We start from the raw sequence: 127236 nt of genomic DNA, 5'->3' as shown, positions 1-127236 counted from the left end.
TAAGCCTGTTCAAAACAACAGGGAACACCAAATGCTCACAGGATAATGTTGCACAAGGACAAACCATATAGGGGGAGGCGTCAACCTTGCAGGTAGAGAACAACAATCACTGATTAGATTAAATATTGAAAGGCTGCAGTTCTGAAAAGACACTGATGACTGAAGTCTCTCTTCTGAGGAGATATCTGCATACCATACATGTGAGGAAATATGAGATTGGGGCAGATTTAAGATCAGTTTCAAAAGGACCCATTAAAGATGTCACATGCAATCAGAGCATAAAAAGGCCCATGGTGAGAAATTCTATCCAAAGCTCTCAGTTGATAGGTGGAAGTAAAGATGAATCGCTCTTGTCTTTGTTCTGCGTAAGATGGGGAGTTGTGGATGCCCAGGAGGGTTTCCTCCTGCTGAAGTAAAGTTAAAAGGCTGCGTTCCCATGCTGGCAGAAAGAAGATGGAGCCGTAACTCCTGGTCTCCATTGAAATGGAGCCTGTTTATCATGTTCCCCATGGGCAGGGTTCATTCTATCCGGTAGGAATGGAGTAAAGCAGCATGAGAGACAGTGATGGAGGGCAAGAGTGGGAGGGAGGCTGAGAAAGACAAGAGTAAGGCATGATGATGGAGGAGAGGCAGAGCGAGAGGCAGACATGGAGGGAGGAGAAGATGGAAAAAATAGTTTGATGAACCCGGAGAAACGGCACTCCATGGCAGGGGAACAAAGAAGGTGAGAAGCAGAGAAGGAGCTCAGGTCAACTGACAGCCCATCAGGGATGCATTTGCGTCTCGGACATATTAATCTACACCTGCTTACAGCCCACGGCAGCACAGAAACCACCGAATATAATCCTGTCAAAAATACCTCAACCGCAGGCCGACACATGTATTACTGACATGTTGCTGTGGTTCTTGACTGATGTTATACACTCGTATTTTTTTACATTAGTCAAAGTAGACGATGTAGCATATACAAGATATAACGCCATGAAGGTTTTCTGCACTTTTGTTCACGTGTGCGTTTGCCTGTTTGTGTGCTTACTTTGAGAGTAAGTGGAGCAGACATTTTTAATCATGTCAGGGCGGCTTCACTGAGAGTACAGAGCTCTCGCTTTGTCTGAAGATGCTCAGCGGTCTCCCTGCATTTAAATTCTGAAAGATGAAATGCCAAACGTGGAATTCCTCATTTATGGACAACTGCAGATAAGCGGAGAAACACTCGAACCTGTCAGAATGCAAAAATAACGGTGCCCTACGTCGTAACCTCTCTCTGAACATTCAAACCACGTTTCATCGAAGCATGCTGATTATCCGCAGAGAGCCTCAAGCTTTGTGATGAAAAGAGACCTTTTTAAATTTAGCTTTGGACTAAATTGACCAATCTTGCTCATCTGCGTTTTTGGTTTCTCAAAGCTGTTGGTTTTACGGGTCGATCTGGCAGTCGTGAGGTTTGGATAATGACCGGAACCTTTCAATCAGGCGTCACAGAAGGAGTCACATGTTAACCTCAAACTGTTTCAAGATACGCAGCACTACTTCAACTCAAGCCCTCAGGGAGAGTGCTGGGCTTTGAAGAAGTGGAATTACAATGCCATTGGGCCCAAAGTAAAGACTTTTACCGATAGACTTACATTGGGGAAGAGACGTCTGTAAATCAGCGGAAATTCAACATCTCGGTATAAATAGTTTAATAGCCCTTATTTAAATTAATAAATCCTACAATTAGTAAAATACACGAATAGCCAAATCCAGATGTGTATCACTCGGCAGTGAAACCACTTTGGCTCCATGTGCCACTGAGCAACCTTCATAGGAATGAACGGGAGCCCGCTTCCAGTGCTGTATCCAGTGCTCTTCATACACCCATGCTCCTACTCCATTTTAGGTCATTTCTTCTCGGCCTACCTGTTCATCCTGCCTATTTCAGTAATGACAAATTGATTACCTAGTCGCCAGTCATAGTCAGAAAATGTGTTAAGGAGGAGCGCCAAGGTCGGCCAGTTACGATTGCAGTGAGGCTGGTAACACCTCCGACCCCCCAGGACTCCCACCCCTGCTGGTAAATTGGGCTGAAATGAGTTTTCTCTGCAAGGTGAGCTCGCCTCATTCTAATATGGGGTGACCTGCACCTCCAAAGTGAGACATTTAGGATGCTGCGGCATCTGGTAGGAAGGACTTTGGGAATGAGAGGTTGTTGACCTGTATATGCAACTGCAGATGGATAGTAAATAAACCCGACTTATTTTATGCACACCCGCCGAAGACACTGAGATGACGATTTTTGTTATATCACGATGAAGAAAATTGGAGGTGGTGGTATGGTGGGTTGTGAAATCTCTGGTTCAGTCACAGTCACCACAGTGTGAACTCCAGATTTATTGCGGCTGTGAGTCCATGCAGCTGCACTTGCCTCAACAGATGCACAATTTCCATATGATCTCACACTGACAGCTATAAGTCATGCTTCATTTAATGATTCTCCTACTAGTCCATTCAGCCGGCACCACATGGCATAGCTGCAGGAAAACGGACTCAATTCTTATGATTTGATCCAGGCCGAAAGAAATGGACTACATCGCTCAGAAAAGGGTCAATATTACAACTTCCTTTTACAGCTGCAGCTCCAGTAATGTCACACAGTTATTTTTGCCTTGACGGAGACATACATAACATACATTTCATTGTGTTGTATTATATTAAATGTCAATATCAATATAATTTTAAATAAATCCCATTGCACACTTACAAAAGGGGAATCAAATGCAAAAAAAACTTCATCAGCTGAGATGACATGCCCGATGCTTAGCTAGGTTAATTGTCTTTTTTATTTGAATAAATTAGTCTGGCTGTAAAAAAAAAAAACTAAATTACCATGATGGTTACCCAGAAGGGATATATTTCAACTTCAGGAACCAGTTTGAGGGAAGAAGTGAGTAAATTCAGCTTTATTCAACGCTAGCTAACTGGATGTGACGCCGTTGCTTTAAGTGTGATTAGTTTGGTTTTAGCTGTTTTGTTGCATCTACATAACTGACATGATGTTTTCTTTAAATTCATCAATTTCCATGACATGAAAGAAAAATGAATAGACCGACTGGCTTTGTAGGGCAGTATCACTGATTTCTGCCTGAGCTGAGAACTGGATTTGCTTGAAGGGGAAGATATGCTTGGCATTGGTCACCTTGAAGCATTGTTTTGAAAAGTGTGGACACATTGCTCTTGTACTGAGGAGAAAAATAAATGTCGCTCTTCCCCTTTCATCCCAGGAATTGTTTGACAGCTCTCTGTCGCACCCTGTCCTATCACCAAAGCGGATCAAGAAACTAAAAGTTTGGTGGTGAATGTTTAAGGTTAACATTAGCATACTCAAGGTAAATTATTCCTGATCCTGAACTTAAACACTCAACCTGTGTTAAAATGAGTGACATGAGCAGGAAGCTCGTTTTAAAGCGAGGTCAAGGTAAGAGGGGGGTACGTGAGGAGAAAGTTGCTTCTTAGAGTGACAAGAAGCTCGGGGCTTTGTAGCCGAGGGAAAAAAAGGCTGAATTAGGTGGTGTCAGGCAAATTTCATGCTAATAGCTTCAGTGACATTTTGTGTTGTTATTGCTTGTGAAAATGGGAAATTACAAACATGCTAGCCGTGTTTCTGTCTCAATGCACCGTCTCACGCTTAATATCAAAAGGTTAATAGACAATATGTAAATTATCCCCGCGGTGAGGTAAAAACCTCATTTATATTCTTCACGGCTCTTAATGAAACAGAAATCCATCTATGTGTGATGTTTTTATTATATGTTGCTTTATTATCGCAGACTCAAACAAATCACTTGCGTGTGACGTGTATGTGCAACGATCACTTAGAAAACTCCTTTCATACCAAACTAACGCATCACTAAATGCAAATATATTTGAGAGAGTGCTGGAGAAAAAGAAGGTGAGCTATACAGAGAAGTAAAAATGACCTTGTGTTGAAATGCTATCTTCTCTGTCGTAGAGGTCTCTGCACTTTAACGAGGACTGAATAAAGTTGAGTGCGCTTGACCTCTGAGCGGGGGGGCATCTCCAGTGCAGCCGAGAACATGACAACTAACTCCTTAACTCCCGCCAGCTCCGTATTGGACAACAGCTTCGTTTTCTCTCTTAGTTTTGACTTTGTGTGCCACATTAGACCGAATTTGTGTATGTCCTGTTGCTTTATGGAATTTAGGTGTTTTGGAATAATATCTCAGTCATAAAGACTGAGAACAGTGTAAAATACTTTAAAAAGTAACAAATCCACATACCAGCACCTCTAAAGCGCAAGTCAACCACAGACATGCGAGTGGTATCAACCTTTTATATTCAGCGCTCTGAACGAGAGTGTAGAGGCATATTTCCCAAATTGTCAAACTGTTCCTTTAAATATGTTTATTGAAAGCACATTTTGATTTCAAACATTTGTGGCACCCAACCCTAATTCCCAAGTTGCTGTAAACCAATTTTAGAATAATAACAATTGAACAATAAAGAGACGTTTTGTTCATTGTTATTAAACACTAAGCATAATTTACCTACCTCATTGATTTATTTGTCACACTTAAATCCTGAATTGAACGGTTAAACAGTAGAGGTCAAAGGGCCACGATGATGTTGGTCAAATGCTTAGTCCAAATAAAATGACTTCAATTTATTGACATTGAGATTCAGAAAGTTTGACTCCAGAATATTTTTAATTTTTGTCATTTTTTTTCACTTGTCACACGTGGTAACTTGAGCAAACTGCTGCGGACTGTTTCTATCCACTTGTGTAGCAGCCTTGGCTGAGCATTTAGCATCTTTACTCCCATCTTTACTCCCGCTAGCTTTGCGGCTAACTGCTACGCGATTTCAGGTGTGAACATACAAACAAACACAAATGTTCAGGCTAATTAACAGACATTGATTTAAGAAACATCCATGTTGGTGCCTGCTACTATTTTTCCATCTTTTACTCGACCTAGCTCTCTTTTTCCTTCCCTCTGCATGTTTCCTCTTTGTTTTGTGTTGTTTTGACCTCCGACCAACTACGGCAGGTGACACTGACGGATGACTGATACCTACAGCAACCAGAATTGCTGAAACTAAAGTCACAACCTGTGCACTTATTATCAGTTTACTCACTGTTAGCCCTTAATATTGTTTATTTTAACTATTTATACAACTGACTTACCTTACCAAATTATTTTCATTCAACTTTATTTGGAAATTCCTTTTAACGTTTTAATCCCTTACTTTTAAACCAGGGCGTCATAGGTATTTCCCACTGGAGGGGCATATAGAGTAACAACATTACAGTGTGTGTGTGTAGTTTGCCAGCTCTAAAGTATATTTTGACACTATAAATCTCAGCATCTCCACCATCAAAATAATGTACATTTGCTACAGGTGATAAAGGATTTCTGATTCTTCTGAATAATCCAAGTGCTGCCAAGTGAAAACATTGTATCTCCAAAAATGTCAGGTTTTTCAGAAACTTGTTCGCAGGATCAGTTTTAATGGGGTTTAACAAATCCAAGTGATCATATTTTCCGCGTAGATTCATGATTAAACACAAAAAAAGACAAGGTGAGGTTTTTCCATGACCAACGTGCAGGAAAACAGAGAACACCCTTCTTTCTCTCTCTGGTAATTAATTGAGGGCCCTTAATGCACATGCAGTATGGATGGATCATTTAGCAGCATACACACGTCCTCTACCACCACTACATATAGCTGCCTAATTTGGTGATATATTGCTTGTCAGGCCACAATTGATGTTAAGTGTGATAGATTCACCAAGCCCCACTAGCGACAGTCCCACAGGTGTAAACCCAGTCAGCCACATGGTGAGATTATTTTACTCAATTTTTAGGATTTTCTAGCAAAAGGCAAACACAGTGTATCTGCTATTTGGTTTTCAGGGAAATCCCATTTTATGATTCAGAGATAAGATATTATTAGACATAGAGGTGAGCTGGAGGAGAAGCTAATGTAAAGTGCTTTAAACTAACCTACTTTGTTGAAACTGCTTGTGGCAATGGATCTGCTGTGAAGCACGGAAAGAACACACATGACTAAAGGCTGTGATTTAACACACACACACACATTCACAGTAACACAGTGTGCACTTCTCAGTGAAAAATCACACCATAATGTGCAAAACTATATGTAAGGAAAGTAAATCACAAAAGGTACATTTTTACAAGAAAACCATACTGGCTCTTATTTATACCAAAATACTTTTAAAAGTAGATGTAAATGATAAAAAGCCACATATTGCCACAACAGCACATTTGCTGTGTGCAAGTGAATTGGCGTCAGACTAAGAATGTCAGAAAACTGATATCTAATTGTTATTCGCCCTCAATCACCTTACCTCCTCGTGTTGCCTATTAGGGGCCTTGCCGACTCGTTTTTTCTTGCTGTCAAAGGCCAATTGTTATTACCTTGGTACGGTAATTCATCAAAAGCAGATGGGCCCTTGTGTCTCCATTTTGTCAGGTGATGAATGCTCCGAGCCTTCTTCAACCAGAAAGGGTGAAACAATAAAGCTTGTTCACCAAAACTACATTCAGTGACAGAATATTTTATAGGTTCATTATCCATGTGTTCAGCCTCACTAGCTGTTCCATCAGCAATGTCCTTCACTCCACAGCAGACCCGTGGCAAACCAGTAATGCAGAACATTCAGCTAATAGAAAACAAGTGGTCGTCCAGTTAATGTATTTGCTACGCACAAAGCAATCATCCCATGTCAAAAAAAGGATAATGTGTACTGTTTTGCAGCTGGAGGTAAAGCAGCGGCACCTACATGAGCCATGCAATACTTCTTTGGATGCACAAAATCATAAACCCTATTGCTAAACATCAACAGTCTCTCAGCATTAAAGATTTAGCTGCTTCATAATGGATCAATCTCTGCATGCATTTAGACGGACTGTGTGACATCTACAGTATGCACACCAGTGCTATTCTGTTTGTGTAATGACAATGTTTGTTAATGGCAATAACCTGTGCATCACATTTGGCCGATATGGGCTACAGTTTGCTAACATGTTACATTATGTATTGTCAGTCTGTGAACAAGTTCTTTCTCAGACTGATGTTTGCCTGACGAAGACCTCAGACCGTAGGTCAAAACATTGCATTAAAATGTTGTGAGCTTGAAACTTTTAGTGTGCAGACACCCTCTTCTTTTCCTTTGTTTGCTGGGTTTTATTTCTGCCCTGCAACTGGATGTGCACACCCCAATCCACCTTCTTTAAGCAGAAAAAGATGTGAACTTATTATGAAGGAGGTCAAGCACAGCTGTGAATCGTGTCCCTGTTGATTCACTTTTGTCAGGTGGCTGTAATTTGTGTTTATGTTGTTTACCTTTTCTTATTATTGTGTGGTGTCATTGAGGGAAAATGTGTTTCTTGCGAGTCTTTACAAATACTTTTCTCAATAATAAACCTTTCTTTACGCAGATAATTAAACATAAACTTTATAACTATGTTCAGGAGCTCCTGTTTACATGCTTGTATACGTGGATGATCTGCAAAGAGTTTGAACCTGTAACTTTAAAATCCAAAGAGCGTGTTATTGCTGATTGTACAACAGAAGTTTCCTTGTTTAAGTCTAATACTCCTGGGGAAAGATATGTATATTTTATAAATATCATAAGATTCAATTTCGTCAGTCTTTCAACATGTTGTTAACTGATGCAGAAAGTCCAGGAAACGCTTTGAATGCCTACTCAGGTGCACTCATCTTTCATGCATGACGAGTCATATGAAAATTCATATATGGAAAAGCGTGTGTGTTTGCATGTGTTGACAATACGAGTGGCCCTTCCTGTGTGTGTGAAGTACACCAGAAGAGCATAGCCCGCTGTCACTCTCGTGACTTATTGAACTGTGACAGCCGTTCACCAAGCAAACCGTGTCCTCCTCTGCCTGCAGGAAGGCCGCAGAGAGACGGAGAGGGCAGGAAGATGGTGGAGGGTTCAAACCTGAGTGAGAATCTCAGCCAAAACAGACCGTGACATTAGAGAGGACCGTCAAGAGGAACTGAAATGACGCACATTCATCCGCATTAATCCGTATTGTTTAATGCTCTGCCACGTTCTGCAAGTGCCTGAAGAGGTTGTTGGATTTCATTTTGACATCATCGTGATACCCTGGGAGCATTAATCTAAAGTCTCATTTCATTCCAAGGCAACACTTTTCAAAACTACAAGTCGCCTGTCAGAATACCTGTCCTGCTTTCAACATGCAACATTCAACAAAAATAATGAAAGAAATGTTTTTACTGCTGATTTGGAAGAAGTTTTGAAGAGTCTTTAATTAAAACTGAATTAAAACTCCCACTCATAGAACAAAAAAAAAATACTTTCAAGCCTTTATTGCACAGCATCTCTGAATGTGAACAGATACAATCCTAGAACAACATACTTTTATTTCATATAATGCTGACAAATCCTCAGCATTATTTTTGGAGCTCTGCAGGCCAGTCTCAATAGCCAGGAGGTGGCAAACCATTTCACACATGAACATAACATGCTGTAGATACAGATTTAATGTAGCAGCAAACAGACCCCCCCACACACACACACACACACACACACACACACACACACACACACACACACACACACACACACGCACACAGTAAAACGAGGTGGTGTTTGTACAGCAAAATTGAACTCATAATCAGCTTTCAGCTGCTGGGTAAATATCAGCTGCAGTTTCTTTGTTTGACACTGATATGAATCTGTTCTCTTTTTTTCAACTGCATGAGTGTGCCTTTCTAGATGACAAAAGACAACCATAGGGTGGCAGCGAGCAGCCCATGACCATAATAAAAATGTATGACACTGGTATCATTTCTCAGAATGTATTGATGTAGTTTTAAAAAATAAAACTTCCATATTGTAATACATAATGAGAAACAGGATCATGGGTGGTTATTTTTTTTTAAATATATTCTTGACTTGTCATGTCAACATGATCTCTGCTGCTACTCACATTAATGTGTCAGTAGTCGCGTGGGAATACACACTAATAAATACCATCCAAACAGGAATCGACACAGACGCTAACAACCCATCACTGAATGTATCATACAATGTATTACATTTGCTCTTCAAGAGGAGCTTTTATGACACGTTTTAGTGATGTTGTGAGGTGCGTAAAGTTGGATTTCTTCTCCGCCACTCTTTCAAAATAAAATCTTGTTTTATAATTAAAATAAGCTTTTTATATAATTATATCATTTTGCCATGCCTTGGTTTTAGCTTTAAATACATGGGAATTATGTTGAACAATTTACTTAATATATTTACTTAAAGTTGTCATTTTAAATCAAGTTTTACTTTTTTTACATTGGTCTACAAGTCCCAGAAATTATAGTGTTTATTGCACTCTTACTATTCTACATTATTTTTAATCTTTATACTCTTTTTTTTTTACATTTTTAGAACTCCATATCAAAAAATACATATATCAATCTTATTGTAGACTGAAGGAACATTCGTTTACAACCGGCAGCATCTGAAGCGCACGAGTTTATGGAAAGCTTTCTTGAAGTCCTCATTGGACATAGTGTATATGATGGGGTTGATGAGAGAGTTCAGATATCCCAACCACGTAAAAAAGTCAAATAACTCGGGGTTAAAACATGTGTCACACGTCGCCACCACCAATGTGTAAATGAAAAACGGCAGCCAGCAAACGATGTAAGCACCAAGGATTATCCCCAAAGTCTTGGTCGCTTTTCTCTCTCTGGCTGCTGAAATGCGCTTTTTCTCCAAAAGCGCATCTGACACCGTCACTTTCACCTGGTTCTCGCTTGTTGAAGACCCGGTGTCGCTGGACGGGGTGTCGTGTCTCCCGCACTGCAGAGAGGTTGTGGAAGCCACGGACCCAGGAGAGTTGGTGACCAGGTGCGCCGAGGTGAGTCTCTTCCCAAACGTCTTGGGGGACTGCTTCAGGATCCGTTTCCGGGCCTCGACGTATATCCGTCCGTAGAGGACAATAAGCAGCAAGGTGGGGATGTAGAAAGCCCCAAAGGTGGAGTAGATGGTGTAGAAAATGTGATCCGTGTTGACGCTGCAGCTGGTCAGCTCATCCGCCTTCACCTGCCTCCAGAAGAGAGGTGGCAGGGAGATGGAGATAGCAATGACCCAGGCTGTGGCCACCATCCCGGCTGCGCGCCCCGGCGTGCGCTTTTTGGAGTACTCCACCGCGTCCGTGATGGCCCAGAACCTATCCAAAGCGATTACGCACAGGTGCAGGATAGACGCCGTGCAACACGTTATGTCCGAGGAGAGCCAGATGTCGCACACAATTTGCCCCAGCGTCCAGGTGTGGATGACCGTATACAGGACGCAAATGGGCATCACCAGAATAGACACCAGCAGGTCGGTGATGGCCAGAGAGGCGATCAGAAAGTTCGCGGGAGTTTGCAATTTCTTCGACTGGGAGATTGTTGCTATGACGAACGCGTTAGATAAAGTGGTGGCGAGTGTGATAACGGAGAGAATCACCGCCAGACTGATCTGAGAGGCTAGACTCTCCGCGCTGACATGCAGAATTGATGAATCTGTAATAAAACTGTTGTTCGTGGTGTTCACCGGCGGAGTTGGCTCGACTTGATCGGAGCGCTCCATCACTTTTAGTCACTTTTTTCTCATATTTGATGTCGCCCTCTAAGATGTCTGACATTTAGGGTGTCCTTCCTCCCGATGGACGTCTCCTTAACCGTAACCGTGCCATCCAGTCAGATAACTGGCATAATCAGTTTGAAACATAAAAATAGATTCCTTTCAATCTCATTTTCTTCTGCTACATCAGGTTTTAATGTGCAGATGCCACATCGTGGAAGTAAATATCCATTGCCCGCTATTCAAACTTTTCCTTTTCGTAGCCATAAAAGAAAACTTCTCAACTGTTGTAAACAAAATATAAGACGGAAAAAATTTGTGTGTGAATAAAAAGGATGAGCAGAGCGTTCTGATGTCCCAACATCTGGGAAGATGTCACAGATAATCCGCATGTAGGGCAGAAGTTCTCCAGAGCTGTTTTTCCCCAGACCCCCTGTGGTTGAATGGTGAGCCAACCCTAAGTCTCAGTTTTATACAGACTCTGACATCAACAAGCACCACTGATCATCACAGCCTTGTTTTTTCTCTCTATGAAGAGTAGGCTATCTGCTGGGTCATAGTGCCCAGTGGGTCTCATTTGTCACATGTTGTACAATGTACGCCATAAAATACTGTCTTTTATATCACAGAATGCAAAACATGCTACTATCACTTTCTAATAAGTCAGCCTTCATAAAGGGTTTATAAGTTGTAACTAATGGTTTTGTTGATGATACTTTATCATTATTAATTATTGAGACATTAACAGTCAAGTCATTAATAAAGCATCAAAACTTTCTTTTTAATAAGCCATCAAGTCTCTTGTTATTAATGTTAGTTAAGGATTAATACATTATAATACCATGTATAATAATATCATTTATAAGGTGTATATTAACATTCAATAAATGGTTTATAACACACTAATGTAGTTGTACAAAGCATTAAGGAAAATTGTAATTGTTTATTAATGTACAGTCTTTGTCAAAAGTTATGTTTTCTCTTAAGGTGACACATTCCATACTATTGTGACTCATTACTTATTTATACAACGACCTCGACTTATGGGTGCTAGGAGGAGTTGTTATTAATAACACTTACTTACAACTGCATTATATTGTCTTTGTGTTGTTTATATGTTTACATAATGCCAAATAAAGTGTTGCCATATTTCTATTGAAGCAGTTGGTACAGTTGTATGTTTCAGTTTTACATAAAAAAGTCAGAACTCAGAACACGATGAAGCATAATGCCATAAATTACAACTCTATACTCTATAATGAGTGCTTTATCAGGAAGTGGGGCCACCGTACTTGGGTATTACAACAAAGCATCATTCTAAATAGAAATGGCATGAATAGAGAAGAAAACACTGCTTATCGTATCTGACTTTGCTGAGGTGCTGGAGATTAAAATAAAAGCCTTTGCACACTCAAATCTGTGCAATAATAAAAATGTATAAAGCAAGCTTTCGGTCAGAGACCTTCAAGTAAAGAACAGGTAGCAGGTGAATGTAGCAGCACAAAAGGTTCAAGGAGCATCACTTGATTAGCACTGATGCAGAACACTTGTGTCAATCAGTTAGAAACTGTTTTTTTTAACTTGTAGTCCATCACACAGGAGATGGACTACAAGTTTAAAAAAAAACAGTTTCTATACCATTGAGACAGTCAACAAGCGCTAAGCAGCACATTAAATGTACAAAATACACAAGATAAAAACAAGAGCCTCATTACACCAGAGGAAAACTTTGGCCAGACACCAACAATTGTTTAGTGTTTACTATTTCATTTATTTGGTTCATTGACCAGGATATGCATTAAAGCCTTCTACACTATTCTGTTGGGAGAAAGACTGAAAAGCAGTCAAATTTAGATTTATAGAAAATACGGAAATAAGAGCCCATAAAGTACCCACCAAACCATTCTTGCCCATGGCTCTGCTTGCTAGTGTTCTCAGCAGCTACATTAACGTTTGTTGTGAACTTCAGACAAGCACATAATAATAAACAACTGGCAAGAGCATTTGTGTCAAACAGTTAAGCATCATTTAGAGTTTGATGTAGCATGAAGGTATCTCACTGAGGTGCAAATCAACGATGCATTCATCTGGAGTGGTTGGAGTTTTAATGAGCAATCTATGGCACAACAAGGTAGCAGACCATCAAAGTCTCTGAACAACGTGTGCTGCTGTCACCCTGGAATAAAAGTATCAAAGGCTTTTTGAGTGAATACAGATGCATGTCTTTGACTGATGTCTGTAACAGTGTATTCATGTGAATTGCAATTCAGTTTCCCTGTATTTAATCTTCACTTTAAAAGCAGTTTACACTTGGCCTCATGCACATGGAAACACAAAGACTCGTTTATTGACTCAAACACTAAAATAATCCATAAATGTGCTTTCTCTCTGATCCTAGATCATTGCTTTTGAGGGGAGACAGCTGCCATGAACCTTGCTTTTTAACTTGATTATATTGTATATTTTGATCCCAAATTGTCAAGTCAACAAAAACTTTAGTAAAGTTAGTCTGTGTTCTGCACTTGAATTCCAGTGACAGTGACAAACAACAGACATTTGTGTGTATCCGAGCTCAGCAGAGAGTAGTAGTGAGGCAGTAGACCCTCCTGTGAGTTCACGATTGTACCCCTTGACTGACCTTGACCGCTAAATGCACCAGAACTGGGCACAACACAGCCACCATTACCACAGTTTGCACAAAAACACATGCTCTTTTCTGTCATCCTAATTTGATGCTATGTTTCCTAGTTGTAGTTTCCTGCGTAAAAAGGTTGCAGCGTGAGTGACCCAGTTCAGTGGCAGCAGCAGCATCAGCGGCATGGGGGCAATTTCTGTGACTCTGTTTCTGTTATCTCCCCTCATCACACAAACACATTGCAGCACAGCACAGTAGCTGGCTTCATCCAATCTCACACCGGCCCCGAAAGTCCTATTTTTAGTCAGATAATAAGGTATCCAGCAAGCCTTAAAGGCGATACATTACACCACCTACAAGCACAGGACGATGTGGATTTTTAAAATCCATTTTGTTTTTGGTATGTGATGAATGTTCCATGAATATTGAAACAAATGGGTGTTCAAAGCATTCAAGTTGGAGTATGCAAGCACAAAACTGTTCGGTCGGTTACTAAATGGATCAAGTTCTTGCCAAGAATAGTTGTCATTGAAAATAAGCTGTAGTGGGGTCTGCATTATAGGATGTCTGAGATTAGAAAAGTGCATTGTTTCCCAGGTTGAGTTCAAACTCAACAAAGAGAGAAACTACTGAGTCAGGTAATAATTGTCTGTGGTTTTGTCACTTACAATTATATTAGCAAGAAATTAAAAGATTAGACTGAGTTTCGGCAAATACTTCACTTATTTACGCTATGACATTGTCTCTGACTGAAGTTTATTAATCAGCACCACTTTCAACACATTTTTGGAATGACCTTTTAGTTATTGTGGTCATCTATTTCTATCCTTAACCGACAGCTGGAGAGACTGAGACCAAATAGGGCAAACACAAAATCAGGGCAGATCCCTTGTTAAGAGAATCAACCCTCACGCTCCACCTACCAAAAAACCATCACTGCAGGGAATGGCTCCTTCTCATCCAAGTGTTTACGTGACGATAAACGGGAGAAACGACGAAGCGGAGCAGCTAGGTCAGCCATGTTTGGAACCTGGAAGCTAAAAGCATCTCATGTGTACAGCTGTGTGTCGCTGTAGGAAGTCTGCATTTAAAAAGCATTGAATCTGTTTCTTGTTTGACGCATTACAAGCTGACATCTGAAGGCTGCATATTAAAACACCTCACTGACATATCTGATATCTGATATCTCAACTCTAGTTATAGATACTTGTGCTCAGGCCATTCCTAGTGATATTTCCTACTGTAACTTATCCTTGCCATGCTTTTGTGCTTTACCTTTTTCTCCTTTTTTTCATCTCCACCTGCCTCGCAGCCAGTCTGCCTGCATCACCTGCCCGCTCACCAACAACCTTACCTCTGCCTCGCTCCTCTTCCTCCACGCCCTGACCCTCCTCCGCTATCCTCATTCCCTCCTACATACCTCCAGACATTCCCCCATCTACATCTACATCTTCCAACCTCAGCATTGAATCCCACTGTGCATTCCAATACCCATACTAAAGGATATTTTTTACAGGAGTATGTTTTTACTTCAGCACAGGATCTGTATACTTCCTCTACCATCTGAAGGCTGCGTACAATGAGGGAATCAAATATAGGACACATGTTAAGCTGCAGAACCCGTCCCACTGCAGTGTGCAACAGTCTGGTCTGATGGCATATGGTGCCTTCTGCTCCGCCAATCAGCCCTCAGAGGCCCCCTGCTAAAAATGAATCGAGAGAGGTGTGGGCTTCTATTTACAACTGGAGGCTTTTTGGGGTTCTAACTTTCCAAGATATGATGATCATATAAAGGAGCTGGTGCCACTGCCACCATATATGGAGGGGTACTGTGCCACTGTTGGAGCCCCATTTTTGGGAGACCCTTTCTGGGAATATTGTGTGGGTCACAGGGCTGCTCACGCATTTCAGCACACAGCTACCGGGAAGGAGAGGTGAAAAAGTGTACACTTAAATGCACCATATAGGGCAGATTATATTCCCTGCAAGAAAACATGTGACCGGAAATGAGCTAAGTGGTGATGACTGACTGATTGGTAGCAGGCCTGTTTTTACTGCGGTCAGACTCCTTTTTGCTTGAGTGGAAGTGGCCGAGTCCATTTGGAGGCTGCATGGTCTGATGGGAGACTGACTGCAGGCAGTTATGAGCTTTATCAGCATTTTTAAGAGCTGGAACTAGGCCACACTTTGAGGAGGAAAAAGGGAAGCATATAATTGATTTAGTAAGCCCTGGCAATGATGCTGCAGTGATACCATTGTGTCAGTCACTGACGTTCTGTTGCATAATGCACTTCATTCACTCTCTAAATATTCACAGCATGCTGCTACAGTATCACAGATGGCCTCATTTCAATAATCAACGGAAGATTACCCGGCGGTATAGATTGCAAACATTGTAATTGATATGGTCCTCTGTGATATGAGGAGAATATGACTTGATTATGTGAGCATGAGATTGATTTCCTGCTCCTAGAGGTATAAACTGTCTGATTGTGTGTTTACTTATATATACTGTATGTGTGAGGTTTGTGTGAAGGAAGAGACAGAGGGTGATAGCGAGAGGAGGCGGCCAGACTATTCCTGAGTGGGCAGACAATTGCTAGCACACATCAGCTCTGGTGTGGGTGATGCCTCGTGGAGTGTGAAAAGAAAAGGGTCACTGAGCAGGACGGGCACGGGGTGGAAGTCAGGAACAAGCATCACTGAAATCCATCACCCTGTCAGCAATATGTGAAAAATCAAGGCTGTGGATAATCCTGGAGGAACACTATATATGGAAACGTAAGTAATGTACATGTACAAATGTTAGAATTGAAGGGTTGCAGTCAAGAACAGTGTGCAAGATAGTGCAAGAACAGATGATTTATTGATTAAACACTTCTCGCCTCACTTCCCAAGAAGACTTCTATTAAGGATATAAGAAAGTTTATCAAAGCTGCTTTTGCTTAAAGTTTACTTGACATAAAAATGTTGTCTTGGTCTATGCGATAAAGTGCTTTTAGCCCCAATGAACTCTAAACAGGAGAAGTAAGAGAACAGGGAGGTTCAGCGTTCCTCAAAGGCTGGAGAAACCCAATATCACTGTGTGTGTGTGTGTGTGTGTGTGTGTGTGTGTGTGTGTGTGTGCGTGTGCGCATGCGCAGTGTTCACACTATGGCCTCACGAATACGAAGCCATCTGTGTAACTGTGTCAACTCCTGTGTCAAACTGCACCAGATGCAACCTTTAGCAGTTGTGTGGACTGTTATACACCAAACACCTTTTTTAAATAGCGATTTTGAATATTTAATTTATGAGGATAAAACATTTGGGAGTCCCAATGCTTCTCTGTGAGTAACCTTTGACATTTACCTTTCAGTGTTTTAGTCCCAGTCTCTCCACTAAGGGGTGCTGCTGGGTGAGGGTTGCTGTATTCAACAGTAAAGACAGATCAGTAAGGCCACTTTTACAGATTGTATATTGTGGTGATTCATGCATTCATTCATGAAAAAGAGGAAACTCTTCAACTTTCGAACTCCCTTAATAAATGCAACACATATAACATCAGATGCTGGAGAGTTGTACATTTTGTATGTGACCTATTGTTAGGATTTTGTAGAAAATATTCAAATTTTTCTGGAAAGGAGAGGTTTTCCACATCTGGAACCATATCCCAGGAAAAATAGCAAATGAAATACATGGAAAATTAGGGATGGTGAAAATAAAATAAGAATACTGACGTGAAGTCTAAACTATGAGCTGCTAATTAGAATTATCACGCACTAAGACAACATTGAGATATAAACTATACTAAATAATAATATTGACTTTCTTAGTCAATTTATAACTTTATATCTTTATTACATTTTTGTCAGAGGCTGCGTGGAAATATTCAGTAAAAGCAAGAAAAGAGATGCTTTGTACAAGATTTATCTACTGAATAACATACTAAATCTGATTTACTGTGACTCCCATGTTTTCTATCCAATATACCCAGAATGGATTCTCAAGTTCTCTTATATATAACGAAATACAGATGAAATTTCAAATTCACATTGAAACATGAAACTTGAAGAGTCCACTTTTTAGTGTCAACATTTTGACTTACCATAAGTATGTAACTTTAGGACCACTTTCAAATAAGGCCTGTCTGCCTACAAGCCTGACTCTTTCTGTATGTCTCTTTATGGTGTTACTTTAGTATCTCTCTAAAGAGTGCGTCATGCTTTTAGTATTTTTAGAAGCAGTTGAAACGGACCTAAAAAAATGATTGTTTCATTAACATATTTGGTTTGAAAGAGAAATTGGGGGAGGGGTATTGACATTTTTTCCAAGTCAAAGGGAGGGTCTAAATATGAATTACTTTGCTTTTTTTAAAGTAAAATACTAGGTTGAGTCCCTCTCCCCAAGAATTTTCTTCAGTGTGGATACAAGTCAGTCTCTAATAAAAACAGATTTAAAGTGTTTGTGGTATCTGAATATGTTTGGAATCATAGGTAAATGATTGATAGTGTATTTACAACTAAGCAACCTCAAAGTTGTTCTTATTAACAGCTTAGGAACAGTATGTATTAATAATGTAAAAAGTCGTCTGTTACAGCTATAATAAACCCTTTACATATAATAGGTACTCTAACTTTTCCTGTCTTTATTTTGTTTTCGAATTTTCCATACGGGATTTTTCAAACATATTGAAACCGCAATATCCCCATGTTCTTAAACACATCCTTCTTCAGGGGAAAGGCCCACGCCTTGTTTGCGTGCTATACCTTCTTGATCACTGGTGCGTTTTTACGCACAACGACACGATGCAGCTCTGGACTCCTCGGTGCGCTCTTTTGACTTCGCTCTGCCTGTTTCTTAACTGTTCGTGCACCGTGTCGACTTTCGAGGTGACACTGCTTCACACCAACGACAACCATGCCCGGATCGAGGAGACCAGCGGGGACTCGGGGAAGTGTCCAGACGGGGAGCCTTGCTTCGCTGGGGTGGCCAGGAGGTTCACTAAAGTGAAGGAGATCCGGGAAAAGGAGAAGAACGTGTTGTTTCTGGATGCTGGAGACCAGTTTCAGGGAACTGTCTGGTTCAACTACTATAAAGGTGCCGAAGCAGCGCACTTCATGAACAAACTCGGTTATGATGCTATGGTAAATACTCTTTTAATTGTGATTTTTTTTTTTTTTAACCACACAGCTAAATATGGTTGATATTTGGTTGTAATTTTCCTATAAGATACTAGTAGAATTGTAGAGTTTTGATTTGATAAAAGCACTGGAGTTTATTAGTGAATAAAACGCATGCTCTTTTGTAATTCAGGCTTTTGGAAACCATGAGTTTGACAATGGAGTGGAGGGTCTGATCCAGCCCTTCCTCCAAACGGTAAATTACTCTGCGGTGAGTGCTAACATAAAACCAGACCAGACTCTGGCCGAGAAACTCAGTGGCTACTACCAGCCCTACACAGTCATAAATGTGGGCTCAGAGAGAGTGGCTGTGGTCGGCTACACCACTACAGAGACCCCCTTCTTATCCATGCCAGGTAAACGCATACAAAGTTGTTTGATTCATGAAGTGTTACTGGCACATGTTGCAGTCCATGTGTACAGTTAGCCTGCATTGACAACACTCTCTGGAGTGTTTATCAAGTAGTGTGTCTCGCTGCAGATGTGTTTTCTACTTTTCAGCCCTAGTTTAAATGTTCCCCCTGTGTGTTAGGCCCGCACCTAAAGTTCGAGGATGAGGTGGAGGCACTTCAGGTTCAGGTCGATAAGCTGAAAACTTTGGGCTATAATAAGATCATCGCCCTGGGCCACTCTGGCTTTGACATTGATCAAGACATCGCCAAGCGCGTGAGAGGGGTTGACGTTGTTATTGGAGGACACACCAACACATTCCTCTATACTGGTAATTTTTTTTTTATTAGATCTTATTCCATTCAGGTCTAGTGGCATATAAGTTTACAAAAGACCAACTGTGTTGTATCTTTTAGCTCTTTTATACTTCTGTTTTTCTTCAACTCAGCAACAGAAGTTTGAGTTTTTAAGCATTTACACTATGCTCAGACACTTAAACTGTGCTTCATAGATGCATCAAATGAGATCAAAAGGCATGGTTTTACCTTCACTGTAACAGGAAGTGAGAAACAATGCACTGCAAACTGTCTTGGCAGGTAAGCCCCCATCCACTGAAGTGCCAGCAGGGCCGTACCCTTTCATGGTGAGGTCTGACGATGGGAGGAACGTGCCGGTGGTCCAGGCCTTTGGGAAGTACCTTGGATACTTAAAAGTCACATTTGACAAAGCTGGGAATGTGGTAAAAGCTGTTGGAAACCCCATCCTAATGGACAGCAGCATACCTCAAGGTATGGCCCATATTTTACTTTTCAGTTGTTTCATTAAAACATTTTTATCATGTTAAAAATGGCTTAATGTGACATTACGCCAGGTCTATCTGTGTGCAAGTATATCAATAATTAATCTGTACATCTTTACACGTTTTCATCAATCACAAGCTTTACTCAATTTGTAACTCTTTCAGACCCAGATGTCCTGGCTGACATTGAGAAGTGGAAGAAAAACTTGGCTCATTATTCCTCACAGTATGTAGGACAGACCTTAGTCTACCTCAATGGGACGTTTGAAGAGTGTCGATTTCGGGAGTGTAACCTTGGAAACCTGATCTGTGATGCTATGGTAATAATTGCAGGTGTAGTTTATTTGTTCGTTCATTTACAGTATTCATTCAGAAAGCTTTAGTTGCTCCTTCACTCTGTTCAGTTTGAGACAAAAGAGAAACGGTTTGGAGGATGTAAATACCACTTAACTAATCTATAGGCACAGTGACAAAAGGTCATTCAACCTCAGGAGAGCAACTCGCTCCAAGAAGTAGAGTTTGACTGCTGTATAACTCCCCCCCCCCCCCTCCTTTTTCTGTTCTCAGATTTATCACAATATAAGGTTTTCAAGTGAGCTGCAGTGGAATGATGTGGGCATGTGTATGCTGAATAGTGGCTCAGTAAGGTCAGGCATAAACGAGCGCTACAAAAATGGTACTTTTTTTCTACAGAATTACTGGGTACTTAATTACAAAGGCCATTTTGCACTGGCTGCAGTTGTATTTTTTTTATTTATATAATGCACCAGTATTTGCCCTTCCATTTAGGTTCTATAAGTATGGAGGAGATCCTCACCGTCTTACCTTTTGGAGGAACCGTCGACTTGGTCCAGATAAAGGGATCGACAGTGAAAAAAGCATTCGAACGCTCCATTCACAGATATGGAAGCATGTCTGGAGAATTTCTTCAAGTCTCAGGTCTGTCTTCTGGTCCCTGTGCTCCTCCACCAACACCTGTTTGTCTCCTAAAATAATATTAACGGTTACTGTTTTTCTGATTTTGTATTATAAGGAGTAGTACTAGTAATACAAGATACTGGTAGCAGGCATTTTTGTCAGCTTTGGATGGAGATGTTTCCAGTCTTTATGCTAAGCTAACTGGCTGCTAGTATTGGCTTTATATTCAACTGAAAGCCACGGGAGCATTATTAATCTTCTCACCTGACTCTTGCATATTTCACAAAATGTCAAACTATTCCTTTAAGGGTTTTATTTTTTACTGATGTCCGTTGGGGAACAGAGCAAACACAGTATTTCCTTATTTTCTCTCGGACATTTCTAGGCATTCACGTTCAGTACGACCTCTCCAAACCGGTGAACCAGCGCGTAGCGTCTGTGTCCGTGCTCTGCACCGAGTGCCGTGTGCCTAAGTACGAGCCGTTAGACCCGGAGAAGAATTACACTGTGGTCATGCCTTCATACATGGTGGGCGGAGGTGATGGCTTTACCATGATCAAGGAGGAGTTACTAAAGCATACCACAGGTGGGCAGCAGAGGAGGTTCAGTTATGAAAGATAAGATGAGCATTTACCTTTAGTTAAATGTTGTTAACATGGCAAATTAGGTCACTAATGTATAAAGACAGCCAGAAAGAAGCTAGTTTAATTTGCTTGCATGTTTCACTGCGTTTTCATGGCTGTAGACTGTCTTGGTTTTGTGTGTATTTTCATTCTGCGCAACAATTAACAAAAACTACTAATATAATTGTATTAGCTTCCCCTCAGTCATATTCATTTAAATGTCTCACTGTATTTCACTCACTTGAAATGAATGCAAGGACAGTAGGACTGCAGCTGTTTTATAAGCAAGACACAGCAGGGTGCAATTTATCCATCACTGATCACGTCTTATGAAATTGTCCCGCTCCACTCATTTTAAGAGGTCACCTCTTGGTGACTTGTGGAGGGAATGTTTTATTTAAAGCAGATGCATATTTTCAAAATTGCTCAGCAGCTGTCTCAGAGATCTTATACCACTGTTGTAACAAAGAACAGGTGGTTTTAGGAAGGACATAACATTCTATTAATAAAATATCATCAAATACTAACCAAGTTGTCCTTTCCCCGCCTCTTGCAGGTGACATGGACATTTCTGTTTTTTCCAAATACATCTCGGACATGAAGCGTGTGTACCCAGCAGTGGAAGGTCGGATCACGTTCAGGAACTCGGCTGTCTTTACAGCTCACAGCCTCGGTTTGTTGCTGCTGAGTTTATGTCTGTCCCTGAATAGGAAACAGTGATAAACTGAACGGCTGCTTGTAAACTCCTCCGGGACTTGGTTGACTGCCTTTCCATCTCGCTGCCTTCAAGGCTAACTCAAGTACAATAGGATTGCAGGTTCAGATAAAGTCAGTCAGTTCTAATAACACCTTTCACGCATGTATGCAAGATTTTACAACTTAAACAAATTAAATATGAAAATGGTAAAAAATGTATTAGATATTACTAACATGAATGTAACAGCAAGGCAACATTCTACTTTTTAGTGAGATAATAAAGCATAGTTTGTTTCCAGGACCATTAATGAGAGGCAATAGTTTTATAGCAGTTCACATCTGTGGCCTTACCACAATGTGCTCAACATTAAAATAGTAGATTATAAAGGAATTCATTTCAACTTTTACTACAGTCAACTGCAGCTGTCGAACAGATGCACACTTTTACACTGTTGGCTTTGATAGTTAAGACTTTACACTGTCATTTGTTTCTATAATTTATTTTGCAAAATAATTGATACATACAGCGGAGAAGCCTTGTTTCCTCTTCTTGCTGTGGCATATATCCAGGTCAGATACTGTACATGTGATCTATGTTAGGTTCAGGTAACCAAACCAACACAAGTCTCTTCAGGCATTTCAGCTTTAGGTTAATGCCTAGAAAGCATAACAGCTCATGTCCATTGAAGTCCATCTTACATCCATGGAGCCATCACAGAGGCCTCCTTCTGTACCTGCTGCAGAAACAAACAAACACAGCCTAAGCAATAAAACAGACCGTCTTTGTCGTCAAATAGGTGTTCCATTATATAAGTATGACTTTTTGAAGATTTAAATACTATACAATGCATGTTAATATTATACTGCTATTAATTACGCAATGATTATGTAGAAAAAAATCGTATTAATTAAAACATCAACACTGTACATCAAAAAGTGTTACATTTCAACAGCCCCAAACAATGTGCATACATCTTGAATTAGTTTTCTAATAAGTAACTTCAAAATAACTGCAATGTATAACTGAAGTATCACATACGCACTGAGAAAATCAAATATAAAAGAAGATAAGATTTTAATCTATGGAAGCAGTCCCAGCTGCTGTCAGAGAAGAGACGCACTCTCGGCGTATTCTCTGCAGTTAGTGAATCTATAGGTGTTGGCTTCATTTTTACACGAAACAAATAACCGTAGCTGTGTTTCAGCTGCAGGACAGCAGTGAAGGCCCAGGTATAAAATGCACGGCCCGCCACTGGACACTCTGATCTTTAGAAACTAAGGCTAACATCCGTTTACCTTGTTTAGCTCAGGAAAAAGTTCTTGAATGGCGATGTCCAACAGCACATAAGTCAACTGAGGAAGGCCAAAAGTAGGGAGCATTAAAAGGAATCCTTCACCCACAAAATTACCATTTGTAAATCAATTAGTTAACCTGCGTTACCTTTAATTCCTGAAAAAAAAAATAGATTTTCTCACATGTCTCCATTCAAATACGGAGAACATTCTTGATGAATTGAAGTAAATTGGGGCCACATTTAACAACAGCAAAACTATATCAAAACATTTGTTTACAAACTGTTCAAAAGTGTTTAAATAGTAAGTTTTTGGCATAGATTTATGCATTTGGGAAGTAGTGGGCACTTTACGTCAATTCATCTTTCCTGCATTTTTTGGATTCCTCCTACACCGGGGCATGCAAGAAAAACAGTTTTCTTCAAGACTTCAAGATAAGACAGGTTGAGTAATTGATATACAAATGGTCATTCTGTGGGTGAAGTATTCCTTTAACAGCAGTGATCTTTGAATACAAACAGCAGACACATTTTAAAACAATATACAAATGCTAAACTGCAGGAAATTTGATATTACAATTATATTATACAAAACATTTAAAAGATTTGGGATTGTGGTTTTGCCATATCCAATGTTACAGTGTGTAAAACCCAGGCATGAGTGTTGGTCTTGTTTTTTGTCTTGACAAGATACGCTTTCCAGCAGTGAAGTACAAACATACTGGAAAAACTAAAATAGTTGTTTACATATTGCGTGTCCGTGTGTACCTGTTTGTTGAGAACTGGCTGTTGCAGTCCATCAAAGAGAAGACGCACCCCTTCATACTTGGCCTCTTCTCCAATACATTTCCCCAGAAAGTCTAAAGATAAGTCGCTTGTGAATTTCTTGTGAATCCAAATGTTCTCAAATCTGAACATTTGTCTTTTAAGTTAAGAATGTCAACAGTAAGTTTGTCTACAAATTACAAATCACTGCCTTGAAGAACGGAATGAATACCTGGAATGTAGGTCATCATCTCCTCAAATGTCTTCTTGGCCCTCCTCTGCTGGTCTTGAGGGGAGCGGGGTAGACTGCTCTCACAGAAAACTGTGTCTAGAATGGCAAAAATCATGTAAAATCATTTACCTCATTAAATTAGCATGTTTGGAAAATACACACATTGATTTTTTTTTTTTTGCGCCAACTTACCTCTTAGCAGGGTGATGAGCGAGACTAGCCGGTGCTCCTGGACCACCTGGTTCAGTTTGTGCTGAAGGTAGTAATCCGTGTAGGCTTCCAGGGTGTTCTTGAACAGGATCCTGCCAGCCATCAGCAGGTGGTGCAGCCAGTCGGGAATGTGGAAGAGGACTCGGCCTGACAACCGTGAGGAAAAAGGACAGAGAAGAGTGTGTGAGTGAGTGATGGGCTTTACATCAGGGGTCCAAGGGTACATTAACAAGGCAGCAATGTCTTTTAATACACATGTTGATACATTGTATTCACTTTTTGCTTCCTGGTGTTACTGTAAAACACTCCTTTATTCTGTTTGTGTTATATACATAAAGATATTATCATTACTAGATTTAACATTGTCTAAATAATATTCCAATACAATAAAACATTTTCATTATTACAACGCAACAGCACCTTACAAACAAACAAATTATCATAACCCCAATGCAGATGTCCCATAAGGTTAATGATGTTAGTGTAACTTGCAGCTAGCTGCTGTTATAAAACTGTGTGTATGAGACATCTGCGTTTGTTTTTGCTGTAATGGTGGCGACATACTAAATGTGTTGAAGCGGCTCATAAAACCTCCAGGAGAGGTCACTTACCCAAAAACATTAAGTAGTCATACAGCCCTTCAACATTGATCATTTCCAAGAAGTAGTTCTGATTGTGTCTCTTCTCAGTCATCTCTGATCGGTTGGCGTTGTTTTTGAAGACGTCGTTGAAGAGCTGGGGAATTTTAGGATTTACATCAGACTGAAGCCAATTTAAAACCATAAGATCACAATCTTGACTTCCTGTTTCTAATCTGAATGACTGACAAAAGTCTGCTGAGATAAATGTGGAATTTCTGTTTAGATTTTTAAACAAAATCCCAACAATGAAATATTGCCACAAAAATCTTTCTTCATTTTAGACTGAATGACAGTAGGTTAATTGCCCTGCATTTTGGGACGATGAAACATTTGTTCTGGAGCTTTATTTAAGTAGACATTTATATTAAATTGGGCATAAATGGGCTAAATTGTGTTTAAGCAGGTCAAAACCTATGAAGCATTCTACGATTCAATAGATTCAGCCTCTGGCAAGTTTTGTATAAAGTCAAAATTTATAATTTATTAAAATTTCCCCACATAGTGTGAATATGATATAAGACCATGTGCATGAAGCTCAACTGGCAAGATGTTTCAGACTAAAGCAACCACACTGGCTGTGAAGTTGAATTTCTATCTTTACTTCTTTAAGGTCCAGTTTCAGTCTTTTATTTGAAGACAGCTGAGCGAATAGACAACTGAAAACTGTCATCATCAAGACAACACAAAGAAACAAAACAACAGTTTCCTACAGTGATGTACAGTGGCAGATGCAAACCATAACTGTGTTCTGAAAACTCTCTAAAACCGTGAACTGTAAAGCTCAATTGGACTCTGGGTTTATAGACCAGAAAGTTGAGTATAAAGTCAAAGGAAGGAAGTTGTACATTTTGAATCCCCCACCTTTTTATCATTTTCCGAGGTGGGGCTCAGGATCGTGAGCTCAGGACGGCTGGGTTTGGGTTTGGGAGATTCACAGGAGTTGAAGAAGGACTGGATGAAATGCTCCAGATGCTGCCCTTTCTGACAGAGAAAGCACAGGATACAATATGTCGAAATTACAATTCCAGTTTCTCTTATGTACTTAAATGTTAAATTTTTAATGCACTGTTAAGGATCTAAAAAAAATACAGAAGTGACTGCTTCAATTTGCCACGATGGGAGACATTTGTATTGTAGATAGAGAGAAATAAATCAGGCCACAGACACACACACACACTCACACCAATGGGAATGCATTTCTTACCTCTTTTATCAGTTTGCTGGGAACTGACTTAATGATTTTCCCTGTGAAACATAAATACTTTATCTCAGTGATGCATGGTTCGGTCACATTTTGCCTCCGACTGAAACTCAAATATCTTTTCACTGCAACCCAAGGTCGGTCTGTTCAAACATTTCCACTGTCAGTTTGACATGCTCTGCTGTCCAAACATAATCCATCTCACTGTGCTTTGTCACAGTCATACTGTACCCAGGTTCACATCAGGTAACATCTTGTCCAGGAACTGAGACTCCATACTATAAGGGGACAGGAAGTCGGCGAGGAGCTGACTGTTACTCAGCTCCGGGTGCTGCAGAAGTTTCTGCAAGAAAAACACATGTAAATAAACAACCGAGGACCTCATCTGTGGCTTTTAAATATATGAAACATTAGAAGCAAAGTTGAGTAAAAGCAGGTACAGTATATTACTCAGGTTGCTGTGATGGTTTACTCATTTTGTAAAGAAACAGATTGTAGGCCCATACACATACATGGGGTCTTGTATGTTTTATCAACGGATTTATATTATTGCCGAACATTTTCCAGAATATATAATAGGGTTTTTAATTAATTTCCAGTCCTCAAAGAAGCCTCTTCTGTCCATTAATGGGCAGCATGCTCTAAATATCCACATGTTGGTTTGTCAGTCTCAACAACAAAATTGACATTACATTTTTGAATAGACATTCATGTCCCCTCAGGGTGAATTGTAATTACTTTGGCAATCTGCATTTCTTTGTCGTCTTGGGCCACCATGAGGTCAAATTTGTGTTTTTCCAGTACTTTGGTTTATGACCAAATTGCTGCAAAACTAATGACATCCCCATCAGCCTCAGATGACCTTGTGTTGTTGAGCTGCTAGCATGGCTGTGTTGGGATCTGGCCCTAGTCTAGAAGCACCCATGCTCCGTCCTGTCATACAACGTCTGATGGAAACTCCAAGATGAATGACTACACCTCCCAGCACAGCCAAAACTTGATCCTGGCCCCTCATTGGCCAAGAAATGGCCCCCCACTGTTCGAGACCTGGTTTATAAGCGAGCAGGAAACGCCATTCGCTCTCTTCCGTCCAGACACCGCTGGTGTAAGGAGATCCACAAGGCTCTCTTCACCCCGGACTCGTCCAGGGGACAAGAAGATCCACGAGGAACCGCGGCCTCATCAAATCCTATCAGGTCACATGTAACATTCGCTGGTCGAACAGACTGTTTTATTTTGAGTTTTGGATCCTGTAGTGCGAGAACGGATAACTCCTATGCCCCGTTCTCCCACCCTTTTTGTGTACACACCGCCGGCAGAAGGTAACAATCCTTCCTCGGCGAAGATTTCCGGGAAGGACGACCCAAACCTCGTCCCTCAGCCGAAGTTAAAAAGCCCCTCTCTGCAGCGAGGAGGCCGAGTCTGCGCCAGCCAGCCCCGAGGCCGCGCCACCGAGAGCCAGCGGCTACTCGAGGACCGAGTGATCCCCACCATGGGAAACGTACCCCACCGAACGAAGCTTCTACAAGTAAGAGTTACTGGTATCTGGGCCTAGCTTAGCTTAGCTTAATTTAGCCTATTCGTTATGTCGTTGTTATTCCTGTATCTTGTTACGTTAAGTTACGGTCGTGTTATAACGTGTTATTGCGCAAGCATCGCGGACCACGGAGTCCCGTTATATTGTGTATTTCCTGCTGTAACTGTTTGCATCAGATCCGTCGCTGCTTGTGGATGTGGAGGTTGTGATTTTATCATTTCAAAGATCAAAACCACGGTGGCGGAGCCTCGTCTCGCCGACCGAGTTTCGGGGTGATAAGAGAGCAATACTCTCATCTCACCGCAGTGATAAAGATCTGTTTGTTTTGGGGATTCTTTTATTTTGTTTTTGGTTTTATTCTCTCTTCTTTAAATTGGCTCTGTGAGTGAGATCTAGAACCGCAACTATCACCGTACAAGCGTGACCGGTCGGTTCAGAATCCGACCGCAGAGTTTACGAGTGATCAGCTGTTTCTCACATTCTCACTGCAGCACCGCACTCGGAGCTCTCTCTCTCTCTCCCTCTTCCTACTAACCCGCACACACAGTTAGATTCACTGATTTTGGGTGAACCTCTCAGACACGTGGTCGCGTAATCTATTGTCTCAACCCACATTGTGCGCCGTCCCACGTGGTTACACGTAGCCACCTCTCAGCTATCTTGTCCGGGTCAATAGACTCCGCCATCTTTGCTTGTAGGCTCACACGCCCCTTTTTAGGTTACGTACCATCACTGTTTGAGTAGGCCCCCCCCCCTTTGTTTCCACACACACACACCTGTACATATATCTATATACATATCCTTACCCCACTTTATTCATTCGACTTTAGGTATTAGACATATAATTGTATGATAGTGTTTGTTGATTTTGATATTACTTGATTTGATCATTTATTATTTTATTTAATAAACTCTGTTATATTTTAAAGAGCAGTCGTCTGTGATTACTGGTGCATATGTGTGTAATAATAACTGGATGTAGTGGCCTGTGCTCAAACTTAAACCTTCACTTTCACTCTGAATGTGTAATAGTAATCAGACTATTGACATTATGAGTGAACGCTAATTATGAGACTTAGTTTTATTGTTTGGTTATTGGTCCCTGTTCGCAGGGTGGTGCCCCGTTATTATTAATAATCATTGATAATTGTTACTGACATTAATAATTCTATTGATGTCAAGAATTTAGTTTCTTAGATGCTGATAACCCAAACACGCTCCTCTAGGTTCCCAACATAATGGTGCCCCGTGTGAGGCTACGTTATTCCAGTTTTATTGCAGTATGTATTCACACTAATCCATAGTATACCTTCGAATCATTTTGAATAATTAATTTTCCTTAGAAAGTTTAATTATTAATTTTTTTTGAATAATCCAAATTTCTGAAAATTATTTTCCAAAATAGTTTGATTTTTGATATTCAAACATTTTCCTATTTTAATTTAGTTTTAATTTTGATTTTAATTTTAATTAAATTTTCAATTTTAATTTCCTTTCTGAAATGTGTTACTTCTTTTCCTTTCCAGGTTAGATCATTCGTTACATTTCCTAAACTAACAGTCAGCTGTGTTTAGTAGATTTGATCGTTTATTTGTAAAACCAACACTTTGTTTTGTTTTTCTTAATCCCTCAAAGAAAAGTTACACACAGCTGTCACAGGCCAGAAGTGCTGAAACCACATTAGCATTTTCTACCTTTGAGTTGAAAAGCAGTAGTTAATACCTCAGAGCAACAGTAGAAATTGTAAGTCATAGAACTAGGCATTTCACTGTGCACCTCAGAGCAGTGATTGACGTCCAACAGTAGAAATTGTAAGTCACAGAACTAGGCATTTCACTGTGCGCCTGCATTAACCGTAAACACTAACCGTTTTTCTTACTAACAGTAGGGAATTCTAACCACTGTTGCCATTTACAAAGAAGTAAAATGGGCAGTCAAAAACCGTACAGGTTAGGAGCAGAAGCTCACCAGGAGCCAGACAACCCTGCACCACAAGATGCAGCTGCTGGTCTCCTCAAACTCGCCCTCTCTGATGACAGGAGAAGGGGGGGAGTACTCCCAGGTCCTGAGTGACCTAAGTGGGTCCGAGCCCACTTCCACAGGCGAGCGAGACATTCCGCATATGTCAAGTGTACGCCTAGAACGAACGCCCTCTCCCACGCGGGGAGAGGTAGATCACCCTCCCCTTGATTTTAATAATTATGGCGATTCAGACGGCTTAGGCCCTCTCCGCGCGCAGGGCCTGCGCACCTATCACATAGAGTCCCGCACGAAGGACGTAGAGCGCTTCGATCCAAATATTCGCTACTCGAGTATTGATGACTGTCTCAGGGTCCAAATCAGGTAATGCCACCGCACTCGTCAGAAAACCCGACACCGACTCGCAGCCCACCTGACTAAGCCAAGTGACCTCCCCCTCTGCTGCTCAAGTCTACTTAGTAGGGTGGGGAAGAGAACTCGGCACACTCCCTGAAACGACCACTCCCAATTGCGCGCCCCCCCTGTTCTTTAACCTTCTTGGGCGACCTTGTTCACAAAGACAATGCCCTGTGTGTATATATATATTTCAGTCGTACTGGGGGGCCATAACACACTTGCTCTACTCGATTCCAGGTCAGAAACGAACCTAATGTGTCCCCCCCCCCACCTTTCGCATACACCTCTAGGGTACCACAACCTTAGAGGCCCTTCCAGCACCCTAGTTCAGAAAATCCTTTGTCAGCTAAGCCTTGTTTATTCTGCTCCGTCAGCGTGATCCACCTCCAGTTTGTTCAACGAAGCCACCGCCTTCTTTCAGCCGAGTCATCGCCCGGGCTTGTCAAGTCGCCAGTGCCGCAGGGGACAGAAGATGCCTAGTGCACGAGGTTTTTCTTCCAGCTCCTGCCCCGCTTTAGGGAACTGAACTTGATTTGCGCGGGGGACCTGTCTCCATCTCTAATTAGGGGGGAGGGGCGGGGGAAATGTCATCATTACCCGCCATGACACACTACAGAATGAAGCCGTTCACGACGCTTCCCTGAGTGCTGGCGGTGACGTGGTGGTATGCACCCTCGCCACTTGAACAGCTCGAGGGGTGAGGGCTCTGACAACAGAAACTTAGAGAGATGCACTTCGCAGGGAGTGCAACTCGCCAATCTAGCCAGTGTTGAAACCAACCAGAAAATCCGGCTTATCATTGACTACTAACGTTTAACTGCATGCTTCAACTCGCCCTGTAGGCATGCACTAACCGCTAACAAATCCAACTTCAACCAGAACATTTACAAGACCTGAAAAACTTTCATTGTGACTGTAAACTTACGCTCCACTCTCATAACCCTTTGCATGCTTTAGAGACTCTACCAGAAGTGACCAAAGAAGACATAACCTACGCCGTAGCAGTCAGATTTAATGCAGGACCTCATCAGAGAACAGCTCATCTGTCAACAGCTTGAGCCGCTCTAAACCCCAGCCTAGCTGGTCACCCTAGACCGTGTTAACAAAATCCGTAAATCTGCTACCACTACTGTTATGCAACCCTCACAGGTACCTCTGGCCTATAGTCTTGGCAGCGCAATTCCAATAGCGATAGATCCTAAAACTTAGACATAGAACTCGCTCTAAATCTACCGATCAGAGTGATAAACGCACATATTATGTACAAATACATCCAGAAGCTACAGACCAGACTGGATTCCCTCCTATTCGTAACACCACGTTTTAACCAAACTGCGACGGCTCCGCCGACGGACTCCAGTCTCGTCTAGGAGTAGAACCAGTAACCACTGTTCCCCCCCCTCACCTGCTTCTACTTTTCTACTCTTCTCTCTTTTGTGTTTTGTTTTGTTTTATTTGGGTTGTTACTTTCTTTGACACTATACCGCAATGCTAGGATTATCACAAAATCATGATTAGCGATTGAATTATTTGGGAATAATGTTTTTGCTCACCTATGATTTGAATTGTGTATGATAGTAGGTAGAGGTAGTTAAAGTCATCTGCCCAGATGCCACCTTAGTCATCAGCCCAGATACCAATGAACTCTGAACTCTGAACTCCGAACTCCATGAACTCTGAACTCTATGAACACTGAACGCTGACTGTTTTAACCACTGCTTTTGGTTCCCGGAATACTTGGACTGTCTAACCTATTCAGGTTCTCAGGAATACCTGGACAGTGTTTCCCACCACATGGATGCACGTGCCAGCCCTTGGTTTGCTCTAAAGACCGTGGCCATCACCCCGCTCTTCAGACCAAAGGGGGGATGTTGGGATCTGGCCCTAGTCTAGAAGCACCCATGCTCCGTCCTGTCATACAACGTCTGATGGAAACTCCAAGATGAATGACTACACCTCCCAGCACAGCCAAAACTTGATCCTGGCCCCTCATTGGCCAAGAAATGGCCCCCCACTGTTCGAGACCTGGTTTATAAGCGAGCAGGAAACGCCATTCGCTCTCTTCCGTCCAGACACCGCTGGTGTAAGGAGATCCACAAGGCTCTCTTCACCCCGGACTCGTCCAGGGGACAAGAAGATCCACGAGGAACCGCGGCCTCATCAAATCCTATCAGGTCACATGTAACATTCGCTGGTCGAACAGACTGTGTTTTATTTTGAGTTTTGGATCCTGTAGTGCGAGAACGGATAACTCCTATGCCCCGTTCTCCCACCCTTTTTGTGTACACACCGCCGGCAGAAGGTAACAATCCTTCCTCGGCGAAGATTTCCGGGAAGGACGACCCAAACCTCGTCCCTCAGCCGAAGTTAAAAAGCCCCTCTCTGCAGCGAGGAGGCCGAGTCTGCGCCAGCCAGCCCCGAGGCCGCGCCACCGAGAGCCAGCGGCTACTCGAGGACCGAGTGATCCCCACCACGGGAAACGTACCCCACCGAACGAAGCTTCTACAAGTAAGAGTTACTGGTATCTGGGCCTAGCTTAGCTTAGCTTAAGCTTAATTTAGCCTATTCGTTATGTCGTTGTTATTCCTGTATCTTGTTACGTTAAGTTACGGTCGTGTTATAACGTGTTATTGCGCAAGCATCGCGGACCACGGAGTCCCGTTATATTGTGTATTTCCTGCTGTAACTGTTTGCATCAGATCCGTCGCTGCTTGTGGATGTGGAGGTTGTGATTTTATCATTTCAAAGATCAAAACCACGGTGGCGGAGCCTCGTCTCGCCGACCGAGTTTCGGGGTGATAAGAGAGCAATACTCTCATCTCACCGCAGTGATAAAGATCTGTTTGTTTTGGGGATTCTTTTATTTTGTTTTTGGTTTTATTCTCTCTTCTTTAAATTGGCTCTGTGAGTGAGATCTAGAACCGCAACTATCACCGTACAAGCGTGACCGGTCGGTTCAGAATCCGACCGCAGAGTTTACGAGTGATCAGCTGTTTCTCACATTATCACTGCAGCACCGCACTCGGAGCTCTCTCTCTCTCTCCCTCTTCCTACTAACCCGCACACAGTTAGATTCACTGATTTTGGGTGAACCTCTCAGACACGTGGTCGCATAATCTATTGTCTCAACCCACATTGTGCGCCGTCCCACGTGGTTACACGTAGCCACCTCTCAGCTATCTTGTCCGGGTCAATAGACTCCGCCATCTTTGCTTGTAGGCTCACACGCCCCTTTTTAGGTTACGTACCATCACTGTTTGAGTAGGCCCCCCCCCCCCTTTGTTTCCACACACACACACTCACACCTGTACATATATCTATATACATATCCTTACCCCACTTTATTCATTCGACTTTAGGTATTAGACATATAATTGTATGATAGCGTTTGTTGATTTTGATATTACTTGATTTGATCATTTATTATTTTATTTAATAAACTCTGTTATATTTTAAAGAGCAGTCGTCTGTGATTACTGGTGCATATGTGTGTAATAATAACTGGATGTAGTGGCCTGTGCTCAAACTTAAACCTTCACTTTCACTCTGAATGTGTAATAGTAATCAGACTATTGACATTATGAGTGAACGCTAATTATGCTGTAAGCTCAGCTGTAAGCTCTTTGTCTCGTTATTTTGGTCATTTTTCTGCATAAATGTTTCACAGCCAAGTCTCAAATCTTGTCAGAGGGTCCTTTGAATGCACTGCTATGAAAAGTGGACTACAACTAAGAGACTGAACTGTGTTTTGAACAGCTGCAGCTGCCAAATGAAACAGAAAGATAATTTATTCTCCATTTGGAACAAGGATTTAACCCGTCCACGGTCCTGACACACAGTACCATTTGTTCTTCACAATTTCATAATGATCCCTTTTTAAAAGGTTATTTTCCGAAATTCGATATGTTGGTGTACTTGGAACAAATGCTTGAATTGACCGATGTTTAATGGGAAAGTCGCACATGTTCAAATGTGACTCATTGAAAATTACTGACACCACTTTCATTGCACAGAGATTGCACTCACAGCTGTGTGTTTAGATAATCTGCATCTCTCTGCACTGGGACATTATCTATAATAGGAAGTTTGTGGTTAAATTCAAAACACAATCTGTATTTTGTATACATGTCTACTAAAATTCAGTAAGTCTTAGGTGTCCCATCTTCTCAGACATCTACCTGAAGGTACTCCTGGAACTCCTCCCGCTTCGATGTGAGGAACTCGTAATTCTTGGGGCCGAGGATTCTCTTCGAAGGCAACTGCGCATCTGGAAATGAGCCTACAAAAATATGAAAGAAATAAAACAAGCTTCCTTTTACTTTGATGGGAAAATAACAGTTGTATGGTTTCCAAAAGCAGTTCCTAAATGATGCAACAGGGCCATTAAACATACTTGACCCCTAAAGCTAAGGTTCACATGGACGTAACGTTGTGTGAATCCTCTGGAATCTGTGAGAACATTTGGGTGGCAAATTCTTTCCATATGACAATAAATGAAAAAAGGGATAGTGCACAGGCCCTTTAATGACAACAGAAGCCTTACCGTGAAACTCAGTGAGCTTTGATTCAAAGACATAGAACTCCAGATATCTTCTGTACACGGACCAGTGCTCAGTCTCATGTCCCACTGCAGACAACACAAACACCATACAGTAAGATTAATACCTTAGACAGGCAGTGAGAGGTAACTGCAGTCACTTATATTTTACTCTTATGTTTTGATTTCTGTCAATTTGTTTGAGCAACTAGTGAACAAGTTCTGTCCAAAGAAAACTAAAATCTTACCTACCACCCCTGAAGCTCACTAAACGCCATTAATGTAATACGTACGTTTGAACAAGAACTTGCAGTACTGTCACACTTTATTGGTCAAATTCTTAATCTGAATGCAAAACTATATCCGACAGAAAATGACACCACAGCCCCTTCTAAAACATCATGCGGCCAGCAGAAGGACCCCTCTCAGATGACAGCAGGGATGAGTCTGTAGAGCCTCACCTGCCTTCCGGTCGTTGCGTTCTACATCGATGCAGAACACAGGAATCCTCTCCCTCTTCACATCGTCGTCATAGAAATCAATGTACGGGATGGTGATGTTCCAGGCCGAGAGGTTTCGGGGGGTGCTCGGGGTGGATACTGCCTCCATGGGGGAGTCATCTTCCAGCACCATAATGGCTTCCTCCACCTTTAATGGGAGTAAGTGAGAGAGGTTAAGGTCAGGCAGAGTAAGCGTCTTCAGAAGAAATAGGTCATGGTCAAAACTGCTACTATTAAGGTGCAAAATACTGTGAACAGTACTGGGTGGAGGGCTCACTTTTGAATTCTCTGATTTCTTGTTTATTTTGTTCTGAATTACAACTCAAGTGTGTTCATCCGTTTGAACTTTAACTCATTTAATATTCCGTGTACACCAATCAAATTTACTATGATGGGGAAAAACAACCAAGGTCCTCTGCCCCAAATAAAGGAAACGCAAAATCAAACACAGCACATCCCCTTACACTACAGGAAGAAGCATTTCCAGACATTCAGCTAAGAGGTCCTGTGTTACTGCACAAGCTATGGAAGACAGGTCATTATATATGTACATGTGTGGATTGTGATAACAAAAACACACTGGTTAGCGAGTGTCATGACTCTCATGTGTGTTTTCATGGGGAAATACTTGCTCCTTGAAATCCACACAACCTTTTGTAAATTGAGCATGCAAACTCACGCTGTGCAGACAAGCAACTGATTATAATGAAAGAGCTTCAGTGGAGCTTTAGATGGCTAGATACTGTACACGTCATGTATTTCACTGTGTGCAGAAAATGTATTTACTCGGCCACAAAAGGTAATAACTTCTGGGAAGTACAAGGAGCATTTCAGTTCAACTGGCTCTTGAGAAGAGCACAATCACTCTCTGGAATCATGCAAATGTCTCGGGAATCCAGAGAGCAGTGATCCAAGACTAAAACCTCTGATATCATGAACACGGAAAACATGGGAGGCATATTAGGTGAGCAGTTTGGCTTTGCTCTCTTTCCTCCCCAACACTGCCAAGTGGTAACTAGTGTTGGTGTAGAGCAGCCATTCTCAGACACTGGGCCAGGGCCCATTGGTGGGCCTCAGAGTGCCATCTAGTGGGCCACGGAGATACTGCTAAATGGTTAGAATACATTTTATTATCACCACCAAATCACAACACATCATCAGGGAGACGTGTTTTGCCACAGTTAGCTAACCAATAATAAACCGATACAGTGACACAAAATGGATCGGTTTTTGAAAAGGAAAAGTGACGTTGGACAACCTTGTGCCACTAAAAGCTCCACAGCATGTGTTGAGGAAATAGGACCCTGAATACATTAAAGTTGGATTCATTATGGCAGGTAGTGATGAGTGAGGGTGAGCAGAATATTTATTTTGGTCATTACTGGTGGCAGTGGCATAACACATATTTAAAGCACAGTTCACAGTTTTTGTCTCGATTTGTGTTTAAATCTAAACAACCATCGTGTTAGCATTATTAAAAAAACCTTTAAAGAACCTAAAAATTAGTGAATATTTTAGATCAGCCTCACCATATCGTCCTCTCCCTCCACCAGGCCATAGGATGGCAGCATGGCCCCCTCCATTGTTGTGCTCTTGAACACTCCCTTGATCTTACTGCCAATGCGGCTGATCCCAAAGGACTCGCCCCTCTTTGATGTGTTCCTACAGGCCAAACAGGGAGGTTATGAAACAATGTGTAATGGAGGCGATGTGCATGGCTTCAGCACAGCGCATGCAGCTTGCGAGAAATGAGACATGGAAGGAACCGTAGCGGACAGGAGGCGAAACAAGAAGCAACGTACTGCATCGGTATCATGACTGTACAATGGGGAGAAAAAGCTAAGGTAGCCAAACCTACAATGTCACATCACAGCCATCTCACAACGAAATGCCTGGTTTGTTGTTAAAGTGCTGCGGGGCCAAAAGCGAACACACGACACCGCAGTGATTTCATGAACAGACGTCTAGTTTGACGGGGGATCACAAATTTGAATGATTTAAAAATATATTGTATGATCAGCTACTAGTCAACCAGAGATGGCACACAACATCACAGGTGCTGTGTGTGAATGCCTCTTAGATTCAGTGAAATGAAAATCCCCATATGACACAGGGTGATGTACCCAATACACGAGAAATTGAACATTGAAAAGTCACTGCATTGTGAAAAACAACAGGCGAGTCTTCAGCCTAAACAACACAACAACGTTGGAGGAAGGACACATGGCAAATAAAAACAGGGTTCCATGCATCGGTCCCACCATGCAGGCGTCTGGCTGGGACTGGGGGGGGGGGGGGGGGGGGTCACGTAGGGGAACGTAGGGACAGCATGACATCACACTGAGCGAGCTGTGACACACAGATGGAGCCCGACTTACTTGGGTGATGAGTGGCGGTGGGATAGCGAGCCGTATGGGAAAGTTGTGAACGTGGGCTGGGCATGGAGGGAGTTAAAGGATGCAGGTGAAGAGCTGCCAGAGGCGGTGAACAGTGAGGACGGGGACTCGGGGCTCCAGTCCCAGGAACTATAAGCAGATCAAGGTCACGTCCCCACAGGCAAGTGGAGGGAGAGGACCGTGGATCATACCAGGGCAGGCAGTATGGTGGTTACAGAATCAGATTGGACACAGTCAGACACAGCATGGTGGTAGCAATACATATATGGAGTAACAGGCGGAACGACGGGCAGAGTGGAAGGGGGGGGTTACTGAATTGCAGACATGGAAGGAGTTGAGGCTTGTACACGAATGGAGTGCCAGTGAGAGCCATTATCTCTTATTTCATCGGTCTTAACCAGGTGAAAAAATGAAAAATAAAAATCAACAAACATCCCTCCTGAAGTTCCTCAGATGTTTAATTCTGTCATTTTGGAATCGAGCAAACCTAAGTTTGAAAATAATACAAAACATTAAGCCTTAACCTTCCAAAACTAAGATTTTATATTGCATGTGTTTCAGCAGCAACACTCTTGATTAGCCTGAAAAACAAATGATGACTCATGCTGTGATTAACATGATTAGCTGATTAAGGTCACTTTTTTCCCCATCTTCTCTCATTTACACTTACAGCACAGGCACCAAATAAAAACACGCATTTATGGGGGACATTAAATTAGCAAAAATAGTATATATCATTATCATATTATCGTCTAGTGCTCAATGAACTGAAGCCCTGATTGCAGTGGGCTCAGAGCACAGTGAATTTGTTAAAAAGGCAACATGTTTCTCTGTAGACGAGTCAGGCAAGAATGAAGTGTTGTTTGTTTCTTGCGTGCAGCAGCACTGCTCAGCCAGCCACTGTTTTGATCAGCACACCGATGCCTTATACTCACCGAATGTCATCCAAACTGAGGCTATTTCTGGAACAATATGCACAAGGAGTTAGTGGCAGGGCCTCATGGCCACATACACACCGCACCCCGTGATAGAAGCATGACAGTCGATGCCCTGGGCTCAGGTCACTTCTTATCCAACTTTTCATTCTACTGTAAAGTTTATTGCGGATATACAGCTTCTTTTAGGCTGTATTAAGACAAAACTTTAAGTGAATTCAGATTTAGAATTGATGCAGCTGGCACAGACTATATTCTGCCTTCACACTGCACTTGGATGCAGAGAGTTGTGAACATTACAAAAAAAAAAAATTTGATAAATCATCAATGAAATCCAGAGAGATTAAAAGGAACTTGGGTTGAATGTGGGTAACGATACAGCAATCTATTTTCTACCTCAAACATTAAACTACCAGTAAGGCACTCATCAAAGGTAATGTGTACCGTGTGTCAAATACTAACTGATGAATAAAAATACTGGTAAACATTATGGTTAACCTTATATTGTTACACCAAGATTGGTAAAATGAAACCTACCTGCTCATCCTGGAATTCCTGGCAGGGGACTCTGCCCCTCTCAGAAGCTGCCGGAAGTACTGGAAAAGGACACGCAAAGAGCCAATAAAAGGTATGTACATGTCAGGTCAATCAAACACAGCATATGCAAATTCGGGAACAGTATAAACAACGTTAAAGGAAAATACTGATGTATGAATCAAGTGACCTCTTTATGCTTTATTAATAATAATAACTGCACTGTTTATGTTTGGAGCAGGAACAGCAGTGGCAACAAAATATCAAGTAATATTATTATTTTACAGACGCACTATTCATGCAAGGCAGAGGCCTGCTGTGGACAATGGCCGAGCACTGGTCCACCCAGCTGTATTCAATGAAACGGCTCTGAGGGGTGAAATTCGGCTTGGCAGCTTGGCATGATGCCAGCGTCGGCTCATTGGCCAGTTGCGCGTCTGGTATTGATGACACGGCCGATAGTGGTTGGTGGCCGAGAGATCGGAAGAGGACAGCGCAAGAGAATCAGTGAATTCCAAATCAAGTCCATTTCCAGCATTTGGCAGACCCGTTTTTGATAAATCTGACACAACCAAAATTCAAATGGTAGAGGATATTAACATTCAGTCTGTGCGAACACAACCAGATTTTGAAAGGACTGTAATTAGAAACCAGGAGCACGACAGACAGACGCAACGCAGATATGAAAGAGGGGATTCATTAATTGGGTTGAGCCTCGGGCATGTGTTGTCAAGCTGGGCGACAGTGAGTCGAGTGATTTATTTGGTGGCGTAGACGCTAACCTCATCACTGTGACAGAACATGGGAGTGAAGACATTCTCCAGGAGGGACAGGACGTGCTCATAGGCTTCGAACAAACACCTCATGGTCTGCAGTTTCACCACCTCTGCATGTGGGCCCTCTGCAACTGGGAATTTCAACAACAACAAAGAACACATACATGTTTATCGCACGTACACACTTCCTCGAGTAGGCAATTATATGCCCTTCTTTGAGAAATTGTAATTGCAGTGATTGACATACTGTTGCGTATTTCTTCCACTATGAAGGGGTCGAAGCGGATCTTGTCAACGCTCTCGTCCAAACAGTACGTCTCATAGATCTTCTTCACCTCCTCGTGAAGCATCATCTTCTGTGTGTCAGACAGCTCGGGGCACAGTATCCTGTCGTTGAATTCCTCTGAGAAGTTTAAAGAGTCAAACATCAGTCTTTAGTGAGTTTTGCTGATGCTTTCAGACTGACTGTGTGAGGCTGAGAGGTGAGAGAAGGGTTAGAGAAGGGCTGCTTCTTTTAGATTTATCTGCTGAAGAGTCAATAGTTGACATTATTACTACTACAAATTACAGGTAATTTAACCAAAAAAAGGAAAAACAGGACACCTGCTTTACCTAAGTTATATCAATTATGAAGATTTGAAGAGCATTTACAATTTAAAGTTTAGAATTTATTCATTTTATTTGTCCCTGTGGTGGTGGCGGTGGCTTGACTGGCTGGTAGCTGGGTTATTCCACGCATGCAAGTGCAGCCAATGTATCTTTTGAAACCATCTTAAAAGGTTCGGGACATGCTTACCGACTGCGAGACAGAACTGGAGCACATGAACAGCCCCTTCTTGCTTCAGGAAGTTCATGAAACGGAAGAGAAGGTCTTGCTGTTCCCTGATTTCTTTCAACTCCAACTTCAGCACCTGGTGAGAGAGAACAGTAGTCGAAGAGAGAACGGAAGCCACAGTTAACAAAGGCAGGGCTCTTATAAACAGTCCTTCCACCTTCGCGTTGAGCTCGGTGAGACCTGATATACCAGGCTAAAACACACTTAAAGTCTGCGTGTTGTGATGACAGTATCACATCATAACATACAGTACATACAGTATCTAGTGGCTTGTTGGGAAGGTGCTACTTGTATGTTTTCACTCACAGAGGGCTTTCTGCTGCGGATATCAGAGTACTTTTGCAGGAAAGGAACCAACGCCGAAGAGGGCTCTGTAGCTTCTTCAGGCTCGGGGGACAAAAAGTATATTGAAAACCTGTTTGTCTTATTCACCCATGAATTACGTACACACTCTGCAGCAATATGTTTCAATGCACAGATTGTAAATGGAACCGTCTGTGCACAAAAGTTCACAATTCAACATATACTTACAGGGGAGTTGTCGATAAATATCAAAAGTAAATGATTCACTGTGTCCTGAAATAAAGAAATAAAGAAGAAGCAGCCAGTAAGCTCACAAAATGTAGAAGTACTTTTGATGTTCTGAAAAAGACTATCTTTGTCCACCATCTTTGTGCTGATGGTAAATAATGTGAGCCGACATGCTTACTGAATACAAATCAAACATAGTGCGAGACTGACAAACTGCATCAGAAGACGATTTCAAGTCACAACAGTTTCGGATTCAGAAAATCTGCCCTTAATGCGTCTACACTCACAGGATCAGCCAAGTAGTCCATTGAAGGAAGGAAGACAGAACCAGCCAATACTTCTCTTATCAGGAGAGTGAGAGATCTGAGAGAAGCCGAAGAGATAAGGCAGCAGGAAATAAGAAAATGAGAGAGTAAAGACTGATCTGTATAGTGTCAATGCTGTCAGACTTTCTCTTTGGGGGACAATTATGTACATCAATGCTGTGATGTTTCGTGCTGCACTGCTTCTGTTATCACAGCACTGAGTTACCTGCAGTCTGTAGCCTTGGGTGGGAGAATGTAGGGGAAGAGCATCTCAGTGAGCTTCCTGAGGTAGAGGAGCTCGTCTCTGCGACTGCGAAGGGCCACGTGGAGGTCAGGGCCGTATTCCTCCAGGGCGGCTTGTTGAAGATACTCTGCGTTCTTTACTGCAGAGGGGAGACGTTTATTGTTTGCTTTTTTTTTTTAATGGTGAACACATAGAAAAAGACTTAGTGGGTGACGCATATGAGCATTACCTTTCTGTCTGGCTTTGCTTATTATTTCAATGTGCTTCATGGAAACTTTAAGAAGCTTTTGTGTGATGAGGGATGCCACTTCCACCTGAGCGGGGAAAATTTGATTTAAAATAATTCATGTTCAGTCAATCAGCATCCCAAGATTTGAACTCCATGCAGTCAAATGTGTCACCTTCTGGGTTCGGCGGACCAAGACAGCCGCAAAGAAGCGCAAAGTCACTCTGAGCTCGTCAACAAACGCTTCATCATCTGTGATGTCTCTGAAAGGAAACACTGTACTGTCACATCCATCACTACATTTAACACATTATACCATCTCATTTTGGATGGTGACATGATTAAAAAAATACAGAAAATGGCTTACCTATACCAAGGGTACACAAAATTTTCCAGAACCAGCTCCAGAATCTTGAAAATAATAAAACAAAACTGGACTATGAGATAATTTTGTCTATTTATTTAATGATAACTTTAAAAACATGTTTAATCCATGCACGCATTACCTCTGAAAGAGAAGCATCCACCTTAGAAGGAACTTTCAGGTCAAGCCATGGTTGATAGTTTTCCAGTAATAAAGTCGGTCTATCAGTAATTGAAAAAACAGAAATATCACAGTATTTAAAATACAGAGAAAATCATGAGAATACTTTCTGACCACTAGAGGGCGGTGTAACGTCTTCCTTAACTTGATAAACAACAGAGTATTATTGAGCACATTGAATGAATGTTGGCAAACCCAATACAATGAAGGCAGAATTATATAAAGAGTCTCTTTGATTAATCCAAATGACCCTTTTCTATAGTTTACTTTACTGTTTGCTTCCAAATGAATGACTAACTTGTATCCTTTACTGGCTCAAGATATGCAGTAGCATAACGTACAAAGTCCCAGAGATTATCTATGGAGTGCCCTTCAAGTGTCGGCATTAGGACTTTACCTTCTCAGCATGTTGACACAAATGATAAGGTTGTAATACAACACACTGCAGCCACTTCCTCGACTAACACTGACACACAACATAACCAGATATCTCACCTGTGCCTTTTGCATTTGATTTTTCCACAAACAGCACAGCTGTGGCCCAGTGGAAACAACTCCTGTTGGTATAACTGCAAGAGAAAGTTAACATACTGTGGAATGCTATACAAGTAAACTAGAATAATACTAATATTTCCCCATCATTCACTGCAGCCGCAGAAGTGCCTTAATCGTAGCGAACTTTGTCTCCAATCAATTAAAAAGCTCAATTCATATCCAGAATGTCTTCAGAAATCAATACAAACCTTAGATGTATTATTTAGAAAGCATTAAAAGACAACGATTATATTTTCAAATTGTTATGACCGCTGTGACATTGCATTTTGTCAGTATCAGAATACTCTATTCAGCAACTCTTGCTTTTAGTCGTACCTTGGTTTTTGATTTGATGGAGACCAAGACATTGGGCAGCAGAGACTCGGGTCCCAAAGAGCAGTAGAAAGTGACGACTCCGGCCAAAAAGGACCAAAACACCATCATAATGTGTATATATCTGTCAAAACAGAAGAAAAATATGGCCATTGACTGAAGAAAAACATTTTAGGATATAGAGGGAATATATGACAGGGATGTCATATATGAAGTAACATTGATGGGAGTAATGATCACTGTTCTGGCCTCCTTGCCTGTTTAAAAGCACAGTGGCCAGCAGCAGGACCAGCAGCAGAAAGCAGAAGACTGGATACTGTCGACCCAGCTCTCTGAACCGCTCCAGCTTCACCGTGCGCCTTATTTTCTGCAGACAAGCCCTGATGCATCCCATCTTCGTCGCCTTCGGGAGCCTCTTCACATGTAGCCTATTGCATATTGCTGCAAAATACAGAAGTCAGCATGTAGCCACTGTCTACGAATAAATAACGGCGTGCAGCAGCGATACATGACAGCGACACAGTTCAAAATCGTGTAACTGTATGCTATTTATTCAGTTTACATACCAAGCTGCTTGTAGTGTTTTTTTATTCGTCGACTCCAGCACTTACTGTAAATGTACGGTGGATGTTAAGGGCCAGTTTTCATTGTAGTCCATCAGCGACACCATCATGAATTTGCAGAATAAACGCGCAGGTTGCCTTGTTTATAGGAGAGGGCGAGGTGTGCGCACACAGCTGTGCACCACAGCAGGATTATAGGCAATTACACCGCAACGTCCGTGTCCAGGCTGTGCTAAAACGCCGATGCTGTGCTAACGGCTGCGGTGCTCTATAGCTGTCATGCGTGTCTATTTGAGGGGCAACGCTGTCAGCGCTGGAGACGCGTGATGTCACCTCCACTGCGCTCACAACGTACTGGCGATGCCGTAGTTTACAGACAAACAAGTGACGTTATATCAGCTGACGTTACCTCAAATAAATAAGCCCGAATACACGTTTGAGGTCCCAATTTAAGAGACGAGACCGAGGAGGAAGTGGCTTTTCCTCAACCATGTCAATTATATTGTTAGACGACGTGCATTCGCGTTGGTATCAAACCGTGTTAATTGACCCAAGAAAACTACACGTGGAAACTGATAAATGGTCACTTTTACGTGAAAACAATCTGCGGGTTAGCCGCTAATTAGCTCACTAACGTCAGCTGGCTAATTAGTTCAGCTGCAGTCGCACGTGAGTCACATCAGTACCGTTGCTGTCGTTACCTGATTACGTCAGTGTTGAGCAGAACTGTGTATGAGGTGGTAATAGAAACCGGTTGAAATGAAGCAAAACATAAAAATATGGTCTGATAATGCCTTGGCAGATGCAATTGGAAACAATATAGTTTTGAGTTTCAGGGCTCCAGTATTGTGCATGTTTGGCTTTCTGGGAAACTTGAAGTGGAACTGAGCTATAGAAATGTGTGATCACAAGTCTTTATCATTTCATATAATAAATAAGAACACATATTGGTCTGTTTAGTTAGCTAAAGCCTGATATAACATGTGCTTTATATTTATTATCCTTTGTAAGCCTTTATCAGTCATAAAATAAAAGCAGCACAGCTTGCACAAAGCATTTGCATCGCATGAAGATTGTATCCAAAGACTAAGACACAGATAGAAATCAAAAACTTTATTACAAAAATAAGTTACACTCACCTCCATTTTACAGTATAAAACAATTTATTTGCAGGAATGCAAAAAACGTTGTTGGCCACCAACAATAGTTTAAAACTGCTAACATCTTTTTTTCAAAAGGTGGTTGTTATGATTTTATTGAGGGAGTTAACTGTAGAAAACTGGGATTGAAGAGCAGTTTCCTTTTTGCTATACCCGGGAAGTAGAAATCCTTCACTGCAGTATCCCTTCTACCACTGTGTGTCTATGATCCCTCACCAGCCTACGACAGGCACACATGCTCACTGACGGGGCAATATGGCAATTCAGTCATCCATCAAGGTTAACCCGAAATATCTTTTACAAAGTTCCTGTCTTGGAGCTGGAAAGGGATCATTCAAGATTAACATGATCTTATATGATGACGAACTGGATTAGGTTGTTTTACATGATTTTGACGTTGTTTGAAAATCCATTGGCATCAATATAAAACCAACCCACTGGAATACTACAGTGGCACAAAAGGGACACTGCAGGGCTTTATTTTTGTATTAATTTTTTTTTTTTTTTTTTTTTTTTTAAATCAAAGGCAGTTGGATGCCTGTGATGTTGAAGCCTTTACAAAAGTAACATTTTATCCGAAAAACTATACAACCAGTAACTACATACTCTGAAGAAGCAAGGCGGCTAATTCAGTTCAAAATAGGATAAAAGCAGGGCTTGTTCAGACTCATCACATGAGATTGTTTTGCATGCCCAGTTTGACTGTTTGCAGTGTCAGAGCTGCAGCTAAAATGACTATATTACATTAAGTACATTGTTTTTGCGCTCCAGCTCTTGTGCATATTTTGTATGAAAACAAGCCCTGCTTTCATCAATATAGTTTCCCTATTTACAGTACAGGCCGGGTAGTTTAGTCCTCTGTACTGAGGTAGTCAACCAACCCTTTAAAGACAAGTTCTGAAAAGAACCACTTTCCTGGAATGCCTGACTTATCCATGCCAGGTGGGTACACCCTAAAAACCTGCAAATGTTCTCTGTCAAACATCCAGATCAAACGATTAAGAACATGGATATTCCGACAGTAAAAATTGCGATTAGCACAAAAATATACAATAGCATCAAGCTCCGTTGAGCCACTTCAAACCCAAGAACTTAAAAAAGTGCAATTTCTTCAATAATTATTTAAAAATGGCATGTTCAGGGACAGGGAAGGGGTAGATTGTAAGGGCAATACATAGTGCCCTGTAAACCAGGGATGGGTACAAGGGCTCAGGGCAAAGAGGTTGTGGAGAGTATTTAGAATCCTCCAGTCATCTTTTTAAGGTGGCAGTTTTAGAAACAAATGAAAATAAAAAAAACATGGGGGAGGGGAGATGCTTCTTCTGTAAGGCTGGAATATCATTGGACCTTTTTGCCGTGCTCTTTTCTTGTGTCAACATCCATTGCAGCCAACGGTGTAAGCCCACACATCAAGTCAGTAGCAACAGTGACAGGTCAGGAACGCCCTCGGCCCCGTTTCCCTGCTGGTCCAATGACAGGAAAGATAAAATTAGTACACAATTTTGAAAAGAAAATCCAGACATCCATGTTGCACACATTCCCCAGCACACTGATGGACCAAGGAAACTCCACAAAACTTAGACTGAAGACAGTGTTTTGCCACTAGGATGGGGCTCAGCTAGCCTCCTTAGAAGTATAGTATGTTGTGAATGACCTTCGTCTGCTGGCAAACAAACTGGCTGGCTGCTCTGAAAGATGACACCTGTCAGGGATTAGTTATGAGGCCAATAAGCAGGTGTAACTTAAGTTCAAGTGCCGTCTTGTAATTACTACCAACATAATTTTGAGACGATCAATACCTGCGCTGTAGGTCATCCTCAGCTGCTAATCTACTACACCCCTTCACCTGACCACAGATAGAGTGAGCTCAGTCGTCCTTTTACCTGTGATATTCAATACTTACTGAAAATAAACTGAGCCACGTGGCACGGTATTTTCCACAAGTGAGCAGTAATTATCTGTGTGACTTCTTTAATTTGACCCACTTTGAATCAAACAAATTAAAGTTACCTCTGCTTGTTCCAGGGGCTCCTCGCTGGGAGAAGCCCACTCGGCCCCTCGGTGAGACGCCACCGCGGCCCCTGGTCTGACTGGCACCACCACGGATTCCTCCCCTAGCTCCTCGTACTCTCCCAGACCCCTGGAAGTCATCATACCCGTAGTACGGGTCATCGTAACCGCCCCGGTAGTTGTGGTAGTCGTATCCATAGTAATCGTAATAGTCTTCATAGCCATAATAGTCGGGGGGGTAAGAATAGCCTCCCCTCCCGCCTCGGCCTCTGCCTCTCGTGGGTGGGGGCATGTGGGGAGGCCCGTAATAATAGTATTCATCATACCTGAAAGATGATACAGACTTATCGTAAACGCTGCATTCTGCTTAATATCAAAATCAAAATGTGCTGACTGCATGAGTGACGGTCACAGGTTTGAGTTGCATTGTTCCCTCTTACATGTGTGTTTTAGCAGCTTGTCTCTGGGCTTTGCGCTCTTTCCTCTTCTGGTCGGGGGGCTTGGCGAAGACTATTTCAATGTGCTCTCCCTCGAGGTCTTTGCCGTTGAGATCAGCCAAAGCCTGTGAAATGTATCAATGAAAGTATGTTTTCACTGCAAAAACAGATTAAAGATTAAGCTGATGCATGTCAGTCCAGTGAGTTTTCTTCCATACCTTCACAGCACCATCTCTTTCCTCAAAGTGGATGAAGGCATAGTCTTTCAATTTTTTCACCCGCTCCAGCTTGCCAAACTGACTGAAGGACTTTTCAAGTATCTCTTCTGTAACGGTGCTCGCCAAGTTCCTCACAAACAGCACCTTGACCTGGTAATGGAAAACAAAGGTTCTAATACAATTGCAGCAGACGGTCATAGAAAGTGAACAGTATGCGACCAACAACCTCTGGCCCTGAGCCTTACCTTGGCCATGACCTCGGGGTCTGGGTCCTCGATTGGGTCAGCCCACTCCACGGTGACCACGTTTCCCCACACCTTCACCTTTCCGCTCATCAGTCGGCGGCGGGCCTGAGCTGCCGTCTTGTGGTCTTCATACTCGAGGAAGCAAAAGCCCCGATTCTTCTTCTTGTCGTCTGGCTGGTGGTACAATATGACATCATTTAGACCCTCTGTAGAGACGAGAAACGGGGAAGAGAGGTGGAGGAAAAGCAGCAACGGTTAAATGGCTTTATTCAACTGAAATCACAGGTCAATGAACTACCAAACTAGTGATGTCAATCTGCCTTTCTGTTTGGTGTCCAGTCAGCTCTTAGCGGTAAACCATCATGGTGACGTGAGTCACTCCAGCATAGTACATAAAAGTTCATCATTTGGACATAAACAGGAAATGCTTGAAACTAATTGTCAAAGCTTGTTTCATTACAGATCTTAAATGCACAACAAATCTAATCAAAATTGTCAAACAGGCAAAAAGTAGATAATGAATGAAGCTGTAGAACTAATATTTCACTAAATATTATCCAGAAAGGTAACTCAAAGGATGGTGCCGACTCACCTGTGACTTTTGCAAATTCTTCAACAATCTGCTCTTTTGTTTTACTCTTGGGGATCGAGCCAACAAACAGTCTATTATTGGCCACAGAGATGCACACGCCGATGTGTTTACCCGGTCGAATTTCATTGTTGTTGCACTGCGGAAGAACGGAGGACGTCGTAAGAGAGGAAGAAACAAAAACTTAGCTTACTTGTTGACTAAAACTACTTTTAACTAACAATTATTTTCTGGTTATATTTTCAGGAGAGGAAACATACCAATTTGACCGCCTGCTGTGCAGCGTCTTTAGTGCAGAAAGTGACAAAGGCATATCCTCTGTTCAGGCCACTGAGAGGATCCATCATCAGGCGCAGATCCCAGACGGGGCCGGCTTTCTCAAACAGCGGAACCAGCTCGTCCTCAAAGAGGTCTCTGGGGATTTTGCCTACAAATATCTGTCAGGTTGAGAGGAAAGGACACTAATAAGAGCCCCTCTGTGACTTGTCATGTGAGGTTAAAACATAGATGGCATTTAGGAAAAAGGTGTCTATTCAGCTCTTAGCGGTAAAACATCAGTGTAACCGAGGTTACTACAGATAATAAAAAATTGTCATCATTAAGACACCATATGTGCATAATAGTGCAACTTTAAAGAAGACATGTTCTGTACCTCTGTACCGACGGTGGGCTGGGCCCCTGAGTGAGCAGACTCTGGTGGGGGCCCTCCATACTTCCTCTGGCCTGTTGTTACATCAAGCGTGTAGCCAGTCCTCTCCAGCAAAGCCTGATCATAACAAAACATGGAAAAGAGAGGAGAGTGCTGTTTGACAGTCATAGATAAAATTAAAATTAAAAAAAACAAGGCATGCAAAACATCCTTATTTAAAATGTGTCCTTTATTCAAACAGCATGCTGGTTAAAGAGATTAACTATAAGCATTGCATCAGCATTCGCATATTTTGTCCCAAGCATTAAATTGGACAAAACTAATTAAATTCAGGATTAGTTCTCACTTTGATTTTGGCTTCATCTGGTCCTTTATTGGTGTCTGACACTTTGGTCCCTTGTTTCTCTCTCTGTCTGTACGTCTTCATCACGCCACAAAGAAAGGCACTTTTGTTCTGAGAAAAGGAAAAAACAACAACTATTAAATACTATCAAACTATAATTATGTAAATGAGATGTGTCATGATCATAAAGACAACTTCTGATTCTTAGTTCCACACAAAATGAATAATCTGTCTTGCAGATAATGACAGCTAAGGGCTATTTTACTACATGCCATGATACATCACACTGCACAGAGGACAATCATCTACTTTGTATGAAGACATCAGAAATACTAAAGGTTATCTAAACAACCCACACGCATACCTGAACATGTGAGAGGTCGCTGTCCTTAAATTGCAAAAGGACTTGCAGAGCACCTTCCTCGTTGAATTCTTTCAGAGCCTCAATCGCTCGATCATCTAAGTCACTATGTGACACCAAACCTGGAGGGGGGGGCAAGACAGAGAGAAAAACGGTGAGCTACTAACCAGGCTGAGGAAGTCCGTACTTATGTAATTACTACCTTGTCATTCAAGTGCAACTGAAAGGACTAAAGAGAAATATTTGCATGAGAGTCATTGTTGCATAACAAATATCTTTTAAATTATGTAATGATAATGATCACTACAATTAGAAGGGAGGAGCGGGACCAGGCTAATCTAATAGTGCTGTGTTCAGTAGTCAGGCTGCACTTTACTCTCCAACCAGTAGGTTTTTGCAGAACTAATCACAACAGATGCGACAATGCAACTTGATATGCCAGTGCCCCTCTATTCTGTAGGTGGGAGTTTCTAGTGAGCTGGTCTGCATTCTCCTCCATGGAGGGGCCGTCACCTGTCCAAGGCAGCCACACACCAGGCAGCTGCCGCCATTGTTTCTGTCTCGCTTCCGTCTGGCTGAAAAGGCCAGACCAAGAATTTTTCAGATCTGACCGACCAAACTAAGTCCTGAAATGACCCCCAAACTTTGCACTGCAGCTCACCCCATACAGACTGGTAAAGCTCTAACCAAAGCAACAGATATCTAACCTGTGACTGACATACTTACACCAGTTTATCCATCTGCAATTATTTTATGGGATGCGGAGAAACATCATGGAAATGAATGGAGAGACTGGACGGGCTTACCAAGACACTCCCAGGGAGAGGACAATTAATTCGCCCTGACACCAGTGATCATGCAACCATGTTGGGAATGCAAATGCTGCAATCATTTACACATTGGTAATGTGTAATTTTATATTTTGTAGCACTGCAGTACCCATTTTGGTAGGAAACCACAAAAAGTTGCTTCATGATCCCAATTCCCCCATTCAAAAAGGTGATAAAATGACAGTACATGCAAGAAATTGATAAACATAAAAAATTGCATATTTGAATATGCAAGTATATTCTTTGTGCCTTACCTGCTATGTAAATTTCATCTAGTTTTTCAGCAACTTTCTGTGGTAAACCAGCTTCTAATAAAGTCTGGAAGTGCTCAGAATGGGTAACTGCAGCAGAGGTGTCCATTGGTTCTTCTGGACCATTTCCATTAATATGTTCTGTGGCCATGTCTCCAGAAATCTGTGTAAATGCAATGAGCCAAATTAATCCTGGGTCAAGGGCAAGACTTGGGATGTGTTCAGGAGAGTGCAAAGTCTCAGACTTGTCAGGAAAAATAACGTTTTACCATTTCTGATCTTGGATACAGAGTGTCTTTTGTATTAATAAGCACAAACTATCAATAAACAGGGGTGTCGCTGTGTACAAAACAAGTTATTATAGTCGCGTGGTCCTGTACAGTCGGTAGACTTTTCACTATCCTGACATAAGACTTGCAGCTTGCATGAGGTAGAAGCCCAGAAACCTGTATAGGCAGTTGACAGATGTTTGAACATTGCAAGCAAGACAGACAATCCACATACCGAAAATTCCCACACAAATCTATTGAATGACATCTTGTAAAAACGGTTTAACGACCGAGTTTGTGCCCATGTGGCAGTTTTTTTTTTCATTCCGATTTATTCTGGGTTAAGAAGTTTGTGCAAATGGTGCCAAGTTCACTTGTTAAGGGCTGTATCACAGTCCTCTTGGTCACTGCTGGTGCAGACGCCTTGTCTGCTTTGGGCTCTAAATTACATGTTAACTTACCTTCTCACTGCTGACTTCAGCACAGGCTAGATAGCTGATACACGTGTTCCATCAGAGAGTGAGACCCAGTTTCCGGTAGCTGACCAAGTATGCACCCTTTAGCATTTATGTTTCTTGACACTTTGGCAGCACATATTGTGACACTAAGTTAAATCAAAAAATAATTGTGTTTGTTTTGAGTCGACAGATACTGAGGCAAAGAACAATCAAACCGCTCTCTGAGAGCTACTACTATATCCGCCAACGCTGGGCTGAGCAAAACGTGGACAGCAATCTTCTGCTTCGGCCTCTCAATAACTTAGCTAACGTTACCCTTTAACCAATATGGGCTTAAATATACCACACAACCGACACATTGCAGCGTCTGCTAATCAATCTAATATCGCCAAGCACGTGTTTTCAGTGGTTAAAAACATTACTGCAACGTTAAAAGTAACTAACGTGACCGTATCGTGCAAATTAATCTCGGGTTTTTAATTTGAACCGTTAAAAAACAGAATAAATTATTTTCAAAAGATGTGTGCGGTAACGTTAGATTTAACGTTAGCGGGGACTGGCTCGCACACGTTGAGGCTGGCTAGCTAGCTAGCTAGCGGGCTAGTTAGCACAGCTAACGTTAGAGCTATCGAGTTCACCATGAACCGTCACAATAACATGACGCGCCAATATGCATTTTCTATGAGTGCGTCTGCATTAACTGTCGTAAAACAGTAGGGAAGTGGTTCGTCCGTTGATACAGTGGTTACGCGGGAAAGCCATTTCTTGCTAAGATAACAGGCTTTAACCAGCTAGCTGCTGTTAGCACACGATGACAATGAGCATGTCAATTCTATGATCTGTCAAAATAGGCTAGCTTAAGCTAGCATGCTAATTCGAACGGAATTTCAGTGAGGCCATTGTTGCGACATTTGCCAGTAAGGACTTCAACAATTGACGAAAGTGTAGCTTTTATGAGTAATTAGATTCACCGAGGCCTAGAGGTCTAGACTGCTAGATGCCTGGTTTGCCAACGTGCCGCCGTATAGGAAGAGTCCATTTTCAAAAAGCCGGTCTGGGGAAGTCGTTCCCAACCAACACCAGTTTCCACATTGTTTGAAACAGCACCGCACGATTCACTTTTTAACAATAAATTAAGCAACAATAACGTGACCAAATAGTAGCATTCGCCCTACCTGCCGCTGGATCACCAACGTGTATGGTGTTGATTATTTAGGAAGATAAATGTGATATTTAAAAGACAGAAAAAGTGTAAAACTCCCGGCACTGATCCGGCTTCAGTCATTCACTCTTGATGATGTAAAATGGCTGCCACGTTCACGCCTCGAGTTTTGTCTCGTCGAAGGGGTTTCTTGGACAGCCCTGCACGGGCTTGCCTTGTATGCATTTCACAGAGGAGCAGCAGGTCATTCAAAGCATCCATCATAACTACTAACGACGAGTAATTTCACGACAACAGCAGTACCGCTTATGTAAGGGGTCAGTTAGGAGTGCTGACTAATAGAACAGTGAAAAGATTTGGTACAGAAACAAAACATTGAACTCAAATATATAAGTAAACACCAATGAAATAAAACAAGGAAGTATAACAATGAAATAAATTAGCCCATTATTAATAATTTACTGATAATCTTCCACCACTACTACCAGTACTTCTACTAATAATAATAACATATTTTAGAGATGATCAGTATTTTTGTGTAAAATTGTACCAAATGCTAGTCCTCATATATTTAAATCTAAAACAAGATGTGTGACATTAACAGACCAACTCTGACAATATTTCAGCAGGGTGCGTGACTGGAAGTAGGGAGGGCGATCCCACTTTCCACCACACGGTGTCACTCTTCCCATTGATTAAACACTCATCTGCTCCATGAACAAAAGAATAGGTCAGAGTACATAGAAACCTATATGATTATTTGTTTGATACCGCAGAGACAACATCAGGTGCAATGGTTTGCACAACTGAAGAGTTCTTTATTTATGTTGTGCCAAACTACATGGCAATTTTTATTGGTTTGGTAAAAGATTCTCTGCAACATTATCATAGGAAAGAAAAGTTGTACTTGTTATTGTTTGTGCATTACAATCCGATTTAAAAGTTGTTACTTGCATCTATGTTTGTTGCAGAAAATCCAGTTTTTAAACAATGTTATTTGTTCTCAATATCTTACGATGGGGTTGAAAGTGAGTCAATTGCAAATAAAAAAAAATCTTTTTAAATGACAATTTCTGGGTGCATGTTTGGACAGTCAAGGTTGATACATGACTTGCTATGAGCAATGAAAAGTACTTGTGTCAGTGTTGATCCATGACAATTGTTTTAAATACAAATACATTGCAGTGACAATACATTGCACAGTATGAATTTGGGATTTGTCTATCTGCTATTTTCATCACAGCAAGAGTGAATTATGGATTTAATGTTTGGCTCATGGCTGAAATAATAAAACTTTAGCAGGTAACTGACTCCAACAACTCCCACAGGTAGGACATTAACAGCTGGATGGTGATGGCTGGAATATTCTGAGAAATAACTTACGCAGCTGTTGAGGAAAAGAGCAACATAATGATTTCCTGGTGCATATTCCCAACCAGTAATAATGTTATATGCAACTTATCCAACAAACAAACATTTTGAATGTCACAAGATAAGAACAATAGCAAAGCATAACAAAGGTCAGTACTATCACAAGTATACAATACTTCCAGAAACACTTTGCTAATAAGTTTTGTCTTCCTTGTCTTATCCACAGGTTGTTACAGACACAAGAAAACTCTACAAGTGTAGTTTTTATGTGTCTACAAGAAGTTTATTGCTCATGTCCGTGAAGACTCCTCAGAGAACAAACAAAGCTCAGACAGATATTTGAGAACAAAACAATTGGTTCATAAAGTTTTGTATTCAGCTTTATAACAAGATATAATTTAGGTTAAAATCATTAGTTTCAGTACATTTTATCATATCACAATAAAAATGTTAACAAGCTCTTTATTGACATTAATATTGCCTCTTTAACACCGACTACAACAACCTGATACAGTGGTAGGTTTTTGTGTATTGTTCTTTTTTTATTACGTTAATATGACCATCTTAAGTATGCTATGAAAACTATAGACTGTATATAAGAAGGATGAAACATTATGGTTATGTTAGTCTGTCTCTGACAATGTCTGCTTTGTTTCTGTTGGTCCCTCTGATGCAGCAGAGGCTCTATTTTATGGCTCTTGAATGAGATAAATAACCATAATTGTACCTACAGGCCTATTACAGATCTCTCATGCCACCCTGTGGAGAGAGTTTACCAAGCTAAATGATCTGGCTCCTAAATAACTTATAGCAAAACCTCAGTTCATCCCTTTCAGTCTTTTGTATTCCTTTTAGCAATGCACCATCCTTGCACTGATGTAGAGAGGATGTATATGTATGCCCACCTGCACGCTGTGTATTTACTCAGATACATTCTTACAGTTATATTCCATCAAAATGGTGCTTTGCTTCGAGAAAAAATATATTATATAATATTTCAGAAGAAAATTATTTAGTATTGATGCAGCAAATAAGATTGATGGTTGAATTTTTGCTCTGGTTCGGAGTGCAACATTCTAAAATTTGCAACGGCGAGCAAATAGGCATCTTCTGGTACCAAATATACTTTAAATATACCAAAGTCAGCCTGCGATTCTCCGCTTTAAAACATTTTCATCTAATGACTAGTTTCAGTCAGCCCTCGGTTTTGGTAATGAGCCGTTAACATGCTTGGATTTGATTTCAATCATCATTCTCTTTACTGCTACATCAAATATCCTCAATCGTGTCATAGCCAAGAAAACTACAGGTCGCCGCTGGTTCGTTCAGTTGTTGTTTGTTGTCCCTGACTTATCAATAGCATCTAGATCACCATGGCTTTGAATTGAGCCTGCCTGAGACATGACCTGCTAACCTCACCGTGCCACCCATGCTCTCTCCTCTACAGCAACAGTGACAGCGTCGACACCGGAGCCCCTGAGAATAAATCTGACTAGTGTTTCACCGAGCGTCACTTGTGTAGGCTGCACAATTTACTCTACACCTGGGGCTTTCCACATCTCTGTGATTCTCATCCTCATCCAGCCAGATCAATGTGCCTTACACAGAGCAGAAGAAACTCGGCACCACTCCTTGTTTCATAAATCAGGAGGCCATGAAGCAGGCCAATGCGAGAATTCAGGAGAGGGAAGTTGCACACGTCCTCAAACTAACCCTCTGTGCTGGTTGCCTTTTTTGTCAGTGAACTGTTGTCGGGCTTTAATGTACAGCAGCACTCCTTTCAGGTGTCTCATATTTCTAATAACATCTCATCTCTCGTACGTCTTAAACATACTTACCCAGCTCAACTAATTCATCAGTCACCTCCATGATTATTGTAGACACTTCTGCAAATAGCCAAGTGTGATTTTTATAAAAGATATGATCAAAATGTGTCAGATGTTGGCGTATGTGATTTTACTCATTTTTATCGGTTGATGTTAGAGATTCTGTTTTTATGCCTGAATGTTTATTTTTCAGTAGTAAATAGGCCAATGTACTTAAATAATTTTACTAGGGTATATTTGATTGACAGTACATTTTGTTTGTTGTTAATAAACTTACATGTGTATGCCCAAAATATTGGTTGTTACATATTAGTTGTTACATTATTATGTAAAATACAATGTTATAAATGCTGTGATAGAAGCCCAAAAAACTGCTTTAAACATCTCTGTGATTTTAAACATCTCCTCTTCAACGCTTATTGAATAAGGACTCTTATGTCACGGATTTATCACCAGCACAACCAAGGACACAGGACATGGATACTTAAGTAAACAGACAGATGAAATGCAAAATAAATTCATATTCATCCTTGACATTTCGGATGTGGGAGGCGGACAGATGGAGACTCCTTAACAACTATCAGATATCTTTCCATTTATTCATAACTTCTTCCATCCAAACGAGTTTTGCCTCAATATGAAACTATGCATGAAAAGAATACACCCAAAATAAATTATTGCTGTGATGTTTTATTGAAGTTTATTTAGATTTATTGTCAATATCTGTTTGAATGAAATTTGTTCAGAAATAAGACGCATGGCAGCGTTTCAGTTTAAAAGTCAGTGATCAGATAACAGGGCACTAATATGTATTACATAATATACCTGCAGTATCCAACGTCAAACTGCATGTAGGGCATGCATAACATTAAAACAATGACTTCCAGGATTGCAATTAACTGATTCATTGTCAAGTCTATGAAATAACAAAGCATTGTGAAAAATCACATCATCAAATGTCTTGTTTTGTTTGACCAAAAGTCCAAAACCAAACCATATTCAAGTTAGATTCATATATGACGAAGAAAATAAGCAAATTACCACATTTGAGAAGCTGGAACCACAGGATGTTTGACAGGTTTCACCTTTTTTTTGCTCAAAAATAAATTTTACAATGTATCAATTATCATAATTGTTTTGAACAATCGATTACCAATGAATAAATTGGGTCAATGCATGTTTGAAAATGGAAGGAAAATACAGGTCATTGTCATGGGAAATATAATATAAGAATATTGACAATATAAGTAAATTATGCCATTATGAACACTGAAGAGACAAATGGATCAACTGCAGAGTGAAGATGCAGTGAAGACATTGCTTTAAAAATGTCAGCATCGCACTTTTACACTCTTTACAATGAAAACTTTTACTTTTATGCACTTACAGCCAACAATTGGTCTTTCTGCATTAAACTGAAACTCAACTAATGACCCCTCCCTTTGCTGTGACATGACAAATAATAACATCCCCCACTTAACAAAAAGCCATGGATTACATGCAGCATCCATAGTCAGGATGGAAGGTTGATGGAAGTATGTTTTGACTTTCCATGATTTGTTCTTATCATTTTGCCCTTTAAAGGGATTATGAGAAAGGTTGCAAAGTGGCCAGTGAGTCACTGAGATCGTTGATAAGGTTGGTAGGTTTCACCTAATCCAGGAAGTGGCCCCAGACTGGGGGACGCGATATAAAACGACACTGAAGGGAAGCACAAGTCCTCAATAAAAAGCCCTCCTGCACGATGAAGAAGGAACTTTCTTTCAACACGGTAATACTCTGTCTCTGAGTTACTCATGCTTCCATTCAAAAGACCATTGATTGACCATTTTCTTTTGTCTCTGTATCATTAGATAACTGCTGTAACCACCATGGGCTCAGTGAAATCAGCTGGACTGTCTCTTCTTCTGTTGTCTTTTCTTATTTACATTGCAGATTCTTACCCCAACGTTGACTTATCAAACGGTAAGATGTCATTTTAATACAAGTACTAAGTACTCTACTCTGAAATCTAGTACACAAACCAAGGATTTACTTCAGTAAATTAGCACAATTTGATTTAATTCATCTCTATTCACAAAGATTGTACACTGTGTTTTTAATCCTAGAACTGAAATGTACCTGTATAACAAGCGGTCTCGTCTTTCTCCAGTGGGCTGTGGGGAGTGCACACTGAGGAGGAACACTTTTTTCTCGAAGGAACATCCGATCTACCAGTGCATGGGCTGCTGCTTCTCCAGAGCGTACCCAACACCCCTCAAGGCCATGAAGACAATGACGGTCCCAAAGAACATCACCTCGGAGGCAACATGCTGTGTCGCAAAGCACAGCTACGAGGTACAAGTACAGGTACAGACAAAAGATTTGTCTGGCAAACTTTTCTGTAAATGGTGTGCCTATTGAAATGAGTTTAAGTGGGAAACGTTAGACCTGTGCTGACTAAATATTTCCCAAAATCTGCAGATGAAATACTCTGAAACAAAATGCTCCATGTTGGAAATAGTCTAGAATATTATTGTTATACTTTTAGTCTGAATTCTATTTTATAGATCTATAGTTTTTTGTTCAGATTAGTTTGGGGATATTTCAGTGGCTTTGGTCATGTTAGGTCAGCAGTTGTGGAAAGTACATTTAATAGAGTACAATTGTGAGGTAGAACTTAAATAATTAAATAGTATGCTTTATTCTTCTACTGTATAACAGAGAATACACGCTAACATTGTATTGCTAAAGAATAAACCAGTGGTTCCCGACCCTTTCGCTTTAAAATAAAGCCGTGTGTACTTTGGGCCCCTTGCCATGTTTTAGAGATCTATTAGTTGTTTGCAGTTCCACCAAAGAGACATTTACCCTCAAACTTCTCAGATGGTTCACTGATTGAGGTTCAAAGAGGTGAAAAATATCCAATACTTCACAAAAAACAAAGATGTTTATAGAGATTTGAGTAGCAGAACTTTGTTTTTTCTTTTCTACTTTAATCATCCCCCCCACCCACAGATTTATCTAATGACTAATTAGAAGGGACCAACCCCGAGGTTTGGAACCATCTTGTGATATATGATCAGTCACAGGGGCAACGTTCTGCAGAATGAGTACTTTAAATTTGGATTTATCAATGATATATATATGTGTACACATATATACAACTATATTTTTTACATTCAAAGGACCTGAAAAATTAATTCTCCAGATGTTTAGTCTTAATTTGGTTTGCAGTTTAATTCTGGGTTCTGTTCAAAGGAGTTTAGAACATTTCAACTGCTCAAACTGCTAAAAATAGCATTTTGATCATACACAAATACTGATTGACTTTGTTAATAATCACTCTTGTGTCTTCCTCCTCATCTGTGCCTCTTTCAGACAAAGGTGTCCAACATACCGGTGAGAAACCACACAGAGTGCCACTGCAGCACCTGCTATTTTCACAAGATATGAAGACGGGAACTGGAGACCCTTCTGCAGCGCTCAGCTTGGCGATGAATTGTGTTTCTTTTAATTTGCACATGTTCATTTGTGTTTTAAATGTCTGTTCACATGATGCCAGATACTATTTTTGTAGTAATTGTGTGTTTGTGTAATTAGCCTTTATTTGCATTGATAGATGTATGTGATTAATTGTAGATTGAAAAGCAAATAAAATGTGCAACCCAGATGTTGCATTTTCATGAACGTCTCTTACAGTGAAATTCATGGGATGGTGGTGTGTGTGTGTATGTGTGTGTTACGAATCACTAAGTGACTTTGGACAACCATGTCGACTAAAGCAACTAAATGTGAGGAATAGTAACACAAGTAACTCTCTGAAAGGGACATTTGGCTTTGAGGTTGATAACAGGATTGCGCCATGACAAATCTGATTCTCCAATCAGAAGTGGAAGCCAAAATATATATCATGTAGCTGAACAGAACCGATATTTAAGCCAACATCAGAGAGAAGTCATTGAAAAGCCCCCAAAAAAAGAAAAAGTTATGGTGATTTTAACCTGAGAAAATCTCATCTGCTGGAGATTGTGTGATATGACAAAAAACTCAGTGCTTCAGAATTCAAATCATTGTTAAACTAAATGCTTAATTTATTTATAGGTTGTGTAGATGGTGATGTGTAGAAAAGTAGGCAAACCAATCAGTTCACTTTTGTGGAATAATATTGTTTTAATATAAAACAAGAATTAACTGTGTACTATACCAGGGGTATTTCTGCCTCACTCTTTAAAAGGCCTTTTGCACTAATTAATCCAGCGAGCCACATCATTGTTTATTACAGCGATATCGCCAGCACCGGCTAAATGTGTTCGATTGATGTCAATGTTAGAGCGAGCGATCCGCCTGCAGCTGACTGAGAGAGTGATTTAAAAAGGGAAAGTGTGGCAGTGGTCACTGACTCCATTACACATCCTCCTCATTAATTTGCCCTGGCCACGAAAATATCATGCGAGGTCTCCATTTAGCTGACATCCTACTGAGACAGCAAAGGGGTTGCTCTTATTGCACCAAATTAGTTTTTGGCTATTGGTTTGTTTTCTATATCACATTTACGCAGGAATTCATTGAACTTAACCGTTATTTGAGCAACAAAAGGGGACGAGCCCCGGGCTGCATGCTGTGGTTTTGATCAGTTAGGTCATGATGGAGGCATTAATGGATGTCTATGAATATGTGTGCGTAAGAAATGGAGGGAGTTCTCATTGATGAAGGTGAGGCGTTAGTCGAGCTGGGTCATAAGGGAAGAAAGGGGAGGATGCCAAAGTCAGCCAAGCCACACACAACTTTGGTGCTTTGTTGTCTTAGGTGTCTACATCGCGGCTGTGTTGTGTAATCAGTGTATAATAACAGGATTTATTTACGTCCTTGATAGTTTGTGAGGGTATGGCTTTTTTTCTTCATCTAAAACTTAGTTGTGGCTTTTTGAAATTAAAGCACAAATTTGAAAGTTGACTTTTTTTTTTTTTTACATTTAATCTAAATTGCCATCACATCTTTGTATTCAGTCCGAGAACAGAATAATTATGTCGTTCTTTAATCACTAAACACGTTTGATTTTTATGCTGTCATGATTATAAAGCATACATTTTGTCCTTAAGTTTTCTCCGCTCTTTTCTATTGGTCAAGGAGTATCACTAAGCATTATGTGCCTATATGTAATTACACAACTGCTGAGTTTAGAAAGTATAAACATCTTTAATGAGGACAAAAACAGAAGGAAAAATTAGCCTGAAACCCTAAATATTATTGTCATTATTGATAAAGCTGCCAGTTTAATTGATTATTTACTAAATATAAGACAATAGTGAACAGTGCCTATTAATTAGGTTTGCCATTTTTTCCAGTGTGAAAGGTGATGTCTCCAAATGTTTTTTTCACCAGACAGTTGGCCAAAAACAAAATATAATTTGAAATGATTATAAAATAGAGGAAAATATAAATTCTCACATTTGAAAAGCTGGAAACAGAGAATATTCTGCATGTTTTGCTTGATGATGGACAAATTGTTTTAGTGTTAAAGAAATATATTTGGGATTTAAATACATATTGTTTGATTTTACAAACATGATTTCCATTATCCAGGTATTTTTTTAGCCTGCTATAATTCTTGTACGTCTCCCCTTAATTTGGGGAGTGTGTGCACAGCCTTGACCTAAATGTGGCTTTAACAAATAACTGTGTTGGATTCGCAGGAGCTGTGCGGAGCTGCTGCTCTTCATGCCCCAGCATGTCCCTGGTGCCTTATGGGAGGGGTTTCAGTCCTCCATGAAGGTCAGTATTTCTAGGGACTCTGTCTGAGGCTTATATCTGCAGTGATAAGCAATGAAAGTTGTTTAGTTGTTAGAATGCATTTGGTTTAGCTCATCATTGAAAGGTAATAAAAACATACGAGCTAAATGTTTGGATCTGTGGGAATGTCTCGACACGAACGACATTTCATGAAATGTTTTGTTCACTGCTGCTTTTCAAGAAATGTAAACTGTTGCATGGCGATGTGTTCGCTACAGTAACGTTGTCTGAACAGTTATTTTAGAATGTAGACAGTCTAATGGTAAGTATGACTCACTGAGGTTTTAGTAATGAGGTTACTACATCTTTATTTATCTTCTGTTGCAGTTGGCACACAGCCTCTTGCAAGGAAGTGGGAGCACACAGCTTTGCCTGCTCTCAATTCTAGCGCAACAGGACGGCGTCTGGTCCAACAACACACTAAGCAGCATCATGTCCAATCAAATCCCTCAAACTGAGCAAGGTCAGTTCTTATTGGCTTTGAGGATGCACCGCGCTGACGTGTACAGCTGTAGTTGCATGAAATTGTAATTGTTCAATGTGTGGATTATACTTGTGTGCAGCTTCTTACCCTTTGCCTCCGTCTTTTTCTACTTTTTCTTTCATAGTTCATGAGTATCTTGAGTTGGAAGGTGCCACGCTTCTGAATATGAGAATAAAGCATCTAATCAAAGTGGACAGTGTTGATAAAGCTGCTGTACTCGCAAAAATGTGCTCAGAGTATCCGGGATATGAAGGAAAGGGAAACTTCAAGCAAACCTACTTGCTTTGCATCTGCATGACCAAAAGTCAGGAGCAGCTAATGGACGAGGTAAGAGATGACTCACAGTAACACAGTCACTTGTACACACAAAGTCATTACGTTGGCCGTTTGAACAAGTGATCAGTGGTGTTATATCTTATCTTACCAATCTGCAAACAGAAACTTTAGGCTATTTTTAAGTCTTACATGTTTTTTGTGTAACATGATCATTTAAACAAACCAACAATTGGACCAAAGACGGACTTATTTGAACTTGAATCAAACAAGCAAACACTCAACATTTGTTTGATTCATCATCACAAACTATCCCAACAGTGTTGTCAGATGTGACAGATGGTCATTGGATCACATTTAAATGTACTGTTTCTTTGATTTTCTTTTCTCTCTTTATTCCTAACAGATTGCATCAATAGACTGTAAAGATGAATCCAACCTAAAGCAATCTCTCACAATCATATGCACAAAGATACCCTCACTGTTGAGCACATTGCAGAGGCAGACTCTGTGTTTAGTACTTAAGGAAAGATAGGCCATGTAAGTATGATGGAAGTATGTTTTGACTTTCCATGATTTGTTCTAATCATTTTGCCCTTTAAAGGGATTATGAGAAAGGTTGCAAAGTGGCCAGTGAGTCACTGAGATCGTTGATAAGGTTGGTAGGTTTCACCTAATCCAGGAAGTGGCCCCAGACTGGGGGACGCGATATAAAACGACACTGAAGGGAAGCAGTAGTCCTCAATAAAAAGCCGTCCTGCACAGATGCACGATGAAGAAGGAACTTTCTTTCAACACGGTAATACTCTGTCTCTCAGTTACTCATGCTTCGATTCAAAAGACCGTTGATTGACCATTTTCTTTTGTCTCTGTATCATTAGATAACTGCTGTAACCACCATGGGCTCAGTGAAATCAGCTGGACTGTCTCTTGTTCTGTTGTCTTTTCTTATTTACATTGCAGATTCTTACCCCAACGTTGACTTATCAAACGGTAAGATGTCATTTTAATACAAGTACTTAGTACTCTCCTCTGAAATCTAGTACACAAACCAAGGATTTACTTCAGTAAATTAGCACAATTTGATTAAATTCATCTCTATTCACAAAGATTGTACACTGTGTTTTTAATCTTAGAACTGAAATGTCCCTGTATAACAAGCGGTCTCGTCTTTCTCCAGTGGGCTGTGGGGAGTGCACACTGAGGAGGCACGATTCATTCCATGGGATCTACCAGTGCATGGGCTGCTGCTTCTCCAGAGCGTACCCAACACCCCTCAGGGCCATGAAGACAATGGCGGTCCCAAAGAGCATCACCTCGGAGTCAACATGCTGTGTCGCAAAGCACAGCTACGAGGTACAAGTACAGGTACAGACAAAAGATTTGTCTGGCAAACTTTTCTGTAAATGGTGTGCCTATTGAAATGAGTTTAAGTGGGAAACGTTAGACCTGTGCTGACTAAATATTTCCCAAAATCTGCAGATGAAATACTCTGAAACAAAATGCTCCATGTTGGAAATAGTCTAGAATATTATTGTTGTACTTTTAGTCTAAATTCTATTTTATAGATCTATAGTTTTCAGATTTTTGTTCAGATTAGTTTGGGGATATTTCAGTGGCTTTGGTCATGTTAGGTCAGCAGTTGTGGAAAGTACATTTAACCGAGTACAATTGTGAACTTAAATTGGTAGAACTTAAATAATTAAATTGTATGTTTCATTCTTCTACTGTATAACAGAGAATACACGCTAACATTGTATTGCTAAAGAATAAACCAGTGGTTCCCGACCCTTTCGCTTTAAAATAAAGCCGTGTGTACTTTGGGCCCCTTGCCATGTTTTAGAGTTCTATTAGTTGTTTGCAGTTCCACCAAAGAGACATTTACCCTCAAACTTCTCAGATGGTTCACTGATTGAGGTTCAAAGAAGTGAAAAATATCCAATACTTCACAAAAAACAAAGAGTTTATATGAGACTTTGTTTTTTCTTTTCTACTTTAATCATCCCCCCCACCCACAGATTTATCTAATGACTAATTAGAAGGGACCAACCCCGAGGTTTGGAACCATCTTGTGATATATGATCAGTCACAGGGGCAACGTTCTGCAGAATGAGTACTTTAAGTTTGGATTTATCAACGATTTATTTATATATATGTGTATACATATATCTTTTACATTCAAAGGACCTGAGAACTTTTAGTAATTCTCCAGATGTTTGGTTTTAATTTGGTTTGCAGTTTAATTCTGGGTTCTGTTGTTCAAAGGAGTTTAGAACATTTCGACTGCTCAAACTGCTAAAAATAGCATTTTGATCATACACAAATACTGATTGACTTTAATAATAATAAAAGGTGCCATCACGTATTTGGGAATAAATATTTCCCCAAGGCTGTCAGAGCTGTTCACACTCAATTTCACTCCATTACTTAAAACAATAAATGACGACCTCCTCCGCTGGATGAACCTACCACTATCACTCATGGGCAGAATAGCTACAGTTAAAATGACAATACTTCCTAAAATAAATGACCTATTCACAATGATACCATCTCAACCCACTCACTGCTGGTTCAAATCGCTTGACTCAATCATTACTCAATTCTACTGGAAAAATAAGACACCAAGAATTAAACTGGCCACTCTACAAAAACCAAAAACGCAAGGAGGACTTGAAGCTCCACATTTTTTTCACTACTCTCTAGCAAATCAACTTCAATACATTGTTAAATGGATCCACCCCAACCAATCAGACAACACATGGTTAGCTATAGAACAGACAGTTTGTAAGGACATTCAGATTTCTGACCTACCATCTTTCAGCCAATCTATCAAACGCCATCCTTGTTTCAAAATACTAACAATAGCAGAAACTCTGACAGCCTGGTGGAAATTCCACAAAATCACTAACATCACATTTGCACCTTCAAATTTTACTCCCATATGGAACAATCCTGATTTTCTAAGTCACAAGACACCTCTAAATCTCCACACATGGTCCGCTAAAGGCATCACTCATCTGAAACAAATCTTCAATAATAACACCATGGTTTCATTCCCCCACTTGGTTCAGAAGTACGGCATCAGGAGCAATCAATTTTTGGAATATCTGCAATTCAAATCATCCGTTCAATCCAAACTTAACACTAAGGCCACTAACCTAGAACTACCCCCCTCAACCTCAGAATTAATTAATATCCCCTCTTCAAAAAAGATAATCTCAAAAATATGTCGAGTAATATCACAGTCTGACAAAACATCATCCATACCATCAGGAAAATGGGAATCAGACCTGTCCATCACTCCTGATGCTGATTTATGGAATCAAGTTTGCAATAATATTTACTTCATGACTAAAAATGCCAATTTACAACTAATACAGTATAAAATACTTCACAGAATTCATTATACTGGGCAAAAAATGTTTAAAATGGGATTCACGTCAGATATCTGTCCACATTGCACTTAAAACAGCCCGGATAGCTATGTTCACGCCACCTGGCACTGCACACCAGTTAATCACTTTTGGAAAGAAATAACTGAGTCACTGTCTGTCTTCCTGGGCTGCCTCGTCCCATTATCCCCTTCACTGTGCTTACTAGGAGACATCTCAACAATGAATCTGAGCAAAACAAACCGCAGATTACTCCTCGTGGCCCTAACTATCGCCCAAACACACGCACTCACGCACACACACACACACACACACACACACACACACACACAAACACACACACATACGCACTGACTATATGATGTTTGCTGGCTTGTATCCCACTGTTCTTGTTGTCCTCTTGTTATGTCTATGTATTGTCTCTTGTCTTTCAATAAAAAATGTATAAAATAAATTTAAAAAAAAGAAATAATAATCACTCTTGTGTCTTCCTCCTCATCTGTGCCTCTTTCAGCTAAAGGTGTCTGACATACGGGTGAGAAACCACACAGAGTGCCACTGCAGCACCTGCTATTTTCAAAAGATATGAAGACGGGAACTGGAGACCCTTCTGCAGCGCTCAGCTTGGCAATGAATTGTGTTTCTTTTAATTTGCACATGTTCATTTGTGTTTTAAATGTCTGTTCACATGATGCCAGATAATATTTTTGTTGTAATTGTGGGTTTGTGTAATTAGCCTTTATTTGCATTGATAGATGTATGTGATTAATTGTAGATTGAAAAGCAATTAAAATGTGCAACCCAGATGTTGCATTTTCATGAACGTCTCTTGCAGTGAAATTCATGGGATGGTGGTGTGTTTGTGTGTGTGTGTGTGTTACGAATCACTAAGTGACTTTGGACAACCATGTCGACTAAAGCAACTAAATGTGAGGAATAGTAACAGTAACTCTCTGAAAGGGACATTTGGCTTTGAGGTTGATAACAGGATTGCGCCATGACAAATCTGATTCTCCAATTAGAAGTGGAAGCCAAAATATATATCATGTAGCTGAACAGAACCGATATTTAAGCCAACATCAGAGAGAAGTCATTGAAAAGCCCCCAAAAAAAGAAAAAGTTATGGTGATTTTAACCTGAGAAAATCTCATCTGCTGGAGATTGTGTGATATGACAAAAAACTCAGTGCTTCAGAATTCAAATCATTGTTAAACTAAATGCTTAATTCATTTATAGGTTGTGTAGATGGTGATGTGTAGAAAAGTAGGCAAACCAATCAGTTTACTTTTGTGGAATAATTATTTTTTAATACAAAACAAGAATTCATTGTAGGTACTATACAATAACAGGGGTATTTCTGCCTCACTCTTTAAAAGCTTTTTTTAATGCTCCTTATAATTTACAAACATAATCATAAACGCATTAATGCCAATTATCAAGCAACATGCTAAGTTACATGCTGCCTTTTAGGCCCGGTGATTAACCAGGAGTCTTTCAACTGACTGACGCTTGTTAGAGGACACGTGCTCTGCTGAAGAGTCCCTGACAAAGTCACGCTGCACATCAGGGATGTTGTTGAAGCTGACGCTTGAGTGCACTTGTGTGACTACTCTGGGCCAAGACAAGAATATCGTACCTTGGAGATATTGAATAAAACGTGTGTGAAAATATAATAGATTTTGCTTCATGTTGGAGGTTGTTCGTCAAAGGATGCTGTGCCTGGAGGTCTTTGCATGGACGGTAATAGCATGGAGTCAGGGGCATCCAGCAGTCCAATCCTTCTTAGACTAGCTGTTAAGTAAACATTTCACGTCTAGTCTGTGTGCAGAGTGTGATCACTGTAAGGCCATGGATGCTTTGTTGACATCAGGGGTATGTGTATGTGGAGCACACTGTGTGCTCTCCCTTCCCCCCTCTGCGTGCGCGCGCGTGTGCGGGTCTGGCAGCGTAACATCTGTGCGTACGCGGTCGTGATTGTTGTGAAGATGGCGGAGGGGGAGACAGAGAAGGAATATGACACACGGAAAGCTCTCGAGGAGCTCCAAGAGCGGTTCCAGGGTCTGACCACAGCTTTGAAAGAGAGCTCGCAGTCTCCGTTGGAAGCCTCTCTGCGTTTCTGCCAGGAGTTTTGCCAGGTTAGCCCGTTCTCCTGCTGCTCATCCCGGCCAGCCTGCAGCCCCTCTGGCTTCCTGGCCGAGGATGCGCGTCTACGTTTGCTACAACAATGTAGCTAAGGAGCTAGCTGCCTGGCTAGCTTTTTCTGGCATTTCAAGATGGGGAAAAAAACTCCTCCGTGATTTTCAGCCATTCTTTCAAGGATGTTTGTCCGTGGCATGAATTTATGTGCAAAGTCTCACCATCCGCGCGGCGAGAAGTCACACCAATGTGTGCGCGCCGTGCATGTATTACTCGTATTTTCCAGGCCACATAGCTAATGGCAGATGAACGTTGCTAGCTGGTATGCAGGGTCCCCCTGCCCTGTGCAGTGGTCATGCTGTGCAAAAAAAAAAAAATGGGTAGCTAGGTTAGCGAGATTTTTCAGGGCGATTGCATTGATATGCACTGAATTATACATCTGCATTCCTCGTAGAAAATACCATTCAAACTTTATAACGCTTGCATCTTCTTGCTGGTTTAGGTTTTCGCTGAGTGTAAAAAGGGGGTTACTTTGGTAAAGCTGTTTTATTGTACGGAAAGATCAATGATTTTTTTCCAAGGTGCTAGCCCAGGCCTTTTGCACTAATTAATCCAGCGAGCCACATCATTGTTTATTACAGCGATATCGCCAGCACCGGCTAAATGTGTTAGATTGATGTCAATGTTAGAGCGAGCGATCCGCCTGCAGCTGACTGAGAGAGTGATTTAAAAAGGGAAAGTGTGGCAGTGGTCACTGACTCCATTACACATCCTCCTCATTAATTTGCCCTGGCCACGAAAATATCATGCGAGGTCTCCATTTAGCTGACATCGTACTGAGACAGCAAAGGGGTTGCTCTCATTGCACCAAATTAGTTTTTGGCTATTGGTTTGTTTTCTATATCACATTTACGCAGGAATTCATTGAACTTAACCGTTATTTGAGCAACAAAAGGGGACGAGCCCCGGGCTGCATGCTGTGGTTTTGATCAGTTAGGTCATGATGGAGGCATTAATGGATGTCTATGAATATGTGTGCGTAAGAAATGGAGGGAGTTCTCATTGATGAAGGTGAGGCGTTAGTCGAGCTGGGTCATAAGGGAAGAAAGGGGAGGATGCCAAAGTCAGCCAAGCCACACACAACTTTGGTGCTTTGTTGTCTTAGGTGTCTACATCGCGGATGTGTTGTGTAATCAGTGTATAATAACAGGATTTTTTTACGTCCTTGATAGTTTGTGAGGGTATGGCTTTTTTTCTTCATCTAAAACTTAGTTGTGGCTTTTTGAAATTAAAGCACAAATTTGAAAGTAGACTTTCTTTTTTTTTTTTTTTCATTTAATCTAAATTGCCATCACATCTTTGTATTCAGTCCGAGAACAGAATAATTATGTCGTTCTTTAATCACTAAACACGTTTGATTTTTATACGGTCATGATTATGAAGCATACATTTTGTCCTTAAGTTTTCTCCGCTCTTTTCTATTGGTCAAGGAGTATCACAAAGCATTATGTGCCTATATGTAATTACACAACTGCTGAGTTTAGAAAGTATAAACATCTTTAATGAGGACAAAAACAGAAGGAAAAATAAGCATAGGCCTGAAACCCTGAATAATATTGTCATTATTGATAAAGCTGCCAGTTTAATTGATTATTTACTAAATATAAGACAATAGTGAACAGTGCCTATGAATTAGGTTTGCCATTTTTTCCAGTGTGAAAGGTCATGTCTCCAAATGTTTTTTTCCCCAGACAGTTGGCCAAAAACAAAATATAATTTGAAATGATTATAAAATAGAGGAAAATATAAATTCTCACATTTGAAAAGCTGGAAACAGAGAATATTCTGCATGTTTTGCTTGATGATGGACAAATTGTTTTAGTGTTAAAGAAATATATTTGGGATTTAAATACATATTGTTTGATTTTACAAACATGATTTCCATTATCCAGGTATTTTTTTAGCCTGCTATAATATAAAAAACAGTCACTCCATCAGTGGCTTTATTGTAATTATAGTGTTTTTCTGTTTCCCAGGTCCTTGTGGAAAATGCTGGCCGTTGGAAAACCGATGAGGATCCACTGCCTTTACTGGAGGTCTACACTGTGGCCATCCTCAGCTTTGCTAAGGCTAATTCCTGTCTCTCCTCCGAATGTGAAAACGTGCCACTCCTACTTGAAAAGTTAGCACTGTGAGTAGGAACTCTGACATGGGTGTTACTGGAAATAAGATTTCCCATAATCCTGTATTTTTCTTATTCTTTCTAACGGCATCTTCCTTATGAACTTGATATGTGTTACACATTAATGACACATAATGGGAAACCACCTCCATTAAGTCTTTCCTGTAGTAGTATAAGTAGCTGTGGCAAAGAATGGGTTGCTGGTTTTGGATGTGCACATGACATGAGACCCAACGCTTGCTCTGCAGTTTCACTGATGTAGTTTTGTCTTTGGCCGGCTCCTCAATGGGGAATGCAAGGACAGATGGCAATCTTCCACAAAAGATGCACAATATTTGACAATAAGAATAAAACAAAACGCACCCAAATCCCAAAGTAAATTTAGGTATGAAAAGTTTTGAAATACTGTTCAAGCTGTATACAGGAACTAGACCGCTTTTCACACAATGTGCTCTAAAAGTACTTTGAAGGCAAAGTCCTTGAGGCTGTAATTGGAATAGAAATGTAGGCTAGCTCTTTGGGAGCTTTGACATATTTGGGATGAGCTACAGACTATACTTTGCTCATGGAGATGCAGTGCACACAAATACAGACGCAAGTATTAATAATATCAAGGTTGTTACTTTTTTTTTGGTAAATTATTGATCACAATTACTGATCTGCCCACTTTGAGCTGTTTTTCCATTACTACCATATGAAAGACAACAGGGACTATTTAACAACACCTACACCTATATTGATCCGTGTAACTAAAGTGTCTCTCTGCTGTCGATTTACTCCCCTATTTTTCCCGTTCGTCATCTTTATTACATTTCCAAAATGCCACACTGTCTTTACAGCCCGACACTTCGTGAATAGTTATTCTTGTATGTCTCCCCTTAATTTGGGGAGTGTGTGCACAGCCTTGACCTAAATGTGGCTTTAACAAATAACTGTGTTGGATTCGCAGGAGCTGTGCGGAGCTGCTGCTCTTAATGCCCCAGCATGTCCCTGGTGCCTTATGGGAGGGGTTTCAGTCCTCCATGAAGGTCAGTATTTCCAGAGACTCTTTATGAGGCTTATCGCTGCAGTGATAAGCAATGAAAGTTGTTTGGTTATTAGAATGCATTTGGTTTAGCTCATCATTGAAAGGTAATAAAAACATACGAGCTAAATGTTTGGATCTGTGGGAATGTCTTGACACTAACGACATTTCATGAAATGTTTTGTTCACTGCTGCTTTTCAAGAAATGTAAACTGTTGCATGGCGATGTGTTCGCTACAGTAACGTTGTCTGAACAGTTATTTTAGAATGTAGACAGTCTAACGGTAAGTATGACTCACTGAGGTTTTAGTAATGAGGTTACTACATCTTTATTTATCTTCTGTTGCAGTTGGCACACAGCCTCTTGCAAGAAAGTGGGAGCACACAGCTTTGCCTGCTCTCAATTCTAGCGCAACAGGACGGCGTCTGGTCCAACAACACACTAAGCAGCATCATGTCCAATCAAATCCCTCAAACTGAGCAAGGTCAGTTCTTATTGGCTTTGAGGATGCACCGCGCTGACGTGTACAGCTGTAGTTGCACGAAATTGTACTTGTTCAATGTGTGGATTATACTTGTGTGCAGCTTCTTACCCTTTGCCTCTGTCTTTTTTTACTTTTTCTTTCATAGTTCATGAGTATCTTGAGTTGGAAGGTGCCACGCTTCTGAATATGAGAATAAAGCATCTAATCAAAGTGGACAGTGTTGATAAAGCTGCTGTACTCGCAAAAATGTGCTCAGAGTATCCGGGATATGAAGGAAAGGGAAACTTCAAGCAAACCTACTTGCTTTGCATCTGCATGACCAAAAGTCAGGAGCAGCTAATGGACGAGGTAAGAGATGACTCACAGTAACACAGTCACTTGTACACACAAAGTCATTACGTTGGCCGTTTGAACAAGTGATCAGTGGTGTTATATCTTATCTTACCAATCTGCAAACAGAAACTTTAGGCTATTTTTAAGTCTTACATGTTTTTTGTGTAACATGATCATTAAAACAAACCAACAATTGGACCAAAGACGGACTTATTTGAACTTGAATCAAACAAGCAAACACTCAACATTTGTTTGATTCATCATCACAAACTATCCCAACAGTGTTGTCAGATGTGACAGATGGTCATTGGATCACATATAAATGTACTGTTTCTTTGATTTTCTTTTCTCTTCTCTCTTTATTCCCAACAGATTGCATCAATAGACTGTAAAGATGCTCTCGAAATGATCTGCAACTTGGAGTCAGAGGGAGACGAGAAAGGAGCTCTCTGCTTATGTTCGGCCTTTCTCAAGCGACAGCTACTTCAAGGAGATGTTTATTGTGCCTGGTGAGTGTTCCTGTTTGTTTCAAATAGTCCTGGAGCACTTACACAATTACTCTCAGGAATGCAGTGGTCATTGAGAAAATACATAATGAATTTGACTTGAATCCAACCTAATCTCTCTCCATCATATGCACAAAGATACCCTCACTGTTGAGCACATTGCAGCGGCAGACTCTGTGCTTAGTACTTGAGGAAAGATAGGCCACCTGTGGATGAATGACTCGCACTCTTTAATACAGCAACAGTTGAAGTTAAAACTATGCAGTACACCTTTAGATTTGTGGTCACCTGTAATCTAAATTTACGTATTTTTCAATTTCAGATAGAGTAATTGGAAAAATGATCAAAAGATTCATCAGTAATGAAAATAATTGTTAGTTGTTTCTAACAGTTGTGTTTGTGATGTTTTGCAGGGAACTCACACTGTTCTGGAGTAAGCTACTTATGCGTTTGGAGTCGTCATCCGATGCATTTCTTGGACACAGCAAAGCGATGGCTCTTCTCTCTAGAAGCCTCTGTCATATTCTGTTCCTAATCAAAGTAATCCAAAACGAGGTAAGAGAAATATCTACACATTTGTAGCCGATAGCGGAACCGTTACACATAACCATTCACACCAACGTGAAACTAGATCTGTTAAATGGGCCTGAAAATAAAACCCCTTGGCATTTATGTTTCTTTTTTATTTCCGTAGGTTGGAGAGGTGGGGCTTCCAGTGTGTGTGGAAATGTGCATCCAAGCTCTGAAAATGACATCCAGTGACCATAAAGATAGCAAGTCCACCATGTGCAAGACCATTTCCTGCCTCTTGCCAACTGATCTAGAGGTTAAGCGTGCATGCCAGTTGACAGAGTTCCTCCTCCAGCCTACCGTTGACTCATATTATGCCGTGGAGTCACTGTACAACGAACCCGATCAAAAGCCCGAGGAGGACGAGAGTCTACCAGTGCCCAATTCATTACGTTGCGAGTTACTGCTGGCCTTCAAGACACAGTGGCCTTTTGATCCAGAGTTCTGGGACTGGAAAACACTGAAACGCAACTGTTTGGCACTGATGGGAGAGGAGGCAGCTATTGTGTCATCTATTGACACGCTCAACGACACAGATGAACAGGAGGTGGAAAGTGCACTTGGCAAACTCCCTGAATACAGAGACTTGGAAGATTTTCTGCTAACCACTACAAATGAACTCAATGAAATCACGGATGAAAGAGAGAAAAACAGAGAAGCTAAAAAACTTCGGGAGCAGGGTTTTGTGTCGGCCCGGTTCAGAAATTGGCGAGCCTACATGCAGTATTGTGTTTTGTGTGACAAGGAGTTCTTGGGTCACAGAATTGTTCGCCATGCCCAGAAGCACTTCAAAGACGGAGTGTATCTTTGTCCAATTTGTGCTGACAGTTTTGAAACTAGGGAGATTTTAGAGCCACATGTAGCATCACATGTAAAGCAATCTTGCAAAGAGAGACTAGCCGCGATGAAAGCTGCTAGGAAGGTAACCAAACCACCTCAGTCCCCTAAAAGTCCATCAAAAATGTCAAAAGTTGCCGCCAAGGTGAGCATCAGTCCTGTTAAAATTGAATCTCATATTGGCGACCAATTGGCGTCTCCTGTTAAGATAGAACAAACTACATCAGACACACACATAAGTCAAGACTGTTTCTGTCCTGTCAAAAACTGTTCCAAGGCTTTCAAGTTTTTCCGCAACCTCATGGCTCACGTCAGATCTCACAAGGATGACGAAGAGGCCATGAGGTTTTTAGAGATACAAAAACAGAAAGTGGTGTGCCAGTATTGCAGAAGGCAATTTGTAAACGTCAGACATCTTAATGATCATTTGCAGATGCACTGTGGCAGCAAGCCATACATCTGCATACAGTTGGATTGCAAGGCCAACTTTAACTCCAATTCTGAGCTTCTAATGCATCGAAAAACACATCCTGAATTTAAGGCCCAGTGCATGTTCCCCAACTGTGGCCATGTTTTCAGTGAGGCCTACCTGTTGTATGATCACGAGGCTCAGCATTACCTTACGTACACCTGCCAAACAGAAAACTGTGGCAAAATATTCTACTCACAGTCTCAGTTCTTGTCCCACCAAGAGATTCATCGTACAAACAATGCAGTGAACAGTTTGCCCATCCCAAACCAAAACCCTCCTGATACTTTGAAAGTAGATCCACCACCCGAGGGCACCCAGAGCAATGAAAACACCTGTGCTGCGGATGTCTGCATTGAAAGGATTAATACAAGTGAATACATGGTGGAGGCATCAAAGTCAGACTCATCACCAGGCGGATTAGCTGAGCTTGCTAAAGAACCTCTTCCTGTGAGAGTGAAACACTCGATTGAAAGCATGCTGAATTCTGCGGCAGATGGTGAAATCACAGAACCAGAGAAATGCTACACTCCGCTAACAAACCCCACTCCAGCACCTTCTGATGCGAAACCCACACCGGAGGCTCCTCCTGCACACCATAAGGTTGCTGGGCAAGGTGAGGTCCCTCCAGTAAATCCTGTACCGAGTGCAACAAACCCTTTGGCGAGTCGACAGGGCGAGGGGCTTAACAATGTACAGGGCAATGAACTCACAAAAGCGATTCCACAAATAATTTCTCCAAGTCAAATCAAGACCGAAATTCCTTGTTCACTGCAAGGATATCCTTCCAGCTCGCCGGCTGTTACTGCCGGCAATGACGAGAACCTGCATTGCTGCCCGTATAATGACTGCACAAGGGCATACAGTACAAACAAAAGTCTGTCTCGGCATGTGAAGAAGCAACACCCGGAAATATTTGAAGATTGGAAATTGGCAAAGAAATATAGCAAAGTGGCCAAAATTACAGCAAAAAAGGCACCGAGTGGGACCGCTTCACCAAGTCCGTCTCAGAACCAGGGTAACAAGCCGTCAAATCAGCCGGGAAAACTATGCAACAAACCTGGGATGCAGCAAATGGATTACTCGATGGGATCTTCAACCTCACCTGCCCAGTGTTATCCTGGATCAATGGAGCCTGTGCCTATCACTCCAATGGTGAACCCCACAGTGTACCCATCGTGGGGAAACACAAATAATCCTTCCGAAATGATGCAGTCAGACATGTCACAGTCATGGTCTTCACCTCTGATGAATAACTGCTATCCAGATGCCTTCAACGTGAATGAGTACCCCGCTCGGAGCTATCCTCAATGGCAGGCAGACGGGTATCAAACCCCAGCATCCCTCCCACCTGATAGAGATCATTCAATGGCAGCTACACATGGGCCCTCTGCGTCACACGCGCCTTCAGTTTCAAGTTTGATGTCTCAGTACGTGTCCAGTTCTCTGATGCTTGACAATGGAGGGCAAATACATAACGGAGGGCATCAGTATGGACTAATGCATCCAGAGGGCAGTGGAGACCGTGTGGATGTGGGGAAGAGCAGTGGCAGTGTGACTAGCCAGTTAGATAATGGAAACAGTCTCTCAACATTTGATAGCCTCCCTGATGGAGGTTACCACACTCCATATGCCCAGAGTGAAAACTCTTGTCTTACTCAAGACTCGTCAGTCGATGTTCCCATAAAATGTCAGAGCCCAGAGGCCGAAGTTGCGTTAAAAGCTCCACATGAAATAATCAAAACAGAGAATGTCTCCATTCCTTGTTATGAACCGATGGACAACTCTGCGGACGGCATGCTCAGTCCAAACAGTGTCATTCACACAGATTTCCCTTACGAAGAGGACAGTCCCAGTGCCGACTGCGAGGCCACCCCCGCAGACGAGAAGGCCGGTGATCCCGACATTCAGAAAGGAAAACGCGGCAGGTTGAGCAAGAGAACCAAATGGCCGGCCATCATCAAGGATGGCAAAGTCATCTGCAGGAGATGCTTCAGAGAGTTCACGAGCACCAAGTCTCTCGGAGGTCACTTATCTAAACGCTCACAGTGCAGACCTGTAGATGAAATCGACCTAACCGCTGATCTGCCGTCATCTTTTCTTGATTTTCTCAATGACCCCAGTGTCCCTGATAATAACGGAGCAATATTCAACATGTCAAATGGGGATTTCTCACAGGAATCTTCTAGCCTGACCACTTTGACTTCACCCATGGTGTTGAAACAGGAGCCGCAAAATACAAATATAATGGACTATTCAAACTCCATATGCGTTTCCCCTGAAAACCAGCAACAGAAGGCCGGAGAGTTGGCTAATCCAGCCCTCGCTGGACATCACCAAGAGGATCACTTGATGGAAATTTCACATGCCTTTCAAAAGTTGGATTTGATCGAGGCTGCACAGGTGAAGATGCGGAGTGCTCTGTTGTTGGAGCAAAATGCCAGTCATCGTGATACAGCCCAGGGCACTGAAAAGAGTAAGATACTGAGTAAAAGTGATGACAAGCCCCTTGAAAAGATCCCCAAACCTTTTAAATGTGACCAGGATGAGTGCGAGTACTCATTCATGACGAAGGAGGCGTTATTCAAACACTTGACTAAAATGCACGATTACTCTCATGAAATGATAGAAGATCTGAAAAAATCCCCGTCCAAACTCTCTCCCTATCCTTGTCAGATTTGCCCCAAGACATTCACGAGAACGACAGGTTTGAGAATTCACTATGAAAAAGTCCACCGATTGTCAAAGGCCGACATCCAGAAGCTAAAGATCAGTGCTCGAAACAGGCGCGCGTTCAGACTGAACAAAGATGACGTGTTTATTAGCCGTGTGACCACTGATGCCAACACCAGTCACACAGCACAGTCGGCAGTGGTATTACCTGCCATCAAACAAGAACCGCTCGACATTGCAATTGCACCTCAAACAGACAATGAGAGCAATCCACAAGTTCCTCAAATCACTTCACCTGGAGATGCGGTGAAAGACGGCTTCATGCCTGAGGTATCAATTGTCGCACAACTACCACCACCTCAACACTACATGACTGAGAGGTCGTTCTGTGAGGTGGAACCATCGGTTGACGAAGGAGCCCCAGAGCAACCGAAAGTGGCTGTTGTAAACAAGAGTCCAGATGTGAAGCAGAAATTCGGCGCACAAGAGAAAGTCAGTCCGGTTGGCAAAACAAAGAAGCAGCCCGGGCGATCAGATGCGTCGTTTAGCAAAGTCAAGGAGCCGATGTCCAGCCCTTCGACTGCATCTGCTTCATCCTCCCCAGAGAAACCCAGCAGCTCCAAAAACACACCAACAAAGGATGAATCCCAGAGGAAAGAGAAAGCTCAGAAAAGGCTGAGCCTCAAAATGTGTGAAACAGACAACGCCTACAGTCCATATAGACCATATCGCTGTGTTCATGAAGGATGCACTGCCGCATTCACCATCCAGCAAAATTTGATTCTGCATTACAGGGCCATGCATCAGTCATCCCTGCCCACGAGCAAACCCGAACCCGACACCGAGAACTCGAGTGTTGAAAATGGACAGGAGAGCCATCAGAGCATCGACAACGAAGATGAAGTCAGGTGTCAAGTGAAAAACTGTTCACGGGTGTTCATGGGAATCACAAGGCTAGTGCAGCATTACCTCTTACTCCACAAGTTCAGTCGGGACAAAGCCACCGCCATGATGGCCAGCATGTCCATAGGGACGTTCAACTGTGACCGGCCGGAGTGCGCTCTCCCCTTCAACTCCGTGGAAAAGTACATCGAGCACATTAAGAATTACCACAAGGAAATCGCCATCTCCGAGAGCGGCTTAGTCGATCAAACTTTCAAATGCCAGTTTGAGGAATGCGATCGCGTTTACACTACGAAATCAAACCTCCTGCGTCACCTAATAAAGAAGCACGAGTATGTTTATGATCCCAAAACAACTGACGGAAGGCGGACTAAATCAATGGGGCTCTTCCCGGGGGCTAATGGGAAAGAAAATGTTGACAATAAGTTCAAAGGGAAGAAGAAAAACACTAAAAAGAAAGATGGGAAGTCCATTGAACACTGGACTAGTTTTGGAAAGCCGACACTAAAGTCACATGAAGAGGCATCAGCCATGTGCACCAAGAAGTCTGCACTGCAGTACCCATGCATGATAATAGGCTGCGATACAGTGGAGCGGGCTGAGAGAAGTATATTTAAGCATTACACGACTCACGGTCTCACAGAGAGATACATTGAAGACCACAGGAGCCAGTTCATTTTCTGCAAAAAGTACTCTCGCTCCAGATTCAAAGATTCAAGCAAATCTGAGGGCGCGTCGAGCTCATCTTCCGAGGAGATGGAGGCAGATGACGGCGAAAAAGCCAGTGACCAGAAATCCGATGAGCTGGAGGATCGAATAGGCCATGACGACAGCAAGCTGTCCAACGACGACAGTGCAGAATCGCAAGCTTCCACCGGGACAGAAGGAGGAACTAAAAGAGGCCGTCCCAGAAAGCCTGCTCATCCTACACCTGCGTGTCTGGAGAGGATGCAGACCCTTAGGACTCGTTCGACTGTTAACAGTTCAAGAGAGAACTCAAATCCTGGGACCCCTACAGCCCAAGAACAACGCGACGACGGGGTTATGCCGGGGTCTTTCAAGCCTTTAGGACTTGAGGACTCTTTCCTTAAGTTCTTGGAAACCTCAGAGTCAACCCACTCTTCCAAACGCAAATTAAATGACAAATCTAGTGCTGAACTGCCGTCCAAAAGACAACAAACTCACAGACAGAAATCTGCAATGAAAGGTAAAATAACAGGCTGTGAGAATCTAGTAGACTTCCGAAATCCCCTTAATCTCAAATCAGTGAGCAATGTCAAGATTGTCGTCGATAAAACATTTTCAGACGGTGCTGATCTTTTGCTAAAGCAGCTTCAAGACATGAAGCCCATAGTCATAATAAAAAAGTGGCTTTATAGCGGATCATAGCGATACTTCGTCTTCAACTCGATCTCACTCAGGATTTGAGAAGTTATGCTGCAGAATGGTTTGTTAATGCATTAGATTTCCAACTGGTAACAGTAATGGTCGCAGTTAATTATGAAATGGCCTATTTTGTACTTAATGAAAAAATGTCTTGGATGATTTTAAGTATGTATGTTAGTTATAATAACCAGGTAATCTATAGGGCATAGATTTTAGAAACATGTTTGTATTTATGCTTAGTACTGAAGATGTTTTTTTTTTTCCTTTTGCTAAATGGAGACTTTTAAAGAAAAACTGTTTTTATATATCCCTATGGGATTTCAAGTTATGTTTGTATTTATTTCATCCTTTTTCAACACTAGTAGACCTATCTGTAATATTTACATGTCTTCCACAAAGTGTTCAATAAAATGTTACTGTTTCTTTTTGTAAAATATTGCCTGCAGACGTTTTTGTGTTGCAGTTTATATACATATTCTTCCTGGATTTAATGCACAGTTTTTCGTATATGGAAAGTAGAAAAATAATACCCAGCATGTCATAATAAGCTTGATCATTGTTGAATTTCAGACAAAATGTTAGAGCAAGATCATTTAAATATAATCTTCTTGTCTGCTGAGTTTCCTAACACAAATTACACATTTACTGGACTTAATTTGCATAAAAATAAATGCCTTTTTTGTACCATTTCGTTTTTTATTTTTGTCATTTACATAGGAACCACCAGAAATGTATACAAATAAATTCTTTCACCAGAGCATTTTCTATTCAAAACACTTCAAATCAAAGTAAAAACATAGAATTTTTGTTTACATAAAGATAAAGAGATGTCTGACATGGTGTAAGTATAGAGGTATAGACACCCAACAGTATACAATATGCATAATGCTAACTGAAGACAGTTAATATAAAAAAAAGCCCTGGCCAGGTCCCTGTTTTAATGATAACTAAAAACATGGAAAATACTTGCATCCTGATAGAAATGTTTAAAATGAAATACTATTACTTATACTACTACTATTGTATATATAATTACGTTATTAGTAGTGTTGGGGAGCATCATTTGTACATGCTCGTCATCTCTAAAAATGAATATTAAACACTGCAACAGGACAGATTTGGATTTGCCGACCTGCAGGCAGAAAGACCTCAACAGGGAAACCTGGGATTCTGAAGGGTCGGGGGTGTTCAAGACCAGCAGTGTTTAAAAAAACTCCACCGCAGTTAAAACTAAGGCGAGGAATAACATAGGTAAACCAAAATCATGCTAAAATCTTTAAGGTTGCATTAGTCATTTAAATGTATTCATTACAGCTTTAAAAACATGACTGATAACTTAAAACTTGAGCAAGCTCAGCTATGACCACACGCACGTGACCGTTTATCAGCTGAACACAACACTTTCCGTAAACGTCACATTGGCGGGAAGTAGCAGCTAGTTTGTTAAATACAGCACAAGCAGAATTCCATAAAACACATATTTCACTTTTATCCGGACGGCAGCGCTATCCTAAAAATACAAGAGCCGTTACACGTAGCCACTGCTAAGATGTCTACTTCATCTGTGTCTAAGGTAACGTAATATTATAACGTTGCATGTAACGTTAAGCTTCTTAAACCTGACACAACATGGCCATGTCAAAGTCTAGTGTCTGTGTTTGAGTTCATAGTTAACCGTCACTGTTTGTAACTTATGTCCGTTGATATTTTCAGGGCTGCTTTGTTTTTAAGCCAAGTGCTAAGAAGAAGAAGAAGACCACGCTCAGTCTGGGTGAGTTCTGTTAATGTTTCAACTAAAAGCTCCCTAACTTGAGATGTTGCACTCACGTTTTTTTGCCTTTTTGCTCCACAGAGGATCATTTCATGCGTGGCTGTGAAGATGCTGAGAACAGTGAAATACGATTCAGACTCTGTCATAACCTGTGGGACAAAATTAAAACGGACACAGAGGTAAGAACAGATATTCAACCCTGTTGCTCATCCAACGTAAAAGATAATAGTGTGAGATGGATCCATTCAGAAAATATCTTTCATCTCAAATATGGCTGGTGTCACAAAAACAACCACACGTGTTGGCTAAAACAGGACACACCTCCCTCTAGGCACTGTTTCACAGCAGCCATCTTTGACATGTCATTGCAGGGTAAACACAGGTGTCATTCTTCACATTAATTATGGCCCTGTTGCGTTTAGGTGGACCAGAATGACCGTTTAATCAATTCCACCTGTGTTCACCCTGCTATGACATATGGCTCAACTGTGATGTAAAACAATAGCCTTACAGTGTTAGCCCTCAACAGGGTCTCATAAACAATTGATGGATTTGGTAGAGAAGACTTTTAACCCAATATATGTTCTGCTGTGCGTGAGGCTCTACAGGACAAACTCAACAGGAACATCTTGGACAGCTTGCTGGACTTCACGAGGAAGTGCTCCTCCACTCGCCGGCACAGTGACTGGGCCTCACATATGAGGGCCAGTGAGATCCCCACGGCGGCTCTCGTGCTTGGTATGTTTTAAGAGGCAGTTGCCTCTGTGATTTGCTTATTGATTATCCAAACGGCCAATTTAGAATACTTGAATTTTGTCTGCCCTTTGTCCTTTTTGATATCCTCCATAGGTGTGAATGTCCCGGACCATGACATGACCTTCCAGAGTCTGTCTGACCTGCTGCAGCAGTCCGTCACTCCTCATGTGGCATCTGTGCAGGCCAAAGAGTGCGGAGGTCAGGCACTCGAAATGTATCTTTTAAAATAGGCTCATAATTATTTTGTCCATCATTACAGTTTATGCTTTCAAGTCCTTGTGTTTGTTTGCGTTCATCATTTCAGCGTTGAAGCACTTGATGAAGAGGGTCCTGGAGAGGTTAATGGACACTGTTGTGGATGATGAGGAAGAGGAGGAGGCCGAGCAGACTAGTGCTCAGCTCAACACCAGCGTGCACTGCTCCCTCAGTACACTCTGTGCTTGGTACAATACAAATGCAAAGGTGGGGACCATAAAGCAGAACTAAAGTACGTTAGTTAGCATTTGCAATTTTAGGTGCATAAAAAATGATTTGTCTTTCAGAAATCCAACGCGGGCACTCCTGGAAAGAAGCGTAGTTCTGCTGTCAGAGATGATCCGCAGCAGCCGCCCGTTGTGATTATTTTCAAAGATTTGGAGGCTTTCAACCCAAAAGTTCTTCAGGACTTTATACTCATCTGCAGGTAACTAGAAACTCCAAAATACGTCTGCTTTTGTAGCCACCTCCCCATACACCTAAACTAGAGTTAAACAAAGTCACCCACTGAGAAACTAACCTTGTTAGGAATATTATGTCTTAATTTGATCTGTTTTTGTTTTGTAACTTTAAAATGTTGAAACATTCTTTCCATGAACATGTGCTTCATTCCACAGCCGGTACATCGAACGTCTTCCGCTGATGTTCATCTTCGGTATCGCCACATCGCCCAGCACCATCCAGCACATGCTGCCCCACTCGGTGACCTCCCTGCTGTGTATCGAGCTCTTCCAGTCCCTCTCCTGTACACAGCACCTGGCCACAGTCATAGACAAGGTAGTGTTTCACTCTCGCATACAGTACAGAATACATGCATTCAGGAAACATGGTGGAAAGTTACATCATGCTATGAGCTTGTTATACATTTCATTAAATCATTACAATCAATAAATATGCCAATCTTCCATCCAATATCGTACTATTAAGGTGCTTATCCTGCATTTGCTGTTAAAATCTGTCATATTTGAGGTACTCGTGCAGGATCTGCACTGTAAAATACTGAGTATTGAATAACTTCTAATCATAATACTGAAACAAGGATTTATATCGTGTTAAGCAGCAAATTAAGAACATTGTAGCCTTTAAAGCCTCTGAACACTGACACAGGTGTTTTTCAGTTAATCTGGCAGATTAGACCTCTGCTCAGGACTGTATAGTGTAGACGTCTTCCCGAGTCTCACACCGTAACCGGTCCGCCTGGTTATTATGTTACAAAGCTCCCTCTACCAATAAGAATCATGAGATCTGGCCCACCTTCAACCTGAACAGAGGTCTAATCTGCCAGAATAACTGGAGAATTGTATTGTAGTGGCTATTTGTCAAAGAGAAGGAAAAAAATAAATGTATTTATTATGATCCACTGCACCATAAAATGTAATCCATTACAGTGGCTAAGTTGCTTGTTTTTCAATCAAATTCTTTGATTTTTTTTGTCTTGTCTGTTTCCAGTTGATCCTGACGCCTCAGTTCCCATTTAAGCTCAACGGTAAAGTGATGCAGGTGCTGATCAGCATCTTCCTCTACCACGATTTCTCCGTGAGAAACTTCATCAAGGGCATTCAGGTACAGAATCGCCTTTTTAAAATACGTCGTGTGTGTGTGTGTGTGTGTGTGTGTGTGTGTGTGTGTGTGTGTGTGTGTGTGTGTGTGTGTGTGTGTGTGTGTGTGTGTGTGTGTGTGTGTGTGTGTGTGTGTGTGTGTGTGTGTGTGTGTGTGTGTGTGTGTGTGTGTGTGTGTGTGATCAGTGCATCCTCTTTGTCTGTAGACCTAATTCAGACGCGCACATGTGCTAAACAAACTTTGTGCTCCGTCTCGCTGCAGCTGGCCCTGCTGGAGCACTTCCACTCTCAGCCTCTCAGTGTGCTGTGCTGTAAGAAGAAGGCGGCTCTGCTCAATGTGATGCAGCTTGGTCACCAAGACTTGGAGAGGGTCAGGCAGCTGCAGTCGTTCAAGAGGTACACACACACACAATTGGTTTTCACATGTGCATTAACTCCAAGTGGACTTGTCAGAGAAAACAAACTGTGTAAATATACCATTTAGTTTGGCTGCAAGCAGTGAAAACACAGGTAACTTCAGGTTTTTCATGTGGGTCGGTAGCTTGTCGTACGGTTTACCTTTTCAACTGTAAAACGAAGCCTTTAAATCAAGTCTAACCTGTGTGTTTCTCCAGGTATGCAGAGAAGCAGGAAGCTCAGGAACAAGTGCATCTGTTGACAGATGACACTCATTTAAAGGTGCATTCTTTGTTTTATCTCGGCACCAGCCAGTGATGAGTGCGCATACCTGGACGCAAACACTTCCATTTTTTTCCTGTTTTTTTTTTAAGGAGGTGTGTCAGAAGCTGATAAAAGACCTTCGTAAATATCACAAGAACTATTATCCCACCCTGAGATGTCTCCACACTCTGACCTCGTCATTACCTCGGTATCCCCTCGGAAAACAGGCAAGAAATGACTGCTTTAGAAGTGTACAGTGCAAAGGTTTGAAAATGAAGTAACGGTGTCAGGTTGTTGTTTTTCCCAAAGTGCCTTGATGTATCACAGCATTGTCTGTGTGTTCCAGATCAGAGAGCTGCATTTAATATGTCTGGAGAAGAACATATGGGAGAATGAGGACTACCAGTCAGCCATGAAGCTTCTGAAGTAAGTCTGGATATTTAACCAGTCGGACCAACGAATGGACGGAAATCGTTCCTCGTTGTAGGCTGTAGGCACTTTGATCCGTGCCCACTGTTTTAAGTGCTCCAGTTGTGATGTGTTATCATAACCATGTCTCATTTGTAGTCATATACAGTACAGTTCCATAGCCAATTACATTTTCATATTTTACTACCAGATGACAACATATTCAAGGTTATTTGGATCATTGTTGCTCCTCCTGGTGGCCAAATAGCCATTAATATATAGTAATACAGAACTGTATTGCCACCGTGCCACTCATTTGTTTTCCCTCCAGGATGCTGGCTAGAGATCAGCTGATTGCTTTGCTGCAGAGGTGTGAGGAGACTCTGCAGTCTGCCAAGTCAAAGAAGATGAAGAGCGCTCTTGTCCAGCTGGGAGACATGCTCGCCAGATTTAAGCAGTTAGACAGTAAGTAGTCAAAATGAAGCAGAGATTCTTCCACTCCCTCATCTTGTGCTCACCCTGGGATAGCTTCTGTTCTCTCATAGTTATTGCTTCAGTTAATGAACATGCAACACTCCTTGAAATGATCTTCCCGTGTTCTTATTAGCAGGAGCTGCTGAACCTCCCCCCAGTGTGGAAGACAGTATCACCTCTCCAGTGAAAAATCTTCAAAAGAAAACTGATCTGTTCCAGCTGCAGAAGGTTTTTATGGCATTTCTGTGAACAGATTTTCCACCTCGCTGATGTCTTTGATTCCTAAACTGACTGTTGATTCTGTCGTGTTCTAGGCGCTGCTGGAGATGAACGAGTCTCGGAGATCCAAGAAACTGAGTCCGTTCGAGGTTCTGCGAAATGAAGCTCTGGAGTTTATCGACGGCTTAGTGAAGTCAGACATAATTACCTTCTGGCTCTGCTGAAAGTGTAACAATTTTCGTAAAATATTTGAATTGCATAACTATGATAGAAATGCATCCTCCCTCCCACATAGGAGCCACCTGTCTCCCCCAGAGTCTCAGACGCTGAATGAAGTCTGCTACTACACTTCTTCTGCCACTGTGAGACGCCACCTGAACGCAACACCTCGCACCTCCATTCAGGCTGCACTCAACAGTCCCATCCATTACCTCCAGGTATACGGGCCTCTCCGTCTTATCCAGTGTTTCAGCTCTCTTAGCATGAGCAATGGAAGTACTCATCAGAGTGTCTTCTTCTTCCAGAATGAGCGCCTAAAGACCGAGGATGGGGTCATCTCTAATGCTGCTCCTGATATCTGCATCGTGTACAAACTCCACCTGGAGTGCGGCAGGCTGATAAACCTCTACGACTGGCTGGAGGTTAGTTTGTCTACAAAATAATGTGATATTTGTCTGAGGTAATTCAACTACACCAACTAACATCTTTAAGGAAAAAACAAGAGGATGTTTATACAGCGTTCCATTTAGTCTCAACGCCTTCTGCCCTCCAAACTTTGGTTTAAAGTTTGTTTTTCATTCCCTTGAGGAGCTATTATTGAACTGAAGGATCAATGTTTCACATTGACCAGATACTGACATGAAAGAGAACCTGTTTGGTTTCAGGCCTATGCCACTGTGGTTTCTGCTGCTGAGGGTAATGAACCAGATTCTGACGATTTTGGGAAAGTGGATGATGTCAAACAGTATCCTTCCGTAACTTCATCTACAATTTTTCCACCATTTTAACTGACAAAATGTATAATCCACAGCTGAGAGCTTGTGTTCCTTAGAATGTTCTCTAGCGCCCGTTTCATCCGAGCCGTGTCTGAGCTTGAATTTCTGGGCTTCATAAAGTCCACCAAACAGAAGACAGACCACGTGGCTCGACTCAGCTGGGGCGGCTGCTGACCAACACACCACATCAGTCTCCCTTCATTCAATCTCCTATAGGAAATGAAACTTTGATTTATATTTTGTACTGTATTGTTCCCTCTAATAAAATATATGCGAGTAGCGTCTGATAATCATGGTGCCACGTTTATTGTTGCTCATCGTTGTGTATTAAGGGAAACGTCTGATATAGTACAGAGATCACATCGGGTGCTGTTTACACAAGATGTTTACAGTAGTACCTGCAGTGATAAGAGTCTCTAGACGCTTCTCTTAGAAAGGCTGAGCAAACGTTCCTATACTGAAGGCACAGCTCGGATACAGATGCATAGAAGTTAATTGACAGACAACTGGTGGTGTAATGGACTTAATTTGATCAAATTTTCTTACAAAAGACAAGAACATCAGTTAACGAAAAAACACACCGGTACCATAGAAATGTCTTAACATGCATCAAAACAATTTTCAACTCTTAAGATGTTTTATTTTTTCCAATAAGTACATTGGCTTCAAAGTAATACCAGCAAAACAAGTCAAAATAAATAAAACACTGGTAGGGAGAACAAAAAAAAATTTGAATTAGCCCACTTTATGCTCAATTTAAAAAGCAATGAACAGAGGACAAACTGCAAACACATTCGCTCTGTTCTGCTGTTTCTTCCCCTTCCTCTCAGATTGACCAGCAAACCTTAAGTAAAACTCTTGCACTGCTTTATCATATTTACATGTAACAAACAGAAAACAAGTGACAAAGCCTGGAATGCTGGGAATCATTACAAAAGTGAGATAACTGTAGGTACACGTACAGCAGGAGGAACATAGGCCACTGGTAGAGATAGGGTCCATTCATTTACATAAGGAAGCACCTAGTTGCTAACAGAGTGGTAACAACTGACAACAGCTTCATATAAACCTTTGCCCAAAGACAGAAATATGGCACAGTAAGAAAAGTTTCATTTAAACTAGCTAAACTGAATCTCTTACAATGATGGGCTTTTTTTTCTTTTCTTCTTGAGATATCACATGATAGGTTGCAGCAAGAGAAGGACGTCTTGCAAAAGATTTCTGGGCCACACTCAGGAAACATCTGGTGAAGAGGGAGATGAAACGAAATACAAAAACCAGACTTTAAACTTCAGAAGGCGGAGCTCAAAGAGAGATCCAAGACTCTCACAAAGTATTGCCAGTGAGGCGGGAATGTGGAAATGAAATAACTCACAGCTTGCAGGTTGCTCGCCGAATCGTCGCATCAACTGATCATGTGTGAACTTCACAAAGGTGTCATATTGTTCTGAAACGCACATGACCGGATAGAAGAATTACTATTGTGCAACAAAGTGGGAAGACTTATGTACATTATTGGAATTAGTCTTCTATTAAGTCTTAACTATGGTACAGATCACACACACACACACTTGTCAAAAAATATTGACACTGGTCAGGAATCAATGCTGGCTTTGTGAAGTGAAAAAAACAAAACATTTGTTTACTTTATACACAGTAATGTAATAACTTCAAGACATGACTTAGGCCTGTTGTACCGTAGGCAATTAGAATTTGACATTTCATAGATTTAATTATGAATTTACTATGCTCATCCTTTTTTACAATCAAAATAAAAGAACTATAATAGTGATACAAAGATAAGTGCATTTATCAATTAAAAGAAAATTGACCACCATAACAACTTGCTCAATGTGCACCAACCTGCCAGTTTTGAAGTCATGGTCTCCTCATACTCCTCCCGCACCTTCTCTTCCTTTTCTTTCAGCAGGCGTTCACAGATCATTCCAACTTGTCTGAGGGTGAATAATGGCTGTTCTTTTCTAGTAGGAGAAACGCCTCCAGAGGACGTTCCTGTGCAAATCAAACAAAAAAAACGAATTATCATGGTGTGTATGGTATTGCTAGTAGCCCTGAGTACATGTCACGTGCGTCTCTCCTGTAGGCAGTGTGTTACTCTACCGACCTGGCATGCTGGAAACATTCATAGTAGACGACTGGGATGGGGACTCTGGAGAATAGCAGCACTCTGGCTGTTGGTAGCCTGCATCTAGATGCTTCCTCTTTTGAATGCGTTTGTACTCCTGCTTGATGCTGTTGAGGATTTGTTCTAGTGGGACAAAAGAAAGTAAAAAAAAAAAAAAGACAGAGAGAGGTAAGCTTATCCGTTTACTGGTCAGTGTTTTCTGCTAGTATGGTTCAACGTGTTGCCAATGCCTCTCCAGCCCCTGGTACCCAACATTGGTAACATTACCTGCACTGAGCCTTGACGACGATTCCCCAAATGGCGAGGGATCCATGCTAAGGTACTTCCTAGGGGATGAGGACGAGTGGGACACGGGGATACATCTTCGTCTTTTAGGGGACGTGGGACTCATCAGAGGATCGAAATCCATGGTCCTCTTCAGGGTGGCTCCACACGCCATGACTGCAGGGTTTGAAAAAGAGGAGGGGGGGTGCAAAACAACGAAACAGAGCATTAATGTAGCGATAACATTTGTTAAGTTGCTAACCAAGGCTATTCTTTGACACGCCTCGTTAATTATAGTGTGAATTGTTCTGCTAAAACCAGATTCCTTCGCTGAGCAATACATGCTCACCATACTGCGCAGCTGAGGCTTTTTAAATATTTGCTAGCAAGCTAACGCTAGCTGTGCTTTGCTAGCAAATAATCAAAAAGAAAACAAAGCTAACGTTAGCTTTGGCTGCCGTTGGTAGAACAGTGCGCTCCGGTGTACATTTGAATAAAACTGCTTCTTACCTTTAGGGTGGAAAGTTAGTCCGTCAAACTGCGATCAAAAACTCGTGTTGTTCTAAAAGTTGCTTCCCAAAAGTTGAGGTGACGATTCGCCGGCTGCGGGCCAACTGTCTGCCGTTATAGAGGGGAGCTAGCCAACGCAACTTAGCTGCTTGTTTTTGATATGGGGCTGTGGGCTGTCGGCTTCTCTGGCTTGTGACGTCACGTGCGAAATGTGCCAAACGGCATTCTGGGTCATGTAGTTTAAACAGTAAATAATAAGAAATTAAAGGTTAACGTCGAATTACAACCTCCTTGATGCCAGCTCCCTACATCGTCCACAGTGCACGTGTTTATTTTAATTTAGTTATATTTTAGCCTCGTTACGCTGTAACACCATCAGTATGATCAGTACATGGGAAATAATAAAGACAATGGATGGCTGGTGTCTCTTTTGTCTCCACAGGAGGGCAGTGTTTTATAATAAAACATTATTCCCGTCCACATTGTGACCATAGCCTGTGACAGGAAGAAACAATATAGATTGCTTATGCGGGGTCACAAATAATTGCCATAACCTGTACTTATTCCTTATTACTGAATCCATTTTAGCGTATTCATATCCACCCCTTAGCCTGCTGCTTATTATATATATATGACCACTATAGATTTGTACATTACTCTGCACTTTACTGCTTTTTGCACTTCTGGTTGATGCTAAAACACACATCGCTGTCTCAGTGCTTGTACTCTGTGCAATTAAGTTTAATCTAATATAATCAATAAAGTTGAATCTAATCAAATCAAACAAGCCAAAAAGGTCTGGCCTGCAGCTATAAACACATAGTCACATACTCTCATAATATTTGCCGCAGGTGCGGATGTGACCTTTTGCTGATAATTCATTGTTTTATTGAAAAAAAGGGCACCTGATATGTTGATAAAATTATGATAAAAATAGACAAATTTCATATATTTATTGAACTCATGTCTCTGTTTATACACATGTTATGAGACACAATGGCACAATGGATGCTTCACGGAAATACCAAAGTGTAGCTCCTCACAAACTGCTGTAACTGTTTCATAAGCACATGTGTTATAAGCAAGTATGTTACATTCTCAAATCACGACAGAATAAAGTTTTGATTTGATCAAAAAGCTGTTCATATTTCAAAGTTTGACTCACCATTTTGCTTTGCAAAGTAATAGTTTAACAAATATGCAATAAATAAAGTAAAATTACAATATTATGGTCTTCATCAATAGCTGATTTCAAATCACTAATGGGATGCAAACTTCACTTACAAGCAGTGTGCTGTCATTCAAAACTGACATGTTGCATGAAGGTAGACACAGTTTCACCTTGCATTAATGCCACTATGATGTCATGTGAAAAAACAAAGAACAAAATGGAACGCCACATTTCTCTACCGTAAAGCTGAAATCTCTAACTTAATGCATATTCAAACTACAGCAAAGGTGACAGAGCAGAGTGTTGGGTTTGTAACGGCTGATGCAGAAACAAACTGGTTCTTGTGAATACCACTATTTTGTTGACTGAAAAACATTTGATCCAATTGGCATCATCATCATCAGACTTGTGCAACGTAACAAATCATGTTTCAATAACAGAGTAAAGAGATAATGCACAGTTTTTAGAGTCTCATTGCACTCTACCATACAGTTATAATAACAATAATAATAATTACAGATTTTAGCTTGAAAGCAACAGAAACTTGTTATTCAGTTCTGCATCTAAGTCATTTTTTTTGGCACATTTCACAGTTACAGAGCAGTGCACTATGAGGATTGGGACTATTCTACAATAACTTCACAGTCGTATCAGAGCAAGGCAGCTTCTCTTTTAGACCGGCTCTGCAGTAGAAGTCTCACTCATTCCAGAAACGGTAACCTGGGCTACTTTTACTCGAGGCTTTCCACAGCCGGCTCCATATTTCCCCGCCCCGCCTGCTGTGCCTCTCACACTCCTGCTGTTCCAGTCACTCTCGGCGCTGCTGTCCAGAGGTTGCGTCGTTCCCCAGCACACATGGCAGATGTTGAGGAAGGCCCTGCGCAGGTCCTTGCTCCTCATGGCGTAGATCACAGGGTTCACGGTGGAGTTGAGCAGGGTGAGCATGCTGCAAAAGGCAAACACAGTCTTGATGAAGTCATTCACCTTCCCAAAGAGGTCATAAACCATGATGGCTAGAAGTGGGCCCCAACAGATGATAAGGGCCACCAGGATCAGAACCAGGGTTTTAGCCAGGCGGAGGTCCATCCGGGCCTGCTCGGGCCTCACCGTCTGCACTTTATTCCCCTCTGCAGTGTAGACAATCACACTTCTTTGGGAGCTGCGGCTCAGCATGCGGATAGCATGGTGGTGGGATTTCCAGAGGATGAACATGTAGGCGTAGATAATGAAAATGACCAAGATGCTCGTCATCCCGATCCAGACCATCAAGTACTTCTGGTCGATCAGAGGAAAAATGTCAGAGCAGACAGAGTTGAGACGCTTGCAGTTCCACCCCAGCAGCGGCAGCAGAGAGAAGACGATAGAGATGGCCCACATCACACTGAAGGCAATGACTGCTTTAGTCTTCGTGACGATGCGTTTGTACGCCATTGGCCTGTGGATGGAGATGTAGCGGTCGATCGCAGTGAGAAACAGACTGCCTACAGAGGCGGTGAAGGAGGCGATGACCCCGGCCAGCTTGAACAGGAAAATATTGGTGCTGTCCTTCCTGTGGAGGACATGGAAATCCAGGAAGCTGTAGACAAAAATGATGCTGCCTATCAGATCAGCCACAGCCAGGCTGCCTATGAAGTGGTAGGAAGGCCGAGATCGAAGCGTCTGGGAGTGTAGGATCACACACAGCACCATGAGGTTCTCCAGCACTGTAAATGTTCCCAGGGTGAGCGCCAAGATGGCGACTGCAAGCTGCTGACTGGGAGTCAGAATCATAAAACACTCCATGTTGTCCACAAAGCCCTCCCCACACTGTGTCGCCCCTCCACTCCCCACAAATGAGACATTGCTCGGCAGAAAGTTTGATACGTTGGTGGGGAAAATGGGAGCGAGGCTGCTGTAAATGACCTCCTTATTTACAGGGCCGTAAGAGTTACTAATCGAGGCAGAGTGAGGCTTCTCAAAGTGGATTGGGTTCTTGCTTAGACTCGAGTCAATGGAGGTGCCGTCATAGCTGGCGTCGTTGGAGCCGAGATACTGGACACCTGTTGTTAATGTACTCATCGTGGTGCCTGCAAACAGCTTCATGGCTGCTTTGTGGCTGTAGAGATGCTCAGTGGAGAGGAGTGCGGTGTAACAGCATTAGATCCATGCAAAAGGACGTCTATGAAGAAAAAATTAGATTTTTTTTCTATAAGGAATACGATACTTTATCTATTAAATTACTTAATACATCTTATAACATTAAAATTATAGATCTATATTAAAATATTTGAATACATGAAGTAACGTCAATGGTTATTAAAGTAGAAAATATATTAGTTGCTGGGAGATACTGGGGGAATATTCCTATCAGCCAGCTGACTCTAGAACAGATGCATCCCAGACAATAGTGGGAAACTGAACAGTTGATGACAAACCTGTGCAGCCTCAGGGGAAATCATTGCATTAAGTATGTAGGACAGACAGGCTTTCTTATTAATTAAAGCAGGTCATTAAGAATAATCATTGGATTAATTAGGCATCAATGGAGAAACAAGATAAAGATTACACATATCTGTCCAATGGTCCATTTACATTTTGATGCCAGTAATGATGATATCAATTATCAACAGTTAAGTTTGCATGAACAAGACAAAGAGCAGAAACAGTGTTTGCTAACAACTGCACAGGACATGACCCGTTGAGAATGAAATGCGTTTAAAGAAAAATATCTAATGTTGTGTCTAAAACCAGTTTGGATCAAAGCTTGGCGAATATATTGGGCAATAATACAAATAAAAAAAATAACCACTGACAAAGAAATTAAAATAGAAATAATAAATTAGCGCAAAAAAAAAAACGTACCTTGATTTTGTAAGAACAAACATCTTTCCATGATCCATGACGATTTTTTTTTTTTAAATTAAACTGGGAGTAAACCAGTCTGTTGTCTTCACTCTCTTCACCAACAGTTGCAGCTCCTCAAATAACTGGAAGCCAGGGTGAGAAATTACAATTGTTGTTGTTTTTCTGATTTGCCGGGGGAATTATCGTTTGCTGACAATGTCAAATACAGTGAAGTCGGGCAGGCAGCTGGTAGAGAGAGAGAGAGTGTGTTTGTGGAAGCGGGCGGTGTTAAGGCTCCTTTTTGTGCGCTTGCTGGTCACGTGGTCTGAGGTGTTTGAGCGCTGTCGAAAGTGCATCCCTGAGCATCATCCACACGTATTTATACAAGAGCAAAACAGCTGCTGCAGGCAACACATGAAAACCAACCTTCATCTCATGTGTTTCATAGCTCAGTGTCCCAATTATAATATTATTATCAATAATAATAATAATTGCAATATCGACCATTTCTCTTTGAATGCATTTTTGCTTGTCTTTTGACCTGATTAAAACCCAATATGTTGAAATACCCTACCTAAGGGTATTCAACATTACCCTAATGTTAAATACCCTTCTATTTGCCACAATTATGATACGTAACAAGGACATATTTTATGGTCTATATGATATAGGGGCTATGCATGAATACATACTTATTTTGTCATCCACAGTCAAATAAGTGTCCAGTATATAATCCCACTCAGTCACATTATTAATGTTTTGGGTCACTTAGATGTCAGTTTTATCTAATTTCTTCATTTGTAAGAACATCACACATGAATCAACATTTCTGTAAATGTGCCAGCGTTAGCCAGCTGGTTCATTCTCAACTGCAGTCCTTTGGTGAGATGTTCTAAAAGTGACAAACTAAGAAATACAGTTTAACTCCCTGTTCGATCTTTTAAAAACTAACTATTATAGATATCCAACAACAGAAATACAAATAAACTTATTTAGGTTTTGGGAGGGTCGGGGCTGTGTTACTGTCAAAATCAATCACAGATATAGAGCATTTGAAAATCAATTGGATTTAACAATGTTCTACAGGGCTCTGATACAACAAACATAAGTAATGCATTGTTCATTCTGGTAAAATTAGAAAAGATATATTAAATATCAATATGAAGACACAATTTATGTATGTTTTTGAGCGGTAAAGGAAAATGATGATGATAATCTTGCAATAAATTCAGATTATTGATAAACTAATTGACTGTCACAGCACAACAATGATCCTTTTTTGGACAGTGGTGGATAGTAACTGAGTACATTTACTCACGAATTGTACTTTATTTTCCATTTAATGCTACTCCACTATATTTACGTGGCAACTATAGTTACTTCACACATCAATAATTTAAATACAAATTATATGATGAGTTTATAAATTATGATGCACTATACCAAAAGTGTATTGTTACAAATAGCTCTAACGTGACAACATTAACATGCTCTTTGTTATGCATCAGTAAAAATACACCAGTAATATGAAACATATCATAATATCACTCAGAAAAGAGTCATGTTGCTGATACTTTAATACACAGTATCTTTACATTGTAGTATTGCTCATTTTAATGAAGTAAAAGATGTGAATACCTCTTCCATAACCGCTTTTGTAATATGAATGTTACAGTAATCTCATATTAGAATTTTAAAAAAGACACTGTACAGTGTCATTTTAGTGCAATTAAAAAGCCACAGTGCTATTAAAAGTCCTCATTGAATTTCCTCCACCATTAATCAATTTTTTCTTTACTACAGTTAGGGGTCACATGCACACTATTAAGAGTCCTTTTCCTGTCCTGCGCAGCTGGGCAATTATTTCCACTCTGCATTCCCGGCAGAGCTATCTCCCAAATTACATGTATCTTGTTGTGGAAAATACATGACATTTGGCGATGCAACATCATGGGAAAACAATGAAAGACTGCGCACATGATGCCAGTGCATCCAGTTTTGGCAGAACAGAAGAGGCTGAGGAGTCATCCAACTAATTACTGAACACTTGTTATGCTGCGTTTGAAGCAGATTCAAGTAGCTATTGATCACTTGTGGCAGAGCAGTACATCCAACATGAAGATAGTTCACCCATTTCATTGGAATTTCATTTAGATATGTGTAAATCCACTGTTTCATTGCCCATTGGCATCTTTCCTTTCATCAGGAGAAAGGTTTAATGTGGTTTTGGCTTGAAAGCTGCATCTATTATCTCTGTAAGCAGGGGGAGGGTATTGCAATCCGCATCCATCATAATAATTATCATCAATATTTCAGTGTCATTCTCATCAAGGCATCAGTGAGCGAGGGAGAGATTTCAAAGACAAAGCTGTCTGCGATGACAAAAGGCCCCAACACGACTGTAACAGCGATTTGTAGAAGTTCAATTTTTCTAAATCCTCTTCCACCATGTGGGCCCTGCAGTTATGGGAGGCTGCCGCTGTTGTTTCACGTCCATCTGTCTTGTTGGTGAATATTGCGAGTGATTTGCAGTGATTGATTTTCCCTCACGAAAAGCACCATAATGCATCTTAATATTGATCCTTCTCCACTTACAGTCAGTTGTTATTTGAGTAGCTGCCTTCATTATAAAATCATTACTTTGACTCCACACAGGCTTGATTCCTCCACAATAGACACATTCAAGCAATATACTTGCACGCAAAAACATGTGACTTAAAGTACATTTTTATCCGATTTTGTTTAAACTATTGCACAAGACCGTTTTTTACTTATTTTGTGAACTCAGGGCATGATAAGTATTTTACACACGCAGCATGTTACAAGACGAGACTCTAAAGCAGTACCTGATGTGTTTGTATCAAAGGGTTGGAAGATGGGAGAGAGTGGGGAGAGAGAGAGACGGAGGGAGGGTGGGTGAGGAGGAAAAGATGCACGATTAGAGAAGGGGAGGAGGTTGTGGCTGAACATTGACAGTTGCCTAAACTGCCACTTCTATATTCTGTTCCTCCCCAGCTGGAGACACTTCATACTGTAGCCAATCTGAATTCAGATCATTTCAGCAAAAAGAAAGAGACACAAATATAGTGTTCACTAAATGTATTCAATATCGTTTTACATGTTTCTCATGTGCATCATTTCCTTTATCCTTTAAGTCATCAGCTGTCTGATCCTCATTAACCACTTCATCAAACAATTTATATGTATCAACTTGGCTTCATAAGGCAAATCACAGGGATATGCTGATGTATTTTTCACAACACTTCTAATTGAACAAACGACTCCTCACCCAGGAAACAACATCAGACGAATAAACAGAGGGAATGTTGAGTACGGAAGATCCCCATAATGTGTCTATCCTCCATCACATTATCAGGACAGATCTTCCTTGCAGTGAATAAATGCACAGCAGAGAGGATGAAAATGTTTTTACTTCATACCTTCTGTGACTGGATTTCTTACTGTCTGCATCAAAACACCAAAACCGGCATGATAAAAAAAATATAGATTGTCAATGTTCGATGCACTTCGATTTAAGATTGTTGATCTGTGGAAATGCGTGACTTCCTGTTGCAGAAGTGGTGGATTTTCTTAGAATAGACAGACTAACAGCGTAATGGGCAGTGTGTAGAATCCCCTTCATGCACCATTTAATCACATAAAGACCCTTTTTTAGGCTATCTCAGTAGAACACAGTGGTAATCACAAAGATTTAGCAGGTGGTTCAGTGAGTGCTCACTTGCGCAAACACTATGCAAATGAACGCTAGAGGCACAGATGAATTACTCAGGCAGCAGAGCTACAAATCACAGCCCAGCTGAACTGTTTTTCTCGGTGTTATTCCTCGTTTTCAGGAGGAAGAGTGATTTGGTTTCAAAGGAACAAACCCCAAATAGTAAGAGCATGTTTTAGAATCGCCTTGCAGTGTCATTGGCTGATTCAGAGCCAGAGAATAATTCATTCGCCCTACATCCAGCTGCAGAACTGAAGAGACTGACGAGAACCCCGAATGGACCTGACTGCCATGAGACCAACAGTCACCTGTAATCACATGGCCCTTTTCTGTCATGAGGAAGAAGAGTTGTGAAATGAAATGTATTTTTAGCTGTTCACCCCCTCATTCCTTTTATACACATCTTAATTGATGCTAACATTTACTATTTGAAATACATCAGTCGTTTAATAAGTATTCAAACCTGCAATAACTGGTCTTTTGGCCACTTGAGGGCTTTGGAAACAAGCCGTGAACACAACTTTGACATTTTATCACATTTGGGTTGATATGGCTTGTTTGACAATTGCCTAATTTTACATCCAGCAGATAAGGAGCAACATAAGCTTTTATTTGGAGTCATGTCTCTGGCCACTAGATGAATTTAAGTGCAATATTTAGTCTCTGATCTGGTCTCCTCCACCTCCTGAGGGACATAATGTGGCTCATTAGCTGCTAAATGCTCCGCTATGTTCACCGACGTTTGTCTAACTTTGTTTGCCATTTGTTGCTGTGAGAGTGAACCAAAACAATAACGTTTCCAAAAACCCAAACTACAAGCTGAAAGATGCGAAAACACTCTGGCTGAGGGGAATAAAAATCATGGCATGTGATCCAATGGTGATATAAAATATTGATAAGCTCCTTTAAATCCTTATTTCAAATACTCTATTGCTGGTTTACTCCACAGAGTTCTGGTGATGCAGTAATGTGAAAGGGGGCTTGGACACAGTGGCTTCCTTTATTCACAAAATACTGAATCAGGAATTAAAGGGACATTGGTAATCACTAAACATTTCTAATCTAGCGTCAATGAAACAATCAAATTAATTATAGATAGATATTTATTGTACAAAAATGGAAAAGTTATGCATTACAGACTGGATGATATTCAGAGTGCAGCACAGTGGTCGGGCTAACACTCATATTTTGCATCATATTCAGGTCACAGTTTGAGTTTCATACCACGTGCATGGAAATGGTTCATACCCCCCACAGTACTCATCCATTCTCATTCTGCTCACTCCATCGTGGTTATTCAACCCATTACTGGCAAATACATCCAGCAAATGATTTCAGAGTGTGCTCACAGCCTAGAGGAAGTTCTTTCATCACAGAGTTACTTTGTGTATCAGCTTTTAGCTTCATCACAAGATGAAGAGACTCCAACACAAACAAGCCGACATTAAAGAACAAAGAGTTTAAAATTGGTCTGAGATATTTTTTTACTGTGTTCCTCATTTAGAGTAATAGCATCTACATTGCATTTATTTAAATGTTGCTCACTGAATTCACTGCAGTCAGAGGAATTTAAATGCAGCACAAAGGTTTATCATACAAATATGCTTCTGTTCTGGTGCGAGCATGCATTTGCTTGCATTTTGCAGGAAAAGTGAGATATTTCAAGTCTAGTAGACATCGTCCAAATGCATTTTGTGGTAAGCAGTAAAGACCAGGTTGACTAAGTTGGTCGTTCTTGATGGATGTTAGCAAGTGTTTTGCATTCACTTGAACATGAGGCATTACTGTTGTATTGACTGTTGGTAGGATGTGGGTTGTGTGTGAACTCATCAGCATTGAGAGAACAAAATCTGAATTGACTAATAAAGGGAAAAAAAGGCTCCATCTGATGCTGATAAACGTTTTTCTTCTCTCCTTTTAATATTTGTCATTCTCCCTCGAACTTTCTATTACTGCCTGCCCACTTTCATACTTAAAAGCGTGTCTGGCAAATAGATAAATTTAGATTTATTGTGCACTCAATTATGAAAACCCTTTGATCCGATAATGTTTTATTCAAGCACAATCTTCTGGGCAATGCAGCATATCCACAGGAGGCTGAACAAAGGCTCAGGGTCATGATGGCAATATCACATTACTGTATGCCAAGACCTTCTTAATAAAAGGCTTGGGTCAAAGATGAACATTAGTGACAGATGACATTTTAACTCTCAATGGCATTTAATGGCTGTGACAAGATACCTTACTTTGTATTGTACAAGTGAAACATCCAAATCAGGTCAGGAAAGTATCTGGTACACCATCACAGAAAGACCACCACGCCAGAAAACCGTACTAGTTTAATCAGAGTGTAAAGTATGTGAGCGTGGTGGTCTTTAAAACAGAATTAGAGCATGTAAATGCACGAAGTGAGTATAGTTAAATGATAAGTGGAAATTATAATTTTGGGTATTTATTTTACGAGTCCTTTATTTCTGAATCAATTCTTGAGAGCAGTAAAATGTAATGGTACTAATAATAGGGAAATATAGAGACAAGAATGCTATTTTATTTCATTTAAACCCAAGAAAGAAAATATATCCATCAACATCATTTATTTATTACTGAAATCTTTACTCTTACTTTAAATCTAAAAGTTCAATTTCATGCTTTCCTGTTTACCACTTTTTGGACATTCTGCTGAGCTGCTATGTTCTGAGTCAAAGACTCTTGGTTGGAATAAACTCTTGGTTGGAATAAACTCTTTAGAAGTGTACCAATTATTCTGTCACGGTCCTGGGATTTGTTTCCTATTTTATTCTAAAAGTCATTCTCCTCTTGGGTCTTGTCTTTTTTTTGAACTTGCTGCCTTTGTTTGTTCCCACCCCTGTGTGATTGTCTGCCTTACCCTTATGGCTCTCACCTGTTGTTCATCAGCCCTGTTGTCACCTCTCCCTCGTTATCTTACTCCTTTCCTTGTGTATTTAGTCTCTGTGACCTGTCTTGGACTCTTAGTTTGTACGTTTTTTGCTTTATTAACTTATTGAATGAAAGTATTTTCCTTGAATCAGCCCGTCTGAGTCTGCATTGGGACGTATACCTGCCTGTGCTGCTCCTTGCATCCCAACATTTACACAGAGTTACAAGTTACATTCATGTACTTCTCTCCTGGTAACATCCAAGGAAAGTATTTAAAATCAGGAATTTTTATGCAATTTTGTAACTGCCCACAAAATCATCAACGTTAACAAATAAATCAAGAGCGTTGTGGGAGGCTCTTTGACACATCCAGTATTTGCAGGAATACTTTGAACAAAACCCAGGGTCTGATTGATTTGTTGCGTCTTAGTGTATTGTTGTGTCATGGATATAGCTAATCCATGCAGGTCTATAAAGATTGCTCATTGTGAGATTGTTTGTGTTATTATTGACATTTCCCCATGTCCTGGTGTATTGCAGGGTCAACAGTTGAACATGAGCAGATCATCACCAAAATACGCTGTCTGTGTAAACGTGTCTGCAAAGACGCAGATTTTTACAAAGTAATTGCCCATAAAGACAGATTTGATAATAATCCCTGTCAGGTAGAGCTCATATCTCCCCCTCCTACAGCAATCACAGCCATCTGGGCTGGAAAATAGATTGATGGCTACAGAGCATAAACAGCCCGGCTGGCAGCCAGCCATCCGCCATCATGCTGAACTTGGCGAGCAGAGAGACGATTTCTTCACTTCATACCTATACAACCCCCCACTTCTTATCACTTCACAGCTTGTGGCCTGATTGACTTCAGACTTCCACGTATGTGGCTAAACCTTGAATCATCTGTGGATATTATGCACTAAGACAGCCCTGTATTACAGAACAAGTGTATCAGCAATAAATATTAAGTAAAGAAAAACTCCTGTACAAGTTTCAGGAGCCTTTTTTTTACTTTAGCAATTTACCTTTTCACTATTCTCCCCTGGTTCTAAAATGTAATTTGTCTGCAGTGCGCCTTTGCCAAATGGAATGAATATTTTTCAGGCTGCTTGAAAATTTCAATTTTTCTTTCCTTTCACTGATTTGTTTTTTTGTTTATGTATTCTCATCCATCCCTCAAGTAATAACAGTGAAGCCTTGCAGAAACCAATGCTTCTGTGTCTAGACAACGACAATTATCCATCTTCTTTCTGATTTACAAGCTGAGAGGATTATATAAACTGTACCGTGTCTTTGTAAGCATTTCAGGTGCATCACCATGGAGACACTGCTGCGCAAGGTCGCCTGGCTTACACCAGCGAGCGCGCGCGCGTGTGTGTGTGTGTGTGTGTGTGTGTGTGTGTGTGTGTACAGTTGTGTGTTTAACTCTGCAGGGACTTTGAGACAACACAAAAGAAGTAATCCAAAGTTGGTGTGATGATAGCGTATTTGAGAAGCGCCGGATGATGAACGTGTCATGTTCGGGTTCTGTTGTTATTTGGGTCTATCAACACGTCAGGCTTGTTGTGATCCTTCTGGCTAGACTGCTTCTTCTTTCCTTGTTGATGCTGTGTGCCTGTAGCTTTTTTTTTTCAGGGGAACATGAGAGCGACAGATCAAATTATTGTGTTTGCCATTGTATCAGTCCGTGTGGTTTCATCAAAGGGTCACTACTCAGGGTCAGGATGACTCACCGCTCTAATAGTACGTTTTTTTTTCAGTCAGAAAATGTCTAAATGTCTCAGCACCAAACAGCAGACAGACACAGTTAGTGACCAGCTGGTTAACATAGCAGAACATTTAGCAGCTAAAGAAGATCCAGACATTTTTCTCCTGAAGACCAAATCAGAGCTAAAATGGAGGATGAATGTCATGTTAAGGTCTTAAATTCACCAGGTGAACAGAACTTCAAATTTGGCCCCCAAGCAGTCAAAAAGACACATCTGTTTTAAAGAAATGTTGAATTTAGCCAACAGGAGTAAATTTGTTGGGGACTATTTTCAGCAACATATTTGGTGCTCTAGTGAGTAGCATCACGTGGAATAAAATCCAGGTAACAGTACCCGTGTTCATTGTCTTAAAATAAAATGTCACACAGTGGAACTTTGTGTTTCATTGTTGTGTTTCTAACAATGGAGCTCTATGGCACACTTATTCTTTCATTTGTATAATAAGTCACCACACAAAACAAGTTTCTCAAATATAAATACACTCTTGCCCGATTTGTATTTGCAGGTTTCTTGCACCTCTTTTCAGAATATGAGTAACATTAGCAAACGTGTTATATCAGTTTTGGCTCAGCGGTTTCAACCAGTTTTGGGTTCACGCAGGTTCAGCCCTCATCAGTCTTTCTCAAATACATGTTTGTGGATGAGGTCAAAGATCATGACCACCAGAGTTGGGAGTTCATTGTTAAGTTTTGATTGATTGATGACGTGTCACGCAACAACAGCAACAACACCTGTTCCTACAAAGAAAGCAGCATTTTATCAATTTCATTTTCCAATGATTCCCAAATTCGGATTCACTGAATGTGAGGCTTTCTGTGCATTTCACAGTTTGCTTTGCCGTGAGTGAGTGAGTGAGTGAGTGAGTGAGAGAGAGAGAGAGAGAGAGAGCGAGAGAGAGAGAGAGAGAGAGAGAGAGAGAGAGAGAGAGAGAGAGTGTGTGTTAGTGGCGTCAGAGGAGGTGTCTAGATTATTTCTTTGATGTATGAGCTCTGGGAGCTTGCGACAGACAGCCTGATATTACATTATTAAAGCCGAAAGGTTTTGGCTGTAATCATTTGAAGAAGTAAATGTATTAGTAGCGATTTGTTTTTCATCTTGTCTTTGAGGTGTCATTACTGTCCGAACAGCCATCTGGTTCTGTTCAAAAACGCTAACATTAACACTGTTGACGTATTAAAGGAGAAAGTATGTCTTTCATTTTCATAAAATATCAGAAGCATCGACAAAAAAAGCTTCAAAAGCTTCCTGTCCTCTTCCTGTCCTTTTTATTTGTGCCTGCGTGACTTTGCATGCTACCTCTGCATAGCATCAACAATGCTTCTATTTGTATCAAAATTACATTCTATTTCTCCCAAAGAGTTTTTTTTTGTGTTGGTAAAATACAAACTAACAGATATGCCAACAGTATTACATCCAAAAATTGGACATCTATCTTTCTCCTGAAAAATAGCCTCAGTGATATTGAAAAGATACAGGGGAAGTAGTTTCTTGTTTTCTTTCAGCTTCAAGGTAAAACAACTTACAAAACAAAGTAGAGACCAACAGAACAGAACGGTGATGCTTAACACGACCTTGCAATATGCCACCGGCTCGCCATCGATATGTTAAGAGCCGTTGAGAGGCAATCGAAATGCAACCAATCTCGGATCTTGCACTTTAAGTTTTTGCAAGAGGAAATATGACCTCACTGTGGTGCTGAACAAAAGTATAGGGGGTCATTGTGAACAATAACAGGCAATACTGTTGTAATTAATGCGCAGTTAATCCGATGACACATAAGACATAAGCAGACAATTTCCTGACTTTGCACGTTTTCATGCTACGGGAAACCTACCAAGAACATCCCGTGAAAATACCTCTACAACAAAGCGGATATAAATAACAGAGAGAACATAAGAAAGATGATAAATGAGCCAAGAGGAAAATAGATACAAAGCTGAGGATCTTAACTGGACACATTTTGTGGTTGTGGTGGTGATGGTGTTGTTGTTGTTGTTGTTTTTTTTAAAGCAAGCTGTTATTACGTTATTTTTTTGGAGGGATAATCAATGATTATAAAGCAGGAAACTCTTTTCGCAACAGGCTCCATATTTGAAACTGTTGCTTCCCATTTTAATCAGGCTGTAAACGGCGTCCCGTGGTGAGTAACCCTTTCTTCACATCCTGCATGATGATTGTCTGATTGTTTCGGGCTGAGAGAGTAATCAAATGGCTGTTGAGTGAGACGTTGTGTAAATTACAGCTGCAGTAACTTACATTTTAATTAGTGTTGTCTTCATCTTTATTACACTTCAGGTAATCTATCGCAATTTAAACAGCATTATTAACCATTTAAAGCCATTATGATACTGAGACATTTTCTGACCACCTATAATTACATAAGTGTAATTCTAACTCAAAATTAAAATTCAAAATCTATAAATTGACTTCATAAAAACTTAAATCATGCTTGTAAGCTGAAAAATCAATACCAGGGGCGTGGAGTGCATATTAAAATCATGGTCTGTTTGAAAAATGTAATTGATTCATGCTGTTTGAAAATAACAATAAGATTCATTTCTCAGTTGATAACACCATATCACTCACACAGCAGCAGGTTTATTCTCCATCAAACATCACAAAACAAATAAAAAAAAGTCTTGTGAGGATTAGCCTCTTGTGACACTAATCTTTGAGAAAATCAAATTAGACAAAAGCAATTTCATGAGCGCACATTATCTCACTTTAGCTACTGGTGTAATTCATGCATGCACAGATTTCACTTTTCAGCTTCAGAAATATGACCTTTGGACCCGCAGGCAGCAAGAGATATATTATAAAAATCTTTGTAGAGGGAATTAATTAAGAGGGAATTAATCAATCAACCTTTACAGTCAAATGCAAATCACACCACTGAGCCAATCAAAAGAGCTTGATCGATGAGATTGAGGTTAAAACACCAACTACAGAGTGTGTACTGTCGTCTTACAGTGAGTTCAGTCCCAAATATTAATATTGTGCTTGCCAGTATGATATTATTATCAAGATCAGCCATTACTGAATGAGCTCATTTAAAAGGAACATTTTGGAAAATATAAGGTTAGATATTATTTACTATGCAGACATGAGAGTGGTATCAATCTTTCATCTACCTCTCTGCAAGAAAAAAACATTTTTGAACACATTACTAGTAGTGTCAGAAGAGGGCAGACATCAACGCTGGTTCCATTCAACCCTACAACAGAGCATCCATCAGAAAAACAACATTCCACTGTATCTGTTGTAGGACAATAAATCCAGTTGTGTCAGCTGGGGTTAAATTTGTTCAGTGCTGAAGTATCATTCACGCACAACAGGTCACAAGAGTCTGAAAGGAATACTGAGCATGTTCATTATTCAGGAGTAGCTATGAATCCGAGAGAGCCGTGGCAATCACATTAGCCGATAAACACAGAGGACAAGGAAGACGCCTACAAGTTCCCGTGGGAGAGCTTCCAATTAACACTCAAGCTTTCTCTCTGACGTGATGGCTGGCTCAAGAATGTGAAGAGATTGAAGGACATGCAGAGAGAGAGAGAGAGAGAGAGAGAGAGAGAGAGAGAGAGAGAGAGAGAGAGAGAGAGAGAGAGAGAGAGAGAGAGAGAGAGAGAGAGTGCTCAGGCATACACACAGGGAGGGAAAGCATTCATTTGTAAAGGCGAAAGATATGTACTCTATGAGATGTATGGTCTTTAGAAAACCAGTGCACACTGTGAATCTTTTCTTTGAAATAAAAAAATATTGATGCATGGTTTTATTAACAACTATTAGTTTGATTGGCATGCAGTTTTGTACAGACCTTTATGGTCCCCAGAGGATAAATCCTAATTGCTTTGGGGGAGCCTACATTTTTTCCTTTAGCACCAACATGAGGTACATGTGGTCAAACACAGCTGTCGTTTATCATGTCAAAATATGGAAAAGTGAAATGGCAGGAGCTGCTTCTGCCATTTTGCATCTTGAAAAGGTGGCACTGCGATATTTACGCTTATACAAAAACCTGTTGATATCCAAGTCCTTCATAATGCTAAAAGGTGTATTTGTCCTTACGACTACAAATATGGGCTTTTCTTTTGGGCATGCATTTCTACTCCAACTTTGCAAACTATTGGCTAGTTGGTTTGTGTACAACGCACAGAGATGGTCTAAAACAGGACAGAGGTTGTGTGTCGCAAAGTGCCGTAAAAAAAGACCTAATTTGAGAGCCATCTCAAATTCTGAATATTGTCATATTTGAAATAATAGTTGAATATGAGTGTGCATGAAAACATATACTCACGACCCTCGCAGATGCCACAAGTTTAAATCAAGCTAGCGTTACTCTGTCAAGAATTTAAAAAGTAATATTCTTTCTGACCAATATTATTTTGTTGTAATCTTGGTCATGGTTGTGCACTGACTCAATATATTTCTTGGACAATTATAATAAATTGTATTGTATTTGTTTTGTCTTAATGACTCTCGTGGTAAAACTGCCTTGTGCAGGCTCCTCTTTATCTGCCTGTGTCTCCTCAACAGCAGCTCCTCTTGTGTTTTGCTTCACAGACTGTCGAAGCTAACGGTGGGCAGGTTTATTCTGACGCAGCAGTTTCCCTCATGCTCCTTTGAAAGGGTTGAAAAAAACTGATATTTCTCTTGTGTTGTCTCAGACCTTTTCACTGTTAGAGACAAACACTGAACCCTAATTGATCCCACAGTCCTCTCCGCAGACTTTTGCCCCCCCCCCCCCCCCTGTTGTCTGGCATCTAACCAGTCAATGTTTTATTTAAACGGTTTGTGCTTGTGGCAATTGTCAGAGCTGGGGTATCCTCTGAAGAGAAGGAGGTGTTTCTTCCCTCCTCTGGAGCAGAAAACTGAAATTAATCCTTCCCCCTCAGGAACTCACAGAGTGAATTCTGAAGACATTCAGCTTATAGTGCACCAAGGAGAGTATCAAACCTTTCAAACGCAATACATGTGGGTCCTATGAAAATCAGGCTACGCTGTGGTCTGTTCTGCACAATCAATATGTCAACTGGTCTCTGGGCTTAGCAATTATTTTCAACAAGTCTCCTCCTTTTCAACGACAGCTTCCTGTTACTGGTGTAAAACGAGGGGTAACTTACAAGAAAGCTTTAATATAGATGTATCTGCTTGATGTACAGTAAGTGTAATTTGAGGAAGTTAGTTAGGATGTTAAAAAGGAAGTTAAGATTTTTATTGTCATATACATATACATATACACGAAATTTGACTTCTGCATTTGACCCATCCCTGTATATAGGGAGCAGTGGGCTGCCAATGATAGGCGCCCGGGGAGTAATAGCATTTCAGATTTCTTATCACTTACGTATTTATTGTAATCATAAAAGACCCTCCAGCACAACAATTTAGTAAGAGTTCAAGTCGGCACTTCAGCTCCACTTTGCACACACCCTGCTGTCTGACTGCAGCCCCTCTGAGGAGGGACTCCTCGCACTCCCACTGTTCTACACACTGCCCACAAAGGTTGATGTTGTGGGGGCAGATAGCAGCCTTTTCAGCGTTGTCGCACAAAGAAAGGGCACCGCTAGCTGCGCAGACAGACAAGAAAACATATGATTCAGACTGAAGACAGGGAAAATGTGTTCTGTTCAAACAGCAATCTAGGTTTTGTATTTTAATGAGACATTTTCCCTTTGCACATGTGATTTCTGTGATATCGCTACAACAGCTCTTCATCCAAATCTACCATTGTATTCTCTTTCTGCAGAGCAATCATGGCTTCTCCTGCCTATGCAGACTATTAACGTCATCCTCCATCCATTACAGACAAATCACTTCCTGTCTGTTGCAACCCGAGATGAGAAAACGTGTCACTATCTGTGTTCCAGATTTTTTTCTTACAAGGGTGTTAGGAACACCAAATGTATAAGCTTTTATTTACTGGAGATGACTTGAAGCAGCTATAAACTGTTTAATTTACAATCAACAAAGACAATAATATGGACAATGTGGATCACGGCTCTCAATAATAGAATTCACATGCCCTGACAGTGTAAAAAATAGTTGTTAATGTAGGTTTACACGATTCAGAGAGCAGTCTCAACCTAAATTCAATCATAAACCATCACAAAAACAAGAACAAATGTTGTGCGGCACCATTCCACCCCCACTCCACCGCCTGAAGATGCAGGACGACTTGATAAACCGAGGTGTTAATGTATTCCAGCTCGCAGAACGCAGAGGCACACTGTGTACACTGATGTGACATTAATGACAGAAACGGGACTGTTGAGTAGCACATGAACCCACACACATGCACGCTCATATTTCTGAGGCCCTCGGGTGATATTTTCCGACTATACCAAGCAGCTTGCTGTGCGATATCGAACGTTGAAGGCTGGATTTCCAGGGGACTCCTCTCGGGGTGCATTTTGTTAGGTAGTGATGCTGACAGGGATGGAGCAAGCACGACTGACAAGTTGTCAGTTTCCTTCAGTCAGCTGGAACCTCATGTTTAAAATCAGGCTCATCAGTGACTTGTCAGGGTTCATATTTGTCTGTTGGAAAGGAAATGAACGGATACAGTTGAGGCTGATATGGTAGCCAATTTATGCAGGGAAAAGAACGAAGATGACAAGGTTTCATTAAAAAAATGTAAATGCTCATGGTGTATCAAAATGTCTAGTTTTTAAATTAGTACGTTTTTAAAACACAGCAGCACATGGTTTGCACAATAGTTAGCTGTAATGTAAAGTATACATGACTTGCAGATAATGGCTACAACAGAGGTTCCCAAACTGTGTTCAAAATGATGTCTATTTTTTCAGACTTTCTTGTTTTTTTGTTGTTGTTTTTACTGGCCTCTAAATGCAATTTGAATGTAACCAGTGATGAGTTGCAAGGAGAAAAGGTATTGTTTTAAAATTCATGTGCAATTTTGGGCAACTGGTACATGTATTTCAGGCAGAAGGGACTCAGATGAGTTTATTCAAATCCATAGCATTCCTTCTTAAAGTGCCATACAGTAAATAATTTTGTATCAGTAACACAACTGATGGGCAAAAGATTAGCTTGGTGCAACAATATTGAATTGGGGGTTATTATGCCATGATGTCCAATATCAGACTATCAATAGGTTGAAACTGTTGCTGTACAAATGGTCACCCCGACTCTCTTCGTCAAAATAATAATTATAATTTTAAAAAATATATTCTTACCATGCATTTTTATTTTATTCATTATATTCTTTTTTTCTAGCTTGGGCTTCCATACATGGAGGCTAGAGCAGAGGCACAAACACATTAATATGTGGACCACACTCTGTGATGTGGCCACAGACACGAAAACACATCCAAGCAAAGCCTGTTGTTTGTTTCATTTCCCATTTCAGAGACTGAATACTGTCATCGGGAGCACATCCACTGTGGCTGTCAAAACCAGCCGTCCTGCTGTTGTGACGCATATATCACAACTCATGCATCACTCCGGCAGGGTGTGATGCCAAGTGGCTCAACCTAAAATATCTATGCTGGTTGAGAAATTGAACGCGTGTTAATGCATGTATCATGACCTTAGAGTGACATGCGAGGTTTTATTTGTTGCATCACTCAGGGGATGCAATCGCTTTTACTTTTGTCTGTAGGGCAGTTGGCTTTCTTCCTGCAACTATTTTATCATCACAATTATCTTGCAGTAAATAAAAACAGTCTTAAATTAACATTTACACAAGAAATCTCAGGTTTTTCTGGAAGCACTGCTTCAAAACGTGCGTAATCATGTGAAATGAAACACATGCTCACAATGCAACTCCCTGAATAAGACAATGGAGTGACATATGGATGCCTCCCTTCGATGTCACTTAATTGATACACAATGGAGAGTGTCGGCATCACCGGCAGGGCGTAAAGTAAGCTGACAGACAGGCCATGTCAGATGTCAGCTTGCTCAGCGCTGTTCAACATGTCTCCTCCTGTGACTGACAACCGGCCCCAATTAACCTCCAACTCAAATACAGACAGAAAAACACATCTAAGTACACCTGCTCTCTCTCTCACACACACACACAAACACACACACACACACTCACTGGGTGTGACAGCTGCGGAGCTTTGTCTTTATTCATTCAGCGCTAATTGACCTTATTTTACAGGGCTCTCAGTTAGTCCCTCCTCAGCAAGGCAGCATTGTTTGATTGCTGCATGTGTACAGTCATCCGGGGAGCTGAAGGCAATAATTTAATTAATGAATAGAATAGTAATAGAATATTGTCATGGTTTTTCTATTCATTAAAATCTCCAAGGTTAAAATGTGAAACACAGCAGAATACAGATTTATTTTCACTGCTAATGAAATGCAGAACCCTGTGCAGAAGGAGCCTTCTACCAAAGTATGTCACTCTGGGTCCCCCTAGTGTGGTAACAGATGGATTTTACTCCTAGCCTACATTTACTGTCATTGGATACAGCACAGCACATGGGCCTGATAGAAGGCTTCTGATTCATCTTGATAAAGTTAAACACAGTGGAGAAGCATCAATTTGAATTGACTAACATTGAAAAAAATGTGCTTTGGTTTGTCAAGGGTTATGTTCAACAGCACCTCCTACTGCAGCCTCCAAAATACAGTTACCATATGTTAAAAACAGGTTCAACAAAAGATGGACTCTATAACCTTCATGGAGGGAGGGATTTATTACAGGCAATGGTGGAATGTAACAAGTATATATTTACTCAAGTACTGTTTTGAGGTCGTTGTCCTTGAAATGTTTACATTTTATGTTACTCTATGCTGCTTCTAAAATGTACCACTTTAATATTGTACTTTTTATTCCACTACATTTATGTGACAGATTTAGTTAATTTGTATATAAATAAACGAATGCATTATGATATACTGTTATAGATTACCCTTCTAAGCAGTATTGCATAGTTTTTTTGCTCGTTATCTTGCTCTAAACTGCGTATGGTATCGTAAAAAATAGTGAAAAATACTGGGTCAGTCGTGGTACCCAGTTCTGGGTCAATCTAGTACTGAACCTAGGTACCGACCCAGATTAACTAAATTTTCAAATGCACGTTTATATAAATCTACTTCCGGTTCCACCCACTCTCCGATCTAGGTCTTTGCACCCACGACACTAAAGTGTCAGTCAGAGTGAACTAAAACAATTATTTATCCAAAAGCAGAACCACGTGTCACGCAAGGTAGTTTATTTCAGGAGCTCCCCACCTCCCCTCACTGCACGGTGGGCTGACATGGAGACACCACAGCAGGTGAAAGACGCCGCGCAGCGGTGCATAGACAGACACAAAGACGAGCTGCACAGCTTAAGTCGGGACATTTGGAGCCGTCCTGAACTCGCCGGTAACGAGACACACGCGCACGACCGGCTGGTCCGCTTCTTCTCTCAGGACGACACGTGGACGGTCGAAGCTCACTACAGATTAGCGACCGCATTCCGGGCCAGCTGGGGCCCGGTCGGCGGCGGCGGCGGAGGGGAGGGAGAGCCGGTGCTGAACGTGGGGTTCCTGTGCGAGTACGACGCGCTTCCGGGTATCGGGCACGCGTGCGGTCACAACCTGATAGCGGAAGTGGGAGCTGCCGCCGCTCTGGGGCTGAAAGCTGCTTTAGAGATCCGGACTGAACTCCCTCAACCAGTGAAGGTAACGAGGGAGCTGTAGGTTTAATTCATCAACAAACAGCCAGAAGTCAAACATTGACAGCTCACTGTTTTTTTTAATGATTTAAAATCTCCATAACGTCTTCTGTCTTTTTCACAAAACATGACTTTGTTTCTTAAAGCAATGAAAGAGTGACAGAAACCCCCGAGCAAATGACATTTTATTGCCCATATAATAGTAGAAGATATTTTTATACTACATAAATGTATTTATTTAATAGATAACCTAATAAGAACAAGATGCGTTGATGCATAAATTGGCCACAATAGGTTTTCTAATAGGAAGATATACATTTTTAGAATTTATTCCTTAATCTTTTATATTTTTCAACATCCCAATGATGTGCCTATATTCTGAGAGTCCACAAACAATCAACGTTTGCACTTCCAGTAATTACTCTGAAAAGTTAACTGTTGTGGTTATATATGAATGTAATACTTTTTGTTTGTACAAAAGTGTGTATATTGTTCTGACGTATGTGTAAAACATAACAGAATAAACTATGTAACATGTGTAATATGTCCAAAACATAAACCTATCACAAAACCCATCAACTGAGGAAGACTGCAAGATGCAGTTGAAAGCTCCAGAAAAAAAAAAAATCGTCTTTCCAGAGTCACATTCCTTGTTGGTGCACGCGTACTTGGCATATTTAGATGATTCTGATTCAAGTTTTTCTGTCTTTTTGGAGCTTTCAACTGCATCTTGCAGTCTTCCTCAGTTGACGGGTGTTTGCTGAGTCAGCTGTTTAGGAGATGGCTGAGGTATGGTGAAGACATGTGGTCCTGTTTTGAAAGGGAGAGATGTGTAACCCCTGTCTCTGCTTAAAGATGGCGGTCTTTAGTTGAAGCAAACTCCGTCCACGAAGAGGAACGATATTCACTGAATTTAGTGCATTCTGCAAAAGCTAGTAAGTGGACCTTGAGTTAAAACCACTGTTTCCATGTCAAGAGTGAACGTCCACCTTATTTGTGACTTATTTGTCCAGTGAGGCGGACTGACGCACACGAGCTCACATGATGATGTCAAATGACTAAATGAAACACTTTTTATACCAGATAACAGTTTTGGGAACTCCTGCAGAGGAAGCTATAGGAGGAAAGATTGACTTGATCAAGGCGGGAGCCTTCGCTGACGTCGACCTCGTCTTCATGGCTCACCCAGCTCAGCAAGATGCGTCATTCCTGCCCTGTGTCGCACTCGATGAGTACGTTCCTGTTTACAGCATTTATGGAATTACGACGCGTTCTGTGTCCTTTAACGTCGACGTATTTCAGATCACCCTTAAGCCGCTGTGTTGATGTTACACAGGGTGTCGGTGAAGTACCACGGGAAGGCATCTCATGCCTCTGCATACCCTTGGGAGGGAGTAAACGCCCTGGATGCTGCTGTGCTGGCCTACAACAATCTCTCTGCACTCAGACAGCAACTCAAGCCGGAGTGGAGGCTTCACGGTGAGGGAACAGGCAGAAACTGTGATCCGCTGAGCTTCAAAGTTCATTCAAAAACAATCTCACCTCAAAGTCCATTCATTGCTTAAACCGACACGGACGAGAAGTCCTTATTGTACTCAGGAAAAATGAAAATGTAAACTCTATGTAGGGCAATTTTTCCAAGTATCTAACATATTTTGACTTGCCTTTTGAAATGTAGAGGGATTGTTTGTTTGTTTTTTACCTCTAATGGTAATCAGAAATGACAGTATAACCTAGATGAAATGTGGAATAGTTCAGTGTTATGGATGCATCCCAACTTATCCTCCTATTGTTTCCATTTCCTCCACTACAGGCATCATCAAACATGGAGGGGAGAAGCCCAACATTATCCCCGCCTACACCGAGTTAAATTATTATCTGCGCACGCCGCAGGTTAAGGATCTTTGTGACCTGAAGGCCAAAGCGGAGGCTTGCTTCAGGGCAGCTGCTGTCGCCACCGGCTGCCGAGTAAGCTTGCCTACAAATGTTGTCTTCCCTTTGGAGTGTTGTTCTACTGCAACATAATTCACCGTTCTCCTCAGGCTGCTTTTCTCCTACGTCCGCACTTGCTTCAGGCAGGTTAAACTCGCATTACAGAGCACGCATGGGGCTCCGTAAGGTGTCGATGTATTATAGTAATCTTTGTCGTTGCACCCTTCGTTTTATGAATGACTGCATACTTGTGTTTCCTTCAGGTGGAGATAATCTACCCAAGCCATGGCTATTATAACATTCTGCCTAATGCCACACTGGCAAACCTGTATGAAAATAATGGAAAAGCTTTGGGGATTCAGTTTCAAGAGCAGTCAGCCAACTTCTCTGGTATGTGAAGATAAAAAAAAAAAAGAAGTATTACAGAAACGGACATTATTTACACTTAAGAATATCTTTCTTTACCTGCTTTGTGCAGAAGAAATGTGAAGAAAACAGCAGAACTTTTTCCACAGATTGTTTTTTTTTGTTGTTCACTTAATTAATAAAGAATCGTCATCACAGTGTATTTATAATTATTTGGCAGGTTCTACAGACTTTGGCAACGTATCATTCATAGCCCCCGGTATCCATCCTTTCTTCTACATCGGCACCGACGCGTTTAACCACACCGAGGAATACACCGAAGCAGCAGGTACGGCAGCACGTGTTCATTGGGAACAGATGTTGTTTTCTTGCGATGGAATTAGATTGCACTACGATCAGACGATTTCAGACTCTTTCCAGGTCACTCGGTTTGTCTGTTAAGTTTCTATTTGCTTAGATGCTTTATTTTCCTCCTCTGCTCTTTCCCCTGTGCCAGGAGCTGAAAAGGCCCAGTTGTTCACCCTGAGGACAGCCAAAGCCCTGGCTATGACAGCTGTGGATGTAGTGTGCTGCCCTGTTCTGCTGAGGCAAGTGAGGGAGGACTTCAGCCTGGCCAAACTGAAACAGGAGAAACAACTAAAAGGCAGCAATACAGCTTTGACAGCTCCATAAATGCAATTCATCTAGTAATAATTATAGGACATTTTATAGCTGACAATCAAGCTTTAACTCAAGAGCACATTTCAACAGTTTGTATGTTTACGGTTGAAGGACAGAGCCGTAAAACTACAACTCGGTGTGTAATATTTTCGACGACAGGGCCTCTCTGAGTATCTCAAATACCACCTTCATGAGGTTCACCATCAACATGGGTACCTGTTATATAGGCTGTGTGGTGCCAGGAACTGGAAAAATAGTTTGCACAATGATATGATAATTTAGTAAATGATTAACGCCAACATTTTAAATAGAAATACCGGCAAAACTAATCACATTCATATAATCCTCAGCTGTAGTTCTCATTTACTGCTGATTAACAATTGTTGGCATGCTAAATTAAAATGTGTTAGCATTTAGGCCCAAGCACCACCTATTGTTATTTAGATAAATGTCACTATTCTAACTCATTGTACCCCAAAATGACTTACAAAAAGCACTTAAAAATATGCAATTCAACTGTATAGCCTACTACTTACTGTGTACTTCTACTTCAGGGGAAAACAGTAGCACTGCATTACCTGATAGAGAAATGTTGCAGATTATTATAATTCATTAAACTATCCAGCATCATATTAAAAGCTCCACCGTGAACATAGTTAAGTAAATTGTGGTGAGAATGTCTCACTTTCACTTCAAGTAAAAGTGCAGTATTAATAGTTTTAAATCAGAAAAATAAGTTTTGAGTTGGCCTACTTCTTCTACCACTGCCAATGTCAACATTCACAGTTGGAGAAAGCGTGAAAAGTAAAGCAAGATGGCGTTTGCCTCGGGCTCCCAGATCACTAAATCCACATTTGACACACACACACACAAAGTCGCTGTTGCCTGCGGTTAAAAACCTTGGTGAAATACACTTAGCGGAGGTCATTTTAGCAGTATTAGCACTTTCTATGACATAACCACCGCGGTTCTAAAGTAGAGTTTGGATTTAATTAGCAGAGGTATTTTGCTAGCAGTAACATTATTAATGTTATAAGTTAGTATCGGTCTTATACTGGGGAAATACAGTCTTACTCGCGGGTGAAAAACACACCCAAGCCGTGGATTACTCAACGGTCAGAAACACCAGTGAATGCACTCTGGTTCAACTCTGCTTTCAGTTGGCTATCCGTTGGTGTTGACACCAGGGAGATGAAGAAGAGTGTGGCCGTAACTTTAATTAGTCAGCATCCATGACACGTATTCAGCATCCAGTGAACTGCAGAGCTGCAATCTACAAAGGCCAGCTGCAGACGACACACTGGACTCAGTCTGCAGAGCCCTGAAGCCTGCCCCCGCTGCTGATCAGAGCACTTGTTTATTTTTTATTAATATTGAATGTGTCGCGTGAAATTTTGACAGAGCATTCCCTTTGGTCCCCAGGAATACAACCACCAAGTGTGGAGTAGATCGGATTCTTGAGATATGCGAGAACTAACGCAAATACATACATACACAGACAGACAGACAGAGATTCCTTGCTTTATAATTATATGCAATTTCATTCATTTAGATTTCCAGGCATACTTTCACCAGCACACAGGTCGATTCAAAACGTTGGCTTCCCTTGAGAGGTCACAGATGTGGTGGCACATCAGGTTCTGGGCATCTTTTTGATGCTTTATCCTTTTCATGTCTTTCATCTGCAGGGATGCCTTTGTTCAAGTTTTTTTTTTTTTTTTTTTTTTTTTAGAGGGTTAATGGTGCACAAAGGTTGAGTCGTCAACTTTCCCTTTGGGACATTACTTTGATGCAAAGAAAAGTTTAAAAAAAGGAAACATTCTTCAACATAATCCACATATTTGGCTGGGAGAAATCTGAAAATTGGCTTAACATATCCCTTCACGACACATGTGAGCAGATAATGGTATTACAGAATATACAGTTTATATGATTTGGTGTGAAAAGCTCATCAGCAATCAGACCTGTGCTATCGAAAGAAGAGAGATCCTGCAGCATGGTGGCAATCCAACGTCTAATAACTGTGAAAGCTTATTCTCCGGCACCGTTTCAATATTATGTGTAAGAGAGCAGGAACATACTCCTGAGGAACATTTGGCACCGAGACTTCAGAGGTCGTTCCAGAATGTTTTAGTAGATTTTAATTGATGTCTGCAGAAGCAATATTCAGAAAAAGCAATATTCAGAAAAAGCAATATTCAGCCATGCGTTTCAATCCATTTATATTTGTACGTACTAAATGTATTACATGGAGATTTAAAATGTACAGTTTTGTGTTTGTGTTGTTCAGCACGTAAGCTCTGCTCAAATAATTTTCACATATTCAGAAAACAAAACATTTATGAAACATTTTCCCTATATATAACATTTTTCCAGAGTTTAATTTAACATGTTTGTTCATTAACCACCAAAATATATTGGAATATATCTTTTGCCGAACAAAGTATGAAGTTGTTTTAAGCTGAAAAGGACGATAAAACTAGCAACTAACAGCTCACAGTGAACCTCAAAGCCCCACAACACCAAACAGAGGAGATGAGATTCAGTTGTATCAAAAAAAGAAGAAAAAAGGGACATTTTTAAAAAGTCAATACCATAATCAGTGTTTGGCATTTACTGAACATATATTTTTACATTTGTTTTTAATAGGCAGCATTATTTTGCTTTATCAAATGACGAATGCAACGCAGTAAGTAGCTTGAGAGCTAAACAATCGCATTGATACAAAGATCACATGAAAAATGTAACACATACTGAATCGTTCTAATGTGCTGCAAAAGAAAAATCAAGCTTTAAGAATAATCACTTTTTTTTTTTTAAAGAAATAGTCCCACGTTTTGGGTAATGGCGCTGATTTGTTTTCTCAGCCAAGAGTCCGATAAGAGGATTGACACCACTCTCATGTCTTCTCTAACTTTCCACCAGAAAGCAAATAAGCCGAAATATTAAAGTATTTTAAGTTTACCATTGATTGTCAAGTATAGTTCATATGCAAAGAAGAAGGAATCTGTCCATATCCTGGCAATGTCAGAAATCCGTTTTCAGTTCTCATTTTCGGTTTTGAAATATGGTCAGATTCGCTGCACAGGATAATATCTCTGTGCAGTCAGTCCAATCTTTCCATCAACAGCATTATAGGTACAATATGAAACCACATCGACTTGATCCATTGACAAAACCAGCGACAACAATGATTGTCCTGTTTGTCAGTAACTCATTTATAAACTCTTCAGTTTTAAGTGGCTGGGTCGAGAAGGCAATGGTCACCAATCTGCCAAAGGTCCCCATGCATCTTAAATGCAGTTTCTCTGTCTGAAAAGCATCACATGCAATGTTTTTTTTTTTCCTGCTCTTTCCCAAATGAGCCAAGCTCCTCGAGTCTACTTCTTCATCCCGGGTTACGAGTAGATGGACCAATAGATGATGTTAAAGAGGATGTACGCACCAGGAAACAAAACCCTCGAGTACTTGTCTATGGCGTGGGTGTCTATCCAGACGTTCACGTAGGCTCTGGATGGCTGAACCTGGCCTGTGATCTGCGGGTCATTCAGGGAAACCTGGGCCAACATTCGATCCTGGCGACCGCCGTTCTCTGGCATCCCATAATTCCCTGTGGTGTTGACATCCATGGACCCGTATCCAGTGATCTGGGGGTCGATCATCATATCGTCTGGGTTGCCAATGCCGCATGTACACGGCAGCTAGAGAGGTATAAAGAAGACAAAAGTAACTGTTACACTTTGTAATCTGTTCATTGTAAACGCTGTTTTCTGTAAAGCCATAAATTAAAACAAGATTATAAATACATTAGATTGTTAAATGTTTAGCATGTTGCTGCACACTCAGAGCCTTTAAATAACTTCTGCATGAAACATTTATGGAAGGATGTTTGTGCTAGAAATGTTCCTCGGGGTATGTGGGCAATCTGGCTCCATATGCTGCAGCATTTGGCAGATGAAGAATAGCAATATAGTACACAAGCTGTACTCCCAGAAATGATTTGCCATAGCCTCGGGAGCAATTTAAAGTGAGTCAATTTAGAAAAATATTTATCTGTTTATTGGAAATGCGCATTAAGTATTAATCCATGTTTCTACCAGTTTAGAAATATATTAATGTGTAAAATATTTTAATGTAAATCAGGTCAGCCCTGTCCTGTGTTGACTTAGAGAGAGCTTCATTTCACTTCAGCTGTCTCCTTCCTTACTTTTAATGAGAACATCTTATCTGCAGCTATTACAGGGTGTAACTAGAGTTCTATCAGTTAACAGTTTAAGGAAATTCAAATAGTCCCATAGGGGGATTTAAATCATAGAAGCTTCATGGTAAATTTGGATTAGATTCTTTGAGCATGAAGTAGTTTTAATTGACTTCTAACCTTTAACAACTCCTGTTTTACCCGTGAGACACATTTTACATTTTAGTATATGAACGTAAGTATTGATCATTTAGACTCTTGCATGTCTGGTCAGGGTGGTCACATTTAAAAATATAAGAGTAACACTGAAAATATGCATGCTTCCAAGAAAAACTAACAATGCATTGGGGAATATACGACTCAAACCGTAAACATGGGGTGGTTGTTAAAGGGTTAAACCACTTAGAACTGTAACAGTCACGATGTCCTCTGCACAGATCCAAATCTATGTGGCGAGGGTTAACTCAGGGGAAAAAACAGCATTAAACAAGACCAAAATGTTTGTTTCACAGTCAAACGGTCGTAATTAATAATTTATGAAAACATCACAACGTTTGCTTGCTTATTTTTATTGCAAAACTAAATAAGTAAGAGAATGAGTGGGAATGTGATTTCATCACTCAGTAAGAATAGAGCCGTTTTTACTGTTATTCAAATGTTGTAAATCAACATTTCCGAGGTTAACTGTGTTTTTGGCTGCAGGCGATGAGCAACCACAAAGAGAAGTCACACTAAATAACACTTACTCTCTCCCTCAGTTTCCTCTCTTTCCTCTCCTGTACGGTGGAGAGGTAGTTGACTGCCGCATACTCTATCACCGACAGGAAGACGAAGACAAAACTGACCCAGAGGTAAATGTCCACTGCCTTGATGTAGGAGACCCGCGGCATGGAGGCGTTGACCCCGGTAATGATGGTGGACATGGTCAGCACTGTGGTGATGCCTGGAGTGAACAACACAAACTGTTTAGTCATGCTAGTTAAGCTAAAACCCAATGCTAAACATCATAGAAAGGGGAAATTTAATATTGTTTCATTTTGTACTGCTGTAATAATTTTCTTATTTGTGTACTTGTTTTGTTTTTTTTAATCTGATCCACTAATTTATCACTGTAGGAACGTTTTGTAATTGCTCTCCCACTTCATCGGGAAGGTCACTGCTCGGTCTTAGCTGCAACATAAAATTATATTAAATGACCGACTTATTGAATGACTTACTCGATACACAACAACCTGCAGGTCGGGAACCCATGAAAGATTCCCAGGAGAGTGGTGTTAATCTTCTCATCTAACTCTCGGCAAGAAAACAGTGTCGAGACTTTTCCAAAATTTGGGTTCACTAAGAGGTTGGGAACCACTGCATATGTTACCCGGTTTAAGTTTTTAATTCTCGTGCTAAATAATCTTTTTGCAAAGCTAGATTTCTTTGCTAGGGCCGTGCCCTGTAAAGGAAACTGTCCTACCTAGTGGCACCCTGGCAGGGACGGCCCTGCGGTCAATCCAGAAGGACACCCAGGACAGCATGACCATCAGAGTAGCAGGGAAGTAGGTCTGCAGCAGGAAGAAGAAGATGTGGCGCCGCAGGGTGAAGTGGATGTACAAACGATTGTACCAGCCTGGGGAAGAAGAAATATCACCATTACTTTGTCATATGTTAGCTGCCGATACACTGTACAAACACTCGAAGCCGAGGTTCCCAGCTATTGTGGCAGGGAGAGATAAGACACAAAATCCTTTTTGTGCTTGAGGTTGCTCTTGGGAGCTAGAAAGTGACATGTGGTTATAAGAAGGCTGCAGGGCGGTCACAGTGGCTTTCCAGCAGCTTACAAGTGGTTGGCAATAGTTTGATTCACTTTGTTTCGCTGTAAGGATTAAATATTGGTACATTCTTCTTGGTGTGACGTTCAAAGGACTCCTTCCTTTAGTTGGAAAAGGCTTATAAAATAAAATCATATTCATTGAAGTTGTAATTAAATTGTGATCTAGATTTACCATGCATGATGCAAACATTTGGCTCATTTGCATAATCAGTTCAGTTTACTGTATATGAAGTGCTGGTGTTGTGGGTTACAGTACCTGTGCTGCTGTAGAAAGCCAGCTTGGTGGTGGTGTGAAATTTCTGAATGAGGAACTGGGACAGGGATATTCTTTCGTCCGTGTTCAGGGATTCGTTGCCTTTCTTCCAGTACAACATCAGGTCGTCGTCTGTGTACGCATCTGAAGGGGAAAGAAATCAGGACGGATTTAGTATAAACATTGTTGGATGTTAGTGTGAACAAAATGTGTGACGATTTAACAAGACTACAATTCCAAAGCACCACTGACGGGAATAGTTATTGGCATATTATGGCATGATAGATTTCATGAGATATCTGGTGCGCAATCTTGACATTTTGGCAACAAGAGAGAGCGCAATAGAAAAGCTCATATAGTATCCACAAAATGGAAATGGTAAAAAGGTGAGTATGAACTCAGTAGCCTATATAAGTGAAATATTTGTCACTTTGATGGCGCTAGAGGCGAGGTCAAAGAGGATGGAATCCATACTCTGGGAAACATGAATCATTTTTTCCATTTCTACTCACAGCTCTCGATCTCCAGCGAGCAGGTTTGAGTGTCCAGAGGGAAGCGACTGAGGTCCATGTTGCACATGGCGGTGACAGTGATTCTGCAGGGAAAACAGCAGTGACCCAAAGGAAAACACTGTAATTCAACTTCCTCAAGTAACAGCAATGGTAAATTTACAAATTTCTGGATATTGGCTGCTATGTTAGTCGACCCAAACCAAAAGAAATAGAAGAATTGTTTTTTATTGCATGTATTGTATTGTATTTTGTATGCTATTCTATTCTAGCAGTGATGTTCCCTCCCCCCCCCCCCTTTCCCCCCTTTCCCCCCAATTCCACCCATCACGTAGCCTCCACACTTTCTTTGTATATAACATGTTCATATATATATTGCCTGATTAAATAGCAGTTAAGAAGTCCCTGCCGTGAATTGACAAAAGTCACACATTTGTCATTCTCCTCTGATAACTTGACACCGTCACATTTGTTTGCTACACTGATTGCAAATTATCAAATGACACAGAAATGTTATTATTCCACCTGCTGGGAAAATTATCAAAGCCAATCAGTGATGACCTTTCGCATTTCTAATTAGCATGCTATTTGATCTTTCTATGTGGTATGTTGTTGTTTTTATCCTGATGTTTTTCTCTCTTTTTTGCACTACATGAAAATAAACATTTCCCTTCACCACTGTTTTCTATTTTAGTGATGAATGACCAATATCTTGATCTTAAAATTTATTTTTTTATAGATATGCAAACTGCTTGTGGAAGGATGTGGATCTCCTTGTATGACTTAGTCCTCCTTGGCTAAGTTAAGGCTCCTGTCCATGTGTTTACCTGAGGCTGTAGAGGACGTTGCCGTCAGGGTAAACCCTCAGCATGACGTTATCGGTGGTGGTGTCGTGGATAAAAGAGCGCTTGGAGTGGACGAAGAACATGTCAGGAACCCAAATCTTCTTCGCCAGGCGACTGTCAAAGGTCATGCTCTGGTTGTTGGTGCTTGGGAACGACAGCCGCTCATCCTTCCAGTAGTGACGCAGGTACAGTGTCATGGTAAAGTCCTATAGGAAGAAAAGAAGCTGGTGCTCAAATGCTTTACTTAAGTAAAAATACCAATACAACAATGTACAATACTCCATTACAAGATTTACCTGCATTTAAAATCTTACTTAGATGAAAGTGCAGTATTATCATCATAAGTTTGAAAGTAAAAGTAGTGGATGTGACAGGGACCTAGTTTATCTACTTTATATACAGTTAGGTCATTTAGGTTATGGGTCAATTCCCTCCGAAGGGGCTCAAGTTGAATCTGTGGGGTTGTGAGATGATTAATGATGGGGGAAAGAATACAAAATACAGTTCTTATATACACATTTCTGTCCATTTTTTAGACTTTTCTCTAATCTTTCTGTTTTTGTGCAATATTGGATGATTTGATACCATCGGAGACATTCAGTGGAATTGTCTGAAATGTGATAAATAACTGTGCCACAACTAGACAATGTCTTTTATTCACAAGCCAAACAGATAGCTAATATGAATCACTGGTTTTACATTCCATTGTGTTTTATTATCATATGTAGGTAAAGTAAAATCTTACAAATCTTAGTAACTCAAATGAATGAAGTAAAATAAAAGTACGGTGTTTTACATTGTAATCTGTACTGCATCATTCTAAAAATTATACCAACAGGCTATTTCATACTTACCATATCCACCTCGGAGATGGTGTCCAGACTTTCAACCTGAACATCCACTCCGACAGGAATTGGAGGACCTAAAAGAAAATGGACTCATGTCAGAAATGTGTTTTGTCTCTGCTTAGGAGCTTGTTGAGCTCTGCCTGATTTTGGAGCTGGCCAACAGAGACCATTTGAATCTTTTGTTTTGAAAAATCATGTTTCCAAAAAGAACAATGACTCACACAAATATAGAGCAACTGCTTGCGCCACGACTGTGTCGGTCGGGCTCGGATTCTACTTTTGACCTATTTCATCCTTTCTGCTCTGCATCATCATCCACTAATAGTACAAAAATACAATTAGGTCACAATAATGGATCAAAGATGATGCAGCGACGGATGAAATCGAGCTCTCTTTTCCACTTCCAGCTGAGACACACTTGATGTTGTTGAAACCAAACACAGCTAAAGGATTCTGCGGGTCACTTGGTGTGTTTTCAGCAGCAGATTATCGTGTGATTAAAAGAAGTCGTGGTCTGATAAAAACAGCACGTGTCATGGCTGATTCGTTTTGTACTTAAATACAGCTCTCGTGTTTTTTTAATGAGGAATAAAAAGATAAAGACAGCTAAAAGGATTACTAATGTATACTTCATTGCAATAAAAAAACGACAATCTTTCTGACATTGAATCCCTGTAATACACAGTGATGATGATGCAAAAGTTGTGAATTTAACACTTGCGTGATGTAAAGAACCGAGCTGCAACTGGAAACCCCAGCACAGCTTGCATTGATTGCGTCATTAAAGATCTCCAAGAGCTTAATGCTCATGGGACCGTTTGGCCCGAACCAGTGAACGCTGCACAGATCTCTTCCTGAGCTACAAATAAAACCCTTTCATTCAAAAGCACTGAAGTAAGATTCATTGTCTGACCTCCAAACGCTGGCCTCATGGTGAAATCATGGTCGTCAATTCTCAGGAGCTGCTCAGATTTTGTCACCAGAGATTTTGTCATGTCTGGACTTCGTTTGTAAATTGGGCTGTCAAACAAAAAAGTCCAAATTAATTCGCCAAAGAATCAAAAGAACTTTGATACTGTTAAAATTAAAGATTTTGAAAAAACTCACTTTCCAGGTTTTTCACCTCCACCTCCATCCATTCTGGTCTCTCTTCGCGACCTGATAAGTCCACGACAGTAAAAATAAAAAAAGAAGAGAACATCCGTCACATGGCAGCAACATTATACAAAGTAGTTGAGCTTGCTGAGATTTTATAGTCAAATCAAATTGTCCTTATTTTGACGTATTTAACGTTGATTAATCGATCCACAGACATTAAATATGTAGCTATTTTCATAATTAAATGATCATTTTACAAACTTATTAAGCAAAAAAGCCAAACCTGCTTGTGGAATGAGAGGATTTGTTTCTTTTCTTTGTTGTCGGTGATAGTAAACTGAATATCTTTAGGCTTTGGACTGTTGGCTGACCAAAACCAGATATCTCAAGACATCACCTTGGACTGTGGGAAATTATAATCGCTATTTTTTATTGACAAAATGATTAAATGCTTAGATCTGTCAGTTCTATATGTTGCGATGTTAAACTTAATATCTTTGAGTTTGGGGCTGTTGGTTGGAAAAAAACCAGCAACTTAAATCTTGATCTATGAGAAATTATACTGGTCACTGTTCACTATTTCCACTGTATATTTAAAACTATTACTTAAAGATTGTATCAATTAAATGAGAAAGTAATCTGCAGATAAATTAATAATTAAAATCAGTATCTGTTGCTTTAATTGAGAAAGAAATGATTGTGCTCATAAAGTATGGTTTTAGGGTGGGGACAATAATGGACGATACTTCGGCCTTTTCTTTGTTTTGTCTTGATGCTTCTCACTTCCTAAGAAGGCGTACATCCGGTTAATTAGCACATTTTATCCACAAAACAAAGGACAAAAGATAATTTCCTCTTCACATCTTATTGAGAGGAAGCAGCTCTTCTCTGGTGTCACTTTTAAGGAGTGCGGCCTCCTTATACTTGTCTTTTAGGAAGCCGAACAGAGAAAGAATGAGAAGAAAAAAAGATTTCCCTAAAACCCTAAAATGGATTATTGGAGTAGAGCATGCTGTGACAGACAGGGACAAATCCCTATGACAACTACAGACATGCATTATGGAAATACCACAGAGGAAGAGAGAGAGATAGGGGGGGGGGGGGGGGGGGGGGGAGATGAATGGTGGTTACGAATGCAGAAGAAAGAAATGTGCAAAATGAAACGGTAAGACGAGGGTTTCTCTGGCTGCAGAGCTCTGATGGGCAATGGGTGCTACTCGTCCGCGTCCATCCAGCAGCTGGTTCCTAATCCTCTTGGCAGAAATGCCTCTCCAAACCCCCTCTGCCTGCCTACGCCACACAGCAGACCGCCTGTCTCTGCTCGCTGTTTCTGCTCTGCGGCTAGGACCTGCATGCACACATCACTGCGGGGGCTGCATCAGGGTTGATGGGCCAGAATACTCTGATCATTCTGTACACATTAATGTATGCAGATAGCGTGGCAGAAAAAAACGGAATTTGAGAAAAGGGGAATTAAAGTATATAGGCTGCCTGGGTAGGCTATAACAGATGAAGAGGGTGTAATGTTTTGATTTTTTAAATGTATTTTCAGACATATTTTACTACAATCATGGTGGTGGAAAGTACTGTTAAGTACAATTTTTAGGTAGTTGTGCTTTATTTGAGTATTTTCATTTCATGCTATACCTTACACCTTTTACTCCAACATTAGCTACCTAACAAGTTGGTTAGACTTGAGATTTTGAATGCAAGACCTTTACTCGTACCCTGTGGCATTGCCAGTTTCACTTACAGTTGGGGTTGCTATTGTTCTTCAAAAAATGTTTTTGTTATATTTGTTGAAATTCTCAAAAAATCCCCACAGCGATCAATAAATCAAATGCTCTGACAAAAAAAACGTCCACCGACTGTAAACGTCCAATCTGATTGGCCAGGCTACCTACATGTCTACCTGTCTGCCTGCCTGCCTGCACACACTCTGTTTGTGCATTCATTGGGCGTCATCCGGAGTCTTCCACAAACTGCTCGATTTACATCTGTGAGTACTAATAACAGCCATGTTCGTTGTTTAGTTTCAATAAAATAAAATGTAAAAATTGATTTACAATTCTATACCTTTACATATGAATGGTGATTTCATATAGTCAGAAAGCTAAGACAGCAACTGGTAGCCTACTCTGCTAAACTGGGCTTGTTACGGCCCATTGTTATATATATATATCAAAATAAAAATCTTTAATGCCATTATGAGACCAATAACAAATCCCACGAAAAGTTCACCGGTGAAGAGCACAAACATAAAGTTGAACAGCTGAACGTGGGTTATCTACACAACAGTCAGTCATGACAAATCTTGTGAAAAGTATTGAGGCTGTAAAACACAAGAAAACTATGTGGTATCGCACAAAACTGCTGAGCGTAGCAAGCCGTTAAATGATGGAGAGTTTGTGTGGGTCGGCTTGGTGAAAGGTCCTGAACCTCAATTTGTGTGGCCCTCAACGCTGGCTCCCTTAATAGGCACTCAGTCACCAAAACCACTGCTTTAGATTGTTTATGTGCAGGTATGAACAAAGCAAATGTATAGGGAAATCAGAATGTGTTTTTCTATCAATAATCATCAAGCCACCACTAAAAATGATCCTTTAAACCTCATGAGGGTTTTCTCCTCAGATGTTTTCTTGTGTGGGAGTCTGCTATCCTACACTTATCCCCCTCTCTGCTTCCTTCTCACGGCAGCGGAAAAAGGGAAATTGTAAGTAATATAGTGAAAACTCCCACTAATCCAGCCGCGTTCACAATTTCACACTCCGAGAGAAGAGGAGGGATGTGATGAGAAACAGGGAGAGGAAATGTTTGACTTCTTCTCGTTTGAGATTATTTTTCCCCCTCCTGCTGGAATAGGAATGAAATAGTTACATTTGATTTGTATTCTCAGCCTGTGTGTCAGCAGAGAGACATAACGTGAGAGGACTTTTAACTGGTTGGGGGGGAAAGTGATTTGATAACAAGGCAACACTGGTGCTCAGAAATTACAATGCAGCTTTGAGCCACTTGTGCTTTCAGTCTTTTGAAGATTTCCCACAGATGATTACGATTGTGCTCCTCTTCTACTTAATGAGCATCTTAATCACCTTAGAGCTGGGATGATCACTTTGAATGAGGATTATTTGGATGTAAGCAGACAGC

The 127236-nt window shown here is 40.9% G+C and overlaps 12 protein-coding genes across 21 annotated transcripts; 6 read left to right on the top strand and 6 right to left on the bottom strand.

Annotated features, from left to right (window-relative positions):
- Positions 1-9508: 9508 nt before the first annotated feature.
- On the bottom strand, positions 9509-10642 carry htr1b (5-hydroxytryptamine (serotonin) receptor 1B). Its single transcript, XM_076108084.1, has one exon. It carries the CDS (start codon positions 10640-10642, stop codon positions 9509-9511), a length of 1134 nt encoding a protein of 377 aa, XP_075964199.1.
- Positions 10643-17604: 6962 nt separating this feature from the next.
- Positions 17605-21928, top strand: LOC142967923 (snake venom 5'-nucleotidase-like). Its single transcript, XM_076107567.1, has 9 exons — positions 17605-18397; positions 18567-18789; positions 18966-19154; positions 19420-19611; positions 19788-19942; positions 20190-20298; positions 20412-20561; positions 20926-21126; positions 21720-21928. The coding sequence occupies exons 1-9, from the start codon at positions 18059-18061 to the stop codon at positions 21881-21883; spliced, it is 1722 nt and encodes a 573-aa protein (XP_075963682.1). The 5' UTR covers positions 17605-18058; the 3' UTR covers positions 21884-21928.
- On the bottom strand, positions 21410-44196 carry LOC142967921 (sorting nexin-14-like). 5 transcript variants are annotated; one of them, XR_012958999.1, is made up of 31 exons: positions 43955-44196; positions 43601-43784; positions 43347-43467; positions 42972-43045; positions 42439-42517; positions 42300-42343; positions 42108-42195; positions 41936-42020; positions 41689-41845; positions 41445-41520; positions 41158-41202; positions 40933-41013; positions 40588-40702; positions 40039-40194; positions 39798-39922; positions 39019-39077; positions 37529-37675; positions 36680-36812; positions 35112-35298; positions 34657-34740; positions 34292-34392; positions 26432-26543; positions 26204-26244; positions 25861-25980; positions 24970-25093; positions 24341-24505; positions 24149-24244; positions 23920-24011; positions 23156-23212; positions 22385-22596; positions 21411-21865 (listed from the first exon to the last, which is right to left on the bottom strand). XR_012958999.1 is itself a non-coding variant. In XM_076107556.1 (30 exons), the coding sequence occupies exons 2-30, from the start codon at positions 43735-43737 to the stop codon at positions 22555-22557; spliced, it is 2943 nt and encodes a 980-aa protein (XP_075963671.1). In that variant the 5' UTR covers positions 43738-43784; positions 43955-44196; the 3' UTR covers positions 21410-22554. The 5 variants fall into 5 exon arrangements, 4 of the variants coding, with proteins under 4 accessions (XP_075963671.1, XP_075963674.1, XP_075963673.1 ...); XM_076107556.1 differs by having other exon boundaries at positions 21410-22596; XM_076107559.1 differs by lacking the exon at positions 37529-37675 and having other exon boundaries at positions 21410-22596.
- An 808-nt stretch (positions 44197-45004) lies between these two features.
- LOC142967922 (heterogeneous nuclear ribonucleoprotein Q-like) lies at positions 45005-53058 on the bottom strand. Of its 5 annotated transcripts, XM_076107563.1 has the most exons (13): positions 52902-53029; positions 51730-51872; positions 51003-51162; positions 49922-50040; positions 49561-49668; positions 49218-49331; positions 48826-49002; positions 48569-48704; positions 47977-48182; positions 47732-47881; positions 47517-47638; positions 47077-47402; positions 45005-46529 (listed from the first exon to the last, which is right to left on the bottom strand). In XM_076107563.1, the coding sequence occupies exons 3-13, from the start codon at positions 51148-51150 to the stop codon at positions 46501-46503; spliced, it is 1635 nt and encodes a 544-aa protein (XP_075963678.1). In that variant the 5' UTR covers positions 51151-51162; positions 51730-51872; positions 52902-53029; the 3' UTR covers positions 45005-46500. The 5 variants fall into 5 exon arrangements, with proteins under 5 accessions (XP_075963678.1, XP_075963677.1, XP_075963676.1 ...); XM_076107562.1 differs by lacking the exon at positions 51730-51872 and having other exon boundaries at positions 52902-53058; XM_076107561.1 differs by having other exon boundaries at positions 51730-53038.
- A 4406-nt stretch (positions 53059-57464) lies between these two features.
- LOC142968136 (glycoprotein hormones alpha chain) lies at positions 57465-59612 on the top strand. The gene is made up of 4 exons (XM_076107901.1): positions 57465-57856; positions 57939-58050; positions 58238-58422; positions 59446-59612. The coding sequence occupies exons 1-4, from the start codon at positions 57830-57832 to the stop codon at positions 59518-59520; spliced, it is 399 nt and encodes a 132-aa protein (XP_075964016.1). The 5' UTR covers positions 57465-57829; the 3' UTR covers positions 59521-59612.
- A 3774-nt stretch (positions 59613-63386) lies between these two features.
- LOC142968152 (glycoprotein hormones alpha chain-like) lies at positions 63387-66595 on the top strand. Its single transcript, XM_076107929.1, has 4 exons — positions 63387-63413; positions 63496-63607; positions 63795-63982; positions 66521-66595. The coding sequence occupies exons 1-4, from the start codon at positions 63387-63389 to the stop codon at positions 66593-66595; spliced, it is 402 nt and encodes a 133-aa protein (XP_075964044.1).
- Positions 66596-67976: 1381 nt separating this feature from the next.
- znf292a (zinc finger protein 292a) lies at positions 67977-80275 on the top strand. Its single transcript, XM_076107933.1, has 8 exons — positions 67977-68141; positions 70179-70333; positions 71274-71352; positions 71698-71833; positions 71979-72181; positions 72539-72675; positions 73086-73227; positions 73367-80275. Exons 1-8 carry the CDS (start codon positions 67992-67994, stop codon positions 79511-79513), a joined length of 7149 nt encoding a protein of 2382 aa, XP_075964048.1. The 5' UTR covers positions 67977-67991; the 3' UTR covers positions 79514-80275.
- Positions 80276-80936: 661 nt separating this feature from the next.
- orc3 (origin recognition complex, subunit 3) lies at positions 80937-86889 on the top strand. The gene is made up of 20 exons (XM_076107934.1): positions 80937-81083; positions 81224-81281; positions 81363-81460; positions 81881-82019; positions 82131-82235; positions 82342-82499; positions 82580-82719; positions 82910-83069; positions 83742-83855; positions 84114-84247; positions 84466-84529; positions 84622-84738; positions 84858-84937; positions 85251-85384; positions 85527-85621; positions 85708-85805; positions 85908-86049; positions 86137-86253; positions 86497-86576; positions 86676-86889. The coding sequence occupies exons 1-20, from the start codon at positions 81060-81062 to the stop codon at positions 86779-86781; spliced, it is 2163 nt and encodes a 720-aa protein (XP_075964049.1). The 5' UTR covers positions 80937-81059; the 3' UTR covers positions 86782-86889.
- A 313-nt stretch (positions 86890-87202) lies between these two features.
- LOC142968160 (akirin-2-like) lies at positions 87203-89688 on the bottom strand. Its single transcript, XM_076107936.1, has 6 exons — positions 89528-89688; positions 89021-89194; positions 88733-88876; positions 88471-88620; positions 87983-88054; positions 87203-87850 (listed from the first exon to the last, which is right to left on the bottom strand). The coding sequence occupies exons 2-6, from the start codon at positions 89190-89192 to the stop codon at positions 87840-87842; spliced, it is 549 nt and encodes a 182-aa protein (XP_075964051.1). The 5' UTR covers positions 89193-89194; positions 89528-89688; the 3' UTR covers positions 87203-87839.
- A 1682-nt stretch (positions 89689-91370) lies between these two features.
- LOC142968272 (cannabinoid receptor type 1B-like) lies at positions 91371-93577 on the bottom strand. Its single transcript, XM_076108083.1, has 2 exons — positions 93540-93577; positions 91371-92793 (listed from the first exon to the last, which is right to left on the bottom strand). Exons 1-2 carry the CDS (start codon positions 93575-93577, stop codon positions 91371-91373), a joined length of 1461 nt encoding a protein of 486 aa, XP_075964198.1.
- A 17522-nt stretch (positions 93578-111099) lies between these two features.
- On the top strand, positions 111100-115343 carry LOC142968515 (peptidase M20 domain-containing protein 2-like). 2 transcript variants are annotated; one of them, XM_076108414.1, is made up of 7 exons: positions 111100-111568; positions 112645-112793; positions 112898-113040; positions 113375-113529; positions 113757-113883; positions 114080-114187; positions 114356-115343. In XM_076108414.1, the coding sequence occupies exons 1-7, from the start codon at positions 111161-111163 to the stop codon at positions 114529-114531; spliced, it is 1266 nt and encodes a 421-aa protein (XP_075964529.1). In that variant the 5' UTR covers positions 111100-111160; the 3' UTR covers positions 114532-115343. The 2 variants fall into 2 exon arrangements, with proteins under 2 accessions (XP_075964529.1, XP_075964530.1); XM_076108415.1 differs by having other exon boundaries at positions 111143-111568; positions 113757-113870; positions 114058-114187.
- A 2492-nt stretch (positions 115344-117835) lies between these two features.
- LOC142968179 (gamma-aminobutyric acid receptor subunit rho-1-like) lies at positions 117836-123938 on the bottom strand. The gene is made up of 8 exons (XM_076107967.1): positions 123905-123938; positions 122998-123065; positions 122126-122349; positions 121302-121384; positions 120793-120933; positions 120180-120332; positions 119464-119660; positions 117836-118220 (listed from the first exon to the last, which is right to left on the bottom strand). Exons 1-8 carry the CDS (start codon positions 123921-123923, stop codon positions 117918-117920), a joined length of 1188 nt encoding a protein of 395 aa, XP_075964082.1. The 5' UTR covers positions 123924-123938; the 3' UTR covers positions 117836-117917.
- Between the last annotated feature and the right edge of the window lie 3298 nt (positions 123939-127236).

Source organism: Anarhichas minor, unplaced genomic scaffold (assembly GCF_050575085.1).
Source record: "Anarhichas minor isolate MPS153535 unplaced genomic scaffold, ASM5057508v1 ptg000040l, whole genome shotgun sequence".
Lineage (NCBI taxonomy): Eukaryota > Metazoa > Chordata > Actinopteri > Perciformes > Anarhichadidae > Anarhichas > Anarhichas minor.
Note: the sequence above shows the minus strand (reverse complement) of the source record. Positions and strands in the feature narration are given on the sequence as shown.

Bases quoted from the DNA above. Each gene is read 5' to 3' on its own strand.
- htr1b (XM_076108084.1), bottom strand. From the start codon at position 10,642: ATGGAGCGCTCCGATCAAGTCGAGCCAACTCCGCCGGTGAACACCACG.
- LOC142967923 (XM_076107567.1), top strand. From the start codon at position 18,059: ATGCAGCTCTGGACTCCTCGGTGCGCTCTTTTGACTTCGCTCTGCCTG. The intron at 18,398-18,566 runs GTAAATACTCTT...TTTGTAATTCAG, and splicing joins AACTCGGTTATGATGCTATG to GCTTTTGGAAACCATGAGTT. The intron at 18,790-18,965 runs GTAAACGCATAC...CCTGTGTGTTAG, and splicing joins CCCCTTCTTATCCATGCCAG to GCCCGCACCTAAAGTTCGAG.
- LOC142967921 (XM_076107556.1), bottom strand. From the start codon at position 43,737: ATGGGATGCATCAGGGCTTGTCTGCAGAAAATAAGGCGCACGGTGAAG. The intron at 26,544-34,291 runs GTAGATGTCTGA...TTTTTCTTGCAG, and splicing joins AGTTCCAGGAGTACCTTCAG to AAACTTCTGCAGCACCCGGA. The intron at 25,094-25,860 runs GTGGGGGATTCA...AAAATTCCCCAG, and splicing joins CCTCGGAAAATGATAAAAAG to CTCTTCAACGACGTCTTCAA.
- LOC142967922 (XM_076107562.1), bottom strand. From the start codon at position 51,150: ATGGCCACAGAACATATTAATGGAAATGGTCCAGAAGAACCAATGGAC. The intron at 48,183-48,568 runs GTGAGTCGGCAC...TCGTCTCTACAG, and splicing joins AGAATTTGCAAAAGTCACAG to AGGGTCTAAATGATGTCATA. The intron at 47,639-47,731 runs GTATGGAAGAAA...TACATTTCACAG, and splicing joins AAAGAGATGGTGCTGTGAAG to GCTTTGGCTGATCTCAACGG.
- LOC142968136 (XM_076107901.1), top strand. From the start codon at position 57,830: ATGAAGAAGGAACTTTCTTTCAACACG. The intron at 57,857-57,938 runs GTAATACTCTGT...CTGTATCATTAG, and splicing joins AGGAACTTTCTTTCAACACG to ATAACTGCTGTAACCACCAT. The intron at 58,051-58,237 runs GTAAGATGTCAT...GTCTTTCTCCAG, and splicing joins CAACGTTGACTTATCAAACG to TGGGCTGTGGGGAGTGCACA.
- LOC142968152 (XM_076107929.1), top strand. From the start codon at position 63,387: ATGAAGAAGGAACTTTCTTTCAACACG. The intron at 63,608-63,794 runs GTAAGATGTCAT...GTCTTTCTCCAG, and splicing joins CAACGTTGACTTATCAAACG to TGGGCTGTGGGGAGTGCACA. The intron at 63,983-66,520 runs GTACAGACAAAA...TGCCTCTTTCAG, and splicing joins GCTACGAGGTACAAGTACAG to CTAAAGGTGTCTGACATACG.
- znf292a (XM_076107933.1), top strand. From the start codon at position 67,992: ATGGCGGAGGGGGAGACAGAGAAGGAATATGACACACGGAAAGCTCTC. The intron at 71,353-71,697 runs GTCAGTATTTCC...CTTCTGTTGCAG, and splicing joins GGTTTCAGTCCTCCATGAAG to TTGGCACACAGCCTCTTGCA. The intron at 73,228-73,366 runs GTAAGAGAAATA...TTATTTCCGTAG, and splicing joins TCAAAGTAATCCAAAACGAG to GTTGGAGAGGTGGGGCTTCC.
- orc3 (XM_076107934.1), top strand. From the start codon at position 81,060: ATGTCTACTTCATCTGTGTCTAAG. The intron at 85,385-85,526 runs GTAAGTAGTCAA...TGTTCTTATTAG, and splicing joins CAGATTTAAGCAGTTAGACA to CAGGAGCTGCTGAACCTCCC. The intron at 86,050-86,136 runs GTATACGGGCCT...TTCTTCTTCCAG, and splicing joins GTCCCATCCATTACCTCCAG to AATGAGCGCCTAAAGACCGA.
- LOC142968160 (XM_076107936.1), bottom strand. From the start codon at position 89,192: ATGGCGTGTGGAGCCACCCTGAAGAGGACCATGGATTTCGATCCTCTG. The intron at 88,621-88,732 runs GTCGGTAGAGTA...TGATTTGCACAG, and splicing joins GAATGTTTCCAGCATGCCAG to GAACGTCCTCTGGAGGCGTT. The intron at 88,055-88,470 runs GTTGGTGCACAT...TGTGCGTTTCAG, and splicing joins CATGACTTCAAAACTGGCAG to AACAATATGACACCTTTGTG.
- LOC142968272 (XM_076108083.1), bottom strand. From the start codon at position 93,577: ATGGATCATGGAAAGATGTTTGTTCTTACAAAATCAAG. The intron at 92,794-93,539 runs GTACGTTTTTTT...GCATCTCTACAG, and splicing joins TTTGTTCTTACAAAATCAAG to CCACAAAGCAGCCATGAAGC.
- LOC142968515 (XM_076108415.1), top strand. From the start codon at position 111,161: ATGGAGACACCACAGCAGGTGAAAGACGCCGCGCAGCGGTGCATAGAC. The intron at 113,871-114,057 runs GCCAACTTCTCT...TCGTCATCACAG, and splicing joins TTCAGTTTCAAGAGCAGTCA to TGTATTTATAATTATTTGGC. The intron at 114,188-114,355 runs GTACGGCAGCAC...CCCCTGTGCCAG, and splicing joins GGAATACACCGAAGCAGCAG to GAGCTGAAAAGGCCCAGTTG.
- LOC142968179 (XM_076107967.1), bottom strand. The intron at 119,661-120,179 runs GTAGGACAGTTT...TGTTCACTCCAG, and splicing joins CCCTGCCAGGGTGCCACTAG to GCATCACCACAGTGCTGACC. The intron at 118,221-119,463 runs GTAAGTGTTATT...ATACCTCTCTAG, and splicing joins AGAGGAAACTGAGGGAGAGA to CTGCCGTGTACATGCGGCAT.